Below are 136,432 nucleotides of genomic sequence, written 5' to 3'. Positions count from 1 at the left end.
CTGTCACCAGCCTGCTAAATACCAATGTGCCCTGGTGCTCCCTTACACTGGATGCTGGAAAATGAAATGCAACTAAAGCGTGGGCCAGGACCCACCCAGGACAACATCAGAGCTTCTGCTCAGGGCTACTCAACCCACATGCAGCTGGGATTGCAACACAGCAATTACAGTAGCAGCAGGCAGCTAATAAGACTTTATAAGGTTAATCAACAGTGGAAAAATCATTCAGGGATTGATCCCATACTCTCCAGCAGTGCTGCACTGTGTGGGTCACAGCAGGGCTGGCATCCAGCTCCCATTTTCCCTGCAGACAGCTTCAACTATGGGCAGCTTCACCTGCTATTTTTGTCCTGTTCAATGCTGTGGTGACTCCACACAGGGCAGCCCCAGGGTTCTGTGGCCAAGAGTGAGGGTGAGTGTTGGGTGACCTCACAGAGCCACCCACAGCCCTCTGCCCCCACTCCCTTTCAACCCTGCTGTGACAACCCACACAAAGACATCCACGTGTGTTATCCATCGCCAGGTTCCCTTCTTGCACAAGCACCTCCCCTCTGCCCCTTCTCCAGGTACTTTTACTCCCCTCCCTGTGGTTTCTAGGGTGTAAGAAAAACAGCTCCCATGGGAACAACCCCACAGCAGACCTTGGATCCAAGATCTCTTTCCCCCACACCCCTGCTTGGGTGAGGGCGCTCCCTGGGTGCTGCCACTGTAGGACAGGGGTGCTGCCCTCCCTACCTGGTTGGCGTGGTAGCTGTTGAGCCAGCGCTCGATGTGCGTGGCGTACCAGCCCGGCACCAGGCAGCGGTTCTGCAGGGCCCGCAGCTTCGGGGCGGCCTCGGGCCCCGCCGTGATCACCTCGTGGAAGGTGTACTTCAGGGCAACCGGGTCATCGTGAGCTCGCTGGTGCTGTCAGGCAGGAGCAAGGCAGGTTTGTCCCCAGGGTAACCCAAATCCTGGGCTGCCCACGAGGTGCAGCGGCTCTCCAAGCCACCACAACGTGTCCTCGTGCATCGTGTTCAGCCAACTGGCATGGCATCTGCAGTCACCCCACATCCCAAACCAAGCCTCTTGCCCACGGTCCCACAGGACTGCCCAATCCAGGGGAGAGGCAGAGGCTCACCTGATACCAGGAGTAGGCTCGGTCTGCAGGGTTGATGAGGATGGTGATGATTTTGGCCTTGGACAGCAGGGCTGCAGCTCGCCGGGGAGCCACTTCAGAGTCAAAGTAGTTGGCACTTTTCTCAAAGTAGAAGTCAGAGGTGGTGTTGGAGGGGATGGGGAAGAATTCCATGTACCTGGGGGAGGCACAGAGTGAGGCTGGCAGACAGGCACCACAAGATGGCCCCAGCACCACCCTCAGAGTTGACATCTCACACACTCAGAAGGGAAACCCCACAGTACTACTGCTCCCCTGCCCAAAATTATGGGCACTCCCAGCACAGTCCCCAGAATACAGAGACCCACCAGTCGATGCCCTTGTGATAGTTGTGTCCATTGAAGAACTGTATCTCCTCAAAGGTCTCTGAGCTGGGGTAGTTGCTGCTCAGGTCCGGGTGCATCCCCAGGAAGAGATAAAGGGCAGTTGTTCCTTTGGACAGACAGAAAGAGGGAGTTGACACAGGCCAAACCTCCCTCCAAGCTCTGCTTCAGGGCAGGAGGGCTGACAGAGGCTCTTTGGGAGTGTGGGGGCCCTGTCAAGCCTCCCAGCATGCTCACAGCACTGAAGGTGAAGGGAAGCACCTGTTTTCTGAGGCCCGATGATGAGAAGCTTTGGGAATCGGTCACAGGTCTTTTCTTTGGACCAAATGTCTTTGTGTCGTTTGTCTTCACAGGGATCCTGAAACACAGAGTGCAGGGTCAGAGACAGAGCAGCCTGGATGGCACCCCACGCCACTGCTCAGCCCCTCCAGCCTGAGCAGACACATGAGGAGGCCACCCTGCTCAGCAGGCAGGACAAAGACCGGGCTTATCTCCAGGCCTACAGGACAAACTCTGTTCTGGCACTGCCTGCAGAACCAACCACAGGTGAAAAAACATTGCTTACCCAGGGAATCAGAAGGAAATCCAGGCTGGAAGCTACCTGAGTGTCAGAGCAAGGCCAGCTATACCCCACTACCCTCTCCCAGCACAATAAACAGGGTCACTCCCCCTGTTATAGGCACAGGGGTACCTGCCACAGTGGGTCCTTTTCCTCAGAAAAGATCTGGAAGTATTTCTGTGCCAGCTGCACAGGGGGCAACGTCTGCAGCTTCAAGTTGGTCCAGGAGTTGAGAAAGCGGACCAGGTGTTTGAAGGTGTACAAGCCCAGGCGGTCGTTGCCGTAGTTGGACAGATGGGTCATGAAGATGCTGATCTGAAGCCAAGAGGACAGAGCAGGGCTTAGTGGAGCCTCACCCAGCAGCCATCCCACAGATAACCCCACCCTGGCTGAGGACAGTGGGGACATCTCCCGCTGCAGTGCCAGGACAGCTCTGCAATACATTTGTCTGTCTCTGCCTGGGCAGTACTTACAGGGTTCAGGAGGACAGTCAGGAACAGTTCACCCCCGTTGATGATTTTGTCCAGCTCACTGGAGCCACCAGGGTATTCATTGTAGAAAATGGTGTGTGTGAAAAGGCCACAGGTTTGCCGGGGGAGTACCTGGGATGGGAAAAAGATATGGATGGAAGAAACAGGGTAACGAAATGGCCACATGGCCTCCTCCAGGCTTTGAGAGCTGGGTCTCCTTTCCTTCCCAACAAAAAGGGGGAATCTGGCCTCAATCCCTCAGAGGCCAGGACCAGTTCTACTCCACCTCACCACCCTTGACTTGAATTCATACACAGAAGGGAAGGATGTGGACAGATGGAAAAGCCAAAAACTGTCTTCACACAAGCTTCACCCATGCAGGATGAGAAAGGGGGAAAAACCCCCTCAAACTGGAGCTGCACAGAAACCACCTCCCGAGGCTCTGGTTTTGGTGGGGGAGGCAGGAGAAGAGAATCACCAGAGACAAAGCCCAGCACCCACCATGATGCCGTTGTGGATGAAGCCGCGGCGGTAGCGAGCGGGTTTCAGGTGTGGATATTCCTCTGTGCTCGTCACCCTGATGGACCAAACCTGCTTCCAAGCCTCGTACAGCTGCACGTGCACAGGGTACACGCCCGAGTGGTGGGGGGCCACAGCGTACCCCATGTCAGTGGGGATGCCATGCTCCTGCAGAGAAAAGAGTGTGGAATGGGTGACAGTGGAGACCCCAAAATCACAAACCAGTCCCTCTCCATTCCCAGTTACAAACTGTGTAGTTGTGCCTCTGGAGAGCAACCAGGGCAAGGCTGTGCCTCTGCATCCTCTCTTAAGCCTGGCTGTCTCCACAAAACCATGCTGGGTGGACACCCACTCCTCTGCTTCATTCAGACCATAATCATCCCTGTCTTCTGCTGTCACCCACAGAAAAGCCACAGCCAAGCTGTTGTTCTTGAGTGAGGAGATACAGGCCTGTAGATTGGTTTATTTCAGTAGATACAAAACAGCCTGGAAATTCTGAGCTGGAACACTGCCCATCCTAAGTAGGAAAGCTTTAGTCTCTCTCTAATTAAGCACTTGTAATTATCAGATAATAAATTCAAGTTAGGTTGAAGATCCCTCTCTTAGGAGGATCCAATTATTAATAGGTCTGGCTTTACCAGTTTGGATTCAAGAGGGACATCAGTCAATCACAGCATGAACTGGTGTCAGTGCTACACAAAGGACAGCCCAAGAGGACAGAGAACCGCTGACCAAGCTGAAGGTCAGAGCCTGCCTTTACAACCAAACATGTCCCTGACAGTTCAGCCTGTAGAGGGAGTTTCCATCAGCCGGAGCCTCCCAGCACAGCCACTGCTCCAGGATCCCACATCATCACCCAGCACAGATTCACACGGTGCCAGGCTGAGCATCCCCCTGGGCTGCACCTCTGCATCCCCTTAATGCCAGGCCAGGTGGGCACGGCTGCAGGCACAGACTGGGTCTCCCCTTGAACAGCCACTGGGGCAGCTCACTGCCACAGCAACAAGTTGGCTGCTGCAGATAAATCCTTTAGCTCTAGGTTCTGGAGTATAAATGGATTTACCCACACAGCTGCAATATGGGGGACATGACTTAACATCACCAGGTCCTTCTGCTCCAGCAAAGCAGGGGCCGCTCCCCAGGAATCTTCTTTGCTCCTCTTCTACCATCCTCCCCTCACCACAAGCAACCCCACAGGCAGCATCTTACTCACGACAGCGAATTTCTTGTTTAAGGTCATCTGCTCGGCGAGAACTGATTGGTTATGGAAGAGGTGAGGCTGCATGTGGCTCCACATGTGGGGGAACCACCAGAACTCCTTCACGTAGGACAGCAGCAGGTCATCACCTTCGTCCTCAGCATCAGTACCTGTGGCATGACACTTGCTGTCACCACTGAGCAGAGAGAGCTGTGTGTGCAGCAGGGGCAGAGAGAAGGGCAGCCCCTCTTGGTGGCCAGGTGATGGAAGGATAGGGTGGGATGCCTGAGGACTCTCCTACAGCCCTGACAGCACCCACTTTGAGCACCAGTTAGTGCCCCAACATCAGCTGCACAGCACATGCAGGAGAAGCAGGGCCCTTGCCCTCCTCACCTGTGTGGAAGAATTTCCCTGAGTATCCCAGGTTGAAGGTGAAGTTTGGGATGTGGGTGCGCAGCTCATTCTGTGTGTCAAACAGTGCCTGGGAGAAGGGGAGAGAAAGCAAGGTGTCCTCAGCATGTGGCCTCAGGGACAGCTGCCACATCAGGACAAGCACCAACGTCCCTGAGCACTTTGCAGAGGGGCTCTCAGAGGGACAGGGGAGGCTCTGAGGGCAGGAAAGTTCATCTCTGGAGCACCCCTGAGCAAGCACAAGTGTCCAGCCCTGCCCACCCACTCAGCCAGCAGAGCAGAGACACACCTTGACATCTTCCACCTTCATGCGTGTGCCCTCCTTGCCCACAAAGATGTCATCAATGTCCACCAGGATGTAGCGGTCAAGGGGCAGAGACAACCTCTTGCCCGTAAGGAAGGAGACAGAGTCCACAAAGACCAACTTGTGCAGCCAGAAGTTGAGGTTGTTGCCGAAAAGCACCCTCTGAATGCCATCGTGGAGGCCCAGGTCCTGCATCACAGTGGTGTGCAGTGCAGCGTCCACGCTCATGTGCGGGATGGACTCAGCCGACTTGGTCTTGGCCAGGAGGACGGGCTCGTAGGTGGAGTGGTTGGACTGGAAGACAGTCCAGTCCTCCCCGGGAAGCACACCCTTCTCCACCTCACTGGGCCGCGTGATGTAGAGCAGGGGCGACTTGGGGTTGATGCTGCAGTCCTTCAGTGCCAGGTTGGAGTGGAGGAAGAGTGGGAAGCCCTTCAGCTGGGCACTCAGAAGGCTGTTCTCGTTGGCCTGCATGGGGAAAATGGGAGCTACAGGAGATGGACACTGGGGACGAGGCAGGGGCTCACAAGGAACACCAACAACCACAGCGACAGAGGGAGCAGCCCATCACTCCTAGAGATCCAGGTTCTGGGTTCCCCCCTTCCTCTCTGGAGCATGGGGTGCCCTCAGGCCCCTCACACACTCAATCCTGCTCATGTCCTATGTGCCAAGTGCCCCAAGGCTAGGAGCCCTAGGCAGGAGAAGGGCTCCTGAGCAAAACACCTGTTCATGCTTTTGGCAAACCCCAGCAAGGGTCTGGAAAACCCTTGAAAACTGCTGGAAAACAAGGGCTAAAAGCAACTAGAGTGATCCCAGAAGTGTGTTTTTTTCCCTCAAAATCTCCAAAGGCCACACAGCCCTTCAAAAAGGGAGAGAGCTAAGATGGTGCCCTCTGCTAGAAGCCTGTGCCCCACACCAACTCACGTTGCTTGCAGAAAGCATGAGGAGGGCAAAGTCCCCGTGGGGCAGCAGGACACCAGGGCTCACATCTGGCCTGGCCATGGGATCTTGGTTTGCCCCACGTACCCCCTTACCTTGAAGAAGCCGATGATGCCCACGCCATACTCCACACAGTATTTGTCCAGCAGCTCCCTGTTCCAGGCGTCCAGGTTGACGTACTTGAGGATGTTCTCGTAGATGATGAGTGCAAAGCGTCCCCGGTCCTTGTCGGTCAGCGTGGGCATGTCCCCCTTCCCCGGGGCAATCTCTGTCCTGTATTTGAAGCGACTCGACTCCAAAATGGCCACAATCTCCTGGCCCAGCTGGGAGTAGAGGCTCTCCACGAAGACCAGCACCAAGGGGTCCGTGCGGGAGGAGTCGGCCACCTTGAGGGTCTTCAGTGGCAGCAAACGGGAAGGGGCGACCTTGGGCTCGTCGCAGTCCGGCCCCACCACGTCCCCGGAGGGCTCCAAGCCCCTTTTCCACCCATATAAATAATAAGCAGAGACGAAAACACTGAGCAGGCAGAAGGCAAAGAGCAGGAGCAACACCACCTGCGGAGAGAGCTGCCAGATACCCCGCCTGGCCCTGGCCAGCACAGTCATCCTTGCATCCGCTGGGTGAGGTGGGGACCCTCTCCCCTGCCCGCCCCCTCCCCTGACGAGCCCCGGGGAGGGGAAGAAGCAACCAACCAACCAACAAAAATTTAGGTAAAATCAAACTGAATACTACTAATAAATTAAAATACTAGCAGGCTGCCAGTGCAGGCTCTCTCCCCTCCAGCAGCCGGGCGTCCCTCGCCGTCTGCTTCATGTCACCATGGCAGAGGCACCAAGAGTCCCCTTGCCGAGCCAAAATTCCTGCGGTGACGGCAGCAGCAGCAGCAGCAGCTCCATGGCCTCAGCGGGGCGAGGGGGCGGCGGGTGGCCTCGGCGTGGTTGGTGGTGGCAATGTGGGCATGGTCGATCCCTGCTTCCCCGGCTCCACACGGCGCCCTGAGAGAGAGAGGTGGGATGAGAGGGCAGGGACAGTGCCAGCGCTGCTGCTGCTGTTATTTCTGCCAGTGAGACAGCCCCAGCAGAGCCCTCACGAGCTTGCTGGCATGCCAGGGCTTGCCACAAGAATGCCGTGAGCTCCCGATGGTGCCAGGGATGCAGCAGGAGCGCAGCCGTGCCACGGGATCCCAGCTGTGGGTGCACCTGGAGTGCAGGTGCATCACCAGGTGCTATGGAGGGGAGCCCCCAGCCCCTGGGAACCTCTGGAACCTCAAGCAGCTGGAGAAGCAGCCCCGTTCCTCCCTGTGCCCAGCAGGAGCTGCACTCTGCTGAGGAGAAAGGGGGGTGGTCTGAGCCCCCCATGGCCCAGCTCAGCTGGCAGAGAGGGACACAGGAGGGACATGGGGAGCCTGCCAGCTGGGCAGCTCAAGGCCGAGCCCGCAGCCGCCAGCCAAGGTCACCGAGATGGGCATGTGGGAGTGTCCACGTGGAGCCAAACGGACCTTGGGAATATTTTTGTCTTCCCTGTGAAAGGCTCATTTGAAAAAAGAAAAGGAAAACAACGAGCACTGCTTGCCAGAAGGTGAAGCCACCTGGGGGACAGACTGATGAGGTCAATGTGTTTAAAGAAAAAAAGTGACTCACAGCACTGTCCTCAAACTCACTACCAGCGTTGGGGACAAGGGCAGGAGTCCCTGTGCCCTGCCAGCACCGTGGCTGAGCACCCTCCCTGCTGACACCAGCCGGGCTCCTAACAGGATTAAACGTGGCCGGCTGAGCGGCACTGTGGATTACAGGCTGGGGCTTGGCAGGGTAATCCTGTCATCCCTGCCCTTCCCAGCAGCAACTCCTGCTCCACGCAGCGCTTCCCAACCCTGCCGACATGGCACTGCTTCAGCCAGGCCCCGTAGGTGCTGCTGGCAGCCAGTCTCCTTCCAGCCTCCATCACCGTCTCCTCCTTCACCATCTCTGTGACACACCAGAAACCTCCCCGTGCTGGCTGTGCTGGGAATGGTGGAACAGCTGGGTTTATTGATTTGTAATTTATCTTTGTGCACATGGATGATCTCCAGGCACGACCAAGAGAGAAGCACCTTCTCTCCTTAGCCCCCCTGAGGTGCGTCCTGCCTGTTCCACCTCACCCCTTCTGCCCCTCCAGCATCCCTGAGACAACAGCCCCCCGGGGTTTTTGCAACAGGCCACTTCTCCAGGTCATTCGATTTTAGGGGTGTGCTTGTGCAGAGGGAGTCTCTCCACCTAGGGATGCAGAGAGCTTGGAATGCATTATCCAGCCTGGCTGTGTGCCATCCCACTCCCTCTCCATTTCTTTCATCTGCCAGGAGCAGTGGGTGCTGGCAGCTGCATTCCCACAGTGACAGGTGGGCAAATGGCAGCAGTGGGTTTGATGCCAAGCGCCAGAGCCAGCAGCTGATGGACAGGACTGTGTGTCCATCCCTGTACCACCCTCCATGAAACAGGGAAGAGGGCTCTGCACCTACATCACCTGCCATTTCCAAAGGTGCTTCATTAGTCCATTTTCTCCTAAGAGCTTTTCATTACTGGTACTTAATGACCAGGCTTTGGAGACAGCATCTCCAGCCAGACGCCGGCTGAGGCTCCCCAAGCTGCCACGTCAAAGCCTGCCCAGGCAGGGGGTGCAGCCAGCACTGGACCCCCAGAGCAGCCAGGTGTGAGCTGGGACCAAGATGGGCAGCATCCTGCCCCAAGCACCTGCCAGTATGGCGGGAAGCAGGCAGGAATCCTGCTCTGCCAGTTCACTGCCAGAGCAAACCCTCCATGGGGAGGATGCCAAGGGCTTTGGGGTGATGCTGCAGGGTGGGGATGCTCCTGCCCAGGGTTTTCCTGGTGCAAGTGGGTACTGGCTGCATCCTGCCCAGCAAACCCCTGCACAGTCCTGGCAGTGGTGGGAGAGCTGACAGCTCACTGCCAGAGAAGAAAGCAGGTTCATGTCCAAAAGCACAAAACAAGTATTTGAGACCAACAGCTTTTCTAAAACAAAAATGGAAACAAGATGGTAAAATTTTAAAAACCACAAGACCTGGCAAGGTGACAGCCAGGGTCAAACTTCCTTTTAACCTGATTTTTAGATGCTGCTCAGGTGCCTTTTAAAACCACAGTGGTTATTTAAAAGGCACCAGCTGGAAATGTCAGCCTGAGTCCTACACACAGACCTCAGGCCCCCAAAATCGGTGCTGGCAGGCTCCCATCACCAGAAGGGTGTTCAGCCACAGCTGCACATCAATGACCCCAGGAGAAAGAACCCTGGAAAATGCTCTTTTCTCGTGGGTTTCTGAGCAATGCCCTGGCAAAGACTCCTCTGGAGAGGAGGCTCAGTGAGGAGGCTTAGCCACTGTGCTCTTAATCCGGCTGCCCTGACAAACACAATCAGCATCCAAGCAGCTTCCCGGCGTGGCTGGAAGCCCGGAGCACCCCGCGGAGCCGGATCCGACCCCAGGACGGGCAGGGAGTGCAACCAGGGGACAGGGATGCCCTTTACTATCAGCACTTCAAATCTAAGAGAGCTGCAGGAGGAAGGGAAAAACCGTTTGAAAAGCTTTTCAAAACGCACCCCCTGGTGCAGTTTGGGGGTGGTGGTTTCCCCCTGCCCAGAGTTATTTTCCACAAATACTGCCTGAGGAACCACTGCACCCCAGAAAGTCAGGGAGGCACCGGATGGGATGAGAGGGAATGAAACCATCTCCATTAGTGGCTTACAGCACTCTTCCTTTAAATACCAGTGAGATTTTGCAGAGATGCAATGGAAGGATTTAATATAAGCAAGGAAGTGCAAACAGATCCGGAGGAGAGGGAAGGGTCAGTGATCCCAGAAGACAACCACAGCAGGGTTTGATTTATTGAGGGGTGGAACAGGTCTGGCTGCAGGTGCAAGCAGTGAAGATCAGGCAGTTCACAAGTCCCATCTGTTGGATAAATCAACTGTCCCAAGCCCATGGCCCAGAGACAAGAGGTGAGCTCAAAACCACGGCTGTGACAGAGCAAGAAATTGCTCACACATTTCCCCTGCACCACTTTGGAAAGGCAGAAGAGGAGGAGCAGGCATCCACTGCTACGCAGAAGACACTCCAAGATTTTGTGCAAGAACCTCGGTCCCCAATTCTAGTAGCTCCCAAACCTCCAACATTCAACCCACTGAGATGAAGCCACATCCTAAACATCACAGCCAGATGGGCCACCCTGCTCCTCTCCTGCTGGTGCCCTTTGGGTGGGCACCCCTGCTTCTCACTCCTCATCACTGCAGGGAGAGACCCACCACTGCTGGGTAATCACCTCCTCACCACCATGCCAGCTCCACTTCTCCATGTAAGACAGCCCTGGGGGTTAAGCATGGCTGGAGGAGGATTTAGAGGCAGGATGCTAAATTGCATTGCACAGCTCAGTGATTTGCAATCACTCCTGCTCGCTCCAACACTTCTCTTCCCCTAACCGACCACTGCAGGGAATGTGGATGGATCAGCCCCACCTACACATCTGCTGCATCTCCCCCTTGAAAGCAAAAGGCTACTGGAAGGTCTAAATTTGGCCAGGCTGGGACTCAGGTCCCCAGCAGGCAGATAGTGCTCATCCATCTCCATCTTCTGTCTCTCCCACACCTCAGGCACCCTCACCAGCATCCCCAGCGATCACCAAGTGGTGCCCTGCAGCCCTGGGAATCAGCACTACCTGTAAAAGATGCACAAAAGGCAGCCAAATTATTATTAATAGGTTTAAGGTCCCTCTAGAGGGAATCCCCTTCACTCACTGGTAATATTTAGAGGGCTACAGATCTAAAACCACTGAGCTAAGCACGTCCTTAGAGAGGAGATTAATGCCATCACATTATTCAAGAGACAACTGCAAGCTCAAGACAGGGGAGGCTGCTTTGAAAATGAAAAAGTAACTGGCATGAAAAAATGGCCTTTAAACACCCACCTCTGCACTGCTGCCTATATCAGCTCTAAATGACAGTGATCCCAGCTACGACTGCAAATATCTGCAGACAGCTGCAAGCACTGGCAAGAGGAAAGAGCTATCTCAGGGTGTGAAGGACCACTGTCTGCCCCTGCCTCCATCTACTCCCTCCCCAGCCACGGCTGGACCCACTGACCAAGAGAAGGCACAATCAGGAGAAGATCTCCTTTACTGTGGTGCATGGTGGTGTGATGATCCCATCAGGATGTTACTGGAGCTGGGGCACAAGCCCTGTGCCACAGAAGACAAAGCCATACAGCCCAGGAAGAGAAATCCAGCATAAAAACTTCAGCCACTGAAAACCCAAGAGTTTCTCCTGGTGATCCCCACATCCTGACAGTCTGAGAGAGCCTTTAGGATGGGCCCAAGACACTTGGACAGAGGGAAGAGCTGTAGGGACATTTCTTTGTCTTGTGCCAAGCTGCAAAGCCTGGGTGCAGGGGCAGGGGGGAGGGATGTGGAGCAGAGAGGGGAAAACACAGAGAAGGACACAGAGGAGCAGAAAGGAGCTTGTCCCAGTCACCCACTCGCCGGAGGTTCTGTAATGCCAGATAAGGAGCATCTTAGTGGTAGATTACATAGGCTGCTTAAGTGCTTTGCAAACAGTAGTTACAACCTACCAGGGAGAAAAACACCCTGCTCTGGGAGAGGGACAATCCCAGTGCTCCTTTCCTGAGGACACCAGCCTTGTGACAGTGCCCAAGAGATGCCAAGTTAAAAATGGACCAATAGCCCCAGCAGCTGACCTTGAGACAGGCAGTGACAGGCAGCCACTGGTGCTGCTCCCACTGCAAACCCACCTGGCTCAGCTTCTCCCCTTCACGCACAGGCTGGATATGACCAAACACAAGAGAGTATCAGGAAAACTCATCCATGATTTATAAGGTCTAGAGAATTTCCACCCCACGAGGCCTACAGCAGGAAAATCCTCCCTTTTTCTCTGCTCTTTTTAGTTAAGATTTCATTTATAGAGCCTGGCCAGAAATGAGCAGTTGGAGCATTCACCTGGATTGCTGAACCAAGCTCCCCCTTGCCACCTCACTCCCCTCTGGAAATAAACCTCTGGCTCTGCCTGCCCACCACCTTCCTGCACTTGGGGGAAATAAACCAATATGAGCAATGAGCCCAGTGAAAGTGGTTAAGAATTTTCACTTTATGAAAGTTATATTTAGTCAAAGTGTCCAGCTCTGGAAGAGGCATTTTTTCACCCAGAAAGCCCTGTTAGCACTTCAGTTTTACTGCAAAAGATGAAAGTAATGTTTTTCTCAAGTTTTCTTCAAAAAAACAACCATGAGAACAACTCATTGCCTGCAGAGGGATGAAAAAACAAGGTTTAATGTGTGGCATGTATATGCTGATTTTTTAGGGGAGAAAAAACCTGAAGAAATTTTTAAAAAATCGAAATCCTTAAAAACTGGGCGAGGTTTCTGGATTAAAACTTTCCATGGCAGAGCAGCTGGCAAGCCCAACTGGTGGGTTTCTAAGACTAGTTCTAGCAAACCCATCTCAAACCCACATCTCAAGGTCCCGTCCCTGCTAATCCCCATCTCCCACCCCATTCCCCAGCCCCAGGGTGCCCCAGCCCCGTCAGTGAGGCTGTACAGAGGAACCCTCTGCAGAGATCACCCCATTTCTGATCCTGGGGCACCAGTGGCTCCCACCCTCCTTGTCCTCAGCGTCCTGATCCGGAAGAGCACCTCGCCATGTCCCAACACCCACATGAAATCAGTCTCCTCCACAAACTAGGCCAGCAATTAGCAGCAGTCATTAGTGTTCCTATGCCCCAGGGACACTGGGGTTGGGCAGCTGATCCCTCAGCACCGATGATCCCCAACACCATCCCAACAAAACACCCCAACAGCCAGGATATGGTTTGGGTTGTGTCACTGCAACAACCCCCCCCCCCCCAAAAAAAGCTGAAGCCCTTCACAGGTGACTCCTCCTCAGGGGTATTTTTTGTCCTCGAATCCTTGGGAACAGCCTCGGAGCAGAGCTTGGGGAATTCTCCCAAACCTTAATTGAAAGAGGCGCTTAACGAGGAGAGTTTCTTTTGTCTGTTAATTGAAACAGGTTCTTACCGACAAAACTCCCCATGAATTTTAAGTGGGTTCACAGGGGGAAAAAATCCACTCAGTGAATTGGGTTTTCCTGCTTCGAAATGTGCCGTGTCGGTTCCTGTGGCTTTCCAAGCACCCAAGAACCTTTCTGGATAATCAGGGTCTGAATCCCGAGTATTTTAAAAAGAAAAAGGACGAGGGGAAAATAATCTCACATGAATTTTTATATTTCACCGGAGTGGCAGCCTGCCCTCTCACAAGCAGGTCACACAGGGACTCCTATCCAAAAAAAACACGGACTGAAAGCCTCTCGATGACACTTGGCTTGGCCAGACTTTCTCTGCAGAGATGCTGGTCCTGCCACAAGTGTGAGGGTGGCACTGGATCTCAGAGAGCCTTAAGGCAGCAGAGATTCCCTGTGCTCAGCCATGGCAGCACTGTGAGCCCCACGGGATGGGCCAGCTGCTTCCTTTGCTTGACAGCTTCCCAAGCTGGTAAGAGAGCAGAGCCATCCTGCCACAGCACTGCCAGCTGTTCTGGGGAGCACAGGCTGCCCTGCGAGTGCTAACCCGGCCCCAAACCAGCACTGTGCCAAAGCAGAATCCATGAAACCACATCATGAACCAGCTCACACAGAGCAACCAACCCCCCGCCAGTGCCCACATTCCAGAGAAAACCCTGCAAGGATGGAGCTGCTCCCTCCTCCCAGGAGCTCCCCGGGATGCTCCTGTCAGACCACATCCATCCTGCATGACGCCCCAGTGCTTTTCTGAGCTGCCTCTGACCTCCACTTCCCTGCAGTCTGCCAGGACAGACGCTGCCAGGAGCCCAAAGCACCCGCAGGGCCAGGTGCTGGCAGCCAGTGTTGAGTTAGAAGTCAGAGCAGCCCCTGCCGTGACGTGGGTGTGTCCCTGCGATGGCTCCGGGGTGACAGGTCCTTTGGGAAGGGCTGGGCAGCACACACTGACGCACAGGCAGGACGCTTCCAGGGCCAGCATGCTCCAAGGTCATGGCTGGGACAGGCTGGAGGTCACATCTTTTATTAGACCAATGGACACAGTTGGAACAAGCGACACATTTTGGCTGCTCAGGCATTTCTCAGGCCCAAGAGCACATCTGTTTTTTCCTAAAGGTATTAGTTAGGCTAATAAAAGACATTACCTCTGCATATAAACTTTGTCACCCTTAAAATGTACCAGAGGCTGCAAGGCTCAGCAGCCCAGGGAAAACACAGGGAGCAGGAACAGGCACAGAGCACAGGGGACACTTGCAAGATTCGTTTGAGAATTTGTTTTCACCCCCAAGAACAGCACTGGCAAAGGCCACACTTGCCCCCAACATGCAGAGCTGCTGGCATCTGAGCTGCCTCTTGCCTCTCCTATTTCCAGATCCAGGTCTGAGGCTGCAGGAACCTAATGGCATGTCCAGCGGAAGTACGTTGCTTTGGTTTACCTGCTCCAGAATCAGTCCTCTCCTTCTCCTCTGCAGGGGCTCCAAGGCAAGCAAATGCTTGAGGAACCAACCTGTCATGCCCCATCTGCACCAACTCCTTCCCTCCTGGCCTCAATCCCACTCTCCGACATAAATCCATGATACCAACAGTGTACCAGCACAGCAAGGGATGGATTAAGGCCAATGGAGGAGACTGAAAATGGCCTGAGCCAAGTGTCCAGACACTGACAGCACTCGCAGCCATACTTCAGGACTGTGCAGTTAACACTTTTTAATGCATCCCCTTTTTTTAAGAGCTCCAAGCCCTGGGGCTGCAGGGCTGTACAAGGCCATGATGATGCAGACAGTGTTGGAAAGGAAGGGGAATACTTGGTGGGGCACTGACAAGTAGCTAGAAGGCATCCAGGTTTTGCCAAGAGCTGGGAAGCAGAGCCAGGAGAGCAGAAGGCTCCCCCGAGGCACAGCAACATCCTAGGGGCTGTCATCCTTCCTAAACACCCACAGAGCATTGGGGTGAAACACACATCTTCCTGTGTGGCAGAAGGAGCTGAGCTGGACATCCCTCACTGTACATCCAACCCTCAGCATGCCCAAGCTCAGAGACAGGAAACACTTCTTCCCTACTTTACATCAGTGAATGTAAATTCCAAGATATTTTTGGTTGCCTGGCAAAAGCAGGACAACAGGGCAGAGGTCCCAAAAGAGAGTCTTGATCTCTCCAAGACAATCTCCATTTCCACAGCTTTCACCAGATCTGTAGCAGGGCTGAACTCAGGACATGCCCACCATAAGTACCAGGGTAGTTCCTCTTGGGATACCACCCATTTAGGGATCTCTTGACCTTCCTAAACCCCTTTAGGAAGGCTTGTGCCACCTGAAAGTAGTGCAGAGGATCCTGTCCCCTTCCAGGGGCAAAAGGCTGCAGCAAGGTCCTGGTGGTTTTGGGGAGGATGTGGGAACTGAGGTGCTCCCAATCCCAGCCCCCTGGCCACTGGCTGCAGTCACATACGGGATTTATAGCTCGATATTGATTAGTCTTCTGCAAGCTCTGACATTACAGTCAGTGGCTGTTGCAGGAAAACAACATGAATCATAAGCTACAGGCCACCAACTCTCCGTGTCCGCAGGGTGTGACTCCAGCCCTTCCAGGGGTCCTGCTCCTCCACACCTGGGGACAGGCACAGAGTGGGCACAGGGGGCACCACCTCCCACTGGCACCTGCAGACTGGTCACAGCCCCCAAGGTTTGTAGGATGGTCTCCAAGAAAGCAGTGTCCCACTTTCCCTCCAACCAGGTCCTCCTGCCCCTGTGTCAAGTTCCCATACCACCAACATAGACGTGAGAATGGCACAAAGCAATGCCACCACCTCAGCCAAAATCAAACAGGGAAGTCAAGGGCTGTCATGAGGTCCTGAAGTTAAAAGGGCTGGAAACATCAGTGAGACAGACTGGAAGCCCCTGTCCTCTGAGGCCATGAAGCAAACACAAGACATAAGAACTTAGTATCTTGCTTCTCTTGTCCTGAGTCCTGACTTTATTCTGGCAAGCTCTACCTCAACAGCCAAAAATAAAACCACAACTCATTAAGGTACATCTAGAAGGTGGAATTACACAAAAAAAAACCCCCAATCCTTTTAGGCAAAGCCTTCCCTGACTCTGCCTCAGAGCACAGAGAGCCAAGAGAGCAGCTCCATCTCCAGCATGCAGTCAGAAGCTGGCCAAGATGGTGGGCCCACAGACCTCCATCCTCAGCCCAGCACCCAGAGATATCCCAAAATCAAACCTGCTTAAAAAACCCTGTGGAAGGAGACAGGCAGGTGCTGATGGTGACACTCTGCAGAAGGGACATACTTGGCTGTGCCATACTTCACCATGACACGCTACTGAAGAAAATATTAATCATTCCCTGTTCATTCCAGCCTGGCTTTTGACTTATGAGGTGTCTTCTTCCTTCAGTTTAAATTACCACCAACAGCGTATTAAATGTGTCCTGTTCTACAGTTCTTACAGAGAAGGGGGGGAAAACCCAAAACAACTTGTAAGAAAAAGTCTGTTTACCTGTATGTTGGTGGGATGGATTTTCCAACCCCATCCAAACAAAATCATACCAGACCCACCTGCTTCCCAAAGGCACAGGAAGCGGGAAGGGCTTTGTGTGTGTGAGCTTCCCTGCCAGCATCCATGTCCCACACCAGCAGCTCCAGGTTGCAAGGGGCAAATCTGGGGGCTGCAGCTGGTGGGGTGTCATGGCATGTACTGGGGCTGGGTGAGGTGACCCTGGTGGGTGGCATGGGGAGGTCCTGGCTTCCCCATACCCACACATGGACGCCCCAGCCATGGAGGGGCACTGGGAAACATGAGCTTTGCCTTCACTGTCTTTGCCCAAAATGAACACTGACATAGGCAAAGGGAAGATGCTTGGCCATTCTGCCAGAAGCCAACAGCACTGGGGTTTATTTTCCTGCCATATCAAGCCCTGCACGTTTTTTCTATTGTTTAATTTCCTTCTTCTCCACCCACGGCAAGTTCACTCAGAAGAGAGGAACTTATTTCCTATTGAATTTGTCCTGGTTGTTTTATTTGGAAAAGGACAGCTTCCTCAGCTGTGGTCCCAATGTGCAGCCGTGGGGAGCAGGCACAGGGCTGCTCAACTCCCCATCTTCACCAGCCCAGCCCCAGTAAAAACCACTCTCGAGACGTGAGTAACAAAGATGCTGCTTTGCTGCAGGAAGAGCTGCTGTTCCAAGGCTGTCGGTGACAAAGGGGCACTGCAAGGCGCCGGTTTCCCAACCCTGCAAGCACCGTTAGTGGGAAGACAATCATCCCCATGGTGTGCTGTGACAGCAGCTGGCTGGGATCACGAGATGGGAGAGTCCCGGTGTTGGGATATGACTGCAGTACTGGGAGGGAGCACCAGCCTCCACGGGAAGCAAAGTCTTCCAGGTGATGCCAAAGGTAGCCCAAGCTGGTGTGGCTTCTGTGCCGCCGGGCATCAGGGGCTGCCCCCATCTGCAGGGGACAGCCTGCCTATGCGGTGGTGGAGGCAAACCCCAAAGTCTTGGCGAGATAATACACACGGCTATGCACGAGAGGCCCAGGAGCTCACCAGCGGCAGAGAAAATGCCAGGACCTCTTCCAGAGGGGGTGGTAAGGTGCTCCACAGGAACGCCAGCCAGGCTGCGCAAGCCGTGCCATGCTCAAGGTGTGCACCTCCAGGTGCCCTGGCCGCGCTGCCCTGGCTGCTCCGGTCCTGCACGATTTTAGTTACCACCACTCGCACTCCTCGGGAGCGGGGCCGCCCCAGGCCTCGCACCCCGCGCCGTGCTGCACCTTGGCCTCGACTGCTCCTCGGCGGTGCCCGGGAGCGGCGGGGCCAGGGCAGCCCCGGGCACCGCGCGGCCTCGCCGCCTGCTCCGAGCCCCGAGCGGGGAGACCCCCTCGGCCCGGCGGGGCCGCGGGACGGCTCGGGGCGGGAGGCTCCCCGCCGGATCCCCGCTGCACCCGGGCCGGCTCCTCCCGAGGGCACCGGGCCGTCCCGCCGTGCGGACGGGCGGGGGGTGCCGCCGTTCCCGGGGGACGGGAGGAGCCGCCGGGCCCGGTCCCCGGCGCAGCCCGGCCGGGGCGGTGCGAGGCCCGGCGGCCCCGGCCCCCGCTGCCGCCAGCCCGCTCCCCCGCCCGCCCTTTGTCTGCGCCGCCGCCCCGCTCGGGCCGTACCTGCGGCTGCCGGGCCCGCTCCGCTCCTCTCCGCTCCGCTCCGCCAGGCCGCCGCCGCCGCCCGCTCCGCCGGCCCGGCCCCGCTCGGCGCGTCCCGCCCGCCGCCCGGGCAGGCGCCGCCCCCGCCGCCCCCCGCCAGCGCCGCCCCGGGGGCCGCGCGGGGCTCCGCGGCTCGGCCGGGGCCGGGGCTGGGCCGGGACAGCGCTGGCCGCAGCGCCGGGGGTGCGCGGGGCTCGGGGCTGCCCCCGCCACACGTGCCCTGCCCAGCGCAGCCCCCCGCTCCTCGCCCCCTCCGGCCCCCGGGGTGACCGTGAGCCGGGCGATAATCCCCCGGCGGGAGGGCTCAGATCCCCGCGCCCGGGGTGCCTGTGATGATCCTCGTGTTCGGTGATGCTCCCACCAGGCCCCCACATTCCCACTGTTTCCCGGGATGAGCACGATGGGGTGTCCGAAGGGTACGGCCCAGGCTGTGCGTTTTGGTGTTACTGGGGTGTCGCCTACACGGAGCCTTTTCCTCCTTCCCCCGGTGTGCACACACCCTTTGTGTCAGATTTTTAAAGCTACTGAAACCTGAGGTCGTCTCCAGCCTCCTCCCTATCTGCAGAACCCAGGTGTCATTTTAGGGTGCTGGTATCACATCATTTCAGCTCTTCCCCCCTGACTTCAAGATAAGCTCAAGGGCCACATCCGTGTTACTGGCTGGCTGCCCCCAACCTGCGTGCACACACACAAAATTCCCTTCATTCCTCAGAGAGCGAGAAAATGAGCTGCTCCACTCCTGCCCTGCCCTCGGAGGCTGCTGGGGACTGCGCCGGCATGTGGAGACACGCTCCGGTCCAGAGTTAATCACCCACACGAGCCGCCCAGGTCTGTCTCACTGCCCGTGTTAGAAGGGATGTGGTGCATTAAGACAACCCCGTCAGGTTTCATGTCCAGCCCATGGGGACAAGTTTCAAGTACAGCCCGTGGGGAGGAGATGTGGCACAAGGTCTGCTGGGTTTGGTTTAGGCAGCATACTCTGGGAGAGCTTCCGACTGAAAAAGAGTCGAGGAAGCAATTTCAATCAAATGGAACAAGCAGATAAACAAACAAAAGGAAAACAAGAAAGGAAGTTGTAGGGAAAGAGACAGAAAGAATGGCAGACTATTATGGCTGCAAATTTTCTAAGTGTTCACTGAAGTCAAAGACTTCTTATCCTTAAACATTTCACTTCCCTCACAAGCATTTTCTCTGAAGATCCCTGAATATTTTACAAATGCCGAAGTTACTTGAAAGCTCAGAAAACAAAAGAGGACAAACAGCAAGTTTTTCAACTGTGAACTGCTGTAAAGGGTATTAAAGGGATTATTTTTTTTCAGCCTTAAATGATTTGCAAACTCAGCCTGAAAAAAGTATCTCCCCTGGGAGCAGCATTCTGAGGCCATACTAACCTCCGCCAGAGGAAATTCATGCACAAATCATTGAGCAAAAAGCCAGCAATGACTAATCAAAGGCACACACCAAACTCCAAGAACAATCTGCAGAATCCACAATCTGAAGCGGTAAAGTTTTCCACTGAATAATTTCTTCTGAGAAGAAGGAATTTGTTGAATTCTAGGTCTGGCATTTGTGAGTTGTTTTTTTTTTTTTTAAAGAAAAAACGACTCACTGGAAACAGCTGCTCAGAAAGGCACTGGGATTTATTAATACCAGCTCTGCCATTTTACATGAGTATCAGGTAGCTTTTTTTCTTGCCTGTCTTCTGTTTGCAAACACAAAGGAAACCAATTCCTTTCCTGCATGCTTTAAGCTACAGGCTCTTCTTCAGCACATCTGTCAGAAAGCAGTTCAGTGGCTTTCCTCTGCATTGTTTCCAATTTATTAATCAACACTTCCAGCTCCCTACTGAGTTACAGCCACATTATGGTCCCCTTGAAGTCCATGGCAGCACTTCCACCAACTTCATTAGGACCAGAAACTCACTCTTGAAGTCTCTGCCAATTCCTTAAGTGCTTTAACTTCAGCATTGGAGATTTCTGTTTTAATCTTCTTATGCCTGTTTCTGACACATCATTGTACATGTGTGCATGCACCAACTGCCCTTCTTGAAATTAAAAATGTCCTTAAAAACCAATGGAAAAGTTTGGTTTTGGGGGTTTTTTTGGGGTTTTGTTTGTTTGTTTTGGGTTTTGTTTGTTTGTTTGTTTGGTTTTACCTGTGACTGGTGCATTTGGGACCCTGAATGTCTCTTTGCTGTGGTTGTTAGAGGAGAGATGCCATCCTGAGGGGTCCGTTAGAGAGCCCCAGCTGCAGGCCCTGCTCTGTATCAGGCAGAGAGCTGGGGTTCAGCCTGCTGCAGGAGGAATTTTGGCCTCTTCCAGTTCCAGTCTCCTTTTCAAGGCCACCAGTAAGGCCACTGGTCCATGGCTCATGGGAGCAAGCCACAGCCATGAAAAGAGTGATATTTGAGCACCAAAAATTCCTTCTTGTGGAAAGCCTGGAGCTGGGGCCTTTGCAGGTCAGGCCAGTCACTTCCCACTGACCCCTCTCAGCCTGAACCAGTTTACTCCAAGGCCAAAGCCCGGCAGGAGATGTTAGGAGCAGTATTCCCATTTGCCTGGCCTTTTTGTTTAGTCACCGGCTGAGTTATGAAATCCGCCTGCAGCGTCACCATGTCTGTGGGTTTCCCATGGGCTGGAGAGGCTATTACCAAAGAGCAGCTGGAATGTTAATTACCCATTAAGGAACTAAATCTGGGGGATTTCTCAAAGCAAGTACACATCATCTCTGGCACTGACCCCACAGTGGCCTGAGTATCCTTCCCAGGCAGGCTGGAGGATGCAATCCTTGCAGCCCCTGCTTGGTGCCTCCCTTCTCATCCCAGCCAGCGAAGGCTCTCAGTGCTGTCCTCAGCAGTAGGACAGCTTAGCTGGAGCTGGCATTCAAGCCCCAGGAACATTTTGCAGGGCAGGAAGCTCCCTTGCAGACACACCAGAACTAGTGAAAGGGAATAATGTGCCCCAGGGAGTGCAGAAAGCTCCATCCTGCTCAGATGCTGGCGGGACTGGGAGCAGTCTGTCTCCCAGCAACTTTGGGGCTGAGGGCAGCACAGGATTTTGAACCAGTGGGTTAATTCTTGTAGCAGCTCATATGGTTATTTCAGCCTGTTGCCCATAAGTGGAAGCCCGTCCGTTTCCTTGCCTCTGGCTTGCAGCTGTTCCAGGGGATATCCAAAGGCTCATACAGTCCTCTTGGAGGGTTGTCACAGGCAGCGCTGCACACATGGCTCCGTGGGGACAAACCCACCCTGCCTGGCTGCCTGTGCACCCCTCACCATCCCCAGGCCCCTCCTCAGACAGGGCACCCACAGCACACCTGTCCTGACACAGGCTGAGCTCTGCAGCACTCCCTGCTGCTGACTCTTTCCTTCCACTTTCCTCCAAATCAGGCCACAGCCGCTGTCACTGGAGCTCCTGGCTGGAATTACAGCAGCTCGGCCAATGTGTATTTTAAAAGCCTCTTCTTCAATATTCAAACAGGAAGATCCCTGATGCAGTGGCAAAAGTGAGTCAGACACAGGAGCAACTAAAGGTGTTCCACAGGGTCAAGACGGGGGTTACAGTAGCATCCCTGAGCAGAGCTTTCCCAGGGAAAAATCCCAGCACGCGTGGGGGCGGTGCAGGGGGACAGAGAGCCTTAAAGACCGAACTTCTTTTCCCTGGTGGCAGCCCAGAGGTTTGCATCCTGGAACACTTGGCCAGAGAAAGGAAAACGTATGGAAAGGAAATCCGGATGGGCAATATGGGCAAGTGGATGCTACCCTAAAAACACGTAGCACCCCAGAGCTGCAGAGGTGATGAACTTGAGAAGGAAGGCAGAGGTTTCCGACGAGCCAGCACTAAATACTATCAGTCAAGCAGAGGTGCTGAACCCTCCCTGCAGATGTTTTCAGGCCTTTGGACTGCGCCGCCTCACTAGCAGTACGGTTATTTGTAAGGAGCCTCCCTTGTTCAGCTGCTTCTCCTCCGTCAGGCCAGCTCTGAGCACAGCTCTGGGCGCAGATCTGAAGGTCTGTCAGGCATTCCCATGTGGAGACACACGGGTGCTCCTGCTCTGTCACTCACACCCCAGCCACATGTGGCTCAGAGCTCTGTTTCCCAGAGGCAGCTCAGCACCAGGTGAAGCAGCTGGAAGCAGGGCAAGATCATGCACAGGAAGCATCTCATCAGCAATATAAACTCAATTTCATTGTGCCTCCGTTCTGAAGGGTTTTGGTGTTCCCCATCCTTACTCTCCTGAGCACTTTCTAAATCGCTCGGAAACAGAAAATATTGCCTTTGGTGGACCACCTTTATGTAAAAATATACAAATTGACACTCTCTTTGTCGAGGTGGAACAAACCACCTGATCAGGGAGGTGTTCCTGCGCCATCGCTCACGGTTTACAGCTGCAGTGTCTGCTTCTCCCAACGGCTGCAAAGAGCTCCTGAGAGAATCACTGGGATCGAAACCTCTCCCATCAGCTCCTTGAAGAAAACAGGCCACCTACACATATTATTAAACCGCCACATACATTCCCTTGTGGGTGAATTCTCAAACACCTCCTCGCAGTCAGGGCTCCCGCCTGAGCTCGGGGCAGGGACAAGCAGCCCCGGGACCGCTCACCGCGCCCAGCCCAGCCCAGCCAGGGGGAAAGGCCTGCGCCCCAACCTGCCTCTAGCTGAGCCGGGGCACAGCCGACTGCAGCGGCGGAGCCGGGGGGAAGCAGGATGCTTGCTGGAATTACACCCATTTCCCTCCAGTTGTTTTTTAAACCGGTTCGTTTCTAAAGCTCTCCCAGGCCGGCTCTGCCCGGAGCGCAAACACCCACCCACGCCCGCCGCCATCTTGGGGAGGGAGCCGAGGGCGCAGGCCACCGCCATCTTGGGGAGGTCGGGCCGGCGGGAGAATAGTGTGAGTGGAGAGGCGGCCGCGTCATCCTGGGGAGCTCGGCCCGCTTTGGCCTCGGGAGAGACGGTCACGGTTTGGCCCGGCTCGGAGGAACTGGGATTGGAATCGGGACACAGCCCTGCGCCTGCGGCAGCGGACACGCCGCCACCCGCCATCCCTTCCGGGTCAGGCGGTGACCCACGCCCCCTGACCCCGCCGCTTCCTTTCCGCGGTAGCTCCGGAGCAGACGGGCAGGTGAGTCCGGGCCGCGCCGCTCCGCATCCGCCGCCATCCGCCCGCCTGCGCCGCGCCGCGGCCTCCGCGCCCGCCGCCCGCCCTAGCGGGACCGGGGCTGCGCGGGGCAGCGCGCTCGGCGCGGGGGAGGCGCGCTCGGCGGAGCGGCGCCGTGGGCCGCGGGAGAGCCGCGGGCTGGAGTAGCGGAGCGCCCGGCTGGGGGTGCTGGGCCCCGGGCCGACCCTTCCCCGGACCCTCGGCGGTCGGGGCCGCGGTGAAACGCGGCGCGTTCGTCGCTCGGAGCTCGATGGCGGCGGTACAGCGTGTGCTGCGTCCGCCGCGTCGGCGTCGCCGGGCTGGGGACGGCGCTGTCCGCGGAGCCCGTCAGCCATGGATGGGGCGAGAAGGGGATGTGGCGCTGTCGGAGTGGCCGCGCAGACACTGATGTAAATTGGTGTAACAGTGCTCAGGGCTGTTGGTGGAGCGGGCACACCGAGGGTGAACGTGGGTTGTGTTGGGGTTGGTTGTTTCTGTGCAGTGGCCGGACGTCTCCCTTGTGCAGGGCGCTGTAGCAGGAGTTTGGCGGGAGAGGGCAATAGGGAACCGTGCTTGTGTGCTTGGGAGCGGATGCACAGGATCCCCGGCATCAAACCGAGCACAGCCGAGTGCTGCCCCTGCTGTGTGCCATCGCTGGGCATGGGCCTCAGGGGCAGGAGACGTGGTTGGGTTAGTCCCAAGGATGGGGTTGGGACACCAATAACATGGAAGAACCCAAGCTCGTACTTAATAGGTCTTCAGACTCGGGACTTACTGGCAGTACTTGGTCTGTAGTAGTTGTTTGGTTTGGTGTTTTCTTTCCATAAACCCACATAAACAAGGGGAAATGCTCAGCGTTGTTGGTTATGAAGAAAAGGAGCTCCCTTGTGCAGTGCTGTGGTGGGATCTGGGGACATCATCTGCCATGAGATGCAGCAGAAGAGGCTCTACTAAACAGCTGTAGATGACCTGTGTGCCAGGATACAGCAAAGCTGGCAATCCTGAGGCGTACAAGAAATTTATCTGTGTTTTGTCAGTGATAACTCATGTTTCTTGCTTGGCAAAAGGTTGAAATAGCAGGAATTTCATAAAATCCTTTACAATGCTGAGAAACTACCAACACTCATACATCTCTTTTGTTGTTGTTGTTGTTGTTGTTGTTCAGAAATGGCACCTCGTAAGGGCAAGGAGAAGAAGGAAGAGCAGGTCATCAGCTTGGGACCACAGGTTGCTGAAGGAGAGAATGTGTTTGGAGTCTGCCACATCTTTGCCTCCTTCAATGACACTTTCGTCCACGTGACCGATCTGTCTGGCAAGTGAGTATGGGACAGGCGTCACCTTGCTGCAGTACCCAGCTCCTTCAGGTGTGGAAGTTGAAGTTGGATTTGGTAAGAGGTTCCACCAAAATCCTTGAGTTTCTGCCAAGCTTCACGCATATACATGAACTGGGTGGCTTGATGGGCTCTTCTGCCCAAGATGGTGTTCAGAGTGGCTGTGTGGCTTATTGATCTGCTAACACTGGAAATAATAGGGTCTGGTTGTACCCAGATTGTGCTTTGGGGGAAGAACAAGGAATGGCTTTCTTTTGAACATCACCTTTTCCTTCTGTAGGGAAACCATCTGCCGTGTGACCGGTGGGATGAAGGTGAAGGCGGACAGAGATGAGTCCTCTCCCTACGCAGCCATGCTGGCGGCCCAGGACGTTGCCCAGAGGTGCAAGGAGCTGGGCATCACTGCCCTGCACATCAAGCTGCGTGCAACTGGGGGCAACAGGTACAGCAGGAGGGCCGGGACACTGACGGGGACCTGGAGGGCCGGGACACTGACGTGGACCTGGAGGGCCGGGACACTGATGGAGACGTGGCTGTGGGGGCTGATGGTGAAGGGGTGTGGAACACGAGGAGAGTGGTTTGGCACAGGGAAAGTGTGACTTCCATGTTGCTGGCTGTTTCGTAAACTGTGCTCAGCTTTTGGGTCATTAAAGGGGCTGTTGGTTCTGACTCTCCTCCAGGACCAAGACTCCTGGACCCGGTGCCCAGTCAGCCCTGAGAGCTCTGGCCCGCTCTGGAATGAAGATTGGCCGCATTGGTGAGTGGGCAAAAAAGGGATTTTTTAGGGAACTGAGCTTTGTAAGTATCTGTGCTGCTTGATCCTAACTTTGTTTACGGTCACATAGATGGCACCAATGGAAGGATTCCATGTAAACAGATCCTTAAATTGGCAATTCACCAGTAGGTGGTGAGAGCAGTACTCGGAACCCAGGTTTCTGTGTGCAGGGCAAACCCCAGCTTGGAGCAGGATGCTGCTGCTCCTCTGATGTCACATGTTGCTCAGTCACCTAAAAATACCTTCTTGTTCTCAGTGATTCAGTAGTAATGGAGTTCTCCAGCTGTTGTAAGGAAAGTCCTGAACTTCATGGCGAAGTCACAAGATGCAGTGGTGGTGGTTGTGCTGAAAATTCTTCAAGCAGCCTGTGTTTCCTTTGAAATGCTGCGGCTGCTTGGTTTAAGTGGGGTGGGAGATGGGAATTTTTGCTTGCTAGGTGTTAAAGCCCTGGGTACCCAGCCTGTGCCAAGTTCCCAAATACCTTCACTCCATGGAGAGTTCCTTCTGCACATGTGCAGCTCCTGTGGTGTCCAGGTGCCGAGGTGTTGGGTAATGGCTGTGCCCAGGTGGTGTCTGGGAGAAGCCCTGGAGGTAACTGTTCTGGATTTTTCTCCCTGCAGAGGATGTCACCCCCATCCCCTCCGACAGCACTCGCAGGAAGGGTGGTCGCCGTGGACGTCGTCTGTAACTAACCAGCGCAGCACCTTCTGTTATTAAAGCTCTCTTAAACCTCTGTGTGGCTCTGTGTTTTCTTACTGGGGTGAGCTCAGAAGCCAAGGGGCTTCAGTTTAATCCCATCCACAGATGGCTTGTGCTCTGGAGCTGGGCCTCCGGCTTGGAGGGGAACCAGGCTGGCTGATCCAAACCCGCAGGGGTTTTGGGCTTCATATGGCAAAAGCTGCTTTCAAAATGAGTCATGACCTTTGCATCTCCTGGGAAAGAAAGCTGGACTGGGAGTTAGCAACTGCTGATGGGTTTTCTGCAAAATGTTGCTTAATGTATCACTTCCACTTTCTGTGGAAAAAGTCATCTTTCTGCCTGGACATCTGTTCCCAAGCCAAAATTTCCCTTGGCATAGCCTTTGTGTTTTGTTATTTTTTATGTGGCCATGGAAAACATTAAAATAAATTTCCCTTACTGTCTTAAACGTGCATCATTTGCTGTTCAGATCCCTGTTTTCCTGTAATTGAAGTGTTGTTGAACTCTGTGTGGAGTTCATCTTTCTACAAGCAGAGTGTTTCAGGACCACCAGCCCTGGTTCTTGTAGGTGACTTCAATCTACCAGACATCTGCTGGGAACTTAATAGACCAGATAAGAGACAATCCAGGAAGTTTTTAGAGTGTGTGGAGGAAACTTTTTGCCACAGCTGAGTCCACCAGAGGAGGGACTATGTTAGACCTGTTGTTTGCCAACAGAGATGGGCTTGGAGGGAGGTGTGGTGATTGGAGGCTGCTTGGGGCAGAGTGATCATGAAATGATGGAGTTCTTGATACTTGGTGAAATCAGGAGGAACACCAATAAGACTTTTCCATTAGACTTCTGGAGGGCAGACTTTGGCCTATTTAGGAGACTTACTCAGAGGGTTCCTTGGGAAGCAGCCCTTATAAACAAAGGAGTCCAGGAAAGGTGGGTGTGCTTCAAAGCAGAGATCTTGAGGGCACAGGAACAGACTGTCTCTCTGTGCTGAAAGATCAGTCGAGGCAAACGTCCGGTCTGGATGGGCAAGGAGGTTTCAAAGGAACTTAGGAATAAAAAGAGAATGTATCATCTTTGGAAGGGGAGTCAACTCTCAGGAAGTATTTAAGAGGATTGCTAGGGCATGTAGGAAAAAAATCAGGGAGGCTGAAGCTCAGTTCAAACTTAATCTGGCAACTTCTGTAAAGGATAATAAATTTTTTTTTTACAAATATACTAATGGCAAAAGGAAGAGTAAGAGCTACCTTTGTTCCCTATTGGATGTGGGAGGGAACTTAGTAACTGCAGATGAGGAGAAGGCTGAAGTGCTTAACGCCGCCTTTGCCTCAGTCTTTTGTGGGAAGACAGCTTGTCCTCAGGACACCTGTCCTCTTGGGCTGGTAAATGGTGTCAGGGAGCAGAATGGTGCCCCTGCTATCCCGGGAGAAGCAGTCAGAGAACTGCTGAGCCACTTGGATGTTCATAAATCTCTGTGCCCAGATGGGATCCATCCCAGGGTGATGAGGGAGCTGCCAGATGAGCTTGCAAAGCTGCTCTCCCTCATTTACCAACAGTCCTGGCTCACTGGTGAGGTTCCAGAGGACTGGAAGCTGGCCAATGTGATGTCCATTCACAAAAAGGGTAGGAAGGCTCCCTGAAAGGTGGCAGTGGTCAGGTGAGGGTTGATCTCTTTCTCCAGGCAGCAACTGACAGAACAAGAGGACACAGTCTTAAGCTGCATCAAGGGAAATATAGGTTGGATATTAGGAAAAAGTTTTTTACAGAAAGAGTGATAAAGTACTGGAATGGTCTGCTCGGGCAGGTGGTGGAGTCACCATCCCTGGGTGTGTTTAAAGAAGGACTGGATGTGGCACTCTGTGCCGTGGTTATTTGAGGTATTAGGGCATGGGTTGGACTCGATGATCTTAAAGGTCTTTTCCAACACAGTGATTTCTGTGATTCTGTGTGTCCCATGTGAGTTACTTTGTCCCAGAGGACATCATAGTGACTGATTGATGGGGCACATCTAGGGAGAGCTCTGCAGCAAAAATCCAACACAGGACCTTTGCTGAGGCAAAAACTCAGCAGACTCTGCTCATCTCTTGGTGCGGGGGAGACGTTTCCACTCCCTCCCTCTGCTGCCCACCCTGGCCCAGGCCGGTTCAGCCCTGCTGGTCTATAGAGCCAATGTAGAAAGGCAAAGGTGTCTGCTCCATGGGAAGGTGGATTTACTCTATTAACCCTTAATCCTTGGAAGATGGAGCCGTGCAGGTGCTCTCAGGGCTGGCTGAGCTGAGTCACTGTACACCCAGCCCGTGCTACATGCTGCCCTGGCAGTGCTGTGCCATGGGCAGGCTGCTGTCTGGGCCTGCTCCACAATTAAAGGCAAAAATTGCTTTGATTTCTCAGCCAGCCTGACGTCTTTGAAGCAGCTTCCTGTGTTGATGCATAACCCCAAAGAGGAAATGATGAATGAGGAAGAGAAACCAAAGCCCCAGCACAGAGCAGCTTCCTGGCTCATGTCCTGGGCTTTCTGGAGGGAAAGGCCCTCCAGTCAGAGTGGCATGGATGGTTCTCCTGGCTCTCGACCGTCCCTGGCCTGACCCAACTGGCTTGTCTTGAGTGATTCAGTGAGGAGCTGAATCACCTGCACCCCCCTGTAGCTGGGTGATGGCTTCTGGGCTGCTTGGGTGGGGGATGCTGTGCCTGCCCACCCTTGCTTGCCCACCCGGTGTCACCCTGGCAGGGATGCTCATCCTGTGGAGCCACGGGGCTGTTCAGGGCTGTTCTCCAACCCCAGACACAGTCAGTGGTCACTGGTGAGCCTGTGGCTCAGCCTTTCCCTCAGGTTTGCCCAGGGCTGATCCTGTGCTGTTGAGGGTGTCACCTTAGGGTGGGTGGGAAATGTGGGTCTGTTCCTCAAACGTTTGTGCAGGGGCTGGGAGACGAGGCCCAGCTGGTGATGAATGGCTTCCTGTGAATGCCTGCTGACTTATTCCACCTCACTGCCTGAAATAATTGCTCTACTGGCCTGGTTCTTATCACACTCCTGAAATCATACCCTGCTCCAGGTGGCTTTTGTTTCCCCAAAAAAGTCTTGTGAAGTTTTTGATGGGCAGCACCAAGTACAAAGCCGTGGGGTAACAGGGTGGTGACAATTCATTGCCAGCCTCAGGCGATGGGAGAATGAGAAGCATCAGACAGGGTGGAAGCTGCTCTCTGAAAGTGTCTGTGTCTTCCCTGGAAGATCACTTCACAGACTGAGAACACACTGGGTGTCACAGCCCTGGGCAGAAAGTTGTGTTCGAAGCACTGAAGAGCTGACTGGCAGTGTCTGTGTGTGGAGCAGGGGCTGACAGGGCTGACAGTCCTCCTTCGGGCTGGGGCTCGGGGGCTCAGGCTGCCTGGGAAGGGGGCTGTTCCCCACCCCCAGGCTATCACCCACGTTTGTGGTTTGCAGAGCCAGCCCAGCTCCATGGAATCGCTGGGGTTTTGTTTGTGAAGTTCCTCATCAGACTTTCTCTGGTTCCCCTTATGGCTGAGGCTAGTCACACAATGCACCAGGAGCATGGCCTGGAGGCAGGGATTGTGGCCCCAAAATGAGGAGCTGTGTGGGGGCTGGTGCTGTGAGGAAAACCTGTGGGCCCCCCAAAAGTCCCAGCGCCCATGAGGGGAGAGACCAAAAAAATGTATGCAAGACTTTTGTGTTCTTTCCTTTTCCCCCCCTTTTTTCTTCCCCCTTTTTTTTACTTCTCTTTCTTCCCTTTTTTCTCAATTTCCTCTCCCTTTTTATTATCTTTTCAAACCCCTCTGATGGTTTCTAAATACAGACTTGTTTCAGGCCTGGGGTCGGTGTTGTGTGAACCTCTGGGTGCCCAGGCCTTTCTCTGCTGGGTTGCAGAGCTGGGACCAGGCTCCAGGCACCAAAACCATTCCCCTCTGTGGGACTGCAGTTTCCCACCTGGAAACTGCACGTTTCCAACTTTTCTCCAGGAACAGTATCTGCCAGGAGACCCTGCCCTACTTCCTGTAAGTGCTCTGAAATGATCCCTTTGTCTGCTCTCCCAGGGCTGTCCTGGCAGCTGGGAGGCTCAGGACTGAATCAGGAAAAGAAATGGAGTCGCTGAAACAACATGTCCCTGCTTGCCCCAGTGGGTTTGCCAGGTAACCAGTGGTGCCTGTTGAGTGGGGTTAGGTGACACTTTCTATTCCACATTCACAGTTTCACTTTTGGCTGAACTCTGGCCATGGTCAAGGTGACTCCTGAGGCTGGAGCCATCTTGGTGTGGGCTCAGTGTGACCCTCGGCCCAGCATGGGCATCAGGGTGTGTTACCCCTGGGACACTGTGTAAAAACACCAAAAACCAGCATTATGGGGTGGATGGCTGCCCCTGCCCATTGCACTTGCAGGGCTGTAAGGGGGCTGGAGGCCCTCACTGCCCCATTCCCACTTGGTGCTTTGGGGTTACTCACTTTAAGGGGTGTTCCTCCTCTCTTGGCTTTGGGGGTTCAGCCCCCGGAAGCTGCTGCAGGCAAAACAAAGAGGGTAGCGCCAGAAGGAAGGAGGGCTTGAGAGCCCTTGATCCTTTAGTCATCACCCCCTCAGCCTGAGAAGTGCTGGCCAAGAACCTCCACACAGGGAGGCCCAAAGTGACCCTCAAGTAGGGGCTTGAGCCCAAGTGCAGCTTTTCCCCAGCAGCAGGGGAGGAGGCCAGGGAGGAGGGCTGTATCCTGCCACTGTGCCCCCACAGAAGGGCCTGCTCAGGCCTGGGTGTGGGGGGTCCTCCCCATGGCGTCCCAGCTCTGCACCCCACTTCCTTCCTCACAGGTTTCCTCTCACCTCCCCCATCCCACTGCCACCTCCCTTTCCTCACCCCCTGTCCCCCAAGGGCTACCGGAGCCTCTGGGCCCATGGCACCGGTGTCACCAGGCTGGGCACCGTGACCTGCCCGTGGCGTGGGGTGGGCAGTGAGGCCCCATTGAGCTGCCCTGGAGTTCACGACTGTGTCCAGCATCATTTCTGAACTGGAGACCTCTGGAGCAGAGGTCTGCCTGACAACAAGTGATGCAAGTGCCAGCAACCAATAAGACTTTTTTCTTTGCTTCCCCCTCGGGTGTCGGGGCAGGGTGGGGACCCGAGGGTATTTCCAGAAGCCTCGCTGGGAGCGCTCATTGCCTTCGAGGAGCCCAGAGGAGCCCAGAGGAGCCATGGCTGAGGAGCAGCGGGACCTCATCTCTGACCGCGCCAGCGGTGTGCTCAGTGTTGGGGACACCCAGAGGTACCACTGCTGGGGACACGGGCATGGGGCGCACGGGGAGGGTGGAGTGGGCACTGTGGGGACGTGGAGCAGGGGGCTGTTGCGTGGCTGTGGGATGGAAGGGGATAGAAGTCGGGTCAAGGGGGCACAGAGTGACTGTGGGACAGAAGATGGGCCGCAGGCTGTGGGAATGGGGCACTGTGGAGCTAAGAGGGCGGTGGAAGGGGCCAGAACATGTCTGTGAGGCAAGGCAGGGCCACGGCGTTGCTGTGGGATAGGGGGGAATTGGGTGTCTGTGGGATGGAAGGCATGGGGCGGCAGTGGGACGGGGACATGGGGCGGCTGTGGGATGGGGGCAGTTGCGTGGCTTTGGGATTGGGAGGGCACGGGGTGGCAGCGGGATGAAAGGGGTCACTGTGTCTCTGGACCGCCGGGGACAAGGCATGGCGATGGGGTGGCCATGCTCACAGGGTGGGGCAGAGAGCCATGGCTTGAAGCTTCGGGGGAAACAGCTTTGTGGGGAAGAGGCTGTGGGACAGGCAGGCTGATGACGTGGCCATGGGGCAGGAGCGGACCCTGGACGCAAGTGGCTTTGTGGGGCTGCTCCCCCATGTCCCAACTCGTCCCTATGTCCCAACGGCCGCGGGGTGGACATCCCCTGCCAAAACTTTTAGCCAATCAGAAACCCTGGAGCCATGACGTCACCAGTCACCAGGCAGACGCCCGCGCCGCGCGTCCCGTTCGGGACTTGTCCCTCGGCCGGCGCAGTCCGCTTCTCCCCGGCAGCGCAGGCGCCGCTGCGCCTCGACAGTGCCGCTTCCACCCGGCGGGAAAGGGTCTGGCACTACATTTTGAAAAATTTGGTGCAGTCCAACATCCCATGAGTCGTGTCCTCTGCCCCACGGACCAGCGAGATTCCAAGTGGCTTCATCATCCCGCAAAAGGCGATGCCCAGAGTGATGCTGTTCCCCAAAATCCCCTGGCAGTGCCCAGTCCCCACCCACGTGCCCTTCGGTCCCCCTCCCGTGCCCCCACTTTTCCCCGCCCCCAGAGTGGGTTTCGGTTCCCGGTGTGGGGGCGAAACTTCAGGCTCCTGCTGAGGTTTCACTTCTGCTCTCTTCGATGGGGGAATTTGCATTTGTCTGGCTGCAAACCCCCGGGACAGGAGTGTCTGGGGCCGGGAGGGGGTGACAGCAGGATGTTACCTCCTGCTGCCGGTGGCTGGCTGAGCTCCCTGTCCGTGTCCCGCAGGTCTGGGCTGAGGCGCAAAGCCGCCTTCTCCACGCTCTCCATCCTGGTGGCCCTGCTCATCGCCGGCCAGGCTGTCACTGTCTACTTTGTGTACCAGCAGAGCGGGCAGATCAGCCAGCTGACCAAGACCTCCCAGAACCTGCAGCTGGAAGCTCTGCAGAGGAAGCTGCCTGCCAGTCAGTAGCCCCACGGGCACCAAGAGTGGTGGGAGGTGGAGGGGGAGAAGGGATGAATCCCTCCTGGACCCTCCTGGACCACCCAGCCCGGTTGGCGCCCCTCACAGTTCTCCCTCCTCGGCAGATGCCAAGCCAGTGAATAAGATGAGGATGGCCAAGGCAAACCCACCTCTGGCGATGAGCTTCCTGCATCCTGCACCCTTTGAAGACTTTTTGGTAAGAGAGATCCACCGCTTCTTGGCACTGCCTGCTGCCCTCAGGGCTTGCTGCCATGCTCACACTGCCCCTTTGCCTTTTCTCTTGAGGTGAAGCCCCCTGCTAGCAACAAAACCGAGGACCAAGTGAAGCACCTGCTGCTGGTAAGGTTCCTTGCTTCACCCCCACCCCACAGCTGCCTCCTGCACTGGTCTGGGTCCTCTCGGGTTGCTCAGAGCTGGTGGGAGCTCCTGACCTCCTGCAGCATGTCTGGCTGGTACCAGCAGAGCTCTAACCCCCACCCCCCCCAGCTCATTTTTCTTTGCCCTCACTGTGGTGGTTGCTCTGCAGCAAGCAGACCCCAGCAAGATGTTCCCGGAGCTGAAGGACAGCCTGATGGACAACCTGAAGAAGCTGAGGAACACCATGACTCATGTGGACTGGAAGGTCAGTGCTTGTCACTGTCATCCTGTGCCCCCTGCCTTCTGTCCAGGATTGCTTTGGGGAGGGAGTGGGGTACCCCACCAGGATAAACGAAGTCTGGTTTTAGCCAAACTTGGCATGCTCCCACCTCAACGAAGGGGATGGTGTTTACCACCTTCCCTGTCCAAGCCAAAGCTCATGACATAGCTCCCCTGGGGTGAACTCCCCCCATGCCAATTAACATGCTGGACCCTCCCATTGCAGTCCTTTGAGTCCTGGATGCACAAGTGGCTGCTGTTTGAGATGGCCAAGAACGCCCAGTCACAGGACCACAAGGCAATCCCAGCAGAGAAAGGTATTGGGGAGGGTCAGGGAGGTGTTGGCATGGGGCATCTCCCAGGGAACCAAGCCTTCCCTCCACTCTTGGACCTGTTTGTTCTGTGGGGAGCCCGTTTCCCATCACAGAGCATCTCTGCCCACTGCCTGTAGGGCGTTTGGGTTGAACAAAAGGCTGAACAGCTGGAGCCCCACCCCAAATCCATCCCTGGTTAGCCCAAGAGCTTCAGAAACATCACTGAGCAGGGGGTTGTTCACCTTTAACTGTTTCTGGATAGAATCCCCTGCTGAGGGCAAGGGCCTGGGGGGCTGACAGTGTCCCGTTTCTATTGCCCTAGTGCTAACTAAGTGCCAAGCAGAGGCCACTTTTGGGGATGATCAGCTGGGCCGCTACCGCCCCCAGTGCGATGAGAACGGCGACTACCAGCCCAAGCAGTGCCATTTCTCCACTGGCTTCTGCTGGTGCTCCTACAAAAACGGCACCAAGATTGAGGGCACTGTGACTCGGGGAAAGCTGGACTGCCCCGGTAGGTTGCCAGGGAGGGGATGGAGAGGAAGGAGCAGTGTGCATGGAGAGGAGAGGAGGATCTAGACTGCAGGAAACACCCCTCACCCATCCAGTACCAGTATGTTAAAGGGTGGAGAGGACCCCAGCCTCCCACAGGTAGCTGGAGCTGAGGTGTGCAGTCAGGGTTTTCCATGAGCCCCCCCTGCTCAGCCGTGGGTGCTGGCTCTTGCGTGCTGCCCTCAGAGGGATGGGGGTGGGTGATAGGGCAGCCCTGGAGTCCAGAACTCACACCCTGCCCTCCCTTTGCAGGCACTGCTGCTCCCAGTGCTGCCGCTTCCACTGCAGATCCAGAGGAGATGATCTTCTCCGGGGTGGACATGCTTAAGCTGAGCCCAGCCAAAGGTGAGTGTTCAAGTGTTCCCAGAGTCCTGCAAGGGAGAGCGGTTTTGCAAAGTCCTTGAGCTGTTTTACTGACTACCTCCTCTTGTTCCCCTACAGAAGAGTAGAAGATGCCAGCAGTTGCCTTCAGGATCCCTGCCCCTTCAGCTCCTGCCTTTTTTCTCTATTTCTTTTCTGCTCAAACATTCCTTTTCCAAGGCAGTTAACAGTAGGCATCCCTTGGCACCCTTCCCCTACTGCAGAACATTAGCCAGGGCTGAGCTGCCACCACCATCAGACAAAGAGTCCCCTCAGAGGGTGGTTAGAGCAGGCTGGAAAATTATTTCAACCACGTCAGATCCATAAATTCTGTTCTCTTTGGCTCGACCTCCAACAGCAGCCAGGCAGCAGTGCAGCTCACCCCTGCTGAAGAACTTAAGCTTCCTTACATCAACTAACTTTTAAAGCAGCAAAATAACCCCCACCAGCTTCTTAACTGATCCCTGTAGGCTGGAGCCCTGTTAGATTACTGGAGTAATGGGTTTTTATTGTGGAGTGTTCAGATTTGTACATAGAGATTCGCCTACAGCCTCAGCAGTGGGTAACCATGGGCAGAGGGGCTTCTAATTTTCCTGAATATATCTGATTGTTCCTTTATAAATGATCTCACAAGCTAATAATCTCAAATAAACTTTTGAATAAGAAAGCCTTGTAAGCAACTCCAGCAGGGCTCTGTGTGCTGTTTGCAGCTGTCCAAGGTTATAAATGAATGAAACTTTACAAAAAAGAGATAAAGAAAAATCTCTGCAGGCACTTGGACAGCTGTATCTCCACCTAGGACTGGCTGTGTTCCTTGTCCCATTCCTGGCCCATCCCTTGGTCAATTTCACTTGTACCCTGGGGTCCCCCTGCCCCAGACACTGGGCTCTGCTCTCCCACCCACAACATCCTCCATAGCCAGCCAGCCTTGGCCTCCCCTGAAAGCAGCTGAAGTAAAATCTGCTTGTTGTTTTTTATTTTGTATTTCATAAAAAAACAACACAAAAACTGACTCTGCCTTGGCTGAGAACAGCTGCTGGACACAACAGTTCAGTGCAACTTCAGGGACATGATAATCACCACTGTCAGTGTTAGAATAAAAAGGAAACCCAAGAGCTTTCTTTGTAGTAGCAAAAAGACTGACACCACAAGTCACAGGAGGAGGGGAAAAAAGGTAGAAGGTTTTTCTCAAAAATATAGCTCTGTGATAAGAGAAAGGGAGGCTGGGTATCAATGAAAGGAAAAGCAGTTTATACTCTGCTCTGGTCAAACTGCCTCCTCCAGTTCCATTCCATATGGAGGACTATAAACGCATCTCTGGGCCCCAGCAGGGCAGGAAGAGGCAGGAAGTTACACAGCTCTGCTCTAAAACTCACAGATAAAAGAAGTTATAAATTATTTTTTAAAAACAAGTTGGAATTCTCCAGGTGAGCTTCCTTTTCCTCTCTTCTCTTTGATCTTCACCCATAAATCTTTAATCACAGGAATGCGGTACCTTTGGGGAGAGGAGTTAAAAGTTAGGGCAGGGGAGGAGGAGAACAGCCTTACAGCTGAGCAGAGCATGGGCAGAGGCATCTGGTCCACTTCCAGGTGGCTACAAGATCACAGTCTAATCACCATCACTTTTCCAAGCTCCCTGTGATCAGCAGGGACAGACAGACACTGCCAGAGGCCCCTCATCTCTGCTGGTGACAGAGGTCAGCAACACCCAGGCTGGACATCTGGTTCTCAGCAGCTAAAGAGTTGAGGTCAGACGCATCCAGAGAAGCCAGCACATGGCTGCATGACATTCCTCACACTGCTCCACTCCCTGGCCCTCTGATCCCAGGCCAGGCTGGCTTAGTGAGCTCTTAAGAGGGCACATTGTCTTCCCAAAACTGGCCCAGGAGTTCTGAATGTGGCCAAGGTTATGCTGCTCAGGATACCAATGGCCAGTCCCCATAGGCCATGTACCTTCTCACAATCCTTCAGGCTCAGCTTCTTTCTTCTTCTAAAATGGAAAGGGGAAAAAACACATCAGTATCATTTGCACCACAGACATGAAGGACCCAGCAAAGCCACAGAGGCCTCCTGGCTATGTCCCTGTAGAGGTGGCAGCCGCCACAAGGAACATCCTGTAGCCTCCCTCTGTCACCCCTTCAAGCCCTTGGGATGGGATGCAGAAGCCTGCCAAGCCTTCCAGAATTCCAGCTTCTGCTGAGAATGAGATGAACAGACAGCTGGAGAGCAGCACTTACTCCTTAGACAGGACAAAGTCCTTTGCCACCAAAAGGGTCCCTGGGTCTGACCATTCCAGGGAAAGGAATCTCCTAGGGCAGCAATACAGGAACAAGTCCTTTGAGTCACTCTAATCCCAACTGAAGGTCAGGGTGTCTTAAGACTGGCCACAGTGAACTGTAGGGCTCCCTGTACTGCTAGCAAGGCCAGGATATGGCTCTGTTCCTCCTCCAGCCTGGCACTTCTCCTGCTGGGATGAGCATCACAGCCCAGGGTGTGGTACATACCTTCTTCTTCTTCTTCTTGTGAACCTCAGCAGAACCATCTGCTACAGGCGCCTCTTCCAAAGATGCCTTTTTGCTCTTCTTCTTTTCTTTTTCTGTCTTCTTCTTTTCTTTTTCAGGCTTTTTTTCTAGAAGTAGGAAAGAAAAGCCAACTAAGAGAGGGACTCTGGTACTCTCAGCCTCTGAGAGGGAGCACAGACTGGTAAAAGCATCTTCAGTAAGTTTTTGATCACATCCAAACCTGAGCAGGATTTCCTCATCAGGAACTGGGTGAAGGCAGAGCTCTGCCCACAGGCAGCTGCACCCAGGGATGTTTCCCTAATACCCTTGAGCCAGAGCAGCTTGATCCCACCATCTGTGCACACACATGGCTGGAATTACATAGAATTCCCTTCTTTTCACCTCCTGCTCCCCACCTGCTCCAAGGAACTGCTTGAGGGCTGGAGTAGATGGGCACATGCCAGAAATGAGAGCCAGGGGAGCTGCTAACACAGGGTGGACACGAGGTACAGCTCAGCACAACTGCTCAGCCACTCCATTCCTTCCTGTTAAACAGCTCACACAGGGGCCAATAGACAAATCTGTCTCCTCCAAAAATAAGGGCTGCAATTCAGCAAAATAGAAACATCATCAGATGTGGCCCAGCCAATTCACATCCCCTCCCCTCTTTTTCTTTAATGCCTACCAGATACAGCACAAACCCAACTCTGATTTGCAAATACAGACTGCACTGCAAAGAAATAAAAAAAAAGAGGCCTTTGGATTAGGGCAGAGAGCAGGGCACTACAGAACAACAAGCTGTAGTAGGGTCAAAAGTAACAGGACATGAGGAAATAGCTCCAAGTTAAACTAGGAGAAGTTTAGGTTGAATATTAGGAAAAATTTCTTCACTGAAAGGGTTGTCAAACACTGGAACAGGCTGTCCAGGGCAGCAGTGTGGTCACCAACCTTGGAGACATTTAAAAGATGTGTAGATATGTTATGTGGGGAAACAGTTAGGGGGTGGGCCTGGGTTAATGGTTGGACTTGATGATCTTAGAGGCCTTTTTCAAGTCACATGACTATGATTCCATGAGGGAAGCAGCCAGACAGGAAGCCAATGGGAAAGTGAGTGCTATTTGCAAGGCCCTGCACCAGAGGCTGAAGGTGCATCAGCTCCAAGTACCTACTGCAAACTAGGCCCCAAGTGTAGGATGCTTACTTTTAGCTGCTTTTTTCTTTTCCTTGCTGCCTGGCACCTTCTCCAGGTCACTATCTGCTTTCTTCTTTTTCTTTTTGGGTACTTCTTCATTAGCTTGCCCTTTCTGTTTCTTCCCCTTGGGCTGCCCCGCAGCCCCATCCTCTCCTGCCAGCTTTCGCTTCTGAGCTGTTTTCTGCTTCTTGTTCTCTTTGTCTTTGCTCTTGGGTGCTTTCACAGCCTTGTCTGCTGTGAAGGATGGTTTCTTTTTCTCCTTTTCTTTTTTTTCCTTTTCTTTTTTCTCCTTTTTCTTCTTCTTCTTCACTTCCAACCCCTCCACTGTCTGCACTGTAGGGACATTGGCAGCAGCAGTGACCTCAGTTTCAGTCCCTGAGCTTGGCTTCTGTGACTGTGGGACGGAGAGCAGGGCATGAGATGATGCTGGGGTCACTTGCACCCCTGCTGCCCCAACATTGTTCTCTTTCATTGCCAGGGTTTTCTTCAGTGAGGAAGCTTTGAAGCTGGCATGACCTGGCTCTGTTTTTCCTGCCACCTTCTCTTTTTTGGAGGTTTCTGTAGCTTCCTGCCCTGAAGGGGGGTTGTTTTCTGCAGAAACAGACAAAAGAGAGAAGAAACTCAGGGAGCATTCATTAAACACAGACTAGTCACAGGAGGATGGAAATATGCATTTGAAGAGGAGCATTCAGTTCTTCTCCCCCAAAAAAGCTAAATTTACTGGCATCTGTAGCAGAGTCAGAGAAAGATGCCTCAGCCTGAAGTAGGTGACAACAGCCATAACAGCTTTGGCTGTTTCACAAGGTGGGTGAGCACAGATGGAGCAGTCCTTCCCCAGGACACCACCCGCAATAAGTTGGGGACTCCCCAAGGTGGTGGGGGACTCCACAGTGCCACGTGTAATCACCACCAAAGGCCAAGTCCAAGAGCCTCTGGGCCCTCTTAAGCCCATATACAGATAATTCTGACTTCCTCAACAGACCTTTGCACAATCTGACGATGTGCCCAAGGGAACAGACCCATCTGAACTTCTAGAGTGGGCCAGAGTTCATCTGAAAGTGCCAGGGTCACGCCAGAGCAGATGCAGCTTCCAGCTCCAAGTTTTATAATTCGCCAACAAACCAGGGACATGGTGGGACATTTTGTTTCTCCACAGGTCTCTCTTGCTTCCCCCTCCTCTGCTCTCCATGCAGCAGAGCCCACACAGCCCAGGGGGAGGCTTAAATACCAGCACTGTGCAGCAGATGTTCTTCAGGCAGCGTCTGAACCTTCCACAGAAGCCAGCAATGCAGTGTGCACTGGCTCCAGGGAGAACCTTACCTGCTCCTGTTAATTACTGTGGTTAGAGCACATCTTGGAAGAGGCAAAGGCACTGAGCCCTGGAGGCAGCCAGCCCAAGCAGGCTGCTGAGGGAGAAGGCTGTGCTGTGGCCAGGGAAGCCAGCAGACGGCAGCAGCACTCCACGCTGTGGTTCCATGGTAGAGACACACTGGGAACAGGGCCCGTCCCAGTGACACCTTCCCCAGTGTCACCCTCCCATGCCAGCACGGCTTTGCTCCTGGGCCAAGCAAATTCCCAACCTTGCCAAAGAAGACCCACCTGCTTTGTGGTTTTCAGCCACCTGGTTGTCATCTGTGTCAGAGTTACTGCTGTCGCTGCTTGAGCTGTTGGCCAGAGCTGCTTTCAGGGAGCCCTTGGCGAGGGAGTTTGCAGCACTCCCAGCTTCCTTCCCTGGCCCCACCTCTCCTCCAGGCTGGGGGAGAACCGTCTTTGGTGCCTGAGGGGTTACTGGGGTCTTGGAGAGGACTGGGTAGCCTGTGAGAAGGGACTGAAACAGCACAGACACACCGAGAAGTCACAGCAGGGCAGCCTCCCACACACCAGACATGCAGCTCTGTCTCTACTGCTATTGTCCTCATACTTCAAATGAAGGGCCCACCTTTGGCCACCTGTGAAGCCAGCTCTGAGAGCCCAGGGCTACCAGGAGAGGGGCCAGCACTGACAGACACCAGCTGAGCTGACAGCCTGGAGAGCTGGCGGCCAGAGGTTCTCCTTTGTTCTCGCCCAGCAAGGCAGGCTTGGGGGAGGCTCCTGGCCATCAGCGCGCGCCCCCGCACACTTAATGCACTGCAGATGTGCTGCACGCCCTGCACGTTACTTACAAAGGGAATTTAGTGTCTTGGACACGGCTTAAGTTACAAACTAAAGTGGGGGAAAAAAATCCCTGCTGTTACTGGCACCGTGCACCAGTTCTCCTGGTTTAACCCTTGCATGGTACCACATCCTCCTGTCTCTTCTCTAAGAGGTGCCTTCTCTTCTCTTCCCTTAGAGAAGAGAAGGCACCATGAACCCAGGACTCAAGGCCTGGCTGCCTGGGTAAGCATTCCAGGTTCAAAAGATTCTCTCCCTCTGCCTCCACCAAAAGGTCTTGCTCACACCACTGCATTGGGGAACCCCCACTTCTCTGCTGGTAAACCCACCCAGCATCTCATCTGCTACAGCTGAGAATTCAGTCTCTCAGACCTATCTGGGAGCCAGCTGCAAGACCCAAGAGGATCCAGCCTGCTCAAGTACCATACCTGCGATGCTGCATCCTCCTCCTCCTCACTGGACTCCGAGGAGGAGTTGTGGGCTGGCTGGGCCCCTCCTGGTTTCTGTAGGGATCCTGGAAGAGCAGAGTTCCTCCTGTTAAACCACTGCTGTGTGGGGCTGAGCTCACCTCCCCAGTACAGGCACTGCCACCAAAAGCCCCTCTGCCTCCAAAAAAAGGGGAGTGCTCTGCCAAGCTGGAGAGGAGGAATGCCTCTCCAACCACTGCAAACCTGCCATGGGGTAACAAAAGGCTGTCCCCATCCCAGTAGCACCGAGAGCATCTCCTGGAGAGAACTGACCAGGTTTGGAAGTCTGCTTGGGTGCCTCCTCGTCGCTGTCGGAGGAACTGCTGCTGTCTGAGGTGTCCTCTGTATGGATGGGTGGCATGGCCTGGCTTGGATGGGTGTCCTGTCCTGGCTGCAGGACTGGCTTCCTCGCCTTGGCAGTGGAACTTCCTGAGGTGGCAGTGTTGGTAGGAGGAGCTTTTCCCACAGGAACCCTTTGCTTTTGGCCAGAAGCAGCGGGGACCTAAGGAGAGGGAGATGAAATAGATCTGGAAGGAGGAATAACTAACTGCTCACATCCATGAACTACAAGCAGCAGCCCAGAGTAGACGGGCTTGGACCACCTTGGCCCTTTTTCAGCTGTACTGCTCCAGTTTGTGTCACAGTCAGCCCAAGAACCTCTCAGAGGGCCCAGCTTGCCCCAGCCCACAAGGGAAGCAGGCAGCTGAGGCCAAGCAGACAACTGCTATCACAAAAGGAAAGAAGTAGCCAGCCAGCTGGGAGCCAGGAACAGCAAAGGTACCAGGGCTACCCTCTGCTCCTCTGCCTCACCTCATGGTATGATAACTGTGGTTAGGATAGAGCAGCCCCTCTCTCCTGGCTTCATGAACACATCCATCCCTCAGCTGGGGACGTGGCACCAGCTCCAGAGCCCAGCAGACCCATCTTCTCCCTCTCCCCAGGAAAGCACCCCACCTTAGTCTCTTCCATCATTACCTTTCCTGCCAGCATGTTGTGCTCTGAGGCATCACTGCTCAAGCTCTCAGACACTCTGCTCACTGCAGGGACAGCAGGAGCTTTTGTCCTCTTCCCCGAAGGCAGGGTGGCATCTGCCTTTGCAGCCACCATGCTTGAAACTGGAGTTACTTTGACGTTCTGCTGGGACAGAGTCTGATAGAGATGAGAAAGAAAATCAGGACAGAGCAAACTTGGAGGGAAAAGATACAGAGGCATACACCAATCCAGCACTAACTCCTAAGCTTTTCCGCCATTTTCAGCACAGCACCAAGACTTCTTGTTTTTTAGCTCTCCTCTTTACAAACCAGTTCTGCCTCCCGTGAGCCTCTGGCACAGCCAGGAGCAGAAATGAGGGCCAGCACCCTGAGAGTGCCAAAAGCATTAGCTCAGTGCCCCAAAGGCACCTACCCTGAGGGCCGGCAGGGGAAATGTGCTGTGCTTGCAGGCTGTGAAGACTGCAAGACTGCAGTTGTAAATCTTTGCAGAGCGGGCACTTGGACCCCCAGATGTCTTTTACACTCTAAAAATCACACGCCAAGAGTTAATTTGCAACAGAGATAAACAAAGACACCAACCACAGGGAAAATCTGCCTTCAGGTCCACAAGCCAAAACAAGATTAGGGGTCAAATTAACAGGAGCAAGTTTGTTGCCTCAAGTTTGAAACCTCCCATCAAACTTAACATAAGAGGGGTTAAAAAAAGAAAGGCCAGGGGTATGGAAAACAGGCACTGAGGACAGGTCCATGACACAAATGCCAGCAGAGCACGGGAAAGGACCTATGAAGGAGCACTCAGCCTCCTGGTTTGTGTTACTGACAAGGCCACGTGAGCAGCTCTCCCCCTCCAGATCTCTGACAAGCTGGGCCTTTGTGGGCTGACATTTCCCTCACACATCATCAGGCCTTGGGAAAGGAAAAGGCCCCACTCAGCCGTGCAGAGCCGCCAGCCCAACGTGAGCTCTTGGCCTTCTCACACAAAGCTCAAGTTACAGCAACTGCATTATTTTATACAATCTCAGTAATATAAACATGCTTTACTCAAGGACTGCTCAGGATGGCTGCCTGCCCATCAGCTGGAGGGAGAGAGCCTTTCCCCTGGCTACAGCCTCAGGCCAACATGGGGAAGGGTTTCCTGAGTGTTCACAATGTCCCCCTCCCAACAAAGGCATGTGTGGAGTATGAAATGTGCTTGGCACCAAGCCCTGGGCTCAGAGCACCAGCCAGGCCACCAACAAGTGGAAGAGTAGCCATGTTCCACAGTCAGGGGTGTTTTTAATGTGGTTTCTTGGGCTCAAACTGCAGCACAAGTGCAGACACCCCCAAGACAGCTTCACACTGAAGCAGCTCTGGCCCCACGGAGCTCAGCCACAGCTTTGTGGGACTGGCATGGAGACACAGAGGCTCCAGTGGGAGAGCTGGGATCAGCTCCATGACACTCAGGGGTGCTCCCAGCACAGATATGGGGTCACCTCCCTTCTCCAAGGCAGGGGCCTGTCCCCTCCAGCTGAAAGGCAGCAGGACCGCTGTGCTACCCTTCAGGGCAGATTGTGCCATCCTCCCAAGGCTTGTGGAAAAGAAAACCAATGAACTTCAGAGGTCTGTGAGGAACCAACCGATGGGTTGCCTTGGAGCTATACAGGTCATGGAAAGACTCTTTCTGTAACGATTTGACTGATTTTCCAGCCTAAATTCCTGGAGTAGAGCAGAGAGGACAGAGTTTCAGGGAAGGTCTGGGCTTGTGTGTCTACTCATGTTCCTGTCAAAGCACTCACACTCTCCACTGCTCTCACATGCTGCAAGACTGCTGTGGCTGAGATGTGCACCCAGAGCTAGGGTCAGCCAGACCGACGGACACGGCTGAGAAAACCTGATCCAGCCAACAGGAGGCTCCTCCGCACTGCTCATCACCAGCACAGCCCTCCCCTTCCAGCTCCTGAGTAATGCAGCACTAAAAGCCTAAAGAGCCAGTGGGTCAGCAGCTCCTCACCTGCGAAGGGGGGACTATTTCATCCTCTGAATCTGACTCCTCACTGGAATCATCACTGCTGTCCACAGCTGGAGGGGCTGGAGCTGGTGCCGAAGCCAGTGCCGTTTTCACGTTTGTTGGCTGGGGCACAGAATTGGTTTGCACTGCAGGAAAAGCAGTAAGAGATTGTCACTGTGAGAAAGAATTGCTCTCTGTGGCTGTCCAGAGCAGGAGCTGCTCCATGTGCAAGGAGAGTAAGAAACCCATAAGGTTGCAGGTGAGGGATCCTGGCTACTACCAGGCAACTTACCAGCTTGTGGAGGCTGTCTCTGTGCTGCAGGAGACTCTTCTTCACTGTCAGACGAGTCACTGCTCCCACTTTCCGAAACCTGGCCTTTCAAGGCGCTTACCACTCCTTTTTCAGGCTGACCAGCTTTAGCAGTCTGGGTCAGGTTGGGAATAGGCCTGGGCTGGTCTGATAACCTCTTAACAAAAAAGAAACACAGGCCCAGAAATGCAGTATTAGTAGAGATGTTGTTTAGGTGTTTAAGTGCAGTTTCAGCTCAGGCTGGGTTTTGTTTTACCCTAACAGAGCTGTTACTAACACTCACAATATCCTTGGTGTGTTATGAGTGGAAGGGGCTTCAGTCACTGCCTGGGCTGAAGTGCTGTAGATATATCCCTCTGAATACAGCAATTTCCTTCTGACAAAAAGCCCAAGTACGTTTTACATGAGCACACAAGGCTAATAGTGCTTGCAAGCTTTTAACAGCAATTCCTTCTTGAGATAGAGACACTGGCTGAGGACAAGAGAAGCACTGCAACCCCAAGACTCCCACTCCAAGGAAGCCATCTAAGCACGACCGACCCACAGTTCAGGGAATCAGTAGGAGTTGGGAAGCCTTGTGCCATAACACTTGCAAGATTCAGAGACGGCATTAGAGCAGCTACAGAGCTCAGTGTAGACACAGGGCTGACACAACAGTTGAGAACACAGGGCAGGCAGAGACAGAGCGTGACTCATCTTGGAAGCCAATTTGTCAACAGGTCTAAGAATTTAGACATCTCCAGACAACAAAACACCTCTGACACTCACTTGGGCTGGGTCTTTCTGCAGCACCTGTCAACACTCAGATGTTCCAGGACAGATCACAAGCCACCTTCCCTGCTTTGTCAGCACTAGGAAGCCACAGTCACCTGTGCCTCAGATACACAACTGCCAGGTGACTCTCTCTCTCTATTCCTGGCCCCGCTCCAAGTGCTGCAGATCCCCCCCTGCACACTGAAGGTTAGTGGTGGCAGAGGAGAGGAAGTGCCTGTGGAATGATCTGGGAATTTCCTCCCCTGCAGATATTCCCCAGGCTGGCAGTGCTCTGCACACGCTCATTTACTCCACTCATGGCTCATCTCCGGGCTGCTCTGCCAAGGAGTACATTGTGTTTGCCAGGGCAGGCAGGCCCTGTGCACCCTGCATGTGATGCCAGCCTGCTCTGGTGCTCCATGAGAGATTCCTGCCCGGCTGCACCATCCCTGCTATGCTGCTAATGCAGTGATACCCCCCACAGCCCAGAGCAGAGAGCACCGGCTAGCAGCCTTTCGGGAAGACCAATCCAACTGTGCCTCCTGGCACAGCCCTGCCATGGGCTGCCACTGGGGCACTGTTTATCATCTCCAAGCCAAACACTAAACAGACAACAGCATCTGCATGTTTATCCCATTACAGAACAGCTCTCTGAACGAGCCAAGCACATTTTGACTCTGCTTAGAGAAACAGAAACCTCCACAAGTGCTTGGGGAGGGGCGACCACAAACCTCACTTCTCTGTTTTGTTTTGATACCAGTGAGTCACAACCTCCAGAACAGAGGCCAGCTTTGCAATGCTGAAGAGACACAAGTACTTGAAGCAGTCAGAAGAATTCACACACCCTGCTCTGAATGTGCTAACTCCTCTCTGCTGTTCTGAACACTGCTGTGCAAGGGAAGAACTTATCAAGATCAGAGCCCACTGAGTTTTAAGCTCACTCTGTTTAAAGCCCTTCACAGCAACGGTCTGGCTTCTCCCTCTATGTGGATGCACAGCACAGGGCTGCTCCATTTCCTAACTTAGCAACGGAGTGGGAAAGAGCTGCCATGCAGGGGCATCATAACACAAAAAGAACATAACAGCATCCACATAGAAACCACCATAAAGTTTACACAGCCTCAGATCCTCCTGTGAGGCAGCCAAGGTCCATCCATGCACAGCAGATAGATGACAGCCCCAGGTGGGATCTGGCCAACAGCACAGCCAAGTTACATCCAGGCAGCAGGTAACACAGGCAGAGAGCTCCTGACAGCTTGACAGTCAACAGGTACTGAAGTAACTCAAGAGAGGAGGAAAATAACTCAAGAGGAAATCATTTTTCCTGCTCCCTCTCCAGCCCCCAAAGCAGGAGCTGCCTGTGGCTCAGTGAGTGTGATGACTCAGCTCCCGCACAACCCATCTGCCACTCGCTGGGTCCATTTGCATCCTGCAGCGCTGCATGACAAGAGGGGGAACAACACTGAGCCACGTGCTGGGAGCACGTTGTAAAATCACACTCCAGCACTGCCTGTGTGCCGCGGGAGCACTGCCTGTACCTGCACCGTGTACCAGCACAGTGTACCAGCATCTCAGCTGTGCCACGGCCCAGCCAAGGGGCAACTGCCACCTGCACAGGAGGGGGAACAGGGTTCAGGGAGGAAAAGAGACCCTCTGTCTCTTGGGAGACTTGGCCTCTCCCCGCACAGCCTGCAGTCCAAGATTAAAAGTTGCTGGCACAACTTCTGTCAGCACAACCCACGCGGGTTTTCCTGGGATGCTCAAGGAAGACACGGGTTCCCAACACATGGATGCACGTGTACCTCACACCCACTCCTTGTAAACAGAAGCCAAAGCCTGTCTATAGAGGGCTCAAGTGCCACCTTTGGCTCAAAACACTCAGGAAAGAAGCAGCAGAACAAAATTAGCAGTTCCAAAAGAAAAGCAGCTCACAGCATCTTTAAGGTCAGACTGTCCCCCATCACTGTCCTTTCCTCCCAAAATATGCAAACATCTTGTCAACTTCTTTGACTAAATATTCCTGAGTCTTCAGGGGTAAACATACCAATTAAGCAGTTCAATTTAAGCATGATGTTCATTTTAATTGTGCTAATCCACCCCCACAAGGAAAGATGAAGCAGCTTCCAACGCTCTGTATCTGTTTGGATCTTGCACAGAAGCCAGAGGAAGTTGCAGGATACAGTAAGTCAGTGGTTAGCATATGCCCAAGCAGCAGATGGTAAGGGATGAGCTAAGAAGAGTTTGACTGAGACGACAGGACTGTGGACACAGCATAGCCCAATGGTTTATCTTCAGGCTTCACTCGTGGTCTCTGCCTGTAGGCTACTAACAGGGGCAAAACCAGCCTGTAAGGCAAAAATAGAGCTCCCTTGATGACAAGCTCTTTCTTGCTGACTGGCTGTTGAGGGGTAAATGTCAGTTTGCGAGAGGGAAGATGCTGAAGCAGTTAAATCAGCAGGTAAAATTTGCTGCTTGAAAGCTTCACAGAATCAACACTGGAGGACACAAACCTACCCCAGCACATAAACCTTGCTAAAATGGACAAATCTCGGTGGTTTTACAGTGGGACCTCATGGCACAGCTATCAAATAGCTGTTCCTGTCACCTAGAGCTGAATCCTCACATATAATCAATCATGCAGGAAGAGAGCAGCACAGAGCCAACTGTGAAAGAAAACGTCCCCCTCCACCCACCTTAGCAGACCAAGGCTATGAAGACAAAAATGCAGAGCCTCATTGGCTCCTGCCTGTCAATAGTCAAAGGACGTGTTGACAAAGAGCCTCCCTGCAAGGACACGTGAGGCTCCAGGCCCAGTTTCCCTTCCTCCCTTGCAGACAGTAAGGCTGCATCTCCAAAAGACTGCTTTCAGGGCCCTTTCTGAAGGGCCCTGCAGCTCAGACTTGAGGCAGAAGGTCTCAGTACAATGTGTCTAGGGATGCTCTCAGGAAGGGATCTGCACCCCTTTGAGTTTAGCAACCTGAGTCGAGTGTGAGCTCTCAATCCTTCTCCTTTGGTTAGGGAACTCTGACCAAACCCTCAGAGCAGAGCCAAGAGCGACCTACCTGTGACCCTGCACACAAGGCCACTCCAGAGGGGCAGGGCACCAGTAATTAGCTGGTATCAAAGCATTTGCCTCCCACCTCCTCTGGTATAACTGCGTGAGAAGAGTGAGGCTGTACTTGCTTCCAAACAGAAAGATCTTCCCCTCTGAGGGACTGAGAAACAAGATATTCCTTGTGTTTCAAAGAGATCACTGGCAGCATTTAAGGGATAAACACTTGTCTTGCATATCCCATCCCCTGGCCGTGGGCTGAATGCAGTACCTACCTTCTGGCTGATGGGCACAGGGAGATCCTCATCTTCACTGGCTGATGAGGCAGTGCTCTCCACTGGCTTTATACTTTCAGCAGGCTTCGTGGGAGCAGCAGTCCTTCCCTGTGAGGTTTTAGCCTGTTTTGGCACTGTTGGTTTTGGTGCTGTTTTCCCTTGGGGCAATGGAAGCGTTTTTGCTGGAGACGCTTTGACAGAGAGTGATGCTGCTGGTGTAGGTTTCACTGTGGATGGGACGGTCTGGGAGGATTTTGGAGGTGGCTTTGTCTGGACAAGATATGAACAGAGTGAAATAAGGCAAATTCCCACAGCAGAATAATTCATTTGCTCAGACTGTAATCAAGGGAAGAAATTTCAGAGCGCCCTGGGAAAGGCAAACCCTGAAAGAAGATTAGTGACTGGCAGGACACAAGGAATTCTTTCATCTAGCTTTCTTCATCAGCCTGCTGCTACTACCAATCCCCTCCAGTGAGGTACAAGGCAGCACTTTGCACTCTCCACAGCAGGGAAGCTGAGCTGCACTACAGTTTTACAAATTAGACACTATTTATTGCAATTTATACCTGAGAAGCAAATTCTACCATGATAATTTGCCTCTTCAGGTGGGAAAAGAATCACTGGCTTTTTTTTTCATTTAAAAGTACTGATAGATTTTTCCAAGAAAGGCACAATGGGTTGATTAAAGCTCAGAGCAAAGACATGGAGGTGCCTTTTAACACTTCACGCCTCCCTCCTCCCACCTCCAACATGACTTTGCTACACACTACTTGCATTTACAAAATTTTCTTTTCACTGCAGTTCCTAGCCCTGAGAGGCATGCGAGGAGAGGGAGGATCTCAGAGACACGCACTTGTGTTACTAATGGACGTTCTTCATCTTCACTGTCTGATGAGCTGCTGCTCTCTGATGTGTCATTGGGCTGTGCAGCCCCAGGAACTGTGGTTGATGCAGGTTTGGCCTGGCTTGCTGCCAGTGCTGTTTGCCTCACTGCATTCTTAAGAGACACTGGAGCAGCAGGTGCACTTTTCACAGGAGTTGCGTTAGACTGCACTGTTTTCACAGCTGGCTTGGCCTGTGAACAGGGGGAACAAAAGGGAACAGGAGAATCAGGTAACACCTTGGAAGAAAATCGCTGAAAGCTCTAACTGCATGGAATCTGTTTTAAAGCAAGCTACCTTACTAATTTTGACCAGGACAGGCTTTTTCAGACCCAGGAGCTGTGGAATATCTGAAGCAAGTCACTTTCTCCATGGACTGCCTGACTATATCCATCAAATTGCATACTAATCACCTCCTACAGATCCAAGGATCTCCCTCAGCTTCAGGCACTAGTAGAAACTGGAATAGAAGGGTTGGTGTCAGCAGGGTTTAGTGGGGCTCTCAGCCACATAGCATGTGCTCTGGTCTTGGGTTTGGGGATCTCACACACCCGGGGTAAGGGGGGATGTCAGAATACAGCACTGTAGCATTTTCTCTCCTCTTCAAAAGAAGGGTAGTGATTTCCTAGGGACAAAGAATCCATTTTTGAGAGGTTACCTGGATGGCTGGAATTGACAGCTCCTCCTCAGAGGATGTGTCCTCACTTGATTCCTCACTGCTGCGCTCAGCCCCAGCTGCCAGCTCTGAAACACAAGCAAGGAGATGTCACAGCTGCTGCTTGCTCTGAGCCCCCAGAGCATGATGCTAATGTGGCTTTTGAAGTCAGGGAAGCAAAACAAGCCACAGAGAGGGCTTGAAGGGAAGAGGACCTAGCCTTGCTGAAAACATCAGTGGCCTGCTGGGAACAGCTTCTCCAGAAAATGCTGGCTCACAAATACCTCTCCTCAAGTGCAGGCAGAGATGTGAAATACTTCCTGGCCACCCTCGAACCCTACAGGGTGCAGCCCAGCCACACACAGCTCCCTGCAGGGGCACCCAGCCTGGCTGGGCCTCCTCTGGATAAGAGCCAAGGAGGATCATTTCCAGAAGTTCAATGATCTATTTCTTACCCACCTCCCCCAACACACACAGACACACTTCAAAGCATTTAAAGATTTCCCTGCAGACTTCAAACCCCAAAACGAATCACTTTGCAATCGGGATAAAAGAGAAAACACTGCAGTGCCTTCCCATAAAGCTGAAAGTATCAGGAGCATTAGTGCTGCACCTCCTCCGGACATGCTACACTGTCAGCCCCAAGCCCTGGGTATGTGCTGGGTGCTGCCAGACATCTTAGCACATAATCTGCTGCTTGAAATGGGAGCAAGCATGCTGGATTCATCCCACGGAGCTCTGGAGCTGCCTGCTTTGCAGTGTTCTAGCAGCCTCCCCAAGGAACAAGCATCACTCTGAGCTTTCCAGCAAAGGAGCTGAAAGGAACATGCTAAAGGCACGTCTCAGATCCAATCTGCAGCAGAGCTGGAGCTCACACACATCTACACCACCCTGCAGCTCCTTACCCGCTTTGGGGGCTGGGGCCTTCGCAGCCAGCGTCTCCTCTTCCTCCTCGCTCTCGGATGAGGAGCTGCTGCTGCTGCTGGAACTTTCCGGTGCTTTGGTCGTTACTGGTGCTTTGCTTTGCCCTACTTTGGCCACAGCTGCTGCTGCATGTCCAGGCTTCCCAGGACCAGGCAGTTTCTGGGCCTTGGCCAGGGATGGAGCTGCAGCCGGGGCACTGGGCTGCTGCTTGTTAGAGAGCACAGTTCTGCCAGCAGCAGAGAGCCCTGCTGCTCTGCCTGCTGGGGCAGCGGGCTTGGGAGGAGAATGCAGGGAGTTGGCAGCTTTGCCACCCACCACAGCTGTTGTCACCTATGGGAAATAAAGGAAATTAGAAGGCTACACACAGCTGAGGAGCTAAACTGGAGACAATGTACCTGCAACAGCCATGTGGCAGCAAGGTAAGGCATAGAGCTCTACAAGGCAGTGTTTGGGGGACAGGTATTTAAGAAAAGGCTTATGGCAACATAGGAGGGTCATTTAAACATGATTTCCACCCCAGGACACAATTCTACACGTGCTGAGGTGTCTGGGACAGTCCTGGCCTCAGAGTACCACCAGCCTTCAAAGGTAGGAGCATTGCCTTACCATCACTGCACCTCTCCCAGCCAGAGCCTCCTCTTCTGACAAGGACTCATCTTCCTCACTGCTGTCTACATTCACTACCGAGTTCGTGGCCAGAGAAAGGCTGGCTGCTGCTGCACAGGAGAGAGCCACAGAGCAGCTGTGTGAGTGTGTTTCTCACACCAACACCGACTCTGGTTTGCAGGAGGGCCCCAGCAGCAGCGCAGGGTCCCATCTCCACACCTGACCCAAGACCATCATCACTGCTGTCCCTGTTGACAGACAAGTGCTTTGCTCCTCCACCCCATCCCTCTCCCAGCCACCAAGACAGGGAATCTGTCAAGATCTGCAGTTTTCTAAAAGGCTGGTCTACAGCAGATCAGACTGAGACAAAATGTATCAGACACGAGTTTTTGTTAGACTCCACAAGCCAACACCTCCCACATCAGCTGCACTTGAGATCTATCCCCACCTCAAACAGAGGGCACTGGCTTTCCAGACCAACTAACAAGGCCTCCCCTGACCCCTGAAACAGGCCTGCCTTTGCTGGCCCAACACACTCCTGGGACCATCTAGAAGGTGCTTCCCAGTGGGCAGCAAGAGGCTGACAGAGCTTCATCCGAGCAACAACACCCATCCCTCCCCAATGAATCATAACAGGTTTTTTCTAGCTTCAGCAGACATCTGTGCTCCTCAGAAACTCCACATGAGAAGGGGGTGCTAAATTAGTTGTCCTATTTTTCTATGAGCACAAACAAATAGCCATCCCTTTACAAGCATTTTCTCCAGCCAACCAAGCTAGGCTGCTCCTACACAAGTCTCCAGTCCTACTCTGTCAGCTCCAGGGAGATAAAAGGTTCCTACCATTTGCAGCTTTCGCCTTCTCTTTCTCATCCTCTTCTTTTTCTGAGCTCTCAGAGCTGCTCACGGGATCAGGAACTCTGATCTTTTCTGGGATGGCTGCCTCCTCATCACTCACGTTTCTTCTCTTGAAATTTGGTGGAGTTCTGAGGGAAGACAATGCGTGTCAAAATGGGGAAAAGATATCTTGAACAAATTAGAATATAATTATTCATTCACTCTCAGATCAAGCTCCAGCCTAAGAATAGGCAGTGTAATTTCTCTACAGAGGAATTCCTAATGAGGTGGGAAATAATTCCCTAACCTCCAAGGGACAGCTCCAGTCCTCAGCAAACTTCCAAGAGCAACATATTCCTGCAACACTCAGGAGAAATACTGAATCAAGATGATTTTTCTGTGCCGTTGGCAGACTCTTTCTCACTTTAGCAGAGAAATAAAAACATACAAAGTCAGGCTGGTGCTCGATAGAAGGCAACCTATGGAACAAATTCCGTCTCCAGGAGGTAGCTACAGCCTCAGAGTAAGTGTAGCCTCAGGGTTATGGCATATATCCCCAAAATATCAGGTCCTGGTATTCCACAGGGTCAGGAGAAGCCAATCTAAAGGACACAAAAAGCCATTTGAACTTGGGCACTCACGTCAAAAGGGCAGGAAAGGCAGCTTGCAGAGAGGTATAAGAAAGGAAGTGACTGGACCTACAGAAGATGTTAGAAAAAGAGGAGGAAGAGGCCACATAAGTACTAAACACTTAAGCTGCTCAACTGGGTTAAAACATTAAGCTGGAGAATGATTTCTCCAGGCTCTAGATCCTACCTGTACCAGAACAGATGATGTGGCTAAAGTTACCCATATTTCCATTTGAGAATTAAAGACAACACATCTGCTTTATTACAAGGGTAACACTGGGTACACACCGGTGTGATACACAGCTGCAATGCTTCTATGCCCTGGGACACACAGTCATCAGAGGCAAATATCCTCACTTCACCAGTTTAGCTCGTTTTATTCGTACATCTGTTTTAAAAACCAGATTAGTTTAACAATTTGACAAGTAAAGATTGTGCTTGGTGTCAGAGTGCTCTGGCAACACAGCAGTAACAGTGAGTTTTGTGCAAGCAGGCTAAGACAAAGGCTTAGAAAGTCCTGTAACTACTCCAATAATCCTTTTAATAAAGCAACAGGGCAGCCCTAACCCTGCAACACCATCCTGATCCAGTGGCAGCTGACAGGACAACACAGACTGATGTGAGAATTTGTTGTGAGTGATCAGGAGCTCAGGGATACCCTGTGGGGGAAGACATGGTGTCATCTAGCACTGTCCCTGTGGCATTCCAGAACATCTCAGGGCTGCAGGGCTCAGGTTGCTCCTAAGGCTTAGCTGGTCCAACTTTTCCCAGCTCCCAGACATCCTTCCACTCGCTCTCTGCATCATCCAAGAGTAAATGCAGCTCTGGAGAGAGGCCACCCCTAGAACTGTGTCCTGGGGTGACTCTATGATGCTTGTATCTCTGTGCTGTATATTGAGCTCTGGGCCTTTAGGACTGGATTTGAGAGTGACACAGGGAAAGAAGAAGCATGCAGTTTGTTTTGAGAAAACAGAGTTCACTCTCTGCATTCCTGCTCTGGTGTGTTCGTCTGAGGCACGGACAGCAGCGGGACAGAAATCTTTCTTGCTTTTAGTTTGTTTACCTAGATGAGGCAAAGAAGCTTCCTGGATTGTTTTTTTTTTTCATTTTTCTTGGGACTGTTTAAACCTGCTCTGGACTGAAAGACACAGAGGAGCACCAGGGAGCTGGCACCTGCAATCCACTGGGGCCTGGACTGATAAGAGACGGAGAGAGCCAAGCTACACCCATGGCAGGGACCTTCTCAGTTTGCCATCTCACTCCAGAACAAAAGGTTTTGTTGCTTCATATTATTCATTCCTTAAGCTTGTGGGCACTTTGTTTGTTAAATAAATAGTTTTTTCCACTTTTCTCTGAGAAAGTTCTTTTCCCAGACTGGCTGGGGGGAGGGGGTATTTAGGTTTGCTCCCCAGAGGGACCCTATCCAGGGGTTTTCTCCCAAATTTGCCCTAAGCCTGGACAAACTGCAAGTCTCAGCTTTAGGCTCAGACTGGGAGAGTTTCTGGAGAACAGCACCAAGGATGGCCTTGGTGAGAAGGGCAAGAGCCACAGGGTAGATTAAGGAAGAACATTTTTGGGCCAAAAGCCTATGAAGCAACAGGATGTGATAGCTCACTCACAGAAGCACTCCAGGATAAAGATAACTACTGGCCAACACATCCCTCATTTCGACTCCCAACCAGGCAGAACTCAGACATACCAGGAATAACAGATGTCTTTGTGGGGCAGGACCAGAACGGAAGGGTGACACTGAAGGAAAAGGAATTAAACCTGATGCAAATGCCCTGATGCCCCTCAAGTTTAAAAGCAACGGTGCCTGGGAGGGTTTGTTGCTGCAGCAGGCAGGGAGACCAGCATGTGGGAAGGTCACCATCAGCACCCATGAGCGCAACAAACTGTCAAAGGGAGGAACTAAAAACCTATTTCTATACTGCTACACCTTCACCTAGATCCAGCCTTTCTCCTACTCAGGAATGGTGGACAAGAGCAAGGCATGAGGCATAGAGCAGAAAACACCTTTGAAGAAACACTTTCCAAGGCTGCTGGCACAGCCATGCTAAGGAGATCCTCACTCCAGTGCTCCCAACTCCACAGATTACCAGAAAACCCAGCACTGAGGCTGCCACAGGCCTCTGCAGTGCTGCACTCCAACGTCCAACCAAAGCAAGCACAGGGTGGGTGCAAATATCACTGATGGGATATTCCCCCCTCCTGCAGACCTTCAAAAAGAGGATAACGATGCAGAAAGGCATTTGGAACATGTAAGGAATTGAAAGGACAGGCTGAAACCAAGAGATTTTCTCTGAGTCAGATCATCTGTGATCTATGCCAAGGTTTAAGTCCCTGCAAGAGCTTTGGCATTTCAGCATCCGCTCAACTTCTCTGTTCTCAGGTCAATTATCCTGCAAAGCACGTGGCTTTAAAAAGAAAGTGAAACAGAACTGGGGAACAGATTTCTTACAGTAAAGCATGACTCTGAGCTCCACAACACTCCAGCAGCAACCAGCACAAAGAGCATCAGCTGCTCAAAACTAAAGTAACAACTTATCTCCAAGCTCAGGAAACTTTAAACTAGCATAATCCCGAACATCTGAAATGAATTGCTCTGAAACCAGAGGTTAGGAGAAAACTCTGCTGAGCAGTTATCATCGGAAATCCCCTGACAATGCGGAATTCCAGCAAATAAAAATCACACATGCCACGCAGCCTAGACTAAGCACAGTCTGGAATCTATTTGATACTCACTCCCTCCTTTGACTTACTTTTCCCAGTGAGTAAAGATGTCCTCGAGAGAGGTCGAGAAGGAAGGGAGCAATTTCTGTGAAAGCAGAGAGAACACCAGTCAGGCACCGGGCCCGTTTCGGGATGTGACCCCCAGACAGAAGCAGCGACGGCGGGGGCCCACCCAAGCCTCCCCAGGAAAACGGGCCCGTCTCTTCCTGCACACACCTCCCGGTGAATCCCTCCCACTCCCCGCCCCACTGCACCCAGGGCCGCGTGTTCTCCTGCAGACTTCTCCCGGAGCAGCACGTGTTCGGAAAGCAGCAGCCCCCCAGTACGGGAGGCTCTACCGGGCGGGCTGCCAGCCTTCTCCCCGGCCGGCTCGGGGACAGGACGGGGCGGCCCGTGGGCGCCGGGAGCCCCCGCTGGGTGCCGGGACACCACGTGGGTCCAGCATGGACCTGCGGGCCGGCGTGGAGCCACGGCCCCGCGGCGCGCCCGGCACCCACACGGCGCTCCCGGTGCTCGGTGAGGGCGCGAAGCGGGACCGGGCCCTGCAGCCCCGCCAAGGCCCGCGTTCCGGGACCGCGCCCCCACTGCCTCTCCCGCGGCCTGGGCCCGGCCGCCCGTTACCTGCCCGCTCTGCGCCTGCAGCTCCCGGGCGGCCCGCGCGAAGCCGCCGCGGAGCAGGTGCTGGTGGATGAGGGCGAGCAGCTCCCGCCCGCCGCCGCCGTCGGCGGCCATGGCGCGGCCCGCGTGCCGCGCCGAGAGACGGCACTTCCGCTTCCGCCCCGCGGCCCCATGGGAAACGTAGTTCCGGGAGTGGCCGGGGGGCACCACGTGAGGGGACGCGATGAGGAGGGGTTTGTCACCCCCTGGGGTGGTCTCCTCCTTCTTTCTCCCCCTTTCGCCCCGGGGCGGTGCTAAAGGCCCCCTGGGATCTCCCATGCCGCCGCGGCGGGAGATGGGGAGAACGGAAGGGCAGGGGGGGGGGGGGGGGGGTTCACTCCATGAGGTCCTCTCACACCCCCTCGGCTGAGGACGGGGGACAAAGAAGGGCGGGGGTCACTTCACGGTGGTCCCGCATGTGGCTCTGGCAGGGGAGGGGTGAGCAGGGAAAGGGCGGTCACCCCATGGCGGCTCCCTCCACCGCCCTGGGGGGGGATGGAGGAGAACGGGAAGCAGAGAGAGGGTCACCCCATGGCCGGAGCTGGGCCCCTCACAGCCCCTGGGCAGGAGATGGGGGCGAACAGAGAGCGCCCGGGCGGGGGGAAGGATGAGCCGCCCACCAGCGGGGATGGCACAGCGGGGGCTGCTTCAGCAGCACCGTATGTACTTTTATATATTTCAGAACAGTCTTCCCTAACATTCATCCACAGCGCACTGAAGCCGAATCCTCAGAGCTGATTTAGTGCTGACTGGACTTTGAGCTGCTCGGAAGAGCCATTCTGGCGTTTTTGGGGCTTAAATAAGCAAAGGGCCAGAGGGAAGAAGCTGCTCCTGATGCAGAGCAGCTGTTGGAGAGGGCCCTGTGATGGAGGGGCTGCCCCACTACCACCCCCCAGCCCGTGCTGATACTTTCCAGGAAAAATCTGGCTCCCATCACTTTGGCAGGGGTTTATTTTTGGAAGGTTTAATAATGTCCGTGGTGCGCCTGTCGCTCATTCAAAATACAGACCCTTTATTTGTATTCGTAGGCAGGATTAAATATAAAAACTGGCCTGGCTCCAGCTGGCTCGTGCACCAAACGTCTTTGACACCGGCATCGTCCAAGGCTGTAAAGCCACGGTCCAGGAGGCAGTTTTACAGCTCCTGTAAATGAATCGCAGACCTGGACAGCCCTTTCTGAGACTGACCTCCCCCTGCTCGAGTGGTCACTGCAGCCTGGTATAAATGTGGCCTCAGCATCCCCCATGATGGGGTGGCTGGACAGCGACGGTGTCCCAGCAGAAGTGTGGCTGCTCTGAGGTGACCTGAGGCACAAAGTCTCTGCTGGTGGCCTGGTTTTCAGCCCTGGTTCTCCTGCCTGGAGAGAAAAAGCCAGATGAAGTATCCCAGGGCAGAGGGCAGAGAAGGGGTGTTTCCTGGTGAGGCTGTGGATGGGATTGAGGTGACAGAGGCAGCTTGAGGATGATGTTCATGGTCTCTGAAAGTGAGGTTGGGTGCAGATTGAGCCCCTGGAGGCTAAAAAGAGATCTGTCTGCTGCAGGAATATGGATGAACAGCTTTGGACCCACTTTGACATGGTCTGGAATGGCTTTATACCTCCAGGAATTGCTCAGTTTACTTTGTTTATTTAAAGGAAAAAAACCACCCCAAATCTGAACACTAACCCAGCTCCCACCAGCAGCCTGGTGATTACAGGAGCTGCTGCCCCGGGTTCAGGGTCTCTCCTGGGCGGCAAAGCTCTCCAAACATCTTGAAACAAAAGTCAAACTATTAATGGAGGCTGGTGTGGTGCAGGGAATTGCACAAGCACTGTTTGGAGAGGTCTGGGGGGAGAGTGGATGGGACATTTAGCACTGGGAGGGTGGCAGGTGAGCAGATTAGCAAGGCATCAAGATGCCAGCAGAGAGACAAAGGAGGGGGAGCACATCCTGCTAACCTGCAGGGGTGAGACAATGCGAGGACACCCTCAGGCCAGGTGTGGGCAGGAGAGAGGAGCACAGCCCCGCAGGGCGGGGTTGGAGGTGTTCTGCCAGCCCAGCTTTTCCAGAGTCCTCTGATCTCCGTGCCAAGGGATGGTTCCTTACAGGATGCCTGGGGAAAGCAACCCAGCATTTGGGTGCCAGGAATGCAACAAGCCCCTGCTCTACTGCATTTCCAGGCCTCCCTTCTTCTCCCGTAGCTCAGGGCACACATGCACTAGAAAGCATTAAGGGTTTGGCTTTGACCAACTTCAATAAAGCATGGAAGGGGGGAAGAAAGATGGGCACAGATGGGAGGAAACGTTTTCAGGAGAGACCGCTTGTGAAAGGCAGATAGAGGATGTTAAATCTCTGAGCACCCATGGCACAAATGGCTTGCAAAATTGTCTCCATTTTCCCCCGGCCCCCACCAAGTATCTCCTCACCGGTCTGCCGTAGTTCAGGGTCACCTGAGTCCAAAGCTTCATACCCTCAAACCATGAATACACTCTGCAAACCACAGCACAGGACCTGGGAATAACACAACCCACTTGAATGAAGAAATCTGAAAAAAAATGATATGTATGCTGCACCACAATTACAGGTAGAGAAGGTATTTGAGGTGGTTAGTAAACATGTCAAAAAATAAATACAGCTATTCAGTCAGCAAACAGCTGCATGATTATAACCAGGAAAATCTACCCCAGCCCAAAACCAGCTGAGACCCAACAACATGCGCTTATTAAGAAGTGGTATTTTTTTTGTGTGCGCATTTTTTTGGAAGGAGGTTGAAAATATTTTGCCCACTCTTTATTTTAGGAAGGTGAAATGTCCCTGGTGGATTTCAAAAGCCAACCTTTCGGGTATGTGTTCTCCATGCCAAGACACTGAGTCATGGAGAGATTGTTGGAAGTCCAGACAGGGGATAAAACAGCTGTAATTGAGGGGCCAGCTCAGCTGCGTCTGCTAATAACCACACAGCCCTTCCCTGCCCTCAGCCTTCAAGCTGAGGGCTTTGCTTGCTGCCACTTTCACAGGCTCCCTGGTTATTGCTTGGGGTCAAACTTGTCCACACCTATTCCTTTCTGAATGACTGCTTGTGTCCCAGCCAAGCCTGGGGTCAGGGAGTGTGCCTGCAGGCTGGGAAGCACTGTCCTTCCTGCCTTTTTCCCAGCGGGAGCTTACAGCCCCCAGGCACGTCTACAAGACCCTTGGGCTTTGCTGCTCTCCAAGCTTCAGGTTAATGTCAATGTCCACCCTGGCATGTCATGTGTTGTAGCAGTGTGGGACACGTCTCAGGTCAAGGTCTTGCCTTTTGTTTGGTGCACATGGGGTTGCTGATACCTGTTGAGGGTTTGCAGAATGAAGGGGCTGTGATCCATAGGGATCACGGGGCAGGATGGTACACAGCACATGGGAAGGTCCCAGGCTGTTTGCCCAAAGAAGTTTCTGTCTCTGGCTGCTGGTGTTTACACCACAGTGGTGGAGCAGGGACAAGAGGAAAGGTGCTCTGGTTGTTCTTCAGTTGCGGCAGCTCCTCGCCTGATATGTTTCATGGCTGCTAATTCCATCCAGAATGTGAACTGCAGGCATGATGCTCCTTCTGCCTCACTCCAGAGCAGGGTGGGATGGGTGACCAGGGACAGGACCCTTGTGACCCCCAACAAGTAACTCTGATGTGTCTCATGGGTCAGAGCATTGGATGAAAGTGCAAGTCGTGTTTAGAAGGATGATCTTCATGGGTCAGTTCAGAAGCTGAGCTGAATTTTCTGAGCTGTCAAAAGAGCTTCAAGCCCTCTGCCTCCTGGAAAGAGCCCTGGGGTCACTGCCTGGACTGAGCAGAGAAAGGAATATGGAGGAAGTCAAGATGGGGCAGGACAAGGCAAGAGGTAGATGGAGATGAAAGGTGTTAAGGGACAGTGAGGAGAGAAGGTGGGAGGATGGGCAAAGAGGGAACAGTGAACGGACAGAGAAAGGGGTTCTTATTTCCAGGGGAAGATGAGTCAGGGAAGAGAGGTAGGAAGCAAAGGAAAATCTGAGGCGGGATGGAGAAGCAGAGGAAATGGCAAAATTATCTTGGGGGGATTTGCTCAGTGAGGCCCCTGGTTGGGCAGCTCTGGGTGTAGAGGGGATTTCCAGGTGCTGCTCTGCAAGGATTTGAGTCACAGTGGATCTCACCGAGTCTGGGAAATCTCCTGGGCTGCAGCCGGGAAGCGCTGGAGGCAAAATTGTCCATGGCCAGTGCCACTGTCCTCTGCGCAGCCGGTGGGCTCAGGCTTTGCAAGGACAAGGAGCTGCTTTGGGAACAGTCTGACTCAGGAATCCCGTTTCATTCTCCCCCCCTCTTTGTTTTGCTGTTCTCTCCCCACTCCTCCTTTTTCTTTGTCTGCTAATGCACAGCAGATGGGAGGAAATGCCATTTTAAATGCCACAGCATCCTGATGAAATGCGATGGGTTATGGCAATCTCGGATGAATCATGGCATTGTTTTGTGCACACAGCCCTGCTGCTGCTTGGCCTCGCCTGGGCAGCTTTCTCCCTCCAGCTTTGCAAGTACACTGAGGGTTGTTCAGGCATCCCCAGCCTGGTGGCAGGTGCCCTCCCCGACCTGGGTGTCCAAGAGACATTCGTCTATTTCACCAGCCGCATTTCTGGAGGCCAAACCAAGCCCATGACACTTTGCCAGTGGTGAACCCAGCGTTTAGTTTTGAAACATCTACTTTCCACATTGCCTTTGGGGACTTCAGGGGTTAAATCATACTCAGTTCTCATGTTATGTTCATAGGATTTTTGCGCAAGGTGGAAGAACAAGATCAAGGGAGCCTGACCTGGTGAATCACAGCCCTCCACAGAACCTCCAGCTTACCCCTTGGCCCCTCCGGAAAGCTGAGTCCTCACACCTGCCTCCTCCTTGGCCCCACAGCCAGAATGGACTCACAGAGCCAAACCTGAGTGCTGTGATGTGGCCACTTGCTGTTGAGGCTTTGCTTGGGGTGATCAGATCATTTCCCCTAAGCTATGAGGCAGGCATCAGATAATATTGACTCACTCTCTGGCAGCTTGCTGCCAGATGAGAAGGAGCAGCTCAGAAGTGAAAAGAAAAATATTAAAATATATATATATACACACATATCCCAACAGCTTCATCACTGGAACTCAGAGCGACCCAGCCCTTTTAGTTTCAAACTAATTAACTGGGGGGAAAAAAGTCACCTCTAAGCCTGTGGAATATAAAGCAGTCTTTTAAATTTGGTAGCTGAAGGAACAGATTTGAGAACTCCAACGAGCAGAAGACGTGACATTAACATTTCGCTGCAATATGCTTAACAACCTCGATTGGAAGTGTCTCTCTGGCTGTGTCTCACTGCCTGTGTGTCTGCTGGCGTGGCAGTTATTCAGCACTGGCACTGAACATCAAGTAGCATTAAGCCATTTAATTTCTCATTTTTTTGGGAAGTAGACCAATGTACATCGATGCAGTGAGCAGAAGGGCTGTTATTATTAATCAGCCCCCAGCCCAGCCCTGCTTTCCTGCAGGCTCTTGCTCTCCTTTGTAAGCCTATCCCTGTTAAAAGGCCTGGCAGCCTCGCGTGCAGCTCGGCCAACACCAACAGCCACAACAGCTCTGCTGTGTTGATCCAGGACTCAGCAGCTCTACCTGGGAGGAGAGGGAAAGGGCTCTGTTTGCCTTCATGGAGCCAGGGATCTGGGGTATTACTTTTCTCCCATCGGGCATCCTTTGCTACTCCAACGGGAGTCCAAAGGCGTGCGGCAGGAAAAGGAGGGGAAGGAGGCAGCAGGGGGAGGCAGGGGCTGCTTGTGCCGGGGTCACGCTGGGGACCTGAGCTGTGGTTTGTGTCCTTCCAGCGTCCTGAGCTTCCTCAGCTCCATTCTGACCAGAGCAATACTCTTGCTCCTGGTTAAGTGCCATAATATGAGACTGAGAAAGGAGGAACAGCGCCTTGTTTTTCAGCAGTGAGCTGCCCCACTCCTGTGGCTGTATCCTATTACTTTGCTTCAGGACAGTTGGCTCTTGCTTGTGCTCCCACCAGACCAGCAGCATTTGCCGCCCCAGCCTGGCAGTCTCTGTCCCATAGACCCTGACCATAACCACCACCTGTGGCCAGCTGGTTTGCTCCGAATTCCCCCCGGTGTAGAGTCTGGGAGGCTGGGAAAGAGAGGAAGGCTTGCTGGGAAGGCTCAGCAGGATGGATCACCCAGGGGTGGATCACTGGGAGGAGCATCACTGTGCAGCAGCATGTCCCACCACCCTCTCAGTGGCACCATCCTGGTGGGACACAGCCATGTGCCAGCAGTGGGGATGCAGCAATCTGAAAACAGGGTAAAAAAGACAAAGAAAAATGTAAGAATTTAGGCCTCTCTTTCTGAGGGTTTCTGCTTTGTACATTAGTGTCCGTTCCTGGTCCCCTTGTGCCTGAATGTGGCTGCTGGGCATGAGAGAGTGCCATTAATGGGCTCTTGATGTGTGTTTATTTCGTTTAGCACATCCTGAGAGCCGTGGTGAGAGCTTCAGAGACGTTCATTACGCTGATTGCTTTCCCTGCTTATGAAGATGGAAAAAGCCACAGTGGTTAAGGGAGTGGAGTGGACAGATGCCAGATGCATTAGTGCTCTGGGCAGTCATGGAGGGCTCCTTCCTTAGGAGTTCTGCCACAGGAGGAGAAGAGTTGAGAAGAACACGGCTTCCCCAGGACCTGCATTCATTGACCAAGTGGCTGTGGGTTGAGGGGGGACCCCACAAGGGACATGACACCCTGCAAGGGTCTACCCTGCTCTGACAGGGCTCAGCCTGAAGGCAGGGGAGACTTGTGTAAGCACATCCAGCATGAGCGTTGCCTTGTGTCACAGTGCTGCCAGCCCTTCCTGATGCTTGCGGCATGAGCAGCCAGGGGTGGGCAGGGAAATGGTCCTGCTTACAGCATCCTCATCCTCTAAAAATGTGAGTGCTGAGCCAGCCTGACTGCCTGCAGCCCAAACCCTCTGACCCTGCCCTGGCAGTCACAGAAGGGTGGGTGGGTCACCCAGCACAACCTCTGCTCTCTGTCAGCACAAGCTCTGCCTGTTCTCTGCTCTGTTCTCTGCCTGTTCTCAGACAAGAAGGTGGGCAGGATGGAAAACTCGTGCTCCTGGTACCCAAACCTGTCTGCTCCTGGGCTTCCCAGGTGTACTGTGAGGAACTTTGCCTCTGATCAAGTGGGACACAACACCATGCTGGCTCCAAGCATATTCTCCAGATCGATGTGACTTTGATGTACCAAAAAACTCAAGCTTTAAGGCAGGAGCAACATGTGCACATGTGCTTGTGGGGGGCCCAGGTTTGGACCTGCACTGATGGGGACAGCCAAGATGGGCTTTTGTAGCAATATTAGTCCCTGTTCTCCCTGCCTTGCTGAGGGGGCAGCATGGCCAGAGATGCCCGTTTATCTGTGTATGACAACAATACACAGGAATTGCAAACAGACTTTTGCCTTATCTTGCTCGAGGGTTGTTGCAGTACAAGGATTTATTTTGGCTTTTCTGCCAAAAAGATGTATGCAGAGATTCCACCAAAGCACATATATATATGTTTCTCTTGGAAACAGAAGAAAACCATTATCCGAAAAAGCCCTGCACTGTTAATAATCTCTGGGGCTTTATCCAAGTTTCATTAGGAATCTGGACATACTTGAAATGGCTTTCAGATAAAGCTGAATGAATCTCTCTCTCTCTCTCAGAGGCTGATGTGGCTTAATTTCCTAGCTGAGATTTGGGTGGGTTGGGAATCGGGTAGGAGATTTTCTGCCACCTAAACTGGGAAGGAGGGAGTGCCTTAAAGCGACCCAATCTGAATGACTCGCAGGCACTTTCCATGGCTTGCCAGGAGCACAGGATGAGCAGGGATGTCTTGGTTGAGGGAAGCTCTTACTTGAACTTGAAATTGCCTTGGAGACTCCTGACTCATGGGGCAGGAGAGCTGGGGAGAGCCAGTCCTCCGAGGGTTGACAGCCTCCCCTAATCCCTGGAAGCAAAAGGCCAAAGCAGGGACGCTGGAATAAGGAGGATGCTGAAGGCACTCCCCTGCCTTTCCTGGACCAGGGGTTCTGGATGTGGCCACCTCCAAGCCACAGCAAGCCTGCCAGCCACAAGAGGGTGACAAAGTGCCATCCTGTGCTGTGGTGGCCCTGGACAAACCCAAAGGTGTCCTGGGCTGGTAGAGGACAGCAATCCCCTTTGGCGGGCAACCAGAGACTCTTGGAAAGTCCTTGATGAAGTCCTGGATGGGAGAGAGTGCTGGCTGGAAATGGGATGCTGGTACTGAGGATTTTGGGATTTTTTTATTCCACCTAGCTTTAATTAGCATCAGTTCTGGCATCAGCAAACCATTTTTGTTGCCAAAAAGGGGGAGAACTCCCCAAAATTACTGTAGCAGATGGGGAGAGAAGCCTTGCCCTTGCTCCCCCTTGGTGGTCTAATGTAAAACCCACGTTTTATAGTAATTTTGGAAAAACAGAGAGCTGCTCCGTGTCTGTCTTTTGTGTTCATGGAGAGCTTGTGGCCAGCCAAACCTGCACCTCCCAGTGCTCCAAATGTGCTGGGGCTTGGAGAGATGAATTGGTGGAGGAGCTGCCTGAGCTCAGACAAGATTGGGATGGAGGCAACTTGGTGCCACTGGAAAGGATGCTCCAGGTGCATCTGTGCCACCTGAACGGATATTGAGAATGAAAGATGCTCCTGTTCTTCTCCTTTCTGCCTGGGATGTCCCCAAGGTGCCACTGTGTGGTCACCATGGACATGCCACACCTCACAGGCTGCAGCCTTCTGTATGTCCACAGCCATGTACTGCTGGTTATCTTTTGGCCCTATGGGGACTCTCTTGCTGATCCCAATCCTTGTGGCCTTCCCTGGGGAGAAGAAGTGGTCCCTTCTGCCTCTTCTGTCTCCCTCTGAGACGGTAGCATCGCCCACAGTGTAGCGTGTTCAGGGACCGGGGAGCTTCCTGCTGGATCATCTTTGCAATTCTGCTTCTAGGACAACCCGTGCTTCTGAACAGCTGCCCGTGGCACTGTCCAAGATAGAAGATTGAAGTGCTCTGAGAGGTTTCCAAGGCGGAGTCTCGTCCTCCCTCTGTCCCAGGAGGCTGGGGCAGCGGGTGTGGGCTCAACAGCATCTCCGGCCTGGAGCGCCAGCCAGCTCCCTTGCAACTTCATCTGGGCTGGGATGGGAAGAGCCCGCAGTGCAGCAGACAGGAGGGTGGCTCTGCCAACCTCTGATCTTATCTGCTGCTGAGAGCGGCTGGTGGGGGCTGGCCCTGCCTCCCGGGAAGGTCGGGCTGCCTGGCCGGAGGGCTGGGCAACATTTTCCCACGGAGTGTGGATTCGTTTTACTCCTCACATTGTTGCAGGAGTGCACATATGGATATAATATATTGGGATGTATATTTGCAAATCCCCTCGCTCCTAACTGTTGTTTATGCTGTTATTGGTAAAAAGAGAAGGGGACAAAGGGGTGATTGCCCCCTAAGTGCTTCAGGAGGTGCACGTGTGGCAGGGACATGGGGTGATGCGAAGGAGGGTGTGTGCCCGGGTAACACAGGCTTTTTCTGGCAGCTGCAACTTCTTCACTGAGTTTACACTCCAAGGAGATTCTTCTCTGTTCTCTTTAAATACTAGAAGTAATTAGAAGCTGCTTATGAGTAATTGCTTGGACTAAGCAGTCTGGTTTCATTTAAGTGGTCGGTATGAAATGCCTGATGGTTTGGTAGGGAAAAAAAGTAAGAAAGGCTCTTTTAGGCTCCCAGGAGCTGCCATGGGGTTAAAGCTCACCTTTCCTCACCCATCTGGGACTGTGAAGCCCTCCAAGAGGGAGGCGGGAGAAAACATTTTCTCTCATGAGAAGGGTGGGCAAGGTGGAAGAGGGGCTGGTTACGCCAAAACTAATGGGTTCAGGGTTTTCGGTGAGGAACAGCTGGTCCCACAATTACTTTCAGTCCCACAGCAACATACAGGAACATTTTCTGCCACTCCCCAAGGCAGAACTGTGAAAGCCTAAAGCCAATGTTAACGACCGGCTTGCAACACGCGGGATTTTACCGACCTCGGTGAAAATTGTGACAATAAATCTGCCTCAGGCTCCAGTCGTTAAGTTGTCCTCAATACCACAAAAATCCCTGCAGATTTCATGTTTACTTTGGCCCCGCAGATGCCGTGCTCTGTTACAGTGTTAATGGCAAGAGAGATTTTCGGGGCCTTGGAAGCGGTGGCACTGGTTTGGATGAGCCGGCGGCAGGGAGCGGATGGAGGGAGCGGGCTCCGTTTGGTGCGTTCAGCACATTTTATCAGCTTATCCGATCCGTAGGCAGATGAAACAGTGCAAGTCAGGCGGGGTGAGAAGAGATTTCCCAACAGGGTAAGCAGGCATTTGGAGACAGGAGGAGTGTGGGAACTGCAAGGGAGAGGAAGGTTTGGGACCTGGGGCTGGGGAAGGCTCTCTTCCCTTCTCCTGGCAGAGAGCTCGGGCTGAGGGGCAGGACCGTGTGTGTGGCATCCCCTTGTACAAGCTCTGTATTTATCCCACTCGTCGTGCTGGAGGCACATCCTGAGGCATCGCAGAGACCATCCTGGAGATGTGATGCTGAGGAGCTGGACCAGGGCTGACCTGCGCAGCCGTTCCCATGTTATCCTCGCATCCCTGGGCTCTGGTCACCTAGCAACTGTGCATCAGATCGCAGGCAGCCTTAAATAAATGGTGTTCAGCAGGACCATGAACCCTGCCGGGCCCCACATCCGCATCTCCACTGCTGCAGCCTCGGCTCTGGCAGCTCCGCAGTCGCCAGCACAGCCTGTCATGTGCTGCCAGGGCAGCTACATAATCCGTGCTCATGCTTTCCCCTTCCCAAATCCCCTCCATCATCCCCGATTTAAGCCAGTCCTGTGGCACCTGGCACACTGGGAGCTGTTTTCAGCATTCTTGAGAATCAACTTCTCCCAGGGCGGGATCTCAACCCTGTCTTGACTTGGATCATGGGACTGAGCTACATCCCCTGTTTTCATTTAGTTTGGTGTTTAGGGGAGCTGAATATGGGTTATACCATTCCATTTATAGTTTTAGCAAAGCATGATTGGATTTTGTTCCAGTCATTTTTTATCTTGACTAAAATGTCGGTTTTGAAGACCTATTATTAGCAATTTTTTGTATAGCTTCTGGATTACTGCAGATAATCATGAATCACCCTCTGCAGTATTGATATAGGTACTCTAAGCCTCCCAACAACCACCCTGTAAGTTATGCCTGCGATAACAAGCAGAAAACCCTCAATGGTAACGGGTGGGATTGGAATATGAGGATGGTGCTCCAGATCCAGTGTCTGCAGAGCACATTTCTCCAACGTCCTTGTGTGTGGCAGGAGTCCTGGTACACATGCTGTGGTTCAGCTCCAGCTTCCAGTTCCAGCCTGGGACTTTGCTTCCAGCCCCTTCCTATCCCTTCTCTTCATTTGTCCTGCTTGGTTCCCATGTTGCCTTACATGGTCTCCCGGTGCTGGGTTTGGTGCTTTCTGCTTAGGAAACTGCATCTCTTTTCTTGATCTGGTGCTTTTACTGGTGCCTGCTGGGCAGCTGCCTGCACTGGAGCGAACAAAGCTCACCCTGACCCATGGCTCCAGGAGGAGGCTGCTCCAGACTCCTCTGCTTTGGAATGAAGTTACTTGCACCCATCATAAAATCTTAGAATCATTAAGTTTGGAAAAGCCATCTAGGATCATTGCATCCAAGCATTAACCCAGAACTGACAGTTTCACTCCTGAGCCATGTCTCTAAGCACAAAATCTGCATGTTGTTTCAACACTTCCAGGGATGGTGATTCCACCACTTCCCTGGGCAGCCTGTTTCAATGCTTGATTACCCTTTCAGTGAAGAAATTTTTCTCAACATCCAATCTAAACCTCCCCTGGCACAAACTCACCCTGCAGAGTTTGTCTGCAAATGCCATGTGCTGCCTCTGAGGAATCACTCTTGGAGTTTTCTGTTCGAGTGAAATACTCCAGTGTTCTCCTCAGTAAATTCAGCTGAGAGAAACTGGGCTTTTTTCTCATTATTCTGCTCTGTTTCCCATTCAGGAGGGTGGAATACAAGCTCCAAAGTTTAATCCAGCAGATTTCTCTGCTGACAGAGCTCGCTGCACGGCCAGGAAAGGAAGCTTTGCTTTGGGCACAGCTGGTACATCATCATGGTTGTCCTGGACCTCTTCTCTGCTAGTTTAAGGTCCAGAGGGTGTCTAGGTTTAAACCAGGACCTTCTGGTTTGACTCCTCTTGGGAAGCAATAGCAGTAACAAGGCTGCTGTGTTACAGACCCAGAGCAAAGGGAAACGTGGGTGCTCAGTATTCAAAGCTCCATTCCCCCGTATCTTGCTTTCCACCCTGCTAAAATGTCTGTGGGCACCCTGGGCCTTCGAAGAAACTTCAAAGGAGGCAGCACACCCTCTTCTGTTAGCACTGAAGACTGATGAATAATAGAGTGGACCCACCCACTTGTACTTTAATCTGTCATGTTCTATGGAAATTAAGCCTTTCTCTTACAAGAAGGCAATTTGTGCTCTTGGCATCCTGGGCGAGAAAGAGCTCTCATCTCCTGCTGGATTATTGATACCTTTTGTATTAAGCAATGCAGTGTCTAATTGGGCTCTTTGCCTGTTCTGAACCACTCCCCAGACAGCGCTCAACAGCACAGAGACCTTTTGAAAGGGGGGGAGCGGGAGCTTCCAACGCCTGTGCCCAGGGCTTGCTGCTGCCTGCAGGGATGGGGTAGGCAGAGAGGAGCTGCAGGGTCTGGCCGGACATGCTCCCTGCCTTCTTCCTGCTGCAGCAGTGCGGTTGTGGACAGCCTTGGTGTAAAACTCTTTGAAATGCCCCTCCTGAGCTTTCCGACTTTGTCTCCTGCCAGGATGGAAAACAACCCTTGGTGCTGGGGAGCAGCGGCATCTCTGCCGTGGTCCCCCGGGGTGCTGAGGAAACACGTCCTGGATAAACAGGCGTCCGTTTACCCGAAGGCGGCACAGGTGCGAGCCCTGCTGGCACGGGCAGGTGTGTTTTCCTTGCACTGAAGTGGGGTTATAAACAAGCAGGACGCTGAGGCCATCCTGCCCTGCCCTGCTGTGAGCTCAGCAGTGAGAAAAGGCTCCTTGTCTGGGGCAGGCACCTGAGCCAAGACAGGGAGTGCTGGGCTTCATCCTCCTGGTCCTCCATGCCTTGGCTCGGGGCAGCAAGCAGAGCTCTGGGTGGGCACCCTGCCCACCGGCCGTCGCATCTCATGCCAGCCCAAACCCACCGGCTGCCTTTGAAGAGGTTGCACCTGAAAGGGGAGATGGAATTTAAGGGCAGGCAGGAGCCAGGGGACTGCCCAGCCCTGGGGAGAGGATCGCCAGTCCCTTGCTCTGCTGTGACTTGGGAGGAGAGCCAGCACCCTGGTGGGGTATTAGGAGGACATGGAGGGGCTGGGGCTGCTCCCATGGACCCAGGAGTTTGCTGGGCCCCTGCATACCTGATGGCCATGGCTGCTCCAGGAGGGAAGCCTGTTCAGGGGCTCCACCAAAGGTGCCAGCTTGCAGCCTGGAATGGCTTTGGGATGGGAAGACATTTGCCAGGCGGGTGCTGAGAAGAATTGCTCTTTCTTTCCCAGCCCGGGTGAGGCTGAAAGTGATGCCAGCACCTTGCATACTTTAAGGATTGAGGAGTTTCTGTGTCTCCCATGATAAATCGTGTCAGGAACGAAGGTGGGGGAGTCCAAAATCAATAAGCTGGGGAAGCCAGTGTCAGGGTCACATGGCAGTGCTGCCAGAAGCCAGCTATGCTAAATGCTTAAATCCTTCCTTCCGCTGCCTTGGGACCTTCTCTGCTTCAAAGAGAGCCCTCGGAGGCCAGGGAACTGCTGATTCTTTTTTATACATTTTTTTTAGCAAGGCTCAGTCCTTCTGGAAGGTGAGTGTGTTGGGGGCAAAGTAAAGTGCACCCCAGGAGCCTGAGCCATGAGAACCTGACAGGACCAGGTCATGCCCATGTGCCCACATGCTCTCTATCTTCTATCAAACACTGCCACACCTGGGCAGGTTCCTCATCTCCAGCCTGTCCTGTCTGCAAAGCCAGACTTGAGTTGCTTCCTGTCACTCTCTCTGAAATGTGGAGATCCACATCTCAACACATCCCTGGTTCACAGCAAAGGGAATTCTCCATCCAGACTGCCAAGCCACGACATGAGTCCCGAGGCTCTGCCGTGAAGCTCCAGTGGGGAGCACCTCACTTCAGGGGAGAGCTGGATTTTGGGCTTAAGAAGAGGGAGCAGGACGAGGATGGAGAGCACCCAGGCGATGTGGAAAGCTTGCCATAAGGCATGGGAAGGAAGGAGCAGTGCCAAACCCATGGGCTCCTCTCCAGCTCTTCAAAGCAAGTCGTTAGAGAGAGAAGAGGAGAAGGCGGTGAGCTGCAGTTTCCCAGAGGGTGGAGAAAGGCAAGGGAAAGAATATTATGTGAAGGAAGGGAAGCTGATGGACTGAAGTCTCCTGAATGAAAGGGAAGGAAGAAAACAAACATGAGCAGGAAGGCGTAGAAGTCATTTCACAGGAGGATTTGCAGAATCATTGAAATGCATCGTATCAGTGACCAAAAACAGAAATAAAAATCCTTACCCTAAGAGGAACTTTTCTTATTCAGGGCTTTTATTTGCTATTTTGCGGGTACTGCAGGACCCAGAGAGGAGGAAGGGGTGCAGAAGTGTTTTGATGGGGAACAAACCCTGGCCAAGCCCAGCATGTGTTGTTAGAGGCTATGGTTTACATTAGAAAAGACTCTAATACTGTGCTACGGCATCCAAGTGCATTTTGATGGTGATGATTATTTTCAGCTGCTCAAATGGTGTGAAATACAGGCAGGGAATTTACAGAAAAAGACCATTTGGCTTCCAGAAAAAAATCCAGAGCCCCTGTCAGAGGGACAGCTGATGTTCTCCTCTCTGCTCCACAACGTGCTACCCTGGTGTCTTTGGCACCCTGTGCCACGGCGGCGGCTGCTGCTCCGCTCCTCGTCCTTTCAGCAATGATCAGGGTTGCATAACCAGGAACTGATGCAGATTTGCTGTTTTCTCCTCCTCTGGCTCCAGCTCCCAGAAAGTGAATTATGGAGTGTTCAAAAACCTCTGAGTTCCCCCAACCCAAACCCTATCCCTGTAATCTGGTCGAGGTCTCGCCGCAGCAGTTGTCATTAGAAAATTGGTTTCTATCCACAGGGTCCGTGTGGCCACAGGCAGAGAGGTGCTGGGCTCTGTGTGGGAAAAATTAGGTCCTAGAGGGGACAAAATAATATGGAGGGCTGGTGGGGAGCAGGCAGGTGCTGGCACTGCCTGGCAGAAATGCTGCTTGCCTGAAATGCACCAGGGAGGGAAGATGGTCCTTGGGGATACTCCTGGAGGATAAGACACTAGGGAGCAAAGAGTGCTCAGGACAGGGAGAAGTCCAGGACAGAACCATTCACCAGGTTGAGGGCATGATGTCCAGGGCCACCTGGAGGCTCCCAAAGTCCATGGAGAGGCACTCACCTCCAGCCCCATCCTCTCCTTGGCTTGGGACTGGCAATGCCTCCAGCCTCTTTCCTTCACCACAAATTACCTGGCCAACCCCTTCTGTCAGCCTTTCCCCCCCTTTCTAGACAAAACAACCTTTCCCCATTCCTGGGACTGCTCCCTTCTTCTCCAGACTTGCCTAGGCTCTTTCATCATGCCAATAAAGGAGTAAATGCATCACACGTTGGCCAGGGAGAGTGGAAACCCTTAAACATCTAAGAGGCGAGAGCGACAAGAGGTGTTTTTTCGAGGCTCCCTGATGCCCTGTTAGGTCAAATGTCTTGCTCTGAAGCAGGAGAAAGGGGACTTATTAAAAACCTTTCATTTTTCTGATTTTTAAGGTCCTGTTTCAGTGGGCCGGAGGCCGAGGCGTGAGTGGGGCTGTTGAAGGGGAAGGGCAGTGAGCTGACGGCGTGCAAACAGATTGTGCAATATTTGCCTTGCACAGAGCTCCCATTGTAAAGCCTGGGAGTTCTGCTTCCAATAAATCCCCTGCCATAATGCCCCATTGATGGCAAGAGAAAGGCAGTATTGAGGGCTGAAACAGCTATGGCCCCAGGAAGGGTTAAAAAATAAAGAAAAGGGGGGAAAAAAAGTAAAAAAAAAAAAGAAAAAGAAGAAAGATTTGAGGCTTAGTTTTAAACTTTGCTGTGTGGCCCTCGTGGCAGATCGCAGGCATAGAGAAATATGTGGAGCCTGTTTGCATAACCCCATTTGCAGCGAGCACTTTCAGAGCCAAAATGCAAGTGTGGCCGGAGCTGGGGGGCAGTGGGGAGAAAAAAGCAGGAAGGGCTGTGTTTATTTTCATTCTTGCCCCAGGCCACATAAAATTAATAATTAAAAAAAAAAAGAAAAAGTAATAATTAAATATTTGGTCAGAGAACCAGCTGTGCAAATGCGAGGAGCTGCGCCAGCTGCAAGGACATGGAGGGACTTGGTCCAGGCACTGGGTAGGGTTTGATGCCTCGCAGGCCATGTTCCTGGGTGTAAAAGCACCAAAAAGGAGCATTTTGGGCTTTGGCTGGTGACTTTACCATGTCCACTGAGTGATTCTTCAGCATGGGGAGCTTGGTTCCAGCTGGGAAGGGTCTGCAGGCACCTGGAAAAGCTGGGCTGGGGTGCAGGTGGGTGATGCTCTGCCCACAGAGCTGTTGCCAGCCCCACATCCAGCACCTAGAGCACTTGATGGTCCTCCTCATCACCCTGAGCTGGTAATGCCACTGCAGACCAGGCTGGGAGGGAGATTCAGTGTCTTTTGTCACAGCAGCTGATGTGACAGGGAAGAACAGGGCTGCCCTTGCCAGGGCAGATGCAGGACCAAGCAGGCAGGGTCTGCTGGCTGGCTCAGCACTCATGGCTGGGCCGGCTGCCAGGGGAAATCTCCCCATTGTGCAACATGCTGGAGCTCTCCAAGGAGGCTCCTGGCTCCCGAGACATCTTTGAGTGAGGCTGGACGAGTCACTGCCTTGAATTAAGAGCAGTTGAGGGGTTGCCTGCAGGCCCTGAGTACTTTTTCCATCCCTAGACCTTGTGATGCATTAATCACTCTCAGAGCAGCTGTGCAGACAGCTTAAATCGTCCTGACCCCAAAACTCCAGACTTGTCATTTCTTCCTCCTCCTCCCTTCTAGCCGCTCCCTCCTCCTGCCTCCTGTCATGAAACCAGTGGGGCTGGTTGCAGGGTCCCATTGCACCCCATTTCCTGGGATTCTAGCGTGTTTTCACTGTACTCCTTGCTGCTTTTCATCTTTTTATCATTTCTTGGAGGAGCACCCAGAAGGTGTCCATGTGCTGCTGAGACCCAGCCAGCTGTCCCTGAACCTTCTGAGCAGGGTCACTGCCAACAAATTCACTATTCACCCTTTGGCTCTTGGAAAAGCTCCCTCAGCTGAGTTAACCCTGCTGTTTCCTCCCCAGACCTGGGGCCAGTTTGGACCCATCACTGATTTCACTGAGCTGGCTGCCCTGGCTGTCACAGGAGGTCCCCTCCCTATGTCAGCATGTGCGCACGTCCCTGCTGCCACCTCCTTCCCTCCTTTCAACCCTCTGAGCTTTGGCCACTGGCAGCAGCTTAAACTCAGGATGACTCTCCCAGCCTGTACCTCCTCATTCTAAGGGTGTGAGCTGGATGCGACCCACCACAAGGCTGTGAAGCAGCAAATCCACACACCCAGGAGGTGCTTGGCTCTGCTCTTGCTCCTCAGAGGTGGGATCCAGCCCTGTTCCTTCTAGGTGGGCTCCAGACCTACTCCTGTGGCCACACATCCCTTCTACTGCCCCCTCCTGCACCTCCCTCCTGCTCATCCTCTGGCCCCAAGCAAGACATAGTTTATCAGTGATCTGTGTTGCCTTGAGCACAGTTTCTCTGCCATGTCTCAGGCCTGACATCTTCAATTTCCTCTCTCATCTGTAATACTCACCCAAGTGGACCATTATTTATTATTTGGAAAGAACTCTGATTACAGCCCCTGGCAATAACTCTGTGTCTGGTTCGGGGTGTGTACAGAGCCATGTGTACAGGAGAACACAGGACCCAGGAGACAGGGATCCCCCACCTCTATTTCCCTTCAGCCAGGCCCAGGTTTTTCCAAGAGGAGGATATTGTTCAAAACTAAAGGTGTTGGGGAAGAAAAGGGAGGCAAGTGGTGGGAAGGAGCGAGGGAAAGGGAGAAGAGAAGCGGGCGGAAAAAACGAGAGATGAACCCCTGGGGATTAATCAAACCTCACTGAAGGGCTTAGCCCAGCCCTTCTGAGCTGTTGAGTGAGCAGGGGTTCCTGCCAGCAGGGAAAAGTACAGAACACAGTTATCCATCCCTGCCTCCAGCTCCTGTCCCCTGCACCCCTCCCTGAGCTCCTGCAAGCCCCTGAGCCCTGGCTGAAACTGGTTCTGTCTTGGTCCCATCCTCTCTGCCTGTGTCTAAAGCTAGGAGGAAGAAGTCCATCCTCCCTTTGCTGTTCCTGGGAGTCCCTGGGAGTGTGAGCCTCGTGATCCCTTCTCCCCACTCCTCCATGGTGTCTGGGGCCCTAGGGAGCAGGCTGGCATGGGGCAGGGGGGCACTTGGGGACTGGAGGGTCAGTGGAAGGACAGGGAGTGTGGGAGGAGCCCAGGAGGGGACCCAGAGGAGGGGACCTGGGAGGGGGGACATGTAGGGGTCCTGGAGCCATCTGTCTCATCTGCTCTTCTGAGCCAGTTGTGAAGGCAGAGCCCTCCCAGACCCCCAGTGAGCCCCCACCACAGCCCTGCAGTTGTAAAGGCAGGTGGGGTGGCTGGACTGGGGGCTACTGGGGTGCCCACTGTACCGGGACCCCACAGTTTCCCATCACCTTGGGACTGCAAACAGCCACAGGACTCAGCTCCCAGCTCTGACAGGGGTGGGTGAATTTTTGTGCTACCAAAATCCCCCTCCCTGGGCCATGTCCTTTGCTGGGAAAGTGGTGGGGGGGGACAAGATTCATACCAGGCATGAGGGCTTCCTGATGCCTGATGAATGCTGGCCCTGCAGAAGGAATTGCACAGGCCCATTGCTCATCTCTGCCAAAACACACCCTGAAGTATCAGGGCACTGGCTCCTTATCCCAGGACCCCAAGCTCAGATCAGCACCCCTGCACTGACAGAAGTCTCTGGTTCCCACCAAACCTTGCCCCTGCCTGGCTGTGACAATGGCCCTTCGGTGTCCCAGTTTCCCTGCATGGAAAGCGGGTGCAGCAGCACCCACCACTCCGTAGGGCTCTGCAAGTCCCTGGGTGGTTTTATTAACACTGGGGGTGTTCAAACAAGTTTTTGCAGCTTCTCCTTGTTCAGGATTTATTTGGATGGTGATCCTGTCAGTGTGTCAGCTGGCCCCAGCAATCCCTCCCAGAGATCCAGCCCTTCCCGTTGCCCTTCTGGGTTGGATGCTGCGGAGGCGTCAGCTGAGCATCCCACCAAGGGTCCTGATCCCTGTCTCACACGCCTCCGTGCAAGCAGGGAGGGAATTAACGATGGGTCAGGGAATGCCACGCTTAGGACCCTGCATGCTCTGGGACTTCCCAGCTTTTTGCTGGAGCTGCTGAGCTGGGAGGGGCCAAGCCGGCAGCTCCCCATAAACCTGGCGGCTTAGACCAACTCCTGGACAGATGTTGGGACTCTGCCTTGGAGCGGAGCTTGGGAAAAGGAGAGGGCGGCTCTTTACCCGGAGAGTGAGGAGGAGAGCTCGGCACCCCTGGGCTTGAACTTTAGCACCCTCTTCCGCAGGAGTTTAAAGACAAGGATCGTCGGATCCCGAGCGAGCCGTCTGGATAGCCGGGCAGGCGCAGGGCTGGAGGAGACGAGAAGCCAGCAACTTTCTCTGACGAGGATTTTGTGGAACTCTTCAGAAAGAAATAACACCACGGAGAAAACCCCAGAAAGTCAGGAAGTGTTTCCAACGCTCGGGACGCTGGTGAGCGGCTCCGGGCCGCCGCCAGTCCCTGCGAGGAGCCCGTCCTGCCGTGCAGATGTGCGTGATTGGAGCAGAGCGAGGGTTATTTTCCTTTGACTGAAGGCAACCCAGCCCCGGCGGATTAAGCTCTTTGTGTGCACGCGAGTGTGCCTGGATGGAAGCTGCTCCCGCAAAACCAGCTGCGGGGGTTGCAGGGAGCATCCCCTAGGTCAGGGAGCCCTCCTAGAGGAGGGGGTGTCCTGTTTTCGTGGCTTTGAGGCGATGCCGGGACATTAACTCCCTTGGCAGGCAGCACGGTGCTTTGGGATGGCCGTCTATGCCCTCACGGGTTTCTCGCTCGTCAGCCTGCTCAGCTTTGGCTATTTATCTTGGGACTGGATGAAGCCCAGTTTGGTGGCTGACGTGGCCACGGACCCCATGGAGAAACCACTGCCTCCCACCTTCACCAGGCCACCCCACATCATCTTCATTCTGACCGATGACCAGGGCTACCACGACATTGGCTATCACGGCTCAGATATCCAGACGCCGACGCTGGACAGGCTGGCAGCAGAGGGTGTGAAGCTGGAGAACTACTACATCCAGCCCATCTGCACCCCATCCCGGAGCCAGCTGATAACTGGCAGGTAAGCCAGCGCCTGCTCACAACCTACTCATGCCCCCCTTTGGTCCCTTCTGTAGGTCTGAGGGGCTTAGCCCCAGCTTGCTGCTAGACCCGGTGTATTAGCAGAGGATGGAGATCCTCCTCTGGATTTCTCTAGAAAACTTCCTGGATGAACAGTTGATTTCCCCACAGGTTAAATAGTGGCACATGGCAAGAGCAAAAATATGCATGCTGCTGGGTAATGGATGTCACTTTGGGAGAGGGTGGTCTCCAGTTAGGAGGCGTTTGGTGCTGGGCAAGGAGCTGAGTCCCCAGGCAGTCCCTGATACACTGGCCCTTGGGGATTTGCTGTGAGGCCCTTGGCCTGTGCTTTCTCTGCATCTGTGTTCAGTGCTGCACTGGCCAGCACAGGCTGGATGTCGCTTCATTGCTGTCTCCCACGGCAGCACAGTCAGATGTTCCCTTATCCTGGGCCATTCTGACTTCTAGGATAGGTGAGGCTTTCTCTGGAGCAGTGCTGTGTGGTCAGCACTCACTGGCAGGAGCAGGTAGGATGCACATCCCACCAGTCCATCTCCTGCTGAGGAGTGGGCCCCAGGGAGGTGCCTATGGATGTGGTCACCTACTAGCCTGGGGTGCTGGAGCCCACCAGGGTCCAAGCAAAGGTCTCCCTTCTGTTCTTGAGGGGTCCAAGACACCTTTGTGGTGTGCAAAGCAGGGGAGGACAGGGATGGTGGGGACATTCAGACGGGGCATTATGAACCCACGTGCTGCCCAGCCCTGACACAGCCCAGCCACCTCCCCAGGCTGGCAGCAGTGGGGACAACTGCTGGTGGCATTTTTGTGAGATGCCTACTGAGCCTCTCTCTGTGTTCTTTGCATCTGATTTTGGTTCTTACAGATGGATGAGGAACTCTCTGTCCCTGGCTAGAGCTTGCTTCCTTGGGTTGAGTTGGGTGACATGGAGATCTGCATTTGTTTTCAGTCTCTAACACATAAAGTGCCATCACATCCTCACCAAATGCTGCTCCTCATCACCATTGCTTTCCTCTGGCTCTTCTTCTTGGCAGGTACCAGATCCACACAGGACTGCAGCACTCCATCATCCGCCCTCGGCAGCCCAACTGCCTTCCCCTCAACCAGGTCACCCTGCCACAGAAGCTGCAGGAAGCCGGCTACTCCACACACATGGTGGGCAAGTGGCACCTTGGCTTCTACAAGAAGGAGTGCCTGCCCACTCGCCGGGGCTTTGACACCTTCCTGGGCTCCCTGACGGGAAATGTGGATTATTACACCTACGACAACTGCGACGGGCCGGGCGTCTGTGGCTACGATCTGCACGAAGGGGAAGACGTGGCTTGGGACCAGAGCGGGAAGTATTCCACCTTCCTCTATGCCCAGCGTGTAAGCAAGATCCTGGCATCCCACAGCCCCAAGGAGCCCATCTTCATCTACGTGGCCTTCCAAGCAGTCCACACACCCCTGCAGTCCCCCAAGGAGTACATCTACCGCTACCGCTCCATGGGTAACGTCGCCCGCCGCAAGTACGCGGCCATGGTGACCTGCATGGATGAGGCGGTGAAGAACATCACCTGGGCCCTCAAGAAGTATGGTTATTATGACAACAGTGTGATCGTGTTCTCCACGGACAACGGTGGGCAGACCTTCTCCGGGGGAAGCAACTGGCCACTGCGGGGTCGCAAAGGGACGTATTGGGAAGGGGGAGTGCGTGGCATTGGTTTTGTCCACAGTCCCCTGATCAAGCGCAAGCGTCGGACAAGCTGGGCACTGGTTCACATTACAGACTGGTATCCGACTTTGGTCAGCCTGGCCAGGGGCAACCTGAGCAATGTCCAAGGCTTGGATGGCTATGATGTCTGGCCTGCTATCAGTGAGGGCAAGGAGTCACCACGCACCGAAATCTTGCACAACATCGACCCCTTGTACAACCACGCTAAGTACGGCTCCTTGGAGGACGGCTTTGGCATCTGGAACACGGCTGTGCAAGCTTCCATCCGGGTTGGGGAGTGGAAGCTCCTCACTGGTGACCCAGGGTACAGCGACTGGATACCCCCGCAGACCCTGACCAACTTCCCAGGGAGCTGGTGGAACCTGGAGCGTCTCACTGATGGCCCAAGGAAGTCCGTGTGGCTCTTCAACATCACCGCCGACCCCTACGAGCGCTACGACCTGTCAGAGCAGCGCCCAGACGTGGTCAGGACCCTCCTCATGAGGTTGGTGCACTACAACCGGACAGCCATCCCGGTGCGGTACCCTGCCGAGAACCCTCGGGCTCACCCCGACTTCAACGGCGGTGCCTGGGGACCTTGGGCCAGTGAGGAGGATGGGGAGGACTGGGAAGGTGGCCGGGAGCCCCTGAAAAGCAGGAACAAGAAGAAGAAATGCAAGATCTGCAAGCTGCGCTCCTTCTTCCGCAAGCTGAACACCAGGCTCATGTCCAACCGCATCTGACAGGATACTCCCCCAGCATCCACCCATCCTGGCCAGGGTGGAGCTCTGGACTGTAGTGCCATGGGGTGGGAGCAAGGGAGAAGGACAGGCAGGGAGGCAGTGTTCTCTTGCTCTCCCTTGCTCCAGGGTTCACTCCAAAACACTTGTCCTCCCTGGCTGGAGTGGTGGCCACAGGGAATTGCTCCCAGTGGGTGAGGAAGGTCGATGTGGTCTCTGCTGCGGTGCTTGGTGGTGGTGAATGACTGTGCTGAGCTGGGCTGGCCCTGAACAGCTGCTTCCAAAGAGAGAGACCCTTTCCTCAAGGATTCTACACCATTCATAAGCTTTAAGTGTTGGCCATCAGAAGGGCAGGAGGAAGCAGTGGGAGCTCTGCCTTCACATTAACCCTCACCATTTCCCTCTATTTACTCCTGGCTCTCAGCCTCCTGCCAAGCAGCTGCAACCTTTGCTCTTGCTCTGGGAACTTGAGGGCCTGCCCCAAACCCAAGACCACATTGGTTTTTCATGGAGGGTTGGATTCCTGACTATGGATGTCAGACCTGAGATCAACGTGGCTGGACTAAGTCATGCTGCTACAGTGACTTCATGAGGCTATGGATTCCCCTGTCCACTGGCTGGGGGTCCAGGAGCAGCCCTGATGAGGAGCTGTGACCCATGGAGGATGCTCTCAGAGGACAGGTGGTCCTCTTTGGCCTCACATTTGGGAGGCAGGTTTGCCCCAGGCTCTGGTGGTGAACTCCACATGGGTCAGCCACCCAGCAGAGCCTTTCACCCAAAATTTGCCTGGACAGCCCCCTCTTGTGTGAGCCTCTAGGCGCCCCTGTACCTCCCTAAGAATCCTACACATCCAGCCTGCCAACCACTTGGCACGTCTGCCCCTTCCCAGTTCCGGAGCTGTCCCTGTCCCCACATCCCATTGCTGAACCTGGGGCAGAGGGTAGATTTCAAGAAGGTCTCCGCAGAAGCTGATCTGCTGTTTTGTAGCTGCAGGACTTTGAAGCCACGGTGGAGGACGGGGTAGTGGGGACGTCTCCCGCCTGCCAGCACCGCGCCGCATCCTCTCTCTGCAGATGGGCCCTGCTCTCCCAGCAGTGCACACGTGGAGAGGAAAAGGAGGAAAACACCTCCCCGTCATCCGCTGCCGTGGGGAGCCAGCCCATCTGATCACCAGGGGCCAGGGAAGCCAGCAGAGCTCCGGGCCCCCGCGCCTTCGGCGGGGTGCGAGCACGCATACGTGCGCTCGCAGGAGAGCTGGCGAGGATGGAAGGGGGTAAATAGCTTCAAAATCGTTTTGGATGCATGGTGCATTTCCATTTACACAATGTGTTTTACATTTCTCCCCACAGGTTTCTCTTGGTGCAGCGTGTGTAGGCGAAGGCCCTGCTGTGAATTTTGAAAATAGTTATTTTTGTCTCTGGAAAATGAGGCCCGTTAGGACTTGTCAGCTCTTGGATGAGCAGTGTGGGCTTTCTTTTTTTTTTTTTTTTTCTTTTCCCCCCCTCTCTTTCTCCCTTGCAAAATAACATTCATTTAAGATCTGTCATTGAAAGATGTGACAATTGGCAGCGTGCACACTGAATACCTTTCAGTGTGCTTTCAAGCCCTGTGTGTGAGAGAGGGATGAAGATGGGAAGAAAATGCAATGACATGTTTGTATTTTTTTTTCCTTACTCTTAGCTGGATTATTTGGGGGTATTGGGATTTTCTATAGAAACAAAGGAAAAAAAAAAACAAACCAAAAAACCAGATGACAGCAAGGCAGAAGAGAGGAGGCCTCTTCTTGTAGAGCTGGAAGGAGTTTGAAAAGCTGGAGTGTGGCGGCGTGTGCGCCAGTCCCCGCTGCTCCGTGCACGCCCATCACCGTGCCATCCCACCCCGCTGGCTCCCTGCATCCCTGCAGGCACATCCCAGGGACAGGTTTCAGAGGCGACTCAGCTCCTCCATCAGTCCCATCTCCATCCCTGCTCCCTCAGCATGTTGCTCCAAGAGGACTGGTTCCCATGGCATCACCTGGGTGGAGATGAGCCCCGGGAGGAGGCTCCACATCCTCAAACTACCTCAAATCAGCCAGCCTGGTCCCTGGGGATGTGCACCACCAGCGGGGCTGCGGCACCGGCTGCAACTTGGCAAAGCCAACCAGTTGCTGAAAATAAAGCAGCACTTTGCTGAAGAAGAGGAGGCTGCTGCAGGCAGAGCCAAAGCCAGGGGAGAGCAGGGGGTGATGCTGCAGGGGCTTGGGAACAAATATTGGCTAAGGGAGAGTTGGTGTTGAAAGGAATGGGAGAGCAGGGCTAGACATGGGGTGGTGACAAGGCTTGGGAAATGGCTTTCATTTCCATATTTATATAAATGCATCCAAGTTTAGTCCTTCTTTTATTTTTTTTTCTTCAAAAATGGAAATTTCCATGAAAACATGCTCAATTTTTCTGCCTTCCCTTTTACTAACATCCCCATGAAAATGTTTGTCTGGTCTCACTTCCTCTTTCTAGGTTTGGATCTGCTGGGCTGATGCTGGGTTTGCAGTCAGCCCGGCCACAGTGGTAGATCTGCTGTCATTTGTATTTTAATTAAAAAGAGTTGGATTCTGAATCTTTGCAAGAAGAAAGAGCTGAAGAAATATCTTAGTCCCTGAAAACAAAGAGGAGAAGTAGTCAGGAGCATCTCTGGGTGCTTGGAGAGAGCAAAACCTCCAGCCCGAGGACAGCAGTTGTCCTTCACCACTGATCCCATCTGTGCTGTGTCTGAACATTGGGCTGGGAACGGAGATGCAGCTGCTGCCACGTGTTCTCCTCATCACAGAAATGTTCATTAATGGTCTGTGCTGTGAAAAAATGCAGCTATGTGCCAAAATTCCTTGTTTTCAGAGAGCTGAAGTCCCCTGGGGTTGTGTGTGTGTTCTGGCTGCCAAGGAGTTAATGCAGCTGGAGAGATGCTCAGGCGGTGGAGTTCCCTGCACCCGGGAGATGTGTTTTCACAGACAGGCTGAGGCTCCCCTCCTTCCCAACCTCCTTTCAAAGCACCTGGCAAGCCCCAGGCAGCTCCAAAGCCCAGCAGGAGCTGGGCATGGGATGGGGGCCTGGGAGGGATGGGGCAGGGGGATGCATCCGGGGCCATCAGGGATGGAGGGGTGGTGGCTGCCTCTGTCGGCATGGACTGGCTGTCTCCATCCTGGCTGTTTCCATCCTGCTGGCTGGAGCGAGTGGGAAGGGGATGGGCTGGGAATGAATGGAGTTGGGATGGGATAGAGATGGGGAGGAGGATAAGAGGAGGGTGGGGCTGGGCTGAGCTGGGCTGGGCTGGGCTGGGCTGGGAAGAGGAGGGGAGTGGGATAGGACGGGGATGGAATAGGGATGGGGTGTGTGAGGCAGGACTGGGGGTACGTCAGAGCCTCTCCAGCCCCACAGGCAACTCCCACCCGAGAGAGGCAAGTCCGGTATCAGGACAGGGGATGGGCATCCCAGCAAACTGCCCCAGTGGGAGAGTGGCAGAGGACCCTGAGCACCTCAGAAGGAGTTCTGCATCGGGGCACTTGTGTCCTTTCTCATGCCAATGATCTGAGGACGTGTTGTTTTGCAGGTTCCTCCCACTCAGATCCAGTGCACAATGCTTCCAGGGAGCCACATGGCACCTGCTGAGTGTCCCCAAGTATCATGGACATGTCCACAGAAGGGTCTTTGCTTATGAACCCTGCTGTTGGGGAGTGGGTGGCACTGAGGACGCCCTGTCTCAGCCAAAAGCAGCTTCCTGTAGTTGCAGGAGCAAGTGCTGGGCCCATAAGGACAGGGCACGTTTGCAAACACAGCCCTAAATGTAAATCAGCTCTCCTCCCCGCAGTATTTATAATCTTATCTAAAAATAACCCCAAATTCAGCTTCCCAGAGGACAGCAACTGAGCATCCCCCAGACCCCAGCTTGCATGTGAAACTGTCCCAGTAATTTTGGGATCTCTGCAATATGTAATTGGCAGCCCAGCTGGTTTGATGTGCGAGGCACTGCTGCAAGTGCCATCCCTTGGGAGCAGGGGCACCTGCTGCAGCCCCCCCAGGACACGCGGATGCTTCCTGAGCTGCCCATCCAGCGTGTTTGGGGCTCAGCATCCGACCTTGAGTGCCCACCCTGGGGCATCCCCGCAGGAACGCAGAAACCAAAGCCCTGCAGGCAGAGCTGGAGCAGGGTGTGGAGAGCAGGATGCATTTTTGGAGAGGCAGCCTAGTGGTGGAGGGGAGCACTGGGGATGAAGGTCTCCATCAGGTGGCCAGACCAGAGCACGGCAGCAGGAGAGCAGCATGGCTCCCAAAGCCCTGCAGGAGCAAATCTTGGGATGGCTGGGAACAGACACATCCTAAGAACATCCTGAGGCCTCTAGGAGAGGGCTGAGACTACTCCCCTCTACAGGGAAGCCCCCAGCCCAGAGGTGGAAGGTTCCACCCAGAGCTCCTGCTCCCCTCGGATTGTTCCCAGGCACGCAGGATTAGGACCACGCAGCAGTTTCTGCTTGGGAAAACATTATCAGCAAAGCAGAGCATGTTCAGCATGCAGAAGTCTGACACCCCCTTACCCTCAGAAGGAAAAATGTCGAGGAAAAGAAAAAAAACCAAACAAAACAAACAAAAACCTGAAGAGAGAGAAGAGCAGAGAGGGAGAAACTTTTCCTGGAGAGCCATGTCTGCCAGGCAGGAGAACCCTAGGGAGGGAGGCAGGGTCCTCATGGAGGGGTTTGCCATCACCCCCTGCCTGGGTGAGGGATTTGGGGTGTCAGGGGTGCAGCAGGGGCCCCGGGGGGGAGGGGGGGGGAGGAGAAAGGGGCAGATCCCTCCTCCTGGCTCCGGGAGCATGCAGAGTCACGCGTGTGGGGTTGAGCACGTGTGGCAGTGTGGGGGTGGGCACGGGGAGGGGGGCAGGTCACATTGCGGAGCTCACGGGGACACGAACAGCAGCGCGGGTGGGAGGGAGGTGGGAGTGAGGCAGGGGCACAGAGCTGCCCACGGGCATCCATGGGGTCTTGGGAGTGGGGGGCTTTTGCTCTTGCCTCTAGGGTTCCAAGGGGCTGCCGGGGGCTGGCAGCAAAACGCTGGAGGAGGAGAGCACTCCCACAAACATCCGAATACACCGGCCCCCACGACAGCCCCCCACCTCCTGGCACAGCCCTGGGGTGGGGAATGAAACCCCCTTTTTTGTGGAAGCATCATGGGGAGGAGTTGTGCAGATGCCTGGAGGCATTTTGGGGACCATCGTGTCCCCAGGGCACAGATGGCACATGTGAATTGCCTGCACCTCGAGTGAGGGTGCCTGGTGTGCTCTGCCCATGCCAGGGCATGGCCAGGATGGGTCTGGAGGTCATCAGCCCTTGGGGACTGTGGCCCCATCCCTGGGCCCACCCACGGCTGGGAACCAGTCCCTGCTGTGCTACCAGGGTCCCCTGGATGGGACCAGACAGGAGCGGGAGGCTGGATGCAGGGATGCAAAGTGAGGATGAAGGTGGGTAATGGTGCAATTAATGGAAAAGCCATTAGACCTTTCTCCTCCTCCCCCTCCTCTTCCTCACTCCGCCACTTGCTGTCCTCCTCCACTTCCACCTCCTTTCTTCTCTCCCTCTCTGCTCCTCCTCTCTCCCCTCTCAAAGATTTCTCCCTATTTTTGTCTGGTTAGAACCTTTTTTTTTTTTCCTTTTAACCCTTCTATGGCAGCTTGAAAGGAAACTCAATCCATCTCAGCTGCCAAAGGCAATGCCCTCTCAGCCAGCACAGGGTGTCCCTTCTCCTGTTGTGATGATGGTATTGCTGCTGCAAAATCATCCAGAAATGGGACAAAAGCTTAGTAGAAGGCTCTTCTGGGGGAAGTCAGCAGGTGGAAAGTGCAAGGGGTGATGTAGACAGAGGGGGTGGTGCTGGATCCCTAGTGAGGGCTGATGGGGAATCAGAGGGAAACCCCTTCCCTGAGGTTTTGGACCTCACAACTCCACTTTTGTTGTGCTTTTTGTGCTTTCTTATGTTCAGCACAGTAGAGAGGCGACTCAGCAACAAAAAGTCCAAGGACTGGGGAGCCAGACCTTCCTCCTTTTCCCACTTTGAAACTCCCCCGTTTCTACCCTGTCTTGGGCACCACAGGGACACAGCACCCCAGGACGCAGACTTTTTGTTCCCCTCTAGCTGTGCTTCAGGCCAGGCTGCTCCAGGGGAACCCCAGGGCCCTTGGGGGGATGCAGTGGGCAAAGGGGGGAGTGGGGAGCTGCCAGCCCCCCCTATAGTGTGATTGGGGCCAGCCCCTCCGGGGACCCTGGCTGAAGGCAGGATGGTGTGGGGACCTGGGGACCTGCCATGGTTTCTCCAGCTTCTCCTGACACACTTCTGCTCCATCTGCTCCCTCCTGCCGCCGCATGTCCCCATCCCACAGCCCCCAGGGCCCCCAGGAATGCTGCTGCAGGTACCAGCAGGGCCTGTATATTTTTTTTTGGGGGGGGGGGGGGTAAACAGTTGCTGGGGTGACAGCATCTTCCTGCAACATGGAAACTGTGGTTTCCATGGAAACCTTTTTTGCCCCAATTATTTTACCACTGCCACAGCCTTTAATTTGCTTTTAATAGTTGTATTTTTGATAACCCCCCCCTTGGCAGCAGGTGGGTGACCCCCGGGCAGCCCCTGGGCTTGGTCCCCAGCAGGGCCCTGGTCCCCACGGAGGGCGGCGGGTTTGGGAAGCAGTTGCCCCGGCAACAGAAACAGGGCGTTTCTGGCAGCGGTGGTCACCATGGGGACGGGGATGCTGACGAAGGCTTGTGAAGCTGAGAAGACAAATTGCCCTCATCATTATCTCTGGGCTTGTCAATCAAATATATTCCCTTATTTACCTCAGCGAGGAGAGAGCCCCGGGAGCACACGGAGAGGGAGGGAGCGAGAGGAGAGCTGCTTGCCCCAAATTCCGCACCAGGAGGGAGCATTTCCAGCCCCTCGGGATGGCCACCATCACCTGCAATCGCTTCACTGAGGAGTACCAGCTCTTTGAGGAACTGGGCAAGTAAGTTGGAGATGGGGCTGGGATGCTCAGAGCGGGGCTGTGCCCTGGCTGGCAGAGACTCAGCGGTGCTGGGAACTGCTGGAGATGAGGGAAAGGAGATGGGCATGGAGAGAATGCAGAGGGAATCGGAGAGGGCACGCGAGTGAGGACGGGGGTTCCCAGCCCCAGACCTGCTTCTCTGCCCCTGCCTGAGTTCAGGGGCTGATGGTGGGTGTTTGGCTGGGGGCTTGGGACACCCCAGAGGTCTGGAGTTGCCTGGGAAAGGCTCGGCTGCCCCTCTTATGGAAAAGCTGCTCCCAGAAAAGAAGGCTGCTAGCTCCCTTGGGAAGTTCTCCAGCCAGGCGGAGGTACAGGACAGCTGAGGAGGAAAGCCAAAGCAGTGGGCACCCCTCACATTTCTTTAGGGAATTTATCTGTGTGGATTCACCGCGGCTTGACTAGACCTGCAGGAGATCCAGTCTGCCCGGCAGCCCCCAGAGAATCCTGGTGGCTTTTGGAAAGATCCAGGATATTCCCCAGCCCTGTCCCAGTGCGGGTGAGCCACAGCCCTGTCTGACCCTGCCTTCCTGCGAGGGGGAGCTCAGCTCCTCTGGTCCAGCTGTCATCGCGTGTGCCTGGATCAGTGCATGTGTGTGTGTGTGTGCAAACAGAACTGCCTCTGCACAGCCAGGGGATCCTGGGGAGCGCTGAGCACCCCAGGGTGGAGCAGGGGATCCCAGGTTCCCCATGTGGAGGGATGCTCCGTGTCCCGCCCAGCATGTGTCTATAAAATGGGCTCAGGAGTGAGCAGACATGTGCCTCTGTTTTGGTTTCTGTGCCTTTTTTTGGAGCTGGTGTGTAAATCTGGGCCGTGTGGCTGCCGTCCCTTCAGAGTGGCTGGCAGTGGTGTGGTGGGCTCAGGGTGCCTGTGCTCCAGAGGGGAGGCTTTGTCCATCCGTAGGCACGGGGATGCTCCAACCCCACAGCCCTGCATCGCCCGGGCACAGAGCAGCCTGTGCCAAAGAGTGTACCCACATGCACGTGGGTGAGTGAAATGGGGGTGAGGGAGAAGGGAGAGGGCAGAGATGGGGAAATGGAGAGGCTGAGAGAGGAGGACTTTGTACTGCCTGGGCTGAATGCTGCTCACAGTCCCCAGCCAAACTGTGGCACCGGCGTGCTGCTACAAAGTGCAGCTCCGTGGAGGCAAATGGACCCCCCATCCCGTCCCGGGACACTCACATCCATCCCTGTGGCATCAGGATGACAGAGAGGGGCTGGTGGACAGCAGGGAATTGTGTTGGGGAGCGGGTCCCTGTGGCGGGGACAGCCCCAGCTGGCGCTGCAGGCAGGGGGATGGGCACTCGCTGGGGAGCTGGTGCAAGGTGGGATGTGGGACTTGCTTTTTCCAGCCCTTTCTCAGCTTTTCAGGGCTCTAAGGCTTTGTGGTGGTGGCAAGGGGTGGGCAGGTGAGGCAGTGGCTGCTCGGTGCCCGTGGTGAGGCTGTGGGGCTCTGGTTGGGCAGAGGTGGCCGTGGGGATGTGGAGGGGAGTTCACAGGCCAGGAGTGATGGGAGAGGACCAGGAGGGCTCCTGAAGGTATCCGGGCTGCAATGCTTTGCTGGGTGGGTGCTGACTGGAGGGCTGAGCACTCAGGCTCCGGGGCTGCCTGCATTGCCCAGCACTGTGGTGTAAAACCACCTGGACACGTGCATTTTAACAGGAATAAAGGAGCAAAGCTGGCGCAGCAGCTCACCAGCCCCTAAGAGAATTGCCCCCGACCACCCCAGTTCTGGGGTGATGCAGGGGCAGCATCCCCAGCTCGGTGCATCCCGCAGCTTTTCCATCCACTCAAGAGGGCAGGTACAAGAGGAGCACGGAAATGTTCCCGAGTTAGGGGCTTCAGCAGCTTAGCCAAGGTGATGCGGGGCTGGTTGGGGATTTTCCACTGGGATGGTTTCCAGCACATCCTGGCACATTCAAAAATCAGCGGTTTCCCACGGGGAAATTTTTGCTTCATGGGCTTAGAGAGGGAAATGAGGACGAAGTGCTGCACCTCTGCTCTGCTGCGGCAGCTGCTCGCGCTGGGAAGTGTCGTTCCTCCTCCGGAGAGATGCTCCCGGTGCCAGTCGGGGTGGGTCTGTCCTGGCAGAGCTGGGCAGAGCGACTCTCCCCGCACCAGACCCTGGTAGGGAGCAGCGTCCTGCAAGGATTCAGAGCAGAGAGGGTCCATCTTGAGTTTGCTGTCCCCAAGGGACTGGGGTGGTGTTTTGGGGGGAACACGGTGTGTCCCCAGCCCGGCTGGCAGGGCGGCAGGTCGGGGTGCCAGGCTGCTGCACCCACCCTGTTTCTCTGCCGTTTCCTCGGCTCTCACCCATCCTGACAGCCGGGCAGGTGCGGGTTTGGGATGCCACACATCTAAATGGTAGCACCGCGGTGGGGCTTTGGGGGCAGGCAGAGATGGGGAGGGAGATCTGCAGAGTGTGCCCGGCAAGGCACAAACCCTTGGCACATCCCTGCACCTCCCAAACATGGGAGGACATCTGTCCCGAGCGGGGGACACGGAGCTGGGGAAAACCCACTCCTGCGGCAGCCCCCGCAAAGCTGAGCAAGTGAAGGGCTGCTCCGATCCCCCACGCTTGCAGGAGGGAGTCGGGCGGAGGGCGGGGGGCAGCGGGGGGGACAGGGAGAGGATCCTGCCCACGGCCCCCCGGAGTAGGACAAACATGAAGTGCAGCTCCATCGGCGCCTCCAAATCCGCCCCCGCAGCAGGTTCAGGGAGAGGCTGGAGACAATTACCGTGCCGAGCCGTAGGATCAGCCCCTCCGCTCCCGGAGCTGCGGGAGAGGGGGCTTATTAAAAAGGAAAAAAAAAATATGGAGGAACAAAAAATCCCCAGCCCACACTCTTCTCTCTAGAAAGGAGATAAAATGCCTCGGAGGAGGAGGAGGTGTTGAAGAGAGGGAGGGAGGCAGCAGCACAGCCGGGCGCTGGCAGGGAAGGTGTGAAAAAGGGAGAAGCGGAGCATCCTGGTGGCAGAGCCACTGCTTGAGCTGGTGGGGAGGGCCATGGGGACAAGGCATGGGGTCATGCCTGGCCTAGGGACCCAGGGACAGAGGCTGCAGGGCTGGGGCTCAGCAGTGCCAGGCCTCAGGGCTGCAGGCACAGGGCTTGAGCTGCTCTGTGGGTCCAACATCACCCTGCGCTGGCGGCCAGCCAGGTGACAAGGACACGGTCTGTACCCATGGTCCTGCAGGTGATGTACCCGTCCCCTGCTCAGACTGGGACACGCTGTCTCATCCAAGCCAGTCAGAGATGGGGGTCCCCAGCTGTCACCAGGGTTGAGGTGATCCCCATCCAAAGACCCAGGACCCAGGGAGCAAAGGGACATGCTGCTGCCCATGGCCAGGGAACAGGACATGATTCCTTCCTTCCAGAGGGGTTTCTTGCAGCTCAGGGGGGTTGAGTTCCCTGCCTGGCACCCCCCCACACTGCCTGCAGTGCTTCATGAGCCCCTGGTGTGGAAGGGGATGCTGCCTTTGCCATGAAGATGCTGTATTTAGATGGAGCAAAGGGGGCTTTTTTTCCCCCTAGGCTGGAAAAAAATCCTACAATGGGACTGAGTAGCAAGGGAGAAGCCTGGCACAGGGAGTAGAGCCCGGCTGGGTGTCAAACACCCAATGTGGAGGGTTCCTGGCCAATGCAGACCCACTGAGGGACCCAACTGTAACAAGGATGGGGGTATGGCAAGCATGCTGTACCCCTGCGTATCCTGCACCTGCATCCAGTGTTCCATGTTCCACCCGCCCTCCAGGCACATAGGGTTTTTCTTTATGCTTTACAGACCACAAATAGATATTTGGTTTATGTTAGGAAAGTCTGGAGGAGCCAAAAGCCAGGAATGCAGCTGGGGGAGTGAAACTGCCATTTTACATGGCTCCCTGTTCTTCACTGTTCAATTCAAATAAATAGATGAGCAAGTGGCTGTGGACACTGGGACCAGGAGTGACCATCAGTCCCCAGCCTCCAGTGGATCTGGGACACCTGCAGCCCTCCAGCCTCATGCCTCATGCTGGGCTCTGCAGTGAAACCCTGAGCTGGGACAGAGGGACATCCCTGCTTGCTGCACTCTCTGCTGCAGACTGTCCTGCCACTGCAGAAACATCTCACACATCTTCAGGGGAAAAAAAAAATAGAGAAAACGAGTCCCAGGGATCCACAGGAGCCCACAAACACTACACAGTGTGGGGTTCCCAGCAGGATGAAGAGAGCGAGACCACAGAACTGCCAATAGCTCTGGTCTGCCTACCTATGGCAAGCTGGATATGAAACATTTCGCCCACCCTTTCCAGTTAATTCTTCCCCAGGATTCAGGGATATTAACAGCTCAGCTCTTTCAGCAGCCAGGATTAAATGGCAGGATGGGGAAGCTGGGAAGCACCGGGATGTTTTCCCCCAACTCCTGCCTGGCACGTGCCGTGAGCGATGCTCTGCACGGCAGCACTGGGTGCGTGGGCTGCCAGCTCTGCTGGGGCTCCATCCTCATCCCTCCACACCCGCTGCTCGCCTGCTCTCCTAAAAATCACATTCAAACCCAAATTGCCCGTCTCCACCCACCCCCGCCGCTAAAATCAATTAGCCGCCGCTCTCACCAGCTCGCGGCCTTTTATTCCTCGGCAGGGAGTTGGAGTGGGGTGAAGGGGAGTGGGGGAAGGTGGGGCAGGAGGTGGGATTGCTTTTGATAGTTGTTATTTTAGCGATGGAGAGGTTTGGCAGGAAAGGGAACCTGGCACAAAGGTTGTGCTCAGCAGGGCTGGAGCGTGCATGTGTGTGTGATTGCAGTGCTGCAGCTCCCAGCATTGCGCTGGCACTGGCGGTACCACGAGCTGGCAGGACTTGGGCTATGGGGTACCAGGGCAGACAGGAGTCTTTGGAATGTCCCAAGCACTCGTGCTCGCTCGCCTGACAGACCCCAGGAGAGCTTTGCACGTTGACTCATGCGTGTGCAAGGTGCAACAGCATCCATCCCTGTCCAGCTGGGCTCCATCCTCACAAGGTCCCCTGGGCTGTCCCTGCCTGGGTGACAGTTTTGCAGGGAGGGGGACCTGGTTATAGTCACAGCTGCTAAGTCCTGCTGTGGCTGAAAGGTCTAGAAGAGGCAGAGCCACACAGACTGAAGTGGCGGAGAGCTACGTGGCAGCTGCAGCCATCACAGTTTCCCTTGGGAACCAGCGCCCCCGGTAGATCACTGCCCCTTCCCTCCTGGCAACAGGTAGGGCAAAGCCAGGAGGAGGAGGAGGGAAAGCGCACGGTGTCTGGGATGTCCCAGAGGAGCACGGAGGGGAGAAATCCACATTCATCTGTAGGTCTGCATGTGCCTCCTCTCATCATTCCTCAATGACAGTGGTGCAGGGAAGCCGGCTGAGATCCCTCCATGTTTTGCCCGAGTCCCTGCCCCAGTCAGCACCTGTCCCCATCCTTGTCCCCATGCTGTGGCTGTCCTCCACCCCACAGCCACCTGAGGGCTGAGCTGTGCCCATTCACCTCTGGCTTCTTCTGTTCCCAGGGGCGCTTTCTCCATTGTCCGGAGATGCGTGAAGGTGTTGGCAGGACAAGAGTATGCAGCCAAGATCATCAATACCAAGAAGCTCTCTGCTCGAGGTGAGTACTGAGGGTGTTTTAGGGAAGGCATGAGGCGAGCAGGGGTCATGTACTGGGGAATTTGTACCCTCTGCATGGTGCTGGGATGATGCCTTTGATGTGCAATGAAGTGAGGGGGTCTTTGATTGCAATGGGGACCCCCTCACCCCACCCTGTCCCAGCTGCAGTACACACTGAGCTCCTTGATGGATGGGGTGAACATCCTGAGGAGGTGCCTTGGTGGCTGCTCGCCACATCCCATCCGATCACACAGATGCATCCGCAGCCTGGCTGTGCCAAGGCTCAGGGCAACTCCCAGACCCCAATCTGCCTCAGGAGTCAGAGGACCCCATTTCTGTCCCTGAGACCCCACCACCACCCTGCACACACATTGCAGCAAAATGATTGTTACAGCCTCGCAACAAGTCAGACCACTGCCAGCTTTGGGCGCAGGGTAGCACAGTTATTTTGGGAGCATAACTTTCTGAGAGGGCCCCTGCTGACACCCCATCCCTGCTCTGGGGTCTGTAAGTTTTCCTACTCATATACCTACATCAGTGAAAGGGAAACGTCCCTTCAGGTGGGGGTTTGACTTCATTTCTACCTGGAAATGGGCCCTCACCCCTCTCTGCCATCTGCTCTGGTGGAGCACATTGGCTGTTTGCTGCTGGCCGGTCTGTCCTGGTGGGTCCATCCTGGCTGCTCCTCAGAGTGAGGCTGAGATGAGCCAGCACAGAAGTCATCAACCAGCCCTTGCCCCAAGCCAGGGACCCCTCTGCCCCCAGGCACCTGGCAGAGGTGATGAGGTGGACTGAAAGGATGAGGCAGCAGATGCCATGTCCCTGCTCCGGTTCCTCCCTGGCTGTCGGGAATGCAGGATGTGTGCTGGGAGGAAGCACCCTGCCAGGAGGGTTTAATTAACCTCCCTCAGTGTCTCTCCCAGTTCCACTGCTGACCTCCGAAGGCAAAATTTAAATGCAGAAAAGAGTGACGAGCTCCTTTCTGACCTGGAATTAAACCAGTGTGTCGCAGTATCTCTCTCACAGTGCCGCCAAAGCAGCACAGCACCAGCACTGAGCCCCTCAGGTCCTCCAGCACTGACCCCTGCCCCTCTTCAGGGATTTTCTTCCTTCAAAGCCAAAGACTGGGCTCTGGGCAGGGTGTGCAGTGCTGGGCTCAGCCCTTGGTTCCTGCCCATGTACCCCAGCTGGCAAACGCCTCCCAGTTTTCAGGGCTGCCTGGAGCAGCAGATTGAGCCACCCTCCCTTTGCTCCCTCCTGCCTCCGCTCGCCTCCTCCAGCAGTTTGCCCCTCTCCTTTCTCTCCTGGGCTTTTGTGCTGTCCCTGCAGTGCCCAGCAGTCCCTGGGAGAAGCTTCACTGGGGTTATTTTCCCTGCTCTGCCAGCTGGAATCACCAGCGACTTTGGCTAATGGTCTGGAACCCCCCATTTCTGCAGTGCTGGCAGGGAGGATGGCGCTTCCCCAGAAACAAAGGGCAGGAAGGAGAGAAGTGGGGTGAAGGCGAGAGAAGCTGCAAAACATCCCCAGTCATGGTCTGTTTCTTTAGACATCCTCCTGGCTGCCAACACAGAGGGGACAGGAGGAGAGATGGTGGAGATCCTGGAAGAAAAATGGGGTTTGAGTGTGTGCAGGAGCTGGGTTTGTGGGGTAGGAGAGGCTGTAATCCACCTCCCCAGAGAAGTGCTTGCCCCGCTGGTCACACTGTCCCTCCATCCCATCCCCATCATCTACCCCACAATGGACTTTAGTTGTGAGAACAGCTTGAACTCCAACCTCTACTTGTCACCCTGTCCCACCCTGGGAAGGTTGTCACCCATCAGGGGAAACGATGTAGGGAGCTGAATGAGGCCACCAAGGTTATCTCAGCCTTCAGCTCACAGAGTACAGGCTGCAAAACTCACCCCAAGCCCCGGGGTGCCTCTCGGACAGGATACTGAGCCCTGGACAAGGCTGCAGCCCCACGGAGAAGGGGCTGCGTCGCTTTCACGTCTCAGTGGTCGGAGACACCCAGGTTTGGTTTGATGCAGAGCGAGACTCTGGGGTGTGAACCTGCAAGGTAGCAGTGATAGCACTGAGAGACAGCAGCCCTAATTATATCCTCGCTTGTCCTGGCTGCTGAGTTCCTGCACAAAATCCCTCCAGTCAGGCACCTCCACGCAGGGTGGCTGGGTCAGGTGTGAGCAAGGAGAGAAGCGCAGAGGAAGAAACAAAATGATTTGCAGATTCATTCTGAGCTGTCCCAGGGCGGAGGATTTTTTGGCTCAGCTCAACTTACTTTGCCCAGAGCTCTGTTGTCTCACATCCCCAAGCCTGCTGAAAGCTGGGGAGTGGGACCTGCGCTTCCTGTTTGGAGACAGGCACCAGTTCCGAGATAGGGTTCTGCAGTGTAGGAGAGCAAATCCCTGGTGTGGAATGGCTGACGATGGCAAGGGGGAGTGAAGTCCATAGCCTCATTTCATCCTGACACCTCTCACTGGTTCACTCTGCCTTCTATTGCTCAAATTGTACAATACAGGGCCAGAAATGTCCTGGCTGATTGCCTGTGCCTGGATGAACAGGAGAAAAAGGAAAAGCGCTGCCAGCAAGGATAACCCAGACAAATCCAGGGTATTTGGGAGGTGATCAGAGATTGTTCAGCAAAGAGAAGGGAGAGGGGACAGCAAAGGATCATTCCAAACTCAAGATTGCCCATGGCATCAGTGCCTGAGGGGCTTAGCCAGGGACTGCATCTGTGCTGGGATAGTGCCCATTGGACCCTGATGCTGAATTTATCCCAAAATCTGAAACTCTTTAGCAAAAAAATAGCTGCTCTGACCCCCCAGGTTTCTTGTGCCAACACCTCCTCTGAGAGCCACCGATTCCCTTCCTCAGATTCTAATCTAGGGCCGCTGCCTCTTTCAGATCACCAGAAGCTGGAACGAGAAGCCCGGATCTGCCGTCTCCTGAAGCACCCCAACATCGGTGAGTGCACCCTGCACCTCCCTTGCTGGTGCTCCACACCTGGCTCTGTTGCCCACTTGCCCTCCCATGTCCCAGCCAGGGGGTCTCCATCCATAATCCAGCCCTGTCTGCAGCAGCATGGACTGTTTGTCCCAGAGGCTGAGAAGGGCTCGGTGTCGTCCTGCCTGGTTGATCTGCAGAGCCATCCCTCCTCTTCCTCATGGGAAGCACCATCTTCAAACGGGGTCATGGGGAAAAAAGGCCCCCACTGGGCATAGGGGGACCGAAGTAGGTCCGGACTAACCCACTTGGCCATAGCTCCCTCAGGGAGAAGCGGAGCCCCGGGAGGCTGCAAGAGGCTATTTTTACTGCTCTCCCCCCGCTCGGGTGTCGTATTCCTCTGCATGCTCCAAAAAGCGGCTGCAGCTCGGAGCAGCAGCAGCAGCAGCGCGGGGCGTGTGGGAGGAGCGATGGCGGGGGGGGAAGCGAAGACTTTCCCACCGACCGTCCATCTGAAAGTAGCCTCCTTCGGAAAAGCTGTTTCAGGAAAACTCCTGAGCCCCTGCAAAAGACAAAAATAGGCCAGAAGGAGAGAGAGAGAGAGAGAGAGAGAGAGAGAGAGAGAGAGAGAGAGGAGGGGAAAAAACTGCAGTAAAAAAAATTTAAAAAATTCCCAAACTCCATCCTGGAAGTGATGCTGATGCAGGCTCTTGGTCCCTGTGGATGGACTGGATGAACCCCCTCTTCCCTCTGCTGTACCCCAGGATGTATCAATCCCAGCGAGATCCCACAGCTTTTGGGAAAGCATTTGGTGGTTTCTGCAGTCCTCTCAACCCACAGTCGGGAGCTGGGAGGGTTCCCCTGTGGCTGAGCTCCTCCCTGGCCCCCTCACTGCTCCGGTGACCTGGATCCATCCTTCCCCAGGAGCTGCTGCAGCAGATCCAGGGAGCTAGATCCGGGGCCACTGGGACGAGCCATGTGGCTCCTGTCCCATAAATATTTCAGTTCCAAAAAAGACTGTCAGCTTCCATCTGTCTCGGGCACACGGCTGCGTGGCAGGTCCCCCCTTCATTGTCGGGGCGCCGGACCCTGCAGCATTCCCCAGCCTCTGCTCCAGTAGGACCAGGAGCTGTCCTGCAGGGGTCCCTCCGGGGCGTCCTGCCTCCTCTTTGCCCCAGAACACATGCGGGGATTGCCGCGACCTGAAGGAAACACACTGCAAAGTGTTCGAATAGGAAGAAGTACTAAACCCGGAGGAACTCACTGCATGAGACCTGCAGGATGGCACCTGCAGGCTCCCCAGGTTCCCAGCTTGGCCACAGATCTTTCCCACCACTGTCTTCCACCCTTTCCCCTCCATCACCTTCCCATGGGTCTGGCAAGGTCTCCGAGGACCAAAACACCTCACCTGTCCCTATCCTTGTCCCCCATCCCCTCGCTGTCTGGCTGTAACCTGGCAGGTTCAGAGCTGCAAAGGCTGGAAGGGGTTAACAGCATGAGATGCTAACAAACCCAATCTGCTGCTATTTATACCCAGGAGGCTCTTCTCCACCCCCCACCCCACACCCTCTTTCCTTTCACCCCCCTCCACTGCTCCTGCTGCCTGGAAACTTGGGCTTGCAGCGTTCTTCCGTGCAGCAAAGGCGGCTCGTTACCCACACAGGAGCTGGAGCGAGCGGTGCCAGAGCAGAGCAGCCTGGTGAGAGGAAGAGGAGGCACTGCTGCTGGAGGAGACAAAACAGCCCTGTCCAGCCCTGCCCAGGGAGAAGCACCCCAGCTGCCCAGGGCTTTGCGGCCCTCTTACTTGTTCCCTGCAGCAAGGTGGGCTCCTTCCATCTCCCATGAGAATGCCGTGCTGCAGTTCCTGGAGGAGCCAACCTGGGCTCTGCACCGTGCCTGCTGGAGAGCCTCACATGGGAGGCTGTGCACGGGCAGTCAAGGGCAGGCCCAGGACCCCACAGCACATCCACAGCACTGGGTGATATGCCAGGGAGAGCTGTTTCCATTCAGGGAAGTCTTGCTGTATTGGGAAAACTTTGGCTGCACTTTGCTGTGGAGGTTGAACTCCTGATACTTTGATTCTCATTCCTGAAGCTGTGTCCTGCTCCTGCCTTGGCTCTCACCTCTGGGCTGGAGTGGTTTAGCCAGTGCAGCTCTCTCTGACTATGGTCAGTAACAGATACTTGTAGGATCTGGCTATATTTAGAGCAGCTGCTCCCTCTTATACCTCCTTGGCTCCTGGCAGCCACAGGCTTTGGGACTTCCCCAAGCAGGGAATGTATCCGGACCATATGCTTATGGTTATGCTGGCCCTATCCACACCAAACTCACCTAATCCCCCTGATAATACTTTGGCTTCTGTGGGATTGCAGGAGTGATACCCCCAAATCCCTCCCAGGCGAGATGAAACAGGAGGAAATATGTTTCTTCCAGCAGAGGAAGGCAGAAAAGCTGGGGCTGTATGTTGGAGAAAAACAGAGCAGACACAGATGTTGGAGCACAGGGGATGTCTGCAGAGGCCAGCAGTGGGGAGGGATAATTGGGGAATAAGATGAGCAAGTTGTGTCAGTAGTCAAGACCAAAAGAGAGACAGACAGAAAAGATGCTGACCAGCCTACTGGATCTTGTTTGCTCTGTGCCCTGGCGAGGTGAGGTGATGCTGCTGGCAACATGCTCTTGGCAGCTGCTGGATTGGCCCACAGAGCTTGGAGACAGGAAAAGGACCAGCAAAGTGGTGACTGCTGACCTGGCAGATAAGAGTGACACAGTGCAGCGTCTGCGCTCACTGCTGGGGTTGTTATCTCCCCTGGCTCACACTGAGTCTGGAGGATGTTTCCATATAGGGCTCAGCTGATTTAGATGCAGTAAAAGGGGCTAGGAGTAAAAACTCCCACAAAATCTCTCACCTGAATGTTTCTTTTTTCCTCCCCGATTCCCAACATTCTCAAATATGCTGAAAGTTGTATCAGCTTGAAACCAGGTGAGAGAGAGGAAGCATTAAATATTCATAGCCTCTAGGAAATCAAACAAAATATGAGGTGGAGGACAGAGGATGCTGAACAAGTCTCTGTTTATCTACCCTACCTGTTTCTGTTCCCGTCCCCTTGCTGCACACCTGCCTGCTAAGTGTGAGCAGGGATCTGAGCCTGAATAACCAGCATGCAGGTGCAGGGTGACAGGTTTGTGCCTGGCAAGGAGTGTGCCCAAGCGGAGAGGGCGCCAGGAGATGGGAAAATTCATCCCGTGGAGATTCCCAAGGAGAAAAGGAAGGTCATGAGCAGAAAATAAAAAAGCCCTGTGGGTGCCAGAGTTGCCAGCTCAGCTCCCTGCTGAGCTCTCTCTCTGCTTGGGCACCTCTCGTGATGGGACTGGGGACACCCATGCCTGCAGCCTGCCCAGTGCCCAAGATAGCCCAGCAGCTGCCTGGAACCCTGGCCAGGAGCAGCCCCAGGACAGTCCCCGATTTGGATGTTATCTTTGAGCCTTGCACAACTGCCCAAGGCTGGGTCCATGGCTGGGGTCCCCCACCCAGCCAGTGGCAATAGCTAGAGGAATGGCCCTGCTGTGCCCTTCCCCAGCTCCTGCTTGTGCCCAAAGGGGAGCAAAGGCATTCCCAGGGAAAGGGCTGGGAGCCAGGTGTACCCCATAACCCTTCTGTCTCTGCTGCAGTGAGGCTCCACGACAGCATCTCCGAAGAGGGCCACCACTACCTGATATTTGACCTGTGAGTAATGGTTCACTGCATCCCCTAACCCATGGGCAGCTCCGTGCTTCCCCCAGGGTGACGTGACCTCCACCCCACCCGAGCCCTTTCTGCAGGCTGGGTTTGAACCAAACTCTGGTCCCCAAAGTTGGGCAGAGGGCAGGTCCCTGTGCTGCACCCCCGGTTCTCCTGCCATGAGTCATGCAGTGACATTTTGGGGGGGATTGCCAGGGCTGAGGGTGCTGTCAGTCAATCCAGCTCCCCCTGTTCTCTGCAGGGTCACTGGCGGGGAGCTGTTTGAGGACATTGTGGCCAGGGAGTACTACAGCGAAGCGGATGCCAGGTGAGCCAGGCTGTGGAGGGGACAGGAGGTGTCCGGGTGTCCCTTTCTCCCACAAGCTGCTCCCTCCCAAGGTCCTACATGACTGGCTTCCTGCAGCACCAGCTCGTTCTGTACTGGGAGGTGTTTTACAGCCACTCTGCAACACATACTCATAGATCAGAACCGTGGTGCAAAAAAAGAAAAAAAAAAAACCCACCCAAAATGCTCTTTCTAACTTGCTCAACTCCTGTGCCAAGAAGTGCATGTGCTGCCATAGGACTGGTTTCCACTTTGAATCAGATGGCTCCCAGCCATTGCCCACAGCATCCTCATTCCCCAGGATGCTGGGATAGCCAACACCTGACCTCACTGTAAATGAACAAGGTGTTGGGGCCCCCCTGGTCTGGGGGCATCAGGACTGCCTGGTCTAGGGGCACCAGGGCTTCCCAGGCTGGCAGGGAGGAAACCCAGCACCAGGCTGGTGGCCAGTCAGGGCCATGATAGCACAGACACCCTGCAGATGTCTCTCCTTTCCCTGGGAGCTGCATTCCAGCCATCTGCAAGTGTTTCTCTGCCATTTGCCACTTGAAAGCACTGAGGAGGAGCAGTCAAGACAGGCTGTGCTGGAGCTCTGCTCCCTCCCATACTCCCACTGGCACTTTCCAGGTACCTTCTGCAGAGCCATTTCAGCCACCCCTTTAGTCCCTGCAGTTCATCCAGGGGACAGTATTAGTCTCATTCTTTTGAGGGGACATGATCTGGCTCTCTCCAATCTCCAGGTATCACCGTGCCTCTTGGCTTTGCCTCCAGGCTAAGCATAGCCTGGATGTATGTCCAAGAGGGTGAAAACTCTACACCAGGTCTCTGCACGGAAATATCCTTTATTTCTAGGCAGAAAACGATCTCCTTTAATGGGCTGCCTGCACTGAATCCACTTACAGCCCATCCACTTATTAGTGTCATACAAATAAAATAAAATACATGTAAATAAAGACCTTCTGCCTTGCACACAGGCAGCTTTGGAGCAGAAGCGATCAGCGCCTCTGTCTTTTTCCCTTCCTGTCTCACGCACACAGCAGAGCTGGAATGTAATGAACTAGATACAAAGCAAGCAGACACAGCAGAGCCACCTGGATTAGAGGAGAGCAGGGAAATGGGGCTGGAGCAAAGGTTGCACAGAGCACATCTGCTCTGCCTGGGTTTGGAGACCAAATCTTTGCTGGTATTGTCATTCCACTGTTGGTCTCCAGCTCCCCACCTCCAGTGCTACTCCTGTGGGGTCCCCACGGGCTCAGCTGTGTCCCCTAAGTTCCTGCTCACCATTAGTTGGTGTCCAAAAGCTCTGCTGGGTTCTTACTGGGTTGGAACTGCTCCCCACAGGTGTCTGGGTTCTGGTGGAGGGGGATGCTGAGCTGTGCTGCAGGGCTGCTGATGGGAGGCATGATGGGGAGAGTGGGACAGGGGTGAAATGCAGCAGAACAGAAGTGTCTGACAAAACTCTGCCTCACCGGCCACTTGTGTGAGCTTTCTCCTCTCTCCCACAGCCACTGCATCCAGCAGATCCTGGAGGCCGTCCTGCACTGCCACCAGATGGGGGTGGTTCACCGGGATCTGAAGGTAGGAGCTGCAGGGAGAGAGCCTGTGGGAGGACGGGGACCCCATCTGTGATGCAAAGCACCGTGGAACAATGCCCAGAGTCCTTCAGGGCTGCTGAAACAGCAGGGAGGAGCACGTGTAGGGCTGCGGGAAACCCACAGAGCAAAGACCAGCTCCGGAGTGAAATGACACATGGGAGATGGGGTAGGGAGGTCTTTGCAGTCTGTGATCCCCCAGGGTTCCAGGGACAAAAGAACAAAGAGTGGGACAAAGCAGTTAGGGAGCACATCCAGAGCTTCCTCTGCTGTGCTGGGAAGCTCCCCCTGCCAAAAGCAGAGCCCTTGAGGGGTTTTCACCCCTCTCCAACCCCCATCTCCTTCTGCAGCCCGAGAACCTGCTGTTGGCATCCAAGCTGAAGGGTGCTGCCGTCAAGCTGGCTGACTTTGGCCTCGCCATCGAGGTGGAGGGGGACCAGCAAGCGTGGTTTGGTGAGTAGGACTGGCCTGAGGTGGGGTCTCCTCCAGCACTCCTCGGCATCTTAGTTCGGGGGGGCTCCAGGACCATGACCCAGGGTTATGGCAGAGTCCCAGCAGCACCAGCCCAGGAAGCACTGTGGATGAGCAGGCTGATGTGGAGCAGACAGCTCCACAGGGACTCCGTGAGTCACCGAGGTGTCCTGGTGAGATGGACAAGCCGGCAACAGGGGCAGACCAGGAGGAGGAAAGCCTCTTCCAAGCGCTCGAAGTGCACAGCAGAGCACTCCAGCCTTAGGCACCATCTAGGGTTTGGCAGTGGCAGAAAAGCAGAGTTTGCTCTGCCCTCGGGAGTCACAGAGGTTTCTGGAAGGGCGGTTGTCTGTCCCACCGGGTCGGGATGTGCCAGCACTCTCGGCTCTCGCTGTCCCTGGCCGGGGAGCAGTCCTTGCTGGTGAGCTGTGCGGGGACGGGGGCTGCCTGACGGCGGGCGTGACGGGCTGTCTGTCCCAGGTTTCGCCGGCACCCCGGGATACCTCTCGCCCGAGGTGCTCCGGAAGGACCCTTATGGCAAAGCCGTGGATCTGTGGGCTTGTGGTAAGTCAGAGCGGGCTGGAATGCCGGGAGCGGCTGGACTGGGCTGGGCGGGATGAGGCAGGCAGTTCATCCAGCATGTCCCAAATGGCAGTGCCAGTCACATCTCAGGGAAGTCAGGGTGGAGGATTTACCCAGGAGGTGACACATTACCCTGAGCAACACACTCCCAATCCAGTGGCACTCTTCTGTGAAGGATCACTCCCCTTGTTATGTACCCAAAGCTCCCAGTCAGGCGAGATACTGCTGCTTTTCCCTGTGGTGGAGTTAGGCAATGCCTCCGTGCAGTTGCGGCCGTAGGGGAGCCTTTTTCCATCCACGATGGGGAGGAGGCTTCAGCCACCCCTGCCAGGGCACCCACTTTGGGCTCTGCATGGTGGCTCTCAGAGCCTGGCACCTCCCCAGGTGCTGAGCTGGAGCCACCAACAAGCCTTTTGCTCTTTAAACAGCAAGCAAATCTTCACGTTTCCCTATTTTCTGTTTCTCTGCTTGAGTTAGACCCCAGGCTGTGTGTGCTTCTGCCTCCAGCAATGAATTCTCTCCCACTGATCCTGTCTCCTCTCCTGGGCAGGTGTCATCCTCTACATCCTGCTGGTTGGGTACCCACCCTTTTGGGATGAAGACCAACACCGACTCTACCAGCAGATCAAGGCTGGAGCTTATGATGTGAGTGGGTTTGTCTTGCTGCCCCCATTCGCAGTCTCCTTTCTCTCCTGCTGTCCCTGCCTCACAGCCTGCTGCTCTACAAGGGCAACCAGGACAAGTTCAGACGGATTGGAACAAGTACTTTCCTCTGCCCAGGTCGGAGAGTGTTGGCCTCACTGCCATGCCCGGGCACACACTGACATATTTCAGGGCCACTCTGTGGGAGATAGAAGTCTTGTCCTGAGCCTTCCAACTTTCTTCTTCCACTCCTGCTCTTTCCTACCTGGTAGCTCTTTCCAGTGGCTACCATTTCTCCAACCTGTCCCAAGTTGCAGGAGAAGCAACACAAGTGCAGAGGGTCTCTCCACCTTCTCTCACCCTCTTCCCTTTGCTTTGGCAGTTCCCCTCCCCTGAGTGGGACACGGTCACTCCTGAAGCGAAAGATCTCATCAACAAGATGTTGACAATAAACCCATCCAAGCGCATCACGGCAGCGGAGGCTCTGAAGCACCCCTGGATATCAGTGAGTTGGGGATGAAGGAAGAGAGGTGTGGGGATTTGCAAGTGGGGAACATCTCATTGGGGATCACTTGTTATCGGACGTGCTGCCAAGCTCTTCTCTCCATTCTGGGAGGATGGTTTCCTGGCATGGTTCTGCCCAATGCTCTCACAGCAGCATTTCCCCTGAGGTTTTGCAGCAGAAGAAAAGCTTGTGAATGCAAACAGCATGTTCCTGGGGGACCTGGTGATGGGAGGGACACATATGCTCCCTGCCCTGGTGGGGACAGGCTGATTTCTCAGTGTCACGCTGTGCTTTCTTCAGAGGCAATGGGAGTAGGCTCGTGTCTATCCATCCATCCACCCCAGCAGCAATCCCTCCACCCTTTGCTGCATCCCGCTGTTTCAGCTGCTGGTTCTCACTCTGAATCAGATCCTAAAGGCAGGAGGAGTCTGCGAGGAGTCTGTGGGCTTAACCACACACATGCAGACCCTGAGCACATTGCTAAACATGGCTAGTCATTCAAGGGGTTAACTCGGGGGGCAGCCAAATCTCCACACACCCCCACCATCAGAGCAGATCCTGCTGACTCCAAAGCTTCGATCTCCCACTGCCCATTAAATTTTTATCTGCTGCTGCTGCTGCAGGCAGCTCTGGCCTGTGCCTCGGCCATGGGAGATTATACACGTGTGTGAGCATGTGAGAGCCAGGCTGGGGAGCCCCTTCCCCCCAGCACTGCTCTGAGCCAGGTCTCTCTCTCCCCAGCACCGTGCCACCGTGGCGTCATGCATGCACAGGCAGGAGACGGTGGACTGCCTGAAGAAGTTCAATGCCCGGAGGAAGCTGAAGGTAACTCTGTCCAAGCTGGCTGCTAAATGCACCATCAGGTCATTGGTGGGCTTGTTCCCTGGGTGGGAAATGACAGGGTGGTGTCTATGGGCAGTGGTGTGGGGGTGACGGGCATTTGGAGACCTCCATTGGGAAGAAGGGGAAAGAGATGAGCGGACTGACAGCTTCATCTAGCTGGGGTTTCCATCTGCTCAAAGAAAGCCATGTTGAAGGAAAGCACTGAGTCACACTGGACACTGGGGTGAGGACTTTTCCACTGGAGCCAGTGTGAAGATAGCTTTTTTCTGGGGCTGGACATGGGCCTGAGAGGCACAGTGAGACCCTTTGCCTGATGGCCAAGACAGTTTGCAGCCAAGAAAGAAAGTGATCCACAGACAGACAAAAAACTCACCCGACCCAGCAGCCCCACAGCCTCTCCATTCTCCGATGCTGCCATGCACCACAGCCTGGGCCCCTCTGCAATCACCATCTCCAGCTTGAGCACCTCCCTGAGGCACCCATCTCCGGGTGCTGCTCAGCCTCAGCTGGCAGCAGGGTGCTGGGAACGAGCTCTGGAAATCACCATGCCTCCTGCAGAGTGGGGTGAGGCTGGTCTGTGCCACAGCCGGAGCCATCAGCGCTCCAGGCCTGAACACAGCATGGCACAGAGCAGTACAGCTGCAGGCTACTAACAAGATTATCAAGCAAAGAAACTGGCTATAAACTATTATTACTTTTCAGCTAGACAAGTAATCAAATTAGTTCAGGCATACACTTCCAAATAGTAATCCATTACTGTAAGCAATTAGTCCAAAGTAATCTCATTATACACTTAGCAACTAGTTAGTAGACTCAGCTGGAAAAGGGGAAGGATTTTTACAAATGTTGTTTTGTGGTGGTGATCTTTGTGTGTCTCCCATGAGCAATCCCTGCCCTGCTGCTCTGAGCTGGCACAGCTTTAATCACAATTAAATCCAGTTCCACTCCCAATGGGTCCCCTTGTTGCCAGCTGCCAGCCCCAGTCAGTGGGGTTCTGCTTCATCTAGGACAGGGCAGTGTGAGACTGAAAAGTGCCCTGCAGATATTTAATATCCCTTTAATCTCGGAGGGAAGGCAGTTTTGGAGAATGCAACCCAATGCCATGGTGCTAGGGATATGAAGTCAGGTATTGAGAGCTGCTTTTGATGGCAGGAAGAGAATATCAGTCCGTGGGCCAGTTTCCTTCCTTCCAGTGGCTGGGGGACAGGTGCTGAGCAGGGCTTTCCTCCCCCAGGGATGGGGGGAGCAGCAGGGTGCAGGGGGCCGGGGTCCAGCACACCCTTTCCTTCTGCCTTCCTTGTCTTTCAGGGAGCCATCCTCACCACCATGCTGGCCACCAGGAACTTCTCCGGTAGGTGCTGTCTCTGGGACTCATCTTCTTGTCTTACAGGATACCCAGGGCAAATCTGTAGGGCCCCTGGAGAGCTGGCTTTGCCTCGTGTCACAGAGAGGCTGAGGTTGCAGCCTTGTGCCTCTGGGGATGTGTGGCTTTGGGTGCTTCTCCAGGAGAGGTCACCTGGCACCTCCAGGCAGACTGCTGGCTTGGGATGCAAGAGAAAAAGTGTGTGGTTGAGGCTCAGTGATCCACAGTGCTTTAGGGTTTTGGGGGTTGTATGCACCCAATCATCTGGCTTGTGCAGGGATGGGGATGTGGGTGCTGGGGACAGCCAGAGCTCAAGCAGCTGGTTTTGTGTCCTCCTGGGGATGTTTGTGGCTCAGGGAGAGCATCCTCTGCATCGGGAGTAGGGAAAGGCCCCATGTGCCACTGCAGGCAGATGGCAGCAGCATCTCACAGGTCTCCCCCCAGGCAGGTGGGTGCTAATCCTTGCAGGATTCCCCACTCTCTTCCTGCCTCCCTACATCCCGAGGGCTGCCATGGCGACAGGGCCGAGCATGGCAGCCCAGCCCGTGCACTGGAGAGGCCTCAGTGCAGCCAGAAGCCCCTCTGAGAGCTGTTCCCACTGGGGACACCTCACTGCATATGGGATTTCACAGGCGATTCCCCAGGCGTGGAACCAAATGGAGCCATGTGACTGCAGAGCTCATCCTCCCGCTGTCACCTCCAGCCCTCCCCAGTGCTGGGCATGGCCCTGCAGGGCTGGGACACACCAGCCAAGCCCTGCACGCTGCTGAGCTGGCTGGTGGCAGCTGTTTGGGTTTACTTGGGTGTTTCAGGGTGCTTTGCTGACGCTCCCCGAGTGTCAGGTGTAGCAAGTGGGCAGGGGTGCCAGGGCAGAGAGCTGTGGCCAGGGCTGGTATCTGCAGTTGTCGTGAGGGGATCGTGCTGACACATTTAGCACTTTGTGGCGGACGCTGGAGGAGTCCAGCAGCTGGCGGGATCCGATGTCAGGCCCCACGGCGGGAGAGGCGGACAGGAAGCACCAAAAGGCAGGAAGTTCCAAAGCATCTCTCCCGGTGCTGCCCGTCCCCCGCACGGCCCAAGGGCTCGCCAGTGTCCCCACGGCAGGGCTGGTGGGCGACAGGCGCTGGGCTCCACCGAGCCCGCCCTGCGCTGGGGCTTCAGGGCAGCGGGGTGGCTTGTGCAGCCGGGGGGGCTGGGGCAGCGTCGGCAGCGGTGGGTGGGCACAGGGCAAGGCGCCTGCTTTTCATCCCTGTCAAAATGCGGGCTTGCAGCTGTCGGGCCGGCGGGCCGGCAGCACATGATCCCGGCAGCATGGGGCTAAAATTAGAGGGCGGCAGGCGGGCAGCCCATTCCTCCACACTGCACCACGCCGGGTCAACAGTATCGCCCGGCCAGAGCCCGCCTCTGCCGAGCAGCCCTGCCGGCCCCCTCCAGCCGCCCCAGGGACTTGGCGTGACGTTAGGACACGGGTCATGCCCCTGGCCAGGAGCCACTGGGGTAGGACAGGACAGTGCTGGCAAAGTCGCCCCTGAGCTCCCACGGGTCGCACCGGTGATTGCTGGAGAGAAGACGAGCCCCGCAGGCCGGGCCTGGGGGTCCCGCCGCCCTGGCACCCGGCACCATGCTGCTGATCCTCGCCCTCCTGGTCTTCGTGCCCTGCCTGGCTCTGCTAATCTCCTTCCTCCTCTCTCCAGGAGGCAAAAGTGGAGGCAACAAGAAGAATGACGGCGTGAAGGTAAGCTCAGCCCCGGTGCCCTCCGCTGCCTTGCCCCTGTGCTGCTGGGGCGGTGCTGGGGGTCTCTGTGCCCTGCCGGCGGTGAGCGTTCCCATGCCCTGCTGGCCCTGGGGGTCTCCGTGCTGTGCCCGTGGTCTCCGCGCCACGCCGGCAGTCCCTGCGACACCCTGTGCTTTAAAGGGCAGCTGTCGGCTCGGCCGTCCCGGTGTGTCCCCGTGGCACCGGCTGGGCTCCTGCCAGGACAGGCAGCGCGCAGGAGGCTTTGCAGCGCAGCGGGCGAGGGGAGTGGGCTGGTGCTGGAGGGTGCGCTGCGGGAACTTGCTGCTGTTTCATTGCCGGCAAGATGCACTTGTCCCTCGCTGCCCCCAGGAAGGGGGAGAAGCAGAGGCTGGACCAGGACAGGGGACAGGAGGAGGCAGCTTTGCAGCCCAGAACCATGGCTCCAACAGCAGCTATCTAGCGGGATGGGTGGCCTCATCTCCTGCTCACTCAGCATGGGGGTCCTGCTGCCGCTGGTGAGACTGGTCCCAATTCCTGTCCCATCCTGTCCCAAGGGCTGGTGTGCTGCTGGGTGACACATGGGTGCTTTTAAACCCCCTTGGCAGTGCTGCTTTTCCCCTGTGCCCAGTGCAGACAGCAAAGAAACATGGTGATGCTTCGACAGAGTAAATGGCTTGGTGATGCTCTAAAAACAAGCTGGTGCTTGGTGGATCTTGTTTCTTGGGCTGCAGAGCCTGCAGGTTCATCAGCCCCTCCGAGATGGGGCCGTGGCTCTGCTCCAGGACAAGGCAGCTCCAGGAGGCAGCAAAAATCTGCTGTTTCTGGTGACATGGAGGTGTGGTGGATAGCAGTGGTTATTGAGCTCTGTCAAACTCCTCCTGCAGGAAGGAATGGTCCATGCGAGGGTCTTTATCTCCTTACCTGTTCCCTTCATGAATACAATGGATCACTCAGCAAGGGAGAGCTGGCGTGGTGACATCCTTCATCGTGGTGACATCCTCCATCGTCAGGCAGAACTTTGGGAGCCCGACTGCAGTGTGGCTGCTCTCCTTTCTCCATAGAAGTCCTTTGCTGGCAGAACCTACAGAGCCTTCTCCTGCCCTTTTGCAGGGACCCAACTGTTGGGCTGTGACAGGTGCAGGGTTTTGGAAGAGTAGAGCTCTCAGCCAGCTCCTTCCTTCCTTTCTCAGTATGAATGGTTGGTGAAGCTGGAGGTCTAGGGATGGCGTGTGTTTCTCTCACTCTTCCCAGACCCAGCAGCTGGGAAAGGAGAAGCCTGAAAGGACTGAGACCGTGCACAACCCTCCAGACCTGGGCTCAGCTCCACAAGAGGCCGTTCTCGCCATGCAGTGTTATTCTGCAGCATAAAGCTGATGGCCTGGATGGGTCTGAGAGGACACTACTTTGGGCTGTCAGGATATCATGAGGCTCCCAGGACAGAATTAACAGGGCTGGTATTGGCAGATCCCATGGTAGTCACAACACCCCGTGTGCCAGCCACTGCTGGTTTGTCCTCTGCTGCTCTGAAGTCCCTGTTGCTTCTGAGAGTCACCTAAGATGTGACACCACAGGCGGAGCTGGCTTGGTACAAGTTGCTAGAGCACAGGTGAGACCAAAAAGAAGATGCATTTTTAAGCTATTTTAGGAGAGATTGCTGGATGAAGAGACTTCATCAGGCGCAGTCCTGAATCTAATTTTCCAACAGAAAGGGACAGCTTTGAATTTCTGTGTTGTGGTAGACAACCATTTGCCAGCCCAACTTGCTAATGATGCTCCCTGTTGGACTTCAAAGGAGCTTTGAGGGCAGTTATTATCCTGGGAAAAGAGGCACTTCCTATGGTAGCAAAATAGCTTGTTTGGGTGAACAGCCTTCTAGCTCCTCACCTGAAACTCAGTGAGGAGAGTCAGGTTTCAGAGTAGGATCAGAGGCTGGTTTGCATCCCCAGCCCTCAGCCCTCACTGGTGAGAAGGGAGCAAATCATGAGGCTTCGTTCCAAGTGCAATCTACCCACCAGCACTAATCTGCAGAGTGTGGACAAGCTCTGAGAATGAATTTGCTTTTTTATTGCCCCCTTTTCAACAAGTAAAGGGGAGACAGCTTGGCTAGATGGCCAGGAAGGTGCAGGAGGAGAAGACAAGGTAGAGACAAGCGCACTCCCAACAGCTTCTTTGCATTATCCACCTTCAGCATAACCATCCCCACCTCTCATTCCCATGCTCAGCCTGGGGAGACCTGCAGCATAACTCATTCAGGGGGGCACGGGGAGGCTGGGTGTTGTGGGTGAAGCTCTAATGGCCCGCTGGGCAACCAGCAGATGTCAGGACACTGCTGAGCAGTGTTAGCTTCTTTAACTGGCTGGAAAAGCAAGGTAGGAATCTGGAAGCCTGCCTTGAGTGGTTGGATGGTGGAAAGGGAATGGTCTTGCCTGTTCAGACTGGGGCCACGTGGTGTGGGTCACTGTCAGAAGAGTTGTGTCCCCACTTGGAGTAACGTGCTGGACTAGCCATCCCCACGAGAGCAGGCAGATCCCAGGCAGCCACCCCTGCCTTTCCTGCCCAAAGCTGTGCTGGTGGGCAGCAGGCAGCTGGAGCTGCCCTCTGGCCTGTCTGCACAGCCCTCCAACACCAGCACGGTGCCAGCCCAGGCTCAGAGGGCTCAAAATTCACCCTCCTGAGGAGGTTCCTCACCTACTAAACGCATTCCTGGGACCAGAAATCCCCCTTGAGCCCTGCTCTGGGATCTGTGGGAGGTCCTCTGGTCCCAGCAGCTATGATACTTTCACTGCCCTGTGTAGTGTCACATCTCGTCCCATTGTAAACGAACGGAATCACTGCCCCATGTCACATCCTGTCCCGTCCTAAGCTGATGAGCTCACTGCCCCGTGTTGCATCCTGTTCCTGTATGTCCAGACTCGACGCGGTCACTGCTTTGTGTTGCATTCTGTTGCGTCTGAAATCTCTGCAGTTTGCTGCCCCGTCTCATGTCCTTGGGTAGCAGAAGCTGTTAGTCCTTCCTGCAACAGCCCAGTTCCAGTGGCTCCCTTTCTCCATGAGGGTCCTGACAAAATACCACAGCTCACTCTGCCCTTTAGGACATGGGTTTTTTTTGGTGAAGGAAGGGCGAGAGTTGACAGATGGCCCAGTGCCTAAAGGGGTTACAGGAGTGCTGGAGAGAGACTTTGGACAAGGGCATGGAGTGATAGAACAAGAGGGAATGGCTTCACATAGATAGAGAGCAGGTTTAGATTGGATATAAAGAAGAAATTATTTATTGTGAAAGAGTTGAGGCACTGGAACAGATTACTCAGAGAAGCTGAGGGTGCCCCATCGCTGAGAGTGTTCAAGCCAGGTTAGATGGGGCTATGAGCAAACTGGTCTAGGAACTGGATGATCTTTAAGGTCCCTTCCTATCCAAACCATTCTGTGATTCCATGATTCTATGACCTAGCGAGGAAGGGGAGAGCAGCAGTAGTAGAGGGGAAACTCACTGAGGATGCTGGTGGGAGCCAGTTAGGATGTGAAAGGAGCAATGAGGGGGAATGGATATCATCAGTTCTTGTGCTGTAGCCCACCCATGCACCCTAATGGGTCATTCCACGGACTTTTCCAAGAGAATTGCACAGTGTGTGCTGCTTTTCCCTCTGCAGAGCAGGCACAGCTGGTGCCTTGTTAAATGTGCTGGTACAGCACTTTGTTATTTGGCACTGCAGATTCTGATTTCTGCACGTTGGTATTCCCTGACGCACACTGGGATTCATTCCCTGGGAGCCAGAGGTGCAGAAAGGGTATGGTGAGGTCAGCATGCATGTGCCCCTGTCTCCTAGCTAAATTAAAGATGGAGATGGGAAGCAGAGTACAGTAAGGAAGGAGAGTTCAGAAGTAGTTTGGAATTGCAGGCAGAAGAGTGGAAATGGGGTGATTAAACCCAAAAACCCTAAAGCCTAGTGGTAGTGGTCAAAGATGGAGATAAATGTGCATGCCTTCTCTTTGGAGTCCTGATTTAAAGTACTGGAGCTGTACTCAGGACTGCTTCCCACACTGTGGGGCTACCTCGAGGCCTTAACGCCTTGCTGGCCTTAAACCAGCCAGCTTAGGACTGGTCTAGCTTCAAAGCTGAAGGAGTGTCTCCACACCAGTCAGTGCCATCAGCAGATGCACCCAGAACAGATCCAGAGAAGTCAGTACAGCATTCACACGGGGCACAGGGCTGTGGTGAAGCTGCCTTAGCTTTCCAGTCTCCCACTTCTGTTCCTGTGAGCTTGCCAGCCTGGTCATGGGCCACCAGAGGGATCATTGACTCCTAGGGGATTCTCTTTTGGACTAGCCAGGTCCTTGGGATGAGCAACCCCAGAGATTGTGGCAGGTCAGGAGAGAAAAGTGCTGGCAGGAATGTGGGGAGGGAGCTGGCGAGTCACCACCAACACTGCAGCCAGCAGCACATCCCCACAGGAGCAACGAGTCCCTCTGCGCCTTTCATTTGCCCGTGAGGACCAAGAAGGGTGGCTCAGGAGCTGCTGCCTTTCATGTGCTGCTCTCAGCCTTTCTCACTCTGTGTCTCTTCCTGTTCCATCTCTTCTCCTTGTTTTTCCAGAAAAGAAAGTCCAGTTCCAGCGTTCAGTTAATGGTGAGTGTCCTTCGTCTTCCTAAATGCCAATATTGCTGGGCCTCTCCACATGTTCCAGCTTCCCCCGTTTTTGGAAGTTACCTCGGGGTAGGGAAGAAGGGACAGCGGGGTTGGAGGGAACATCCTCAAAGCCGTATCACCCACAAACCCCATTAACAGGGTTGGTGCAGGCACTTGCTGGCCACCAGCTGGTGGGAAGCCAGCCCTGGTTCTTGCTGATGGGTTCTCATGCCGTTTCTCCCAGTTCTCCTGACTCAGGTCTGCAGGCTGCATCGGTCCAAGGAGCCTTGGAGAAACACCTTCCATGCCTCTGCGGGGACTGTATGGTCATGGGACACCTTGCCAACCTACATCGGGGTCTTCTGGGTAATACACAAGCAAGGCTCTGCTGGGAAGAGCTAGCAGAGCCATTGCTCTAGCTCCGCTAGCAGAGTTGCCTTGATGAGGCTCCTGGAGAGAGACAGGGGGTCAGTACCCCTCTCCCCCCAAATCTGTGTAGTGCTCAGCTGTTTCTTGAAAGAGCTGTGTCTCAGCCTTCAGTGGTCCATGTGGGTCTTGGAAGCACTGTTTTATTGTACATTTCTCTCCCTACTCTGCGGTCAGTGTGGTCTCTCTCACTCCTGCACAGTCCCCTCTTTCTCATCCCAGCTCCTCCTCGCTGTTAATTTGTACATCTCTCTCTTTATTGTACAGTCAACATGGTGTCTTCCACCCCTGCACAGCCCCTCTCCCTGCCCCTCCGGCAACGCTCCTAGGAACCCACCACATGGCCCCTGGACCTGCCCCCATCTCTGTCCCCACAGGTGTCGGTAGGAAAGGCAGCGCCGTTCCTACGAGACCCTCCACAGCCCACCTCTTGTGCCCTTGGCGACAAGGAGTGGAGGTCAGGGAGGGCTCTGCCAGTGCTGCCCTAGAGCTGTGGTTGAGGACAGGTTGGACCTGCTGGCGTTTTCCTTGGTTTCTGTCTGTTGGCACAGTTGAGCGCTGTGGGGTCAGACTCGGGGGGCTGTCGAACACACGAGCACCATCTGTCACGGGGAGAAGACTCTTCTCACCACCACATGTCTCCTTTTTGTTCTTTGCTCAGGAATCTTCGGAGAGCACCAACACCACCATTGAGGACGAAGACACCAAAGGTACCAGTGGGGGCAAGTGGGAAGGTGGGCAGGTTGGTTCAGAGGGGTGCCCATGGGTCTGGCCACCCCTCACGAGATATTTGCCACAGCAAAACCCACTACCATCAAGCTGCCTCAGGGCTCATCAGAAACTGCTTTAACTCCTCAAAAGGTGGTTTCACTGCTGGGTTGCTGACATGAGCAGCTGGGGCACTGCTGGTGAGGAGTGAGGTGCTCCCATGAACAGGGATGTTCCCTGAAAGCAGGTGTGGAAATGGCAGAAATCTGCAGGGATAGCAGCCTGGCTGCTCTTTTATAATAAGCATCCCTTTGGGAAAAGCCTCCGGGGGAAATTCCTGTCTGCCACCCGCCTGCCTGCCAGAGGCAGCTTTCTAAGAATAACCCAGGGAATAATTTATTGGTGTTAATTTGTTAAGTCTCTCCATGAAATGATCTCACAAAGCAAGATGGACTTTGGCCTGACATGAGAGCTAATGGGACAATTTGTCCTCCTGGAGAGGGGTTCCTCGAGCCTGGATGTAGAGACAGGTGGTGCTCAGGAAGTGGTAGGGTTCCCTTGCCTTTCTGAACAACTCCTAGGAACATGCTCCCTCTTCTTTCATTGGTCACAATGCAAAGGAAAAAAAGTCAAGCATGATGCCAATTTGCATTTGAAGCAGAGCCTTGTTAATAAGCCTGGGGTTACCTCTGACAGCTCCTCCTGCATCCCTGGGAGCCCCAAAGCCCCTCTTGCAGCCCATCCCTTCCCAGATGAACCCGCAGGGCCTGGAATCTCTGGCAGCAGCTGCACAGTTCTGTGCCATTTGCAGGGTCCCTTCTTGTATCTCCTGGGGTGGCTGCACATGTCACTCACCTACTCTCCTCCCTTCTGAGACCCTCTCCTCCCATTTCAGAGGGAGGTGAGAGCATCCTTGGTCCAACTTGCCCTAGCTGGCCTCTGCTGTGAGTTTCTGGGGTAGAGGGTCCCAGCTTAGCACAGCTTTTGGTGATTAACCTTTTGGCTCTTTAGGAAATTACAGGCATTTTCAGTTTTGCCCTGACTTTGAAAATCTGGAGATGAAGAGCCCTTTGCCACCTCTCTCTCCCCAGTCACTCTCCTGCTTTTTCCCCGTACAGTTTCCAAAGTCCCACCACATCCTATGGTCTGTTTCTGATGAGACAAAGATCTCTCACCAGTATGGTAACACCAGCACCTGTTTCTGGTTTGTTTTATCCTTTTATTTCCCTTTTCTCTTTAAACCAACAGTACGGAAGCAAGAAATCATTAAAGTCACAGAGCAGCTGATTGAAGCAATAAGCAATGGTGACTTCGAGTCCTACACGTGAGTGTGCCTAGGGCAGGTTTGGGCTGGGTGAAGGCTCAGCCTCCCAGACCGGGGTCTCTCACCCTTACAGTGCTGTCCAGGAGATTTTACTGCTGCCCAAGGCAGGGTGACCAGGTTGATGTGGTGGGGGAGAGTAGAAACCATCCAAGAGAAGAAGGAGAGATCAGTTTCCCAGCCTGATGTTGCGCTTGTGCTCAGCTGGCCACAGTTCTCTGGTCTCACTGTCATGGATGAGCCCAATTTTTGGTTTGCAGAAAGAGGAATAATTGTAAACATGACTTATGGTGAAAGAAGTGTTTGTATCTGTGGAATCCATTATATCCAGATTGCCACAGGCTGCTCTGAAGTGTAGATGATTTCTGCTTGCTGAGCTGATGCTGTTCAGAGTACACCTCTTCTATGTCCAAGGCTGATTTAATTAGTGATGTCTGAGTGAGTGCAGGTCATCATCCCTGCCTCAGAGGATCACAGCAGGGATATTTTGACACAGAGCAGAAAATACGAGTTTTTTCCTGATGTCTTCCTTTATTGTAAAGATGATGACAATGTTTGAGGAGGTTTAATTGCAGAGGGTGACTGATGGAGAAGGCACCCTGCTTTGGTGGGGCCCTGGCTACAGTCAGTGGGCAGGAGGGGGGAGGTGGGTTGGGCAGAATGCAGGGTTGAGGTCAGATTTTTGTGAGAATTACTCACTGGTGCAGATACTCCTCAGCCTCAGGTTGAGGAAGACATCCCAAGCAGGAGGCATTTGGGTTCTTCAGGCTCTCATGCCAGAAGTGGTGAGATAACCTTTCCCTTTTCTCTCCCCTTCCTGGGTCCCCAGGAAAATGTGTGATCCTGGAATGACTGCTTTTGAGCCTGAGGCTCTGGGCAACCTTGTGGAAGGCCTGGACTTTCACCGATTCTACTTTGAAAACCGTAAGCAGCTCACTTGCTTTCTGAGGGACCCCTTCCACTTCCCATGTGCCTGTCTTAACCTCCATCAGTTTGCTGGAGGGAATAGGGTTAGGGTTGCTGTGGGAGCATCTCTAGCTGATCTGGAAGATCCCAGAAGCAGGTTTTGGGTCAGCCGGGGCCAGGTGTCTTTAGAGGAGTTGTTGGGTTAGCTGTTTTCTAGATGGAACCAACCTGAATCCACCTGTTCAGCATTTACTCATCCCCATCCAGCAGAGAGCTTAACACAAATGTGTCCCCTTCCCACATTGCTGCCACCCTGAGCAAGAGCCACCAAAACTGCTTCCCCTGCCTAAATCCACTTGTGCTTGTCCCCTCTCCAGTGTGGTCCCGGAACAGCAAGCCCGTGCACACGACGATCCTGAACCCCCACATCCACCTGATGGGAGACGAGTCTGCCTGCATTGCCTACATTCGCATCACGCAGTACGTGGACTCTGGAGGGATCCCCCGCACTGCCCAGTCCGAGGAGACCCGCATCTGGCACCGCCGGGATGGCAAATGGCAGATTGTTCACTTCCACAGATCTGGCGCGCCCTCGGTCCTACCGCAGTAAGCCCTGTGAGCATCCAGGGGTGGGGTACAAGGGATAGGGGGGGCTGGGGGTGGGCTTGCTGCAGCGTTGAGGCTCACAGGATGTGGGATCCTGCCCTGAGGATCTGTGGCGGGGAGATGGCTGTGAGATAGCAATGAGGAGAGGGATGCTCTGCCAAAGGGATGGTCAAAGCAAATTCCGGCTCTTCCTGGTTTGTGTTTTGCAGCTGAAGCGTGGCCCTGCCCGTGTTGGGTTTGTCACTGACTGACTACCAAGGGGAGACCCCCTCCGACATGTTCACCTACGGGACTTTGGCTGTTGGCTCTGCTGCTTGGTTCCCGCTGGAATAACCCCTCGCTTCTCACCGCACACACACGACAGCCCTGCCAGTGCAGCACAAGCATCCCATCAAACCTCCACCCTGCCGGGGTCATGGCGCTGGGCCCCCTCCCTCTGCATGAACCAGAAAAATAGAAACCATGAACTTCAACCCAAGCATCTGGCCGGTGTACAGGCTCCCCTCATCGGCTGCATAGCGTCGGTGGGCCTCCTCACTACCCAGCACATCTCCTGAACTGGGCTCAGACTCATCATCCACCTCCATACCCACCTCTGCTGGAAGCCCTTCGAGGAAGAGGGGGGCAGTTTTGAGCCACTCTCTGCTGCATCCTCCCTGCGTGCTGGTGGATTTTGCTTTGCTGCTATCAAGATCCCTGTCTGCTGCCATGACTCCTGCTTGCTCCCGCCTGAGTTCCTGCTTCCCAGCAGCCTCGTCCAGGGAACTGCAATTCAATCCATTTGCTAAGTCCATTTTTCATGCGTACCTGTGCAAGGAGGGCCATGTTTGGATGGGTGAGTAAAGACTATCTGTTCATTTTCCCTTCCCAGCGCAGGCTGGCTCCTTCCAAGGAGAGCAAGTAGGTTTGCACCCTGGCTCCAGGCAACTGCTGTGCCAAGAAGGATGCTCTCCCTCCTTCCTCCCTTCTCCCTTTGGAGCAGACTGGGGATGCTGGGAGAAGAGAGGAGGAGAATGATGACTGTTTCCCAGTACCACATCAGCACAGACGGGAGCTGAGGCTCTCCCATCCATGTCCGGGCGGTAGCATCGCCCCTGCACCCTCCTCCTCACCCACCACCCAGCCCGGATCCTTTACCCCCGCACCCACCCCTGCCCCCCACATACAGCACTGGCATTCCCTTGCTCCCGACTCCGAGGATGGGATGGGAGCAGCCAAGCTGGTTTGGCTCGGGGCACAAACCTCCATGGCCCACGTGACTCCTTCCAGCGACAACAAGGAATGCAAGCTTTAGTGACAAACTGCAGAATCTGATTGTGCTTCAACGAAAACGAACAAGCCTTTCGCTGTCTTCTCCTTTGAGCGCATGCCTTTTTATAGGGAAAAGAAACCAACCTACCGTGTATTTCGTAACCTGATTTTGAGTATTTGCTGAAATGGATCTTTATGTAATAACTAGAAACATTCAACAGTTTAAGTGGGGAGGGGGGCGGGGGGTGGTTTCGGGGGTTGCTGTTTTTCATTGCGTTTACATTTGAAGTGGGGTTGTTCTGCCACGATGCTCCTGCCAGGGGTCCCACGGCTGCCAGCCCCCTCCTCACACCGTGGTGGCTTGTCCCGTTCTGTCCCGCAGTGTTGGGTGGCAATGGCACCCACCTCCAGGGGCACCCATCTCCAGGGGCACCCACATGGCCATGGCGCCTTCCTGCACCCCATGGGTCTTCCTGCAGGGCAAACCACAGTGGTGGCTCTGGGAGTGCCACCAGCATGTGGCTTTCAGGACAGAAGACATGGTTGGGAAGGGGAACGTTGGTCTCACCTCTTTGCCATCAGGCAGAGGTCCGAGGGTGGGTGTTTTTCTGGCAATTCTTCCATTTCACATTCTCTTTTTTCCGACTGGAGCCTCTTCACTCACTGAAGTAAGGCTTCTGCAGCACTGCTGCCCCGGGGTACTTTCTAGCTCCACTCTCTTCGTCTGCATGGTGTTTAACTTTCTAGACAGTGCGTGTGTTGAAAAACAAAGAAATGAACAAAAACTGCTTGTTTTGGACCTAAAAAAAAAAAAGAAAAAGGAAAAAAAAAAAGGAAAAAAAAGAGGAAATGTTTCCTCCATGTAAATTCTGAGCGTGTATTTTGCATTTTCTGTGGTTTTGAATGCTTTTCTCTCTGTTGAGGCAGGGACGGCCACCATGCCAAATGCAGCTGCAATCCTTGCAGACTGCAAAAATATTTTCCCACTGGATGGAGGGGAAGAAATCTAAACTGCTGGGGCATGGACAAGCCCTGAGAATTGTTTTGGTGTTCTGTGCCAGCAGTGTGATGGCTGCTGGTGACGTATGTAGGAGATGCCTTTTTGGGGGCAAATAACAGAGCTGATCCATGGGTGCCCATGGAGTTCCCCAGGCCTTTGGTGGACCTGTGCACCATAGGCTTGCAAGAGTTCCCCAAAGCAGGGAAATCCATGCAGGGAAAGGATTAGCTTTTAAGGTAGAGTTTGGCTGTTCTTACAGATCTGTTTTTCTTCCTGTAGTCATGTAGTGCTGAAGTTTTTTAATTTTTAAAGGAAGGACTCGGCTCTTTCACAGTTCTCTCTCTCCCTCTCCAGAGCTGGCTCTGAAGCCAGCTGTAGTCAGTGTCATCCACCTTCTGATGTGCAAGCTCTCCAGGTGTCAAGAGGATTTTTGGGAATTGGTTTGAGGTGGATGATGATGATGGAGGACATTGTATCAGGGCCCTGCATGGGGGCTGAAGGGCAGATGCCATCTCAGCCTGGTTTTGAAGCTGCTGATAGCTGTGGACCTTGGATGGGCTGTGAGGGTGAAGCTGCTCCAGCAGCTGCTACTGGAGAAAGGACTGGGACTAGGGGTCTGGTGGGATTCTCTGAGAATAACAGATGAGCTGTTGGGGTAGATACAATCTCCTTTCACTGAGAACCCACAGTCACTTCTAGGGAGAAGCATCTTGGCTCCCAGGAAGGCTTTGAGGTGTCTTCTTCGAGGGAGTTTCTCCTCCTTGAGGTTTCCCTAAGGTCATCTCCCCAGGAGGCAGCTGGATGTCCTTGCAACACTCCTTTCCAACTGAAGCAGAGTCTGAAGTTTAAACTCATTATAGTCTTCCAGTCAAGCTGCAGCCTGACCAAGGAAGACCCAGCTTCCCAACATGCCCTTTCTGGCAGCATTAAGCACCTGCACTTTAGGGGTCTGTCCTACCTGGCGTCTCTGCCCCACCTTCCTCTCTTCTCCAGAGCGGGTTCTTGTACCTCCAGAGCATCTCAGCAAGCTCTGATGGACCACCACCTTTTCTTTCAATATCCATGGAAAACATCTGTTTGTCTTCCTTCGCGTTTGCTGATTTCTCCTAAACTTGCAGGAAAGCTACATAAATAAGTTTCCACCATCCTTCTTTAGCTGGAAGAGCCAGGGATGCTGCTGTTACATCTCTGCTTTTAAGCTGTTGACACTGTCCCTGACACATGGAATTGGGCATTGCCACAACAATCCCACCACGGTTCTGGGAATGATAACGTCCAGGGATGTTCCTAATAAGCAACATGGACAAGGCCAACTTGTTGGGATAGAGTTTACCACCATGGACCTCCTGTTCCATTGGCCTCAAGGCTGGAGATCAGGCTATGGCACATTTAATTTCCTGGCACAAGACAGAACTCCTCTCGTCTGGTCTCCTGGTGCCTGGGTGAAACCAAACTCTGAAGTCCTCCAAACTCATCCTCTCTTCCACCTCTCCCAGACCACAGGGGATGTCTGAAGGGACGCACTTGCTATAGTGAGGTCAAGCTCCCAGCTCCACAGGTGGGCTTGGGAGCTGCCTGTTTTCCCTTCCTGGCTGCCAAGGTCCACTGGCAATATCATCATTTCTCACATCTTGCTGATGTGTCCCCTCTGGAAGAAAAGAGGCCACTCCTGGGCCTCTGCTCTTCACAGGAGGAACAGGCACCCTTCTCCTTACCCCAGCCAGGCACAGCTGGGAGACTTGTCTTTCCCCCTCAAACCCACATGAAATGCCCCTTCTGCCAGGCACCAAATCCTTGTCTGACCCCAAACCTGTCTCTCCTCCTGTGGATGCCCCCATGGATCCCCAGAAGCTGGAGCAGGCAGCAGTCACCCACTGCCACTTGGAGCTCCCAGAGGGTTCTGCAGCCTGTGGTGGGATTGCGGTGCCATGTGTGAGAGGGCAGCCACACACCCCATGGACCAAGAGGTGTCTGCCAGCAGGAGATGACAAAACCTCCTCTGACCACCCCAGGAGAATGACTGACCCTTCTTCCCCACCATGGGATGGGTTATGGTGTACCCCACACTCTTGATGCTGCACAGATCCTCCAGCCAGCAGAGACCTTGCCCATGTCCCAAGGTGCAGGTCCCATCCGTATCAGACAGGGAAACCCAGACATGAGCAGGCTGTGGGGACACCAGAGCAGGGGCTGGTGACCACTCTGCCACCAGATTCATCTAAATCTCCTTCCCTATTGCAGGTCATTGACAGGGAGTGGGAGAGAGGGAGCAGTGGAGGGGACTGTACCGAGTGGCTCCTTCCTTCTTTGGATCGTTGTCCCTTTTTTCTAACTGTTGCACAATTTTAGGGCTTTTGTAACATTTTTTGGACAAGCAGGGAAAATACGTTAAAGGTGGTTTAAGGAAAAAAAAATGAGATCTATCTCTCTCTCTTATATATTATATATATATATAAAAATATATATACTTACAGGAAATCTCTATGGAAATATTTATTTAAGATGATTGCAAAAAATATATTATAATTAAGAGTATACTGAGCTTTGTCACGTAACAAAAATATCAAGCCCCGGGGAGGGGTAGCTGCCTGTCCCCTCGTGTCTGTTTGTCCGTACGGTTGCAGCTGAAGCCTTTCTCTTCTCTTTTTGTAAGTGCACTCGAACTGTTGAGCAGTGTGACCGTGTTGGATTCAGTGGGAACTTGGGGGGAGGGTGGGGGAGGATTGATTTTGTTTCCTTTTCCTTTGTCTTTTTTGAACCTGCGGCTGTGAACAGAATGATCACTGCTCAAATCGGATGCTCTGTTTGGGGAGGGCAGTGGTGGGGGGGGACGGGGAGCAGGGTGGGTGTGGGAGGGAGGGCGAGTGTCAGTTTTATTCTTGGTGTTCAAGTGCAATAAATAGCTACCAACTTCTGAGCATGGAAACGGATGATTCTCCGTCACTGCAGTGACTCAGACCGTCTGCCACCCCCTTGTCCCTCCCTCACCACACTCCTGTCCTCGAAAGCATCAAGGCTGGCACCAGGCCTTGGGCAGGGGCTGCAGGTATCCTGCTGCCTGCAGGATGCTGGTGCTCCGGACACTGCCCACCCCTGGTCTCCAGCATCTCTGGGGCTTCAGGGAGGTCAACGTCATGCCCAGACCCAGCTCATTGCAACCCAGCCCTTTTCCCAGGGACAGGGCTCTGGTGGCCCCCAGCGGGTGTTCAAGCTAGATGGGGGTGGGGTGCCCACTGGGCAGTTTGGGGGAGTTTAGAGGAAACTGGTGCTACTGGGTGAGGGGCACAGGACCTCCAGCCAAGTCCAGGGAGGGTTTGGGGGGCTGCCAGGGACACCTGCTGGGCTTTGCTCATGCAGGTGGGCCGGTACCTTAGCGGCACTGGAGTCATGCTGCCACATTCCCTGTTCCTGCTCCACCCCAGGCCCTGGGGTGCCCCTTTGCCCCCCTCTCCCTGCCATCTGCCCCGGCCCCGGCAGGTGTCAGCACCAGAATGTTCCCGCTGCCGTGTCCCTCCCTCAGCCCTGGGCAGCCACGCTTGGTGCAGGACACGTGTCCTCTGGATGTGCCACTGCCTCACTGCCTTTTGCCCTTGGTATCCTCCCTCACTGCCAGCTTTGGCCTTCCAACCACATCCCTGGCACAGCCTCGGCTCCTTCCCTCCCACTGCTCTGCAGCACAGTGCTGGGTGATGGCAGCTACCAAAGGAGAGCCCTGAGGATCCCAAACCACAGTGGGGATTTGGGGAATATGGTAAGACCCCATGCAGGTAGGAAAAGCTGAGAAACGTGCAGACACTGGACCGTCTTGGTCAGCCCAGGGCAGCTTCAACTGCATGCTGTGGGAAGGTGTCAGGTTCTCCTGGTACTTTGTGGCTGGCAGCAACCTCATGAAACGCCGGAATCCATCACCTCACACAGACCCCTGTGTGTGCCCCTCCAGGGGCCAGCCCAGCCCGGGCTCCCTGGCCAGCACCCACAGTGATGGCTGGGCAACACCGTGACCTCCTGAGGCCTCCTGCTCAGTAAATAGTGTCAAGGTTAGAGCGAGGGATTCATTGGGGCCATAAATGTTTATGGCAGGCCCTCCCCGCTCCCCAGCCGCCATGGCCTGAACTTTCCATCAGCCACGCTTTTATGGCCGGACTCTAATGATTAACCCAGGGCCAGCAGCTGAAGGTGCTTCACAGTTGTGCTGCTGGAGCCCCTGAATAGCTGGAGCTGGGGGACCCCCATGGCCCCCCACGGGCTGCAGCCACGGTGGGGTATGGTGAGGGGGATGGGGAAAGCCTTCAGTGATCCTGCAGGAGAAAGGAAGGGCACAGCCATCCAGAAATGAGCTCAGCATCCCTGGAAAAGAGGAGGTGAGCAGGCAGGAGCGCAAGGTGTAGGAGCTGATCCTACACTCTTGGAGGGGCAAAGGCAATAATTAAATCTCCCGTACTGTAGGGAAAGAGAAAGACTGCAGTCTCCTGACAGAATTCATCCTGGAGTCCCAGGCCACAGTGCTAAGACCCAGTGCACCAGGAGCAAATCCACAATCCAGACATAGACCTTAATTTTTCTGTTTGTCCTATGGTTTTGTCTTTTACCAGGACAAAGATTTTCAGAAAAAAAGACCAGGAGGAGCTGTGCCCCTCTGGATGTGCATGGGAAGCCCTGGAAGCTCCTCTAGATGTACCTTTCTTCCATGCTGAAGACCCTCCAGATAACCCAGGCAGGGGCTGTGTCATACAGCACTGTTACTGGTGAGATGATGGCACATGGCAGAAGGCACACATGACACTGGAATAATGCGGACTGGTAGCATCAGGTCCAAACAGCCCCATCCAGGAGTTTGCCAAGATCCTCAGGCCAGCAGTGTTGGCAGGAGGTGGGACATGGGCTGGTCTACCCCAAAATCACAGACATTGAAACCCAGCCCTTCTCCTTTCAGTGGGAAAAGCAGCACTCAGGGCTAGGGCCACACCTTGGATCCCCCTTGGCAATAGACACAGGTCTTCCTTGGACACTGGGTCCAGCTGAAACCTGTCCCTGACCTCCTGCACACATGAGGGACAGGTTACATAATCTCTTTCCTTCCTTCAAGTCACCCCAACCCTGCCAGGCACCACAGGGAAGAGCCACCCTGACCCACCAAGGTCCTTGGGGGATCTACAGCCTGGTTTGTTTATAAAGCCTTTTCTTTTATTCTTCTACTTGTTTTTAACTGCTCATTTATTAGGTTAAATTGCTTTAGGAGGACACTGATTTGTGCTGGTTTTGCTGGAATACCTCCGTGGGATCAGAGCACTCTGGTACACGCTGTTCTCAGGGCATGGAGGCTGTTGCAGATTCTCTCACATGTTTATGGGTTATTGGAGTCAAATACAGACAAACAGAGAACAGATCAATACACAGGAGCTCCTTCTCCTCCTCCCCACCTCCTGCAGCCTGGACATCCCTCCACCCTCCACATCCCTGAGAGGGGACAGCAGGGCTGGGGCTGCGGGTGGGAGTGGGACAGCCCTGATACTTCAACCAGACACTGTCACACAAACACATGGACTCATCACACAGTTTGTCACACTGAACAGAAACACATCGGGGGTACCAGGACAGGCAGCAGCTCTGTCCTGGCAGGGCCAGGGTGGTGATGAGGAACCTGGCAGGGTCAGCAGCTCCTGACTACTCCTTGAAAGACCCCCTCCAAGCTGTCCTGAAGTGCTGCAGTGCAACCTGTGCAAAATGGGAGGTGAGCTCCCACCCAGCCTACGGGACACCGGGTCCCCTCATATCATGGACTCCTCCTCATCGTCCTCCTCCATCTCGCGGTCCACCTCGATGGCCGTGTTCTCGTAGCTGGTGATGCCCCCATATTTCCTCATGTGGACCATCAGGGGCTTGGGGGACTGGCTGCCAGCCAGGCTGGCCACGTACACGCCGGTGCGGTTCTCCTCCAGGGACGGGCCCCAGTCCATGGCCGGCCGGCTGGCCTGCTGCACCCGCTGTGAGGGAACAGGCAGAGGGAGCACAGGCACCCTGCACCCTCCCCTCCCCAGGCAGCACCCCACCCTGCAGCTCACCCACTGCTCCCAGTGCCCTGCCAGCCCCCAGGGACTGAAAAAAACCCAGTGAGGATGGCATGGGGGTTGAAAGCTCATCCTGAAACCTTTTGGGAAGGCAGTCTTGTCTAAGTGTCTTGCTGTGGGCTGAGGTGTCATGGGGTGTGGGAGCCGGTGGTGAGGGCTTGCAGGAGTGAGGGGCTATTGTAGGGCTACAGCCCTGTGCTGTGGGGTTGGGGCCACTCAGACAAGGGGTTAGCCTTGGCCAAGGTGGCTCCTGGCCATGCTGTGTCAAGCCAGGTTACAGCCAGCAAGTGCTCCAACAGGGGATTGCTACCTGGAGAGGGCATCAAGCTCTGCTCCTCTGCTTTTAACAGCCTGGTGAGAGCAGCGAAGGGCTGGGAAAATTGTGAGCAACCAGCAGCACTGTAACCTGCTCCTGGGAGGAGCCTCTCAGTGCAGGGATCCCATCTGGGCTGCCTGCACAGGCTGGCAGCTGCCTGCCTTGCTGTGTCATTGCTCTTGCCAAGTGGGTGCAAAGTCCCAGGTGCCCACGGCTGCCCCACGCTGGGGACAATGTTCTTCCTCAGGGTACAGCAGGCTTGTTTTGGAGTGTGCATGCACACTGGGCTGCCCCTTGGGCAGCAGTTTTACTCAGCACCTGCCTGGCATCATGGGAAGCAGCACTGCAGGAAATGTTTTGGGATGTGCCATCTCTCACACGCCATGGGCGGCGCGGTGGAATGGGGACACACACTTCCAGGAGAGAGGACACAGAAACTTCCAGAGGATACTGACTTGGCAGGGGCTTGTGCTCACTGCTGCATATTTCTGGGGTGCTCCCCAGCAGTGTCAGGCCCCAGTACCTCCTACCTCCCACAGCGTCCCTTCCTCTTGGAGCACAGCCACCACCATGCCCATGGGAATCATCAGGCAGGAGAGGACTCCCATGAGGATGCCCAAGACCTCTGCCCAGGTGGGGAAGCGGTAGTTGCCATACTCAGAAGGCTGGTACTTGACAATGTTATACACCAGCAGAGCCTGTGGGATGGGAAGAAAGTGAGGTCATCCCAGAGGTCTCATGCTCAAAAAAATGCCTGGAGATGATGGACACCTCCCAGCAGAAGGATGGTCTCTGGGGCAGGAGATGCCAGCAGAGTAACTTATCGCACTGGGAGGTCACCCAGGGATACTGGCACCACCATGGTTTTCCAGCAGCTCAAGGTGAGCAGTTACCATCATTGTTGCGGGGGATAGGACCAGCCAGCAAGCTCTGAAGTAGGGCCCTGGTTTGAAACCCAGCATCATGTGGATGTCTCTGCAGAACCTCTTCATGCCTGCGGGATGGAGAGGGACTCAGAAGTTTTGATCCTTCGCCCAGAGCCTGGTTCCTGTACCAGACTGCCCTGCACTGATCACAATCACTGATCACTGTTTGTGTCCTCTGCAGCAGTCTCCTCCCACCCATCTGGGAGATGCAGGAGTGGGGCCCAGGTGGTGCTGCCTGAAGGACCAGGCTCAGCACCCCAATGTGTCTTTGGAGAGGTGAATCAAGTGATAGCCAAGAAGAAACAGGTGGTGGGAGCGGAGTTTCATGCTCCACTGTGAGGCTGTTGGTTTCCCTACTGCTCCCTCCAAATCCTTCTCTTCATACAGACAGCACATCCTTCCCTGTGCCCCTGTGGGGACAGGCACCCTTACCATAGACACGTGTCACCACAAGGCAGGTAGTGATCACCACCACCATGAGACCAAAGCCAGCACTGTAGTCATCCAGTAGAACCAGCCAGTACATCCCACCCTGTGGAGACAAAGCACAGAGGCCAGCATCTCCAGGACCATCATCCCAATAAATCTCCACCCATGACTTTTGGGGACCCTGGGGAGGACAGCAGTCAGCAGCCTCAAGAGACATCAGTCTCCTTATGGGGTTGGTATAGGGATAGGAATAACCCTGTGTCACTCCCCTTGGCCCTCACACCTTCTGGCAGCCCGGGCTGGTCTCTCTTTCACCTCTTTATCTGATATGAATACACATGTGAAAACTTGTCCCCTGTCCTAAGTTCTCCCTAAAATGAGTCCCTAGTTGGTCCCCACAGGGGATCCATCCATCCCACACCCATACCTCTGTTGTGAGGATGAGCCCCATCAGGAAGAGGGCGATGCAGATGACAGCTGAGAAGGAAGCTTTCTTCGGCCGCAGGTAGTAGGGGAACTCATCTGTCACTGCCGTAACGATGGTCTCCATAAATGCAAACTGCATGCACAGGAGGAGAGAGTCCCCTGAGCCCTCAGGCTGCCTGGAGTCCACAGCTGTCTCCGTGGGCTCTGTCCTTACCTGGCTGTCCAGCCCCAAGGTTAACAGCATGAAGAAGAACAGGAATGACCAGAATGGAGAAAGAGGGAGCATTGTCATGGCCTGGGGGTACACCACAAATGCCAGACCAGGACCTAGGGGAGGCAAAGGACAGCAGGGTGAAAAGGTGGTGACTGAGCAGGGCATGGGGGGATAGAGGAGAGGAGAGCTCAGCAGAGCAGCACCATGGCAGAAACTTGCCAGGACTCTGGCAAGGTGGGCAGGAAGGGTCCTATGGCAGAGGGTGGAGAAACAGCCGGCTCCTTGCTCACACCTTCATCAGACATCGTTTGTTACTCAATATTTACACCACAGGAACTTGTCTGCCCCCTTCCCTCCCCCTGGCCAGCTGAGCACCCACCTTCATCTCTCATGCTGCCACCCTCAGGTGCCTTCCATCCTGGAAGGGATGTTCCTCAGCAGGCCCAGGCAGAGGGGGAAGGGGAAAACATCTTCATTTGGCCTCACCTGCTTTTGCTACCTGGTTAACAGGGACCCCAAGCTCCTGGGACATGTATCCCAAAACAGAGAAGATGGCAAACCCTGCCAGGATGCTGGTGATGGCATTGCCCAGGGTCACTATGAAGGTGTCCCTGCAGAGAAGGAAGAAGATGCTCTGAACACGTTTGTTCCTTCCCACCCCACACCAGTGCATGGTGGCATTGCCAGCCCCAGATGCCACAAGAAGGTGACCCAGTGACTGTCCTTCAGGGCCTCTCATGGCAAGTGCTTTCCAGGGTCAGAAGGAGAATGTATTTCATGGATAGTACTGTGGGATTCCTCCAAAGCTTTCTGACCCCTGTGGGTGGGATCAGACCAGACGTCCAATACCCATCTCTTTCAGTGAACTACACTGGATGGTGGGGACGGGGCACACATGCACGTCTCCAGCCTCAAATACCCTCAGCTTTTAGCACCTATAGCCCAAAACTTCTGAGCTGTGTGCTCTTTTTTGGTGCTTAGGAGAATTTTTTTCCCACAGATCCCTCTGTTCCTCTCAAGTCTGTGCAAACTGCCAGGTATCCCCTCAGTGCAAGGAGCACAGAAAATTGACTGCTGCACCATCTTCTTCTGCTGGCTTTGAACCCACCAGCTCAGGTTTTCATGGCTGCCCCCCAACCCACAGTTTTTACAAGAGAGCAGCTGACTCCCACCTGTAGATATTCTGATGGAAGGTGTTGTACGAGGCGAAGGTGAGGAGGCCCCCAAAGCCCACCCCAAGGGAGTAGAAAATCTGCAGGGCTGCCTCAATCCACACCTGAGGGAAGGAAGCAGTTCTGAGGAGAGCAGGGGTTTGGAAACCTCCACATGAGGAAAATGACATCAGAAATCTGCCTTCCCAGAGCCCTGGGCACATCTTCCCCAGCACTCCAAGCATGCACAGCCTATGGGGTATTTGTCTTTCCTTTTTAAACCCCACCACTCATAGTGGATCAGCTGGCTAATGGAAGGGCTAATAAGAATGTTTTAGGGCCAGCCCAGTGTGGCATTAAATGCCCTTGTAAAACTGGGTGGCCTCTTGATGACCACCACTGCTGACCACTCCACATGCTGGGATTTCTTGGGAACAACAAACAGTCAAATCCACCATGGGCCCATCACAGGGGCTGGGATGATCCTGCCCATGGTCCTGGTACTCAGGAGAGTCTTGGTACCATCCCATCCATGCAGAGCTATAAACACAAGCATGGGGTGGGGACACATGGGGATAGTGGCCCAGACAAGGTGTGGGGCAAAGATTTTTGGTCTAGGAGCAACCAAGAGAGCTTTAGGTTAGGGTGTGGCCAGAAAAGACACCTGAGTAAAGGAACTGCCTCTGTTGCATTCAGGAGGTGGCAGAAGAAGGTTCATTTTTGTGTCTTGAACAAATTGCACAACATCCTACTCACCTTGGAAGACAGCAAGTGATCAAACTGGGGTGTGAGGTAAAACTGGATCCCCTTCCAGGCCCCCTCCAGGGTCACGCCACGAATGAGCAGCATCACCAGGATGAGGTATGGGAAGGTGGCAGTGAAGTACACTACCTGTGGGAGAGCAGAGCCAGCTGGGAGAGCTGGGAATGAGAGCATGGCGTGAGTGCTGCCCCCATGCCCTGTCCCCAGGGGACACATCACCCTGGGGTCCTTGGGCTGCAGCAGGGCCAGTGTGCCAGCCCTGCTGTTGTCTGAGTGTGCAAGGCACCCCCAAAATATCTTATACCCAGCAGATGCTGTTTGTAGGTTCCACTTTCCCAGAGGCGCAGAGTCACATGCACTGGTGAGCATTGCTGTAGGTCCCCCCCAGAGGAGTCCAGCCAAGCCCTTACCTTGCCAGAGGATTTGACTCCCTTAAGGATGCACAGATAAACAATGGTCCAAGAAAGGAGCAGGCACAGACACAAGTTCCAGCGGATCCTCCCAGGATCCCCAATCCCCGAGCTTCCTTGGATGTGCAGGACATACCGGCTAGGGAGGAAGGAGAGCTGCTAGTGAGCAGCCATGGGCTGCCTTCTTCCAGAGGCCCTCTGACCCTTGAAATGCCTCTGCTGCAAAATAACCTTGACAACAATCATAGGCACTGGCAGCTCCTTGCCAAGGAACAGTTGGAGTGATTTCTCCACCATGTATTAAAGAGCTTAGAAGGGATGCCTGGCATCTTGAGAGCAAATTCCCAGCCATTCCAGACGTGGGATGAATTTTAGTCTAGCATATCTTCAGGCCAACAAAGAACATGGACACCTCCCACATCCCAGTGGCTAAACTGAGTTGTCACCCACAGCTGAGCACACGAGCCCATCGCTGCACCCACACCACCAACCAGGAGTGATTCCTGCAGGATCTGTGCTGTGAGATCCTTCACCCCTCATCCTGTCCCCATCCTCGCCCTGAGGAGACACCAACCCCCTCCCCACAGCCGGGCCGGGTTGACCTCATTACCTCCAGTACTCCTCGCTGGGGCTGACGGTGTTGCTGATGTTGACGGGGAGGGTGTTGTTCCCCGCCTTGATGACGCGGTGGTCCAGGCACAGGTCAGTGTTCCACCAGTTGCCACAGTGCTGCCAGGGCAAGTCGCTTGTGAGGGATGCAAAGAGGTAGAAGAGAACGTAAGCAATGATCATATTGTAGTAAATGGCCACCAAGGAGACGATGAGGATCGTGCCCATGCCAACGCCTGAAGGAAGGAGAGGGTAAAGAAGGAGTGAGCTGGAGCAGAGCAAAGCACATCCAAAAGCAGGGTCAGACACTGCACCTCAGCAGCCAAATGATCAACCAGTCCAAGGTTCACCTGCTGGGGGAGCCTCTTATTGCCATTATAACGTCTGGACATGCTTTCCCTGTATTGATGGTCTATTGCCTCATACGAAAAACTTTACACCAGCTTAATGTTGAGAATAAAAGTATTTGATTTGAACTTTTTTTTTTAATACTTTATTCTTACCTTTGTTTTTAACAGGTATTGCTTAGCTTTCATGCTCTATTTTGTATAATAGATGGCTTAATAATCTTCATACCATGCCTAGAGCTGGTCATGCCATCCAGAGCCCTCAAAGACTGACCAATCTCATGCATATCCTGCAGCTACTAAAACAGCTAACTCAAAATTCCAGCCTGCCACAGCTTTCCCCAGGTTCTTTTAGTTCTACCAAGAGCTTTGAGGATCATGGGATGCTGCTGGGGGTGCATGTCCTCATCAAAGAGCTCTTGCAGAGGTCCCTCAGAGGCTCTGGACCTCACTCACGCACCTTTAAAGAGAGGGCTTATCTTCCAGACAGCAAGTGGCCCTAGGCTGGAGAACTGGCCAAGTGACAGCTCCATGAAGAAGATGGGGATCCCACATATGGCCAGCATGATGAAGTAAGGAACCAAGAAAGCTCCTGCAAGAAGAAAAAAAAAAATCCTGAAAGTAATACAGAACAAACACCTAAAGCCCAACTGTGACAGGAAATAAAGCTCATTCAATATGTGTGGCTCTGAGGGATCTACAACAAAATCAGGAAGACAGGGAGGAGCAAGAGCTCAGTGTTAGTGCAGGAGAAAGGGGCTGTGATTCACCTGGTGCTGTGCTTCCCCTCTGCTCCCAGCTCTCTTTTCACCTGTAATCCTTCACAGACACCATGATATTCTCCAGTTATTATTGCTCTGGGAGGAGCTGAACCAACATTTTGGGGCTCTTGCACTGCAAGAGGTTCACTCTCTCCTTTGATAGCTGGGAAGTGTTTGCTGACCCTGCTGAGTCCTGAGTCCTGGAGGACACCAGACCAAGAAGCTACTGGATACCAGGAGAGCTGGCGTTTGGTTCACCATGGAGACAGGGGTTTGTCCAAGGCCAGGAATATAGAGATGGGCTTGCAAGTCCTTTCCACTCATGGGTACAGGTGGTTAAAGCCCTAAACAAGCATGGGGAAGGCAGGAGGAGGCTTCACTGTGCAACAAGTGCTACTTTCCAGCCCCAGGAAGGGGAAGGGATGTTTCTTCAGGGATATTCTATCAGCCCACTTCAGTGGGTGAGATACTGACTACTCCAAAGGATGCCCAAGTACCTCCTCCATTGGTGTAAGCCCTGTAGGGAAACCTCCAGACGTTTCCAAGGCCCACGCAGTATCCGATGCAGGAGAGGAGGAAATCCAGCCGTCCTGTCCAATTCCCTCTGTCTTCTGGGCACTCGGAGCCCAGGTCCCCATCCTGGCTGCTGGGGCTTACCAGGAGATCGGGTGTCACTGGCTGAGTGAGGGACCAGGGTATGGGAGAGGGCAGACAGGTGTTGAGCAAGGAATAAAAACAGAGAACGAAGAATGGGAGAGAGGGAAGAAGTGCCAGGAATTCGCGAGTGAATTTGTGACCCCAAGCCACAGCACTGACACTTGTCCCTTGGGAACACTCTGCCCCAGCAGCTCTCTGTTGCCCACCTCAGCCAATGCCCTGCTCTGCCACTGAGCAAACATAAAGGATAAAAACAATCCCACGTGGCCAAAGCTCCCCTAAGAAAGGTAGGATTGTCCCAATTCATTCTGGGAAGGTTCACCAGGACCCAACTCTCAACCCCAGGTTCCAAAGACATCCTTTCAGGGGGCCACAATAAACTTTCTGGATCTCCTGCAGAATATGGGCATGAGGACAGAGGGAGAACCACTGTGGTGTGCCAGGGAGTGTGACACCCAGCCCCACGTGTGCTGCCACGCCAGGCACTCGGCTGGCTGCCATTAATTGCTCCCGGCATTTTTCACACTTTTCCTACTGCCAAAAGCCTGCACTGTGGGAATTTAGTGATACTCCCAGTTGCCTCTGCTGAGAGATGAGAGACCTCCTTCCAGAATTCCTAATGTGCTCTGGATCAATGCAGCACAGGCAGGGCATTAACCCATTCCCTTCCTCCCCACTGCCTCAGCTCTGCAAGTGGAAGTGCAAGTCCTGCAATCCATTTGGGTTGGGGTGATGGACCAGGAGGGCACTTCCACGTTTGTGTGGGTGTACATCAGGTTTGCGGCGAAGTGTTCAGTCTGAATTCCCCCAATTTCCTTACCTCAGGAGAGCAGGGAAAGCATTCCCACTGACTCCAGAGCTGAAAGCCTGAGGCAGCAGCTGCTAGATGACATCCCATCACAGATAAACCCACAGCAAAACCAGGCAGCACAAAGGGGTGGAATGAGGATCCTGTCCCTGTGCCACCATGTGTTGCTGTCCCCTGGCATGGGAGTTGATCATGCTTGTTTTGAGGCACAGGAGGATTCTGGTGTCCCTGCTGACAGGGCACAAGGACCAGGGCAGGAGGAGCCCACTTGGGAACCTTCTCTTCTTGGGCTCTCTCAAGAAAAAAAGCCAGCCATCTTCCTGGCCTTGTCCATAATCATAGGGAACAAACCCATGGGATGTGGTGGAGAGTGACCTGGGTTTGGAGGGCTCAGCCAGAAGGAGTTGCAGGTCTCCTGTACCAGTGTGCTGGTGCTCAGAGCCTGCAGCAGACCCCAGTCCCCAGGAGGCCAGAGCTGGCTGGTGATCAGACCTCAGTGCTGCCCTTTCATGGCCTCAGGGAAGGTGGCAGCCCTCTCCCTCTTCTCTCCTACTGGACTGGAGAATGCTCCTGCTGCTGGTTCCCATGGAGACACTGAGCCATGATGCTGAAGGAGAGGACTGCCAGCTCCCACCCTGCACAGAGTGCACCCCAAACCCCCAGCTGCTGGCACTGCAGACATGCTGCTTGCAGCCCAAAGGCACCAAACGCAGAGGCAAACTCCTCCCCATCCCCCCCTGGTGCACAAACACCTCGAGGGACAGGACAAGGGCAAACTCTTCCCAGAGTCGACCTGAAAGGTACAGCTCCAGCGAAGCTGTTACACCAAAATCCTCTGTGAAAAGCCCATCCCTGCTGGATGCCACTATCACAAGGCAAGAGCCAGAAGAAAAAGTCACAAAACCACAGGCTGACAAGTCAAAATATGACCCAAATGTAATACAGTTGCTATAAAACCCTCACTACCTGGCAGCCCTCCTGCAGTTGTTCACAGCTCTGTGGTTTAGCAACACCTCCAGGCCATGGCCGTGCCTGCTAATTAGCCCAGCACACACAGTGTGTGACCCACAGCTGTCTGTGCTTGCAGGGGATGGACAGGCTGCTCTGAACTCCCTCCCAAAGATCACAAAGATCCCTGCCAGGTAGGGGCCAGCACAGCTGGGTCTTCCCCCTGTAAAATAATGCTTCCCAGTCCATCACACAGGCTGGGGAGCTCTTGTTTTCCAGGTTTGAATCACAGAAAACCAGCAAGCAGGGATGCTGGGAGATGATTAAATCCTGTTGCCTAATTCCTGTGTCTCTGTCTGAATCCTAAACACCTGCAGGAGGGCACAGGTAGAGCTGCAAGATCTCATTACATGTGGGTGCCTGTCCATGGGATGCAGGACAGAAATCAACACAGAAGCAACAACAGGAAATGAAAGGAACCAGTGGGGGCTTTTCCAAACTGTAAATGGCCTGGTCCCCATCTCAGTCACCATTTCAAGGGCCATGGGATGTAGTTTGTCACTTGTGTCTCAATAATGACTGCCCCCCTTGTTAATATCTTTATCTGGAGCTCAACAGCTCAAATTTAGGACCACAGAGCAGAAAGCAGAGACCACTCAAGTGTCAGATAAGCCCAAAGGACAATGACAGCTGTCCCCATTGGGCGAGCTGAGGCGATACAGGTCAGGGATGCTGCTGTAACACACACAAAGGCAGCTCCCTGACTGCAATGCTCAAAATTCCCCCAAATCCGAGCTTTTCCATAGAAATCACAGAAAAACTGGCCTATTTGCCTGACTTGAAATTAATTACAAAGCACAGTATTTAAGGCTTCCAGCCCATTTTTGTCCTAAATCACAGAGGGAAGCCCACCTCCCTTCTTCTGACTGCTGGAAATCTCGCACACCAGCTTGGCTCTAGAGGGGCTTTTTAAGATTAATGCTCCCTTTCAACCTCTGTCATAACAGGAATTCTCTTTTTCAGCAGCAGCTGAAGTGCTCCAGTGCTACAGTATTGCTCTAGTGCTTTCCACCATCAGCTGCCATCCTTCAAGCAGGGCTCCCATCTCACAGTTATAAACAGATGGGGGCTAACAGCTCCCTTGGCAACCACGGCCTCTTTGAACACAGCATCACTTTCCATTATTCACCAAAAGATGCTCCCAAAGAAGTCAGCAAAGCAAAAGGTCACTGAGAAGAAAAAGCACTTTAGTCTCTGCCAAGATAAGAGCTCAGGTCTGTTAGGAAATGGGTCCATGCTAATTATTTTCTCTAAACCAATTTGCTTAAACCAAAACTCAGCTGTATCTGAGTGAAAGAACTCCAGCCAGATCAAAGGTATGTTTTCATCCTATTTTGTCTCCATTCAAGCTGGAATTGTGGGGTTATTTTGTCAGTGTTTTGTGTGTGGCTCACAGCCTTTGAGCAAGAGAAATGCCACCCAGCACCAGATTTCTCCCCTGCGGATCTGAGCACAGTGAGTCTCTAAAGTGTGAGTCACTTCAGATTAGTTTGAATTGCCTGTTAATCTCTGAGAGAAAAAATCTTAAAAAAGCATAAAAATTAATTCAAATGTAATATCACTTAGAAAGTGAAGTAAAAAAAGCACTGCTATGGTGAGGCAGAGCCCCTTAAAAGGCTGAACTGACCCTGGGTGACCCCAGCCCAGGATCACAGCCAATGCCATGAGAGGGAGCAAGTGGATGGTGGAGCCAGCACAAGGAAGATGGAGATGGCTGAGGCTGAAGCAAACTCATTACAGCAGTGTCCAAAGTGTAGGGAGTATGCACAGATACAAATGTTTGTGGTTTTTCATCTGAAAACATTGGGGAAGTTTTGAGGCCGTTTGTGGCAGGCAGAGGAGGGCAGTGGTACAGGTAGGAAGATGCTGCTCAGCAGCCTGGCCAGGTATGGGAAGGGGCATCAGGAACCATGGCTCCCACCACTAGCTCCAGTGGGATTTAGTCCATTTCTACCAAATAAACCCCAAAGAAAAAAATCAAATAAATGAAAACAACCACTCAGCTCTTCTGGAAATACTATTATGCAAAAATCAACCTGGAATCCATAGAGCCTGAGAAGGGTCTTCTCTAATCAAGAGGTATTTCCATATGTCTAAAATATGTCTGTTAGGAAGGTTTAAAACCCCAGTTCACCAATGGGAAGTGGATCACAATGACAGGAAGAGGAGGCTGTCAGGGTCCTGGGTGGGTGCTGCAGTGGGGCTGGGCACATCTCTTCATCAGCCACCAGCAGCTCCAGGCAAGCCCAATGCCAGCTCTGGACACAGTGGTCCCAAGGGGGCTGTGAGCGCCAGGTCCTCCATCTGGAGCTGAGCAATAGTATTTTTGGGTAATGAAGGATGGAGGACTCTGAGCAGCACTGGGAATGGGAAAAATAACTCCAGAGACATCTGCTTTCCATCCCAACTGATCACCACGGGACGAAATGAATTCCTGAATGAATGCTAAAGAGGGTCTCCAGCATCAAGTAACTCAGAAAGGCATTGGAAGGGACAAAGACCACTTTTAATGGATCTTGCAGCCACAAAGCCATCCAGAAAAGCAATTTGTAGTAAAGAGGAAGAAAAAGAAGAGCCAAGCAATGCCTCCAAACGAACAAGAATGGAGAAATAGGCTGTCAGGGCCTGCTGGCTGTCACCAGGATACTGCTGGGTTTTTTACGTCATTTCCCAATATCCTAGGAATTTCCTGGCAAAGATGAAACTCTCCTGGGTTTTCATTAATCTCAACAGAGTCAACCTGCCCTGTGTTCAATGGGCATGGTTTGGCACAGGCTGTAGCTGAAGAGGCTCCCAGCCCTGGGTCACTGCCCGGGATGCTCCAGGAAGGGCTGACCCATTCAGCAGCAGCACATCCCCATGATGGAGTTGTGGCTGGCACCATCTCTGCCACCCTGCTTCCACCGTGTCCCCAGAGAAAGGATTCAGTCTCCAATCTGCCACCCTGCTCCACCGTGTCCCCAGAGGAAGGACTCAGTCCCCAGTGTGGGGGGAAAGGGGAACTCAGACTGGCAAGAGCAAAGTGGTAATGGAGGGGACCCTAAAATGGGAAAGTCTGACAACTGGGTTTAAAAGGGGTTCCAGCAGCATGTAAAAAGGGTTTGTAGCTCTGCCAGCTCTGCCCTGAACCCAGAGTTCAGCGCCCAGCTGACCCCACATCACCCACACCCCTTTAAATCCCACGGAGGAGGATGAGGACGCAATCCGAGCTGCAGGTGGGAAGGCGCTGCCCAGCCCCCTGTGCTCATCCCGCGGGAGGGACCCCGAGCCCGGGCAGTCCCGGGGCTGCTGGAGCAGCGTCCCCGGGGTGCCGGGCTGCAGAGAGCCAGCTCTGCCCCCGGTGCCACCCACGGCGCCCGGCCAGACACAACATGAGTCACCCACCGGCGGCGGCACCTGCTGCCAGGGGAGGGGTGGGCCGGCAGCGGTGCCTCCCGCTCGGGAGGAGCGGTGGGCACGAAATGCCCCATCCCGCTGCCCACCATCTCGCTTTGGCCCCGCGCACGAACACGATTCCCTAATATCCTACTAAATCCCTGCTGGCTGCCCACGAAGGCTCCCGAGGACGGGATGCGGGCGATAAGCATGACTCCCCCGCTCCCAGCCCGGGGTTGTCCTTGCTCCCTCTCCCACCCCTGGGGTACCCTCGCTCCTGGCTGTCACCTGTCACCGGTCCCCTGCTCCTATCCCTGGGGTGTCCCCGCTCCCGGCTCTCACCTTCCGGAGATGCTGCTGCCGAACCTGCTTCATCCTAGACCCTGTTGCTATGCGCTCCCCGCTCCGACACTTTTCGTCTCGCTCTCTCCGGCGCTGCGGAGGGCGAAGGGGGAGCGGGGAAACGGTGGCCGGCACGGAGGGGTGGGCACCCACCTGCTGCCGGGGAGAGCTGGGGACGTGAGGAGAGAGGCTGAAGGAAAGGTTTGCCTTGAGTGGAGGATGGCTGCGTGCGGAGCAGGGAGGGAGGAGGAAGGTCTGTCTGTCAAAAGCACTCCTGATGGGGAAAGGGGGGCTCCGGGACTTCAGTCCCCCAACCTGGGCAGCGAGG

At 54.3% G+C, this 136,432-nt stretch overlaps 7 protein-coding genes across 17 annotated transcripts in view; 4 read left to right on the top strand and 3 right to left on the bottom strand.

Moving 5' to 3' along the window:
- NDST1 (N-deacetylase and N-sulfotransferase 1) overlaps positions 1–18,162 on the bottom strand; it is a 20,941-nt gene extending 2,779 nt beyond the window's left edge. The window contains exons 1-12 of the mRNA XM_066197105.1: positions 18,088–18,162; positions 5,975–6,874; positions 4,926–5,408; positions 4,619–4,706; positions 4,241–4,395; positions 3,010–3,195; positions 2,512–2,640; positions 2,171–2,353; positions 1,741–1,837; positions 1,465–1,588; positions 1,121–1,295; positions 736–906 (exon numbers count right to left, since the gene is read on the bottom strand). Of these exons, the coding sequence (XP_066053202.1) occupies positions 736–906; positions 1,121–1,295; positions 1,465–1,588; positions 1,741–1,837; positions 2,171–2,353; positions 2,512–2,640; positions 3,010–3,195; positions 4,241–4,395; positions 4,619–4,706; positions 4,926–5,408; positions 5,975–6,484 (2,301 nt within the window). The 5' untranslated portion in view covers positions 6,485–6,874; positions 18,088–18,162. The remainder of the gene's footprint in view (positions 1–735; positions 907–1,120; positions 1,296–1,464; positions 1,589–1,740; positions 1,838–2,170; positions 2,354–2,511; positions 2,641–3,009; positions 3,196–4,240; positions 4,396–4,618; positions 4,707–4,925; positions 5,409–5,974; positions 6,875–18,087) is intronic.
- Positions 18,163–23,144: 4,982 nt separating this feature from the next.
- RPS14 (ribosomal protein S14) lies at positions 23,145–26,103 on the top strand. Its single transcript, XM_066197241.1, has 5 exons — positions 23,145–23,249; positions 24,430–24,580; positions 24,876–25,037; positions 25,276–25,352; positions 25,991–26,103. Exons 2-5 carry the CDS (start codon positions 24,432–24,434, stop codon positions 26,056–26,058), a joined length of 456 nt encoding a protein of 151 aa, XP_066053338.1. The 5' UTR covers positions 23,145–23,249; positions 24,430–24,431; the 3' UTR covers positions 26,059–26,103.
- Positions 26,104–31,209: 5,106 nt separating this feature from the next.
- Positions 31,210–35,290, top strand: CD74 (CD74 molecule). 2 transcript variants are annotated; one of them, XM_066197393.1, is made up of 9 exons: positions 31,210–31,325; positions 32,556–32,731; positions 32,856–32,947; positions 33,037–33,090; positions 33,278–33,373; positions 33,614–33,704; positions 34,024–34,212; positions 34,503–34,595; positions 34,692–35,290. In XM_066197393.1, exons 1-9 carry the CDS (start codon positions 31,255–31,257, stop codon positions 34,697–34,699), a joined length of 870 nt encoding a protein of 289 aa, XP_066053490.1. In that variant the 5' UTR covers positions 31,210–31,254; the 3' UTR covers positions 34,700–35,290. The 2 variants fall into 2 exon arrangements, with proteins under 2 accessions (XP_066053490.1, XP_066053491.1); XM_066197394.1 differs by lacking the exon at positions 34,024–34,212 and having other exon boundaries at positions 31,211–31,325.
- On the bottom strand, positions 34,558–56,308 carry TCOF1 (treacle ribosome biogenesis factor 1). 9 transcript variants are annotated; one of them, XM_066197385.1, is made up of 18 exons: positions 56,174–56,308; positions 55,582–55,637; positions 52,197–52,339; positions 51,357–51,466; positions 50,732–51,080; positions 49,830–49,915; positions 49,144–49,365; positions 48,291–48,560; positions 44,193–44,367; positions 43,904–44,046; positions 41,897–42,070; positions 41,195–41,423; positions 40,883–40,968; positions 39,903–40,131; positions 38,313–38,894; positions 37,115–37,239; positions 36,564–36,600; positions 34,558–34,621 (listed from the first exon to the last, which is right to left on the bottom strand). In XM_066197385.1, exons 1-17 carry the CDS (start codon positions 56,282–56,284, stop codon positions 36,568–36,570), a joined length of 3,123 nt encoding a protein of 1,040 aa, XP_066053482.1. In that variant the 5' UTR covers positions 56,285–56,308; the 3' UTR covers positions 34,558–34,621; positions 36,564–36,567. The 9 variants fall into 9 exon arrangements, with proteins under 9 accessions (XP_066053482.1, XP_066053481.1, XP_066053485.1 ...); XM_066197384.1 differs by lacking the exon at positions 34,558–34,621 and adding an exon at positions 35,570–36,105; XM_066197388.1 differs by lacking the exon at positions 34,558–34,621 and adding an exon at positions 35,570–36,105 and having other exon boundaries at positions 36,564–36,597.
- A 20,192-nt stretch (positions 56,309–76,500) lies between these two features.
- On the top strand, positions 76,501–79,270 carry ARSI (arylsulfatase family member I). Its single transcript, XM_066197101.1, has 2 exons — positions 76,501–76,820; positions 77,869–79,270. The coding sequence occupies exons 1-2, from the start codon at positions 76,501–76,503 to the stop codon at positions 79,268–79,270; spliced, it is 1,722 nt and encodes a 573-aa protein (XP_066053198.1).
- A 6,773-nt stretch (positions 79,271–86,043) lies between these two features.
- Positions 86,044–120,313, top strand: CAMK2A (calcium/calmodulin dependent protein kinase II alpha). Of its 2 annotated transcripts, XM_066197490.1 has the most exons (19): positions 86,044–86,281; positions 91,823–91,917; positions 94,818–94,877; positions 98,526–98,580; positions 98,837–98,902; positions 100,426–100,498; positions 100,863–100,965; positions 101,464–101,547; positions 102,116–102,210; positions 102,590–102,712; positions 103,454–103,537; positions 104,864–104,906; positions 106,613–106,653; positions 111,245–111,277; positions 112,365–112,413; positions 113,660–113,735; positions 114,562–114,656; positions 115,016–115,253; positions 115,454–120,313. In XM_066197490.1, the coding sequence occupies exons 1-18, from the start codon at positions 86,220–86,222 to the stop codon at positions 115,246–115,248; spliced, it is 1,470 nt and encodes a 489-aa protein (XP_066053587.1). In that variant the 5' UTR covers positions 86,044–86,219; the 3' UTR covers positions 115,249–115,253; positions 115,454–120,313. The 2 variants fall into 2 exon arrangements, with proteins under 2 accessions (XP_066053587.1, XP_066053586.1); XM_066197489.1 differs by lacking the exon at positions 111,245–111,277 and having other exon boundaries at positions 86,126–86,281.
- A 2,364-nt stretch (positions 120,314–122,677) lies between these two features.
- SLC6A7 (solute carrier family 6 member 7) lies at positions 122,678–136,142 on the bottom strand. Its single transcript, XM_066196893.1, has 14 exons — positions 136,105–136,142; positions 130,412–130,592; positions 129,614–129,745; positions 128,808–129,042; positions 128,198–128,336; positions 127,782–127,916; positions 127,047–127,150; positions 126,361–126,485; positions 125,875–125,987; positions 125,662–125,793; positions 125,238–125,337; positions 124,773–124,873; positions 124,410–124,577; positions 122,678–123,479 (listed from the first exon to the last, which is right to left on the bottom strand). Exons 1-14 carry the CDS (start codon positions 136,135–136,137, stop codon positions 123,264–123,266), a joined length of 1,914 nt encoding a protein of 637 aa, XP_066052990.1. The 5' UTR covers positions 136,138–136,142; the 3' UTR covers positions 122,678–123,263.
- Between the last annotated feature and the right edge of the window lie 290 nt (positions 136,143–136,432).

Source organism: Chamaea fasciata, unplaced genomic scaffold (assembly GCF_029207755.1).
Source record: "Chamaea fasciata isolate MVZ Bird 193981 ecotype frontalis unplaced genomic scaffold, bChaFas1.0.hap1 SCAF_15, whole genome shotgun sequence".
Classification (NCBI taxonomy): Eukaryota; Metazoa; Chordata; class Aves; order Passeriformes; family Sylviidae; genus Chamaea; species Chamaea fasciata.
The sequence above is the reverse complement of the archived record's forward strand: the minus strand, read 5'-3'. Positions and strand labels throughout refer to the sequence as shown.

What these genes read in the sequence shown, in the direction of transcription:
- RPS14 (XM_066197241.1), top strand. Translation starts at nt 24,432, where the DNA reads ATGGCACCTCGTAAGGGCAAGGAGAAGAAGGAAGAGCAGGTCATCAGC. An exon ending in GTGACCGATCTGTCTGGCAA is followed by an intron (nt 24,581 to 24,875) that starts GTGAGTATGGGA and finishes TTCCTTCTGTAG; the next exon opens with GGAAACCATCTGCCGTGTGA. An exon ending in AATGAAGATTGGCCGCATTG is followed by an intron (nt 25,353 to 25,990) that starts GTGAGTGGGCAA and finishes TTCTCCCTGCAG; the next exon opens with AGGATGTCACCCCCATCCCC.
- CD74 (XM_066197393.1), top strand. Translation starts at nt 31,255, where the DNA reads ATGGCTGAGGAGCAGCGGGACCTCATCTCTGACCGCGCCAGCGGTGTG. An exon ending in GCAGAGGAAGCTGCCTGCCA is followed by an intron (nt 32,732 to 32,855) that starts GTCAGTAGCCCC and finishes CCTCCTCGGCAG; the next exon opens with ATGCCAAGCCAGTGAATAAG. An exon ending in GGCAATCCCAGCAGAGAAAG is followed by an intron (nt 33,705 to 34,023) that starts GTATTGGGGAGG and finishes CTATTGCCCTAG; the next exon opens with TGCTAACTAAGTGCCAAGCA.
- TCOF1 (XM_066197385.1), bottom strand. Translation starts at nt 56,284, where the DNA reads ATGGCCGCCGACGGCGGCGGCGGGCGGGAGCTGCTCGCCCTCATCCAC. An exon ending in GAGACAGCCTCCACAAGCTG is followed by an intron (nt 44,047 to 44,192) that starts GTAAGTTGCCTG and finishes CTTTTCCTGCAG; the next exon opens with TGCAAACCAATTCTGTGCCC. An exon ending in GGCTGAAAACCACAAAGCAG is followed by an intron (nt 38,895 to 39,902) that starts GTGGGTCTTCTT and finishes CTGTTTCTGCAG; the next exon opens with AAAACAACCCCCCTTCAGGG.
- ARSI (XM_066197101.1), top strand. Translation starts at nt 76,501, where the DNA reads ATGGCCGTCTATGCCCTCACGGGTTTCTCGCTCGTCAGCCTGCTCAGC. An exon ending in AGCCAGCTGATAACTGGCAG is followed by an intron (nt 76,821 to 77,868) that starts GTAAGCCAGCGC and finishes TCTTCTTGGCAG; the next exon opens with GTACCAGATCCACACAGGAC.
- CAMK2A (XM_066197490.1), top strand. Translation starts at nt 86,220, where the DNA reads ATGGCCACCATCACCTGCAATCGCTTCACTGAGGAGTACCAGCTCTTT. An exon ending in GGACCAGCAAGCGTGGTTTG is followed by an intron (nt 100,966 to 101,463) that starts GTGAGTAGGACT and finishes TGTCTGTCCCAG; the next exon opens with GTTTCGCCGGCACCCCGGGA. An exon ending in AGAAGAATGACGGCGTGAAG is followed by an intron (nt 106,654 to 111,244) that starts GTAAGCTCAGCC and finishes TTGTTTTTCCAG; the next exon opens with AAAAGAAAGTCCAGTTCCAG.
- SLC6A7 (XM_066196893.1), bottom strand. Translation starts at nt 136,137, where the DNA reads ATGAAGCAGGTTCGGCAGCAGCATCTCCGGAAG. An exon ending in CCCAGCGAGGAGTACTGGAG is followed by an intron (nt 128,337 to 128,807) that starts GTAATGAGGTCA and finishes CTTCCTCCCTAG; the next exon opens with CCGGTATGTCCTGCACATCC. An exon ending in TAACCAGGTAGCAAAAGCAG is followed by an intron (nt 125,988 to 126,360) that starts GTGAGGCCAAAT and finishes TGCCTCCCCTAG; the next exon opens with GTCCTGGTCTGGCATTTGTG.